The sequence below is a fragment of the Astyanax mexicanus genome, chromosome 9, assembly GCF_023375975.1.
Source record: "Astyanax mexicanus isolate ESR-SI-001 chromosome 9, AstMex3_surface, whole genome shotgun sequence".
Taxonomy (NCBI): Eukaryota; Metazoa; Chordata; class Actinopteri; order Characiformes; family Acestrorhamphidae; genus Astyanax; species Astyanax mexicanus.
The window spans coordinates 28,024,151-28,162,303 of NC_064416.1; the positions used below are offsets into that span (position 1 = coordinate 28,024,151).

Consider the following 138,153-nt stretch of genomic DNA (forward strand, 5'->3'; position numbering starts at 1 on the left):
AAATCTTGTATTTTTTTTAATATCTCACTCAGGGGGTGTGCCATATCAGATTATATGCAATAATTAAATAAAAGTGTATTCTTGAAATATATATATATATATATATATATATATATATATATATATATATATATATATATATATATATATATATATATATATATATATATATTTAATTCAATGTTTTTTCATATTGCCAAGAGTATTGTTGTATTGTTATCGCTAAAATGCCATGAAATATCACAAAATTGTTTTAGAGCAATATCACCCACCCCTATCTACAGTGTCATGCCAACCTCTAGCTATCACTTATCAACACCATAGCAACCATCTGGGAAACCATTGCAACCCCAGGCATACTATTTCAACCCTACAGGTCAGGGTTTTTAATATCCATATAATATGGGTAAACTACATAGACAGGATAGTTACTGTCTTATTAATCATAACATTTGTTAGTTTAAAATTGACCATTGTTTGGATGGTTTGGTTTTATGTTTGAGAGTGAGTGAGAGAGTGTCATTTGACACCTTTCCTGCCTTCTGTACAGCAGAATCCAGCTAATGTGAATCCCATTCCAATTTTCCTCCTGGTCTATTTAGGAACAACAAATAAATCTCCTCTCATGCCATATGCAATTTTTCATGAGATATATTCTGCCTGTAGCAGAGCTAATAGAATCAATTCTCTCTCCTCTACTAAAGCCAGTGTGACACAGACAAGATATTTTTGAGTGGAATATTTTTATTATCCTCAGTCTCTTCCTTTGAACCAGACATCAAAAAAGAAGGGGAATAAAAGGGGGGAATAAAAATACCATAACAAAGCCAGTCATCAATCAAATGCTACTTCGAGACCCTTCTGATTATGTTTGGAGGTGTAGACGTGCTCTTAGATTGATCTTTTTTCATGATGACAGTGATTCGAATCACTTATTTACTGTCTTTTTGTGTCTGCTGAAGAGTCTGTGAGGTATCTGTGGGTTGAAACGGGTCACTGGAGGGCTGTGCTTGAAGAGATGGGAGTTTTGTTCTTATTTCTTCTTTAATTTTTAATCCTTCTCATGCATAACCACTAGTCTTATTTCTCTCTTTCATCTGTCTAATATTGAACACCATAAGTTGCATGTATGGGTTGCTGATGTAAAATAGGTTGAAAAAGCTTAATTTCCAGATGATGCAACAGCAGATACTGTGTGAGTTACACAGTTTTAGTGATGTGCAGGAAAAGCTAACAATTTTTTTAAATTTTAAAGTTTTTGAACAAAAACTTTAGATGCATTTTAATTAAAGGTCTCATTTTATTATTTTTTCATTAATTTTGTCGTAGTCTGTAGTACGAATGAAGGCCCTGTGAGACATTTTTTGAAAAAAGTTTTCCGGTGCTTCTGTTTCAGGCTGTTTTAGTTCAGTGGAGGAGTGTGTGGGGAATAATGACAGGATTTCAGCTCTTACTTTTGAATATTCCCCCAAAAATTCCCATCAGGAATCAATAAAGTATCTATCTATCTATCTATCTATCTATCTATCTATCTATCTATCTATCTATCTATCTATCTATCTATCTATCTATCTATCTATCTATGACATGCAGACATCTCTCTTCTGATTGGCTAACAGCACTCTGATACTTTCTCCACAACTTTGCAGTAGGTGGTTGCAAGCTGAGGAGGGCAAGGCCATGAATCCTAATTTGTGGGTAAACATCAGTCCGGGGGCTTTTTCTGATTCACTTGTTTTATTTTTTTCCGGGTTAATTTATTTTTTTATTAGCTAATGCAGGCATGGGGTAGAAGATTTGTTTCACATGCAGCATGCATATGCAACTCTGAGTGACCTACTGTATTAAAGGTACTAAATGGTTTCTAGAGAAATTACACTTTTCAAGAATTTATTCAGTTTAACATCTATATTGCAAAACAGCTGGTCAGCAAAACCTCTGCAATGCTGATCAATTCCAGCAGTGAAAATGAAACTTCCACAGTGCAGCGCAGAGCAACTCCTAAAAGCAGGCCGGCAAAACTTTTTACACTGCGATGTAGTGCAGCACTGACAGCAGACTGACAAAACTTCTATAATGCAGAGCTAGTCTGTCTTCAAGCCAATAAAACTCTGCAATGCAGAGCAACCCCAAAAGGCAGGCAAAACGTAATTTTTTTAATGCATAGCATCTCTGATTTTAATGAGAGCACAGAGCAAACCAGCCTGTTGGCAAACATTCCAGCCTGTGACACAGAGCAACTCTCTCTGTGGGCTGGTAAAGCTTAGAGTACAGAGTACAGAGAAACTGGGGACCAGCACAACTTTCACACTGCAATACAGAGCAACTCCTACAGCAGCTCCTACAAACTATTCATGCAGTTTTTTTTAATATGATTTTATCAATGATTTAAATTATGTTTTTGAAACAGTAATCTGACATTTAGTTTGAATTACTCACTAAAACCACAATATCATTATGCATCCCTCCTCCTTGTGGCACAGCCAGCAAGCTGATTGGCTTTTTTGTTTAAGGACAGGACTTTGTCTGTAAACAGACACCATTCTGAGTTTTGCAAAAAACAGCATTTACAGTTACAGTGACAGTTATCTGCACATATTAGTAAATTTTAAGCACTAAAACTAACATTAATCATTGCTTACAATGGTTAATCGTCTGTCTAATATTAGGCACACTTATGTCTCGTTACTGAACCTTTATGCCTTTGTTTTGTTCTTTGATTTGCTGGTGTTAACCAGTGGAGGATACATTCCATTATAAATCTTGGTTCCTCTCAAGGACTTTTTTTGGTCTGAGGGAGTTTTTACTTGATACTTTTGCCATTGCTCAGTCATATTGTGACACAAAAGACCTGTTGAAGCATACATTTCTAACCACCTCCAAATGTGTTTTTCATGGTGTTCATGTGGTTTTCGGTTGTCCAAACTATTTTACCCTCTGTCTGTCTAAAGTGATAATCCACAGTACTAATATACTTATTCATGTGTGCTTTAGCTTCAGCTGCAGCACTGCTCCAGTGAGTATTCCTCCTGGCATAGCACGTCTAACTTCTGTACAAGTTTGTAATCAGCTAAACCAGATCTTCTATTGGAAGGAAACCACTAAGCTGAGGCCTAAAGCCTAAAGCCAACACCGCTGCCAAAAAGAAGAAATCTTTAGTCAGTGAGTCTGCATAAAACAAATACATATATTTGTTGTGCTTTAGATTAGCAGAGACAGCAGCCCCTCAGGAAATTAGACCCTGCAATCAATCCTCAACTTAATTACGTGCAGACTGATGCACTAGCCTTGCGGCAGATAGATCACCATGGGAAACAAAGTGAAAGAGAGAAAAGGTGGTTCCACACACATAAAGTAAAGTATTTGTCCTGCAAAGTGTAAAAGAAAAAAAAAAAGCACCTGCATGTCAGATTTCACTACACACCTACAGCTGTAGAAAGATCTGTAGGACAGTATGAATGCTGGGGAATAGTGTCTGTATCACACCTATATAACAGTAGGCTTGTCTCACTGTTAGTGTCTTATGCAGTGCCCTTGTACAAATTGTACATGGCCTTACTGACCATTTTTTAGGTAAACCTAATCACAATAGGGTGCCATCACAATTACAATTATGATATCACAATAGGGTTCATCACAAAGGCCATTAAATACTTTGATTTCCTAATAGGTGCTGTGACTGTACTCTTGCAATATCATAATGGTCATTGTAGTGGTACCATTACAATGGAATCCATTTGTGTTTTTTTTATTTTCTCCCGTTTTTTCTCCTTTATTTTGGCCAATTGTCTTACCCATTCAGTTCCTATCCCGATATATAACCCCATCACAACAGATGCCTCAACTTAAGGCGAGTGAAGACTAGCACATGCCTCAATCACCTCCTCTATTTAAGCTGCTGCTAATGCAGCATTGCCGAGTAGCATCACAGCTCACTCGAAGGAAAGCGCCGTGACTTGGTCCCAATACATCAGCTCACAGATGCCTTGTGCTGATTGACATCACCCTAGAAGTGATGTGGGAGAGAGCGCCATTTACCCAGCCAGAGAGAGCAAGGCCAGTTGTGCTCTCTCAAGGCTCCAGCAGCTGATGGCAAGCTGCATGACGAGATTCGAACCAGCGATCTCGTGATCATAGTGGCACTACCCGGATCCCTCTATTTTAAAATTAATAAAAAGTAAAGTAATCTATCTTCTGAACCCAGTAGTAGAATTGACACGTTTTCACTGCTAAATAAAGCTGCTAATATTTTACTAGTCTCTGTAAAATTAGTCCATTACAGGAGGAGGTTAGGCCAAACTTGGTAAAAACAAATTTCTTTGTATTAAAAAAAATGATGGGTTAAAGTTTCCAGATTAATTGCATGCTTTATGTTGATATCAATAATTGATTGGACTAGGGTGAAGAGACAAAACTCATCTTCTTGCCAAATACATATCTTGTCTTCCATTAATTCAATAGCAGGATGTTTGGGGGCATCAGCTGCTGTCTGTGGTGAAGTTTCTCAGGAATGCTGAGTTAAGCTCAGATTGAGCCCTTCCCCTCGCCGGTATTCTGCACAGCGCAGTGAAGCTGAACCCACAGCAGAGAAACGCCTCAACGTCTCAGCAAATTTGCCCCATGAGTCTCGATTAGCTCCATTCTTCCTATTCTTCAAACTCTGACCCATGCATTCGCACCCCCCACAGGACCCAGCGTGGTTCTGCTTTCAGCGCTGAAAGAGAATCTCTGCATACAAACCAGGTCAGGCGGACTCTCCTTGTCTGCCCATTTAAACAGACTTTTTTTCAAATTGCTTTTACCCAGAGCTCAAAAGCAGCCAGCGCATTAGACACACATACATATGCTGGAATAGATTTCTTCTACAGTGACCTTTACGAAAAAGGGCTCCATTTTTAAACCTATACAATGGAATAGGCAACCTGGGTTGGAATAAATATGCATCTTATAATATGAAATTGTGAAAGCAAAACAATTTTCATTTCTATGTTCATTTGCCTGCCAGTGTGTGTCAGCATGAACATCTTTCTCTTGTAAAGAATTTATGATTAGCTATTTATTACTTCTTTAGTTTGTGTGCAATGGATGCAAAAAAAAATGTTTTTTTTTCTGCATATATGGTGCACTTTAATTTTCCCAAAAATCTTCAGTGTGCCTCATAATCCGCTGCGCCTTATGTATGAATTCTTCCAGTCAGGTTGTAAGGAGCAGTAAAGCCAATCTGCTGAAGTACAGCATTATACAGGAGTTTCAGTTTAGTTCTCCAGCAGTATTAGCATTACCCGCTAAGTGCTAGCCTTTTGGCTGTTCAGAGGTGAGTATTATCGCCTTGTAGTCTGCTTCTAACACCAGCTAGCACTGCTGGAGCAGCATTAGCATTACCTGCTAAGCATGCTAGCAATTTAGCTGTTTAGAGGTGAGTATATCGGACTGTAGTCTGTGCGTTTACTGTGTTAAAACAAGCTATGTGGAACAAACTGCTGGTGTAGCAGAACATTCAGGGTTCCTCATAGCTCTGTCAGGCGGCAGTTAGGCAGCATTAGTGGTTAGCCGCTAATGCTAATGCTATTGCTAACCTTTATGCTTCAGCCTTAGTGGAAATCTAGAAATCTAAGCTTGCTGTAAATAAACTAAAGCACTTTAATCACCCAAATTAACAGTTTTCAGGAGAGAAATCTATGTAGATTTACATTCAGCGCTCGTTTAACTTAATAGAATAGACCAGAAAATAGACGTTTATTGATAGTGCACTTTATAATCCAGTGCACTTTATAATCCAGTGAACTTTATAATCCAGTGACTTGTATAATCCAGTGCACTTTATAATCCAGTGCACTTTATATTCCAGTGCACTTTATAATCCAGTGCACTTTATAATCCAGTGCGTTTTATAATCCAGTGAATTGTATAATCCAGTGCACTTTATAATCCAGTGCACTTTATAATCCAGTGCATTTTATAATCCAGTGCACTTTATAATCCAGTGCATTTTATAATCCAGTGCAGTTTATAATCCAGTGCAGTTTATAATCCAGTGCATTTTATAATCCAGTGCAGTTTATAATCCAGTGCACTTTATAATCTTGTGCACTTTATAATCCAGTGCATTTTATAATCAAGTGCACTTTATAATCCAGTGCATTTTATAATCCAGTGCACTTTTTAATCCAGTGCATTTTATAATCCAGTGAATTGTATAATCCAGTGCACTTTATAATCCTGTGCACTTTATAATCCAGTGCACTTTTTAATCCAGTGCACTTTTTAATCCAGTGCGTTTTATAATCCAGTGAATTGTATAATCTTGTGCACTTTATAATCCAGTGCACTTTATAATCCAGTGCACTTTATAATCCAGTGTGTTTTATAATCCAGTGCACTTTATAATCCAGTGCATTTTATAATCTTGTGCACTTTATAATCCAGTGCATTTTATAATCCAGTGCATTTTATAATCCAGTGCAATTTATAATCCAGTGCACTTTATAATCCAGTGTGTTTTATAATCCAGTGAATTGTATAATCCAGTGCACTTTATAATCCAGTGCATTTTATAATCCAGTGCACTTTATACTGTGAAAAATACGGTATATAAAATCTAATTTTCAGTGCTGTTCTGACAAAAGCAGAATAGAATTCCTCAACTTTAAATACCATCAAGAGAAGAAATTTTAACTAAATTAAAGTCCAGATTAACTATGACTAAAAACAATGACATTATAAAAAGAATGGAATTTACAGGTTACATTGAATATGAATATAAATGTTCTAAGATTAACCTATTAATGGACAAACTGACCATAAGAAAACAAACAAACATGAAAAAACAGCAAAGATTATCTTTTATTTAAAAGTTTCAATTTATAATTAAGTATTATTATTATTTTAGCTTGACCCAACTGCACTTTCTTTATAGAAAAATAGTTAGAATGTTTTTTTCCAGTAATGATTTAAAAAAAAAAAAAAAGGTGGACAGTTCCCAGAATGTGCATAGTCTTCTCTTATTTTATCAGATCATTGTATCTATTCATTTAGAAAAAGTTATCCAGTACACTGTGTCTGTAGTGAGTAAGATCAGGCTGATGATTGGTCTTATGAAACAGCTGAAGAAACAGCTCCCAGTAGGGGTAATGCCAGCCTCAAACAGAGCAAAAGCTTACAAGATTCATGATGGGTTCTGCTGAGCTCAATTTGAATGGGTTAGATAAGCTTTAGAATTCACTTTCTTGTTGCAGGGGGAAAATCAATCAGATAAATTCTAGTTCCTGCAGTCTTGCCTAAAAGCTTTCTCATATAATGAGGTCTTGACCAACAGCTTCAGTATCTGAAGTCAGTTTTATTTGGCTCTAGGGAATGATGTGCCTCAGAGTAGCCTGCCTGACTACAGAGTCATCAGAACTCTCTGCCGAGCTGCCATTATATGGGTTTGATTTAAAAGAGCAAGATACCTCACAGATGGGCTAATGTTACATCAGAATTATATGCAGATTTTTCATGAGCATGTTCATGTTTAAAAACTGCCATTTTACTACATGCCAATGGAGTTATATTGGATTTGATTCCAATGTATATGTAGACCACTGGAGAAGACTCAACTCATTATGTTCATGGAACCAGCTTGAGATTACATTTGCTTTGTTCTGCTGATTGTAGTCATTAGAAGCTGAGTAAAATAGTAATTTGCCATGAAGGGATGCACAGGGTCAGCAACTATCGTTAAGACAGTCTTGGGCATTCAAGTAACGATTATTTGGTTTAAATAGACCAAAAATGAGTCAGTATGTAGTGTTGGAACAAGGCTGGTTATAGGTCAATCGAATTGCCTGATGGATATAGGTGGTGATACTCGTGGTTGGTGCTCAAGCAAAACTAGGTGCCTTCTTTCTATTTGGGCTTTTGAGACTTTTACCATAACCAGACCCCCCTAAATTTAGTGTATAAAATAATGTTAAATCTGATCACAGGCATTTCAATGGAGACACATTTACAATTCCAGGTGTGTAGGGCTGTGCATTTTTGCAATCATTTGTAATTGGATCATCCAGGATGCATTTTAATGCCAGGTATCAATGTAAAAAAAACAGGGGTGCAGAAAAAGATTGGAGCTAGTACTGTCAAATAAAGTTGTGAATGAAAACATATAGCTGTATGTCTGAAATATAGCCCTGCAGCCACATTAACTGGGGTTTACTAGTCAGATTGGCCAGTAGACTTTCAATGAAATGATGGATTCATCCAACTGTCCAGTCAATGCTTCCTCTCCTCTAGCAAAGTAGTCTGTATGGCGTATGGAATGAACTGGAACAATTGAAGAACACGATGCCAACGATGCTGCTTGCTGAGTATAAATTGAATGTGTGTGTCTGTTGTTAAAGATGAAGCTTGAGGAAGCAATAAAACCACATTGTGGAGATGCACAGAGAGTATAGGCACATTATAAACTGAAGGGTCTGGCGGATCAAACACAGAGGTCAGTGAACATACAAGCATATAGCTATCCACCCACACGCAGTCAACAAGGTGAATGTCCTTGAGCTGTTTCAACATGGTCTGTTTTTTATCTACAACTTTATCTGTGTATTGTTCCCAATTAGCACTTTTGAGCTGAGCTGAGATGTGTGACATAACCCTGGTTGTGTTATTTTATTTTTTTGCGTTGTAGATTATTACTAAAATCATCTGGAATTCTTTAGTAAACAAAATAGTTTAGATGACAGCTTTGCACATTTCACATGTTCTCAGTCAGCTTTATGAGGTAGAGTCACCTGGATTGGCTTTCAGTTAACAGCTGTACTGAACTTGTCAAGAGTTAATTACTTAAATTTATTGCCTCTTAATGTGTTTGAGCATCAGTTGTAAAGTTGTGAAGAGGCAGAGTTGGTGGTATACAGTGAATATCCCTATTTGAGTTTTAATCCATATTATGGCAGGAACTACTCAACTAAGTAAAGAAAAAAATCATTTAAGAAATGAAGGTCAGTCAATCCAAAATATTGAAAGTGAACTTTGAAAGTATCCTCAGGTTCAACTGCAAAGACAGTCAAATATGTTATGATGAAACTGACTCCCATCAGGGCTGCCCAGGGAAAGGAATACCAAGAGATACCTCTGTTGCACAGGATAAGTTCATCAGAGTTACCAGTCTCAGAAACCTCATGTTAACACCATCCCAGAAAAGAGGTACCTAAATGCTTTATTTAGTATTTTGATTTGTTTAACACTATTTAGATTACTTTATCCTTATTTATGTGTCCCTTCATAGTCTGGGTCACTTTAGTATTAATTTACAGTGTAGGGGAAAAAACAAATAATTGGCATGTCCAAACCTATGACTGTATATCCATAACATAGTGCTCTGTAAAAAGTGCACTAGTACTGCAAAAGTGGACACTTTGTTTAAAATGACTACATTCAGCTAGTTTAATTTGCTGAAAAAGATGTGCAAATGCAAACACTGCTTGTCTAGTCCCTGCAGAGATGTTTTACGAATAGAGTCTGACACTCTAAACCAGATGGCCAATTCAAGCTGGCAGGTAGAGAGGAATAAAGCTTAATGAAACAGTGGCTCTCTGTTGTGTTTTCTGGAATGATGGTGCCCCATCCAATAATTTTGTCATGAGTTGGGGAATTGGAGGTAAGGTAGTTTGGTGATGATCCAACAGCTATGTCCCAGAATGCAATCAAATCCTCACGACAGTGCTGCAAAGTAGTAGAAACTGTCCCTCCAATAAACACAAAATAAACTCTTTTTAATACCCCTGATTTCAGAAGAAACAATACATGAGCAGGTGTCCCAATACTTTTGGGATGAGATGAGGTGTGGTGTGATGAAGAGGCTCTTGACACTGTAGGAATGCAATCAAATTCTCACAGAAATGTTCCAAAATGTAGTAGACTGAGTACAGTTACTTCAACAAACCCAGGGTAAACTCTTTTTATTACCCCTAATAAATAATAATCTAGCAGGTTTCACAATACTTCTGTTCATAATAATGCACATTAAGGCAGATGGTGACTGCAAAAAATGATACTATAAACTAGATTAACTACAGTGTAGGAGTTAAGTAGTGAGTGCTAGAAGTGGCCCAACAGCCAGAACAGTTTAAAACCAAAATGACCACAGTGATATTCTGCGTTTTATCAGCTTTAGCACTCTTCAGCTGAATAATGAAAACCACTATGTATGATAATATATAATAGTGGGCAGCTTTAAAGTGGTTTGGGGGGATTATGTCAAGGATTAGTGAGATGAGTTGATAGAAAGTTCTGCAATGAAAGAATTTTGGGTTCTTAAAAGTCCAGGAGTCATACATGACATACAGTGCCTGTAAAAAGTATTCACCCTTGGATGTTTTCCTTTATTATTGCTTTAATACAAGGAGTCATAGTTAATATAATTTTTATAACTGACAGCATAAGGTGACTTTGATATAAATTACTTTTATTTTAAAGCATAATAAATGTGTAGTTAACCATACACAGAAGATTCAATAACTAAATATCATCTCAGTATTTAGTATTTTGGGTACTACTTTAAAATAAGAATACCTTTATAAAGGGTTTATAAATGGTCATAACGCATACTTATAAAAGGCAACAATGACCTGTTGTTTGTCAAATAGTGAACCCACAGCCATCTATATTGTTGCACTTCTACGTATGTGTTATAACTGATTATTAAGGATTTTTAAGGCATTTACAACCAAATTATTTACCATTAATAAACTAATTGTAAACCATTTATAAATCTTTTATAAAGGTAGTCTTATTTTAAAGTGATACCATATTTTGTTTGTCACATTTTACCTTTTTTGCCCTTTTGTTTTTTTTTAAATTCTGTAACGGCATAGTTTTTAATATCACAATCTGTGTAATTCCAGACACAGTCAATAATGTAGAGGCCTGGTCTCCAAGATGCCCCCTTTTTTGTTCAGAGAACACCAGCAGCTTTATTCTGATTAAACATAGAAACATACAATTCATTAAATTATTTTTTAAATGAAAAATATCATTCTGTGTTCTAAAATTAGAGTAATTTCCTGGACACGTGGTTATTTACTGTTTTTAGTTTGGTTTTTAGCCATTTAGCTCCATTAACCCCCACTCATCCTTACTTGTGGCCTCCCACTAGCTTTTTACATTAATTTCCTAATATATTAGAGGAAACTGAAAGTGGGCAGGCTCTGACCGCACTGTAGGCAATGAAGCATCGCTAATGTGAGTCGTTTGAAACGATCAATAACCACAGTTTGGACACCAGGTTTTTTTTCTAAAAAAATTATTTATTTGCAGAATAAAATAAAAGTTATCTGCCATACAAAAAGTATATGAAAAGGATACTACCTACCCTTATACTGCAGAGACCTTTAATCAGTAAAACAAGATGGGTGTGCTATTAAGCCTTAAATAGGTTCCAATGATGCACAGATTATATCAACCATTATTTTCAGCCAAAAAGGGTAACCTGTATGCATCAGTATCTGGCATTAAAATCTTTTAAGCGAAAAAAAAAGAAGAAGGAAAAAAAAAAGAAGGTAAATTTCGTACCATGGCTTTGTTTTCCACATGCAGATGCAACAGACTTTAAAAAGCTGCAGTGAGTCTGATTTCAGTTCCTATTTATCTTAAATAATGAAATAATTGTCTGCTTTTCTGCCTATAAAATGTACTTGAAAGTACAGGAGCTCAGCCTGAAGCCTAGGGTCTGTCCTGGTCAGTTCCACTTTAACTAGAACTAGTCTGGCATTGCCCTGGTAGTGAACCACTTGTGCATATAGGGATCAATCGCAAGAGTTGCATTTACGCTGTCTTTCCTCTACAGCTAATCTTTGTGTTTGTTCTTCTTTAACTAAGTTAACTATCTCCACAGCCAGTTAGATCAGGCTGATTTGGTTTTATAAAGCGACTGAAGAAATGGTTCCCAGTAGGGGTAATACCAGCCTAAAACACAGAGCAAAGCTTACAAGATTCATGATGGGTTCTGCTAGGCTCAATCTTAATTGGTTAGATAAGCTGAATTCATTTTCTTGTTGCATGGGGAAAAAATGAATCAGATCAATTCTAGTGCCTCATATAATGAGGTTTTGACCAACAGCTTCAGTATCTGAAGGCAGATTTTTTTTTGGCCCTAGGGAATGATAAGCCTAGGGTCAGACTGCCCTGCCTGACTACAGAATCATCACTGGTTTGGTTTAAAAGAGCAATATACTTAACTAATATGCAGATGGACTGAGGTTTAAGTCAGAATCACTGCCACTTTAAGACAAAGTCCTGCTTCTGTTTATTTTATTTTATCTCTATTATAATACCTGTTTCATCCTCTCTTCTCTTTTCTTCTGTTGTATAAATTATACCATTTATACTAATAGTCCTGTACTCATAAATCACATCAATATATTAATCTGGGCAACACAACGTCATCAAGTTGATACGCAAAACTAAATCTCTACATTTGTAGCTTTTTTCCCCCTCAAACAAAATAATGTGCTCTAATAAAAAAATAACAACAAATAGAAATTATGAACAATTATTACTGAAATTGTCTGGCTTTTTCAAACACGCCTTCCAACTATTGCACCAGTGTAGATATAGAACATATCTGCTTCAATTACCTCATACAATTAAGACATTTCTGGGCTTAATTAAACTATGCTGAATAACATAGTAACAGTATAAAGTAACTGGCGCAACAGCGCCAACTAGGAATAGGACATCCGTCAAAAGAACAGCTGAATGAAGCTTGAACAAATGCTTTTCAGAAAGACTGATATTGGCTTGGTACAATGCAGCTATAAAAAAGTGATATGAAATTCTGTGATGAAGCAGTAGATTAAGTTCCTATTGCAAAAGAAGTCTCTTGGCCACAATGTTAACACGATATGTGCTGATACTGAAGTTTGCTGAAAGTTTCTCCGCTACTTAGACGAAACGGACATCGAGACACAGAAGGAGTGGATGACAGTTCTCATCTGCACATTAAACACAGAAAATGCACCTAATATAACGACTGTGTTGTATATTTTTTCTTCTTCTTCTTCTTCTTCTTCTTTTTGTTGGCATCAAGAAAAAAACAGAGAACTGGACAACCGAAGATGGATTTAACCAGACTTCAAATTTTCTTCAACGGCTTTCAAGTAACGGAAAATGTGGAACTGGTCATTATGCGATTGCGTCTACGTTAGACGTCCGTAAGCTAACGGATCATTAGCTCGGGTCCAGCTCGTTAGCAGCCGAGGATGCAGCCGAAGAGTACAGTAGATGTCTTCAACTAACAAGCACAACATAGTTTACTGGCACTGGACAAACAGCCTCTTTGATATGACTTCTAAGAACGACATGGACCCAACCCATCAATTAGCTGGGTGAAAAGAAAAAAAAAAAAAAAGCAACTGTCCTCTACGGTGGCCACAGGGACCTAAATCATGTCTCTCTTTAAAGAGAAAAAAAGTTCTATCCTTCACAAAAATGAATAAAAGGAGCAGGAGAAGGCGAGCCTTCGAAAGAACTATATTTTTGTGTCAAGCAGGGGCTTCTTTCCGGCCACTATAAAACCGACTCCATGTTCTCGCACCACTCGTGGTCCTCCAAGTTGTATATAAACTTTGTCCTGTTGACTGGATTCAGGCCCACCTCCTTGCCCAGACTGTCCAGGTTCACGTCAGAGGAGAAGATTTCAGTGGACGTCACGTAGGCCTCACAGTTTTTAATGTACTTCTTATAGTTTATACGCAGGCATTGCCAGGTGGTGGTGTAGAGCAGGAAGGCGATGACCTTCAGCACGATGGCCAGGCTCACGTACAGGTGTCGGTACCTCACGTTGTCGTACAGCACGCAGGCGCCCTTGGTCCCGCACTCTGAGCTCCAGAACAGGCATGTGGAGTCAATCCCCGCGCCGAAGATCAAAGGCGGAGGGATGAATCCTGTGGAATGTTAAAAGTGTTAAGCAATCGTGGATCATTTGTCAAGTTTAATATTAATGCTAAGGAGATTAACATGGGTGTAACTAGCAGACAAAACTAATGTTAAACCTAACAGACTATTAAACAAATCCTAATGTATTAAAAGATCCTTCACAGCCCTAATACAGCACATTTAAAACATCAGATGCTCTTTAGATTTCAGTGGATGAGAGCTGCTGCTCCTGCAGCTGCGTTGCTGTGGCTTTGTAAATTTGATGTGTCTTACCCAGCAGTCGGAGTAAGAGAAACAGAACACCAAGGGCATACGATTTCAACTCCGGACTGACAGTCCTAAAGAGAGAGGAGGCAAAGAGAGAAAATCAGTGAGAGGGAGGCAAGGCAAAATAGAAGAAATATCTCAGTGAACATACAGTAACGTGTAATGCACATTATTGCTTCCTATTGCAGCTATATTTCAGTCCTAATTTACAGGCACAAAAATACTTGTACAGTGACATAAGCTTCATGATTTGGGTTCTGCTTGCCACCACACTGGATTTGAAATGGAACAACGGAGATGCTGAAGTGTACACTTTCAGGTTTCATTTAAAAGCTATGAAACATTTATGAATTGCAAATTTATAAATTATTCTACAAAGCCTCCTCATTTCAGAAGCTCAAAAGTAAAGAGACAATAAAATGTTTATTTTTCATACTTTGTTTATTTTTCAAATTTTGAGTTACCTGATGAGGATGATGACGGAGGGTGTCTGTGCCATAGCGCCAATCATGCTGCAGGCACAGATCACACACAGGAAGGTGAGGAAGGCCTCCTGGCAGCCGGGCCTTGGGCATTTGCCTGGTACTGCTGTGGAGGGTTCACCATCGCCAGTAATGCACGCACATCCAGTCAAGTTCTGTAAGGAATAAAGAGGAAATTACTCAGTCGGATATAAGCAATGGAGCAGTAAGCTAGCTCATAGCTTTAGGGTGTGTCAGTGTTTCTTTGGTATCGTAAGGATGCAAAAAAAATCCACCTTGTGCAAAAGGAATGTACTAATTCTCAATTAATCATAGATGTGTGTTCGGCGTAACAGGCAAAAAACAATCAGTGTGTCACTTGCAATTCCCAGGTTTAAGCCAGGTGCACTCTGACTTTGGCGGATTGGTATTTCAACGGTGCAGAGCTCCTGCACTTCTCAGATATATTAACAAGGGTCTGTGCTATTGAAATGTTGCAGCCGCAAGGCGTGAAAATAGACCGTTGACAGGCTATAAGAAAGAAATATGCATTGTGATGCGCATTCTGCAGGGTGTAAGATAGGGCCCTGTGATGCTTTTTACTCGAGGCACAGATTTGTGTAATATCCTGTAATATTACTTTACCTTCAAATTACACATGCTTCTTTTACTCTCAGATGGCAGTTCTTTATCTCTCAGCTTGTTCAGAAATGCAGGTGTAAAGAACGTGTAATATCTTAAACAAGTTCTTTAATGTTGCCTAATCCAGGAGCTAGCCACAAGCTTATAGGTATGTTAAGGACTGATGTTGTCTTAATATAACATTAAGGTAATGTTTGCATGTTATATTGGCACAATGATGGTGTTTCTCTTTTGTGCAAATATAAATCATTAGCATTTAAACAACACCAGAACATCATGAATAATAATCGCCTTAAAACGAACATACAGCCACTTGACTGGAAACATCTTGGGAAAACCCAAGCATGCGGCTGTTCTAGTGGAGATAACGCACGCACAGGGCCGTGTTTGTACTGAACACAGCAGTTGGTGCATGTGTGTTGGGAGCTGGTGTTGAATTGCAATAATTGGAGAGTGTGGGGACTGTTGCTTTTGTCCTTTATTGGCGTAGACAGCAATGCACTTTGTATGTTAATGTATGCAGAATGCCATATTGCAGGAGCCCATTAAGATGCTCACTGCAGGACAACATGTCCTTTACTGACAGCCAGCTGCAGCGAGTGTGCGAGGCTGACTGAGCTCACAACATATGTTTCACAGAGTGGGGGGAGAGAGATGCGGAATACAGATATACAGAGATGAATATACACACAGAAAGAAAGAAAGACTCTAAAAGAAAGAGAGAGAGACTTAATCAGAATTGTCATTTTAATAGATGGGTATTACAGCTGCATAATGTATTGTTTGTTAATCGTTGTCACAATAGGTTGTGTACAACATGGACAAAAGTGTGATCTGTGATAACGCTATTGTATATTGTGATTTGGCTTGCTGGCAGTTATTTTCTCTAGGCTAAGAAGTAGCAGAGCCCTTAATTATAAGGTTTCATGTGATATTGGCTATTTTAAACACTGAATCAGTGACTGGCTAGCTAGCTAACTAATTAGCACTAACAACTTTTGCACAGTTCTAAATGGAATCCTTATCAAGATTACATTTTTCAATCCCAAATGCCCATATGTTAGGTTTGCAGGGTGCTCCTCCTGGTTGGCTAGAATCCCTTCTATCTGAATGGAAAGCTTAGTATAGCTTGGCTACCCAGCTAACAAATTAGTTTAGTTTGGCGTGTGTTTACTGTGTGTTCCTCACTCTACTCTACCCTGCACTACATCCAGCCTTGTTATGACTTGTGAGCAAAGTCTGCTGTGTAAAGAGCTCCCTCTGTTGCTGCATGCAGATAATGCAGTCTTAAGCCCTATCTGGATAGGATTAATTAACTAATTAATTAATTAACTCTGGGGTCGTCTGTTTTTTTAGTCCCGTCCAGATGGACATTTCTTTGTTTTGTCACCTCACGTTCAATAAAATACCTATTTGTCCACTGCCATGCACCATAATCACATTTTGGGCGTGCGCTTTCATGGACATCCATGGAAACACAACAGCAAGTGGAAATGGAGGAGCTACTGAACACAATGTTACATAGCAGAGAAAGCCAAAAAACTCACTGGTCCTCCTGTTTTTTTATTGCAGTCCAGATGCAAGAGTTCTATCACTGAGTAGAAGTGTAAAACATTTTTCAGAGATGTCCCCCTTAAAAACTAACCCTATCTGGAAAGGGTTTCAGTTTTTGCACTGTTAAAAACGTATCATTCATTTTGCTTCAGAAAAAAAGACCCTTAACTGAAAGCTCAATATTGCAGTAGCATTCATGCCCAAAATGAATGTATGTAAACTTCCCGACAAAACTGTAGAGCTGGTAGGAGGATCATGTGAAGTGTAAAAGAAAAGAGTAATAACCTGAGCCAGAGGAGGAGGCACTCCAGTGTTGAAGGATTTGGTGCAGCCAGCGAAACAGGACGACAGGTAAGTAACCCCATTGGAGCCACACACAGGGCTAACAGACGACGTGTAGCAGTTACAGTTGCTGATGCACGCAGCTTCAGGTTTTTTACCTGGTAGCAGGGTTCTACAAAGACACACACACACAAAACATTTAAGCCTTTGTACTCACAGCTTAGACATCTCAGCAGAAGTGGCAGTGTATTTATGATTTCTGCACTTAAAAAATGCTGAAGTAGCAATTATGAGGAGTGATAATTACGAGCAGCACTCCTTCATTCATTCAAGAAAACATACATTCATTCATTAAAAAAGCATCCCTTCTGATTTTTTTAAAACCAAACTATTGTTCCTCCCTGTGGCTGCTGCAGTCACAATAAGTGCATTACAGTCAACAAAGAAATCAAAACCAAGTGCTTTAACTATCAGATTAAACAACAATAACACCATCTGAGCGTAGCCCTAGCTTTCCTTACTCGTTGCCATAGGCGACGGTCACCCCGGCGACAGGCCCCGTGTCGCAGCCCAGGAATAGGAAGGATACGTAGCAGGCGGTGGAGACCAGGTTGACCAGCATGGCCATACGAATAGCTCCCAGAGCCGAGAGGTTCAGCTTCTTTACCAGCAAGCCACCCATAAAGATTCCCAGGCATGCACACGGGATGGCCGTCATACCTGAACAGCAAGAACAGCATCAGCAACCTACCAAGGTCATATATCATTATTTACAGTAAATAATCTCATGAACAGCATATAAGAGCCTTGATTATACAGTGTCAGAAACCACAAACATTAGAAATACACTGGATATTTGGCAACCAAAAAAAAACTAAAAACTTTGTGCTTGACCAAGTAAGTGGAAAGACCAAACAATTTATACCAAACTTTAGCTAATTAATTTATTTATAAGTTCTACTTCCGTTTTTCTTCTAGCGGAGGAACAGAGGATATTTTTTTTTAGCAGCAGGCCCATCGTATACTCCCCCTCCTCCTTCTTTGGCTCCCGGTGCCGCTTAGAGCAGAGGGTGAGGGAGAGAGCCATCACAGATACAACAAACAGCAAGTATTATGTTCATTTACACACTCTCCTTGCTTATATATATTAAACAAAACAAGATGTTTAGGATTCCTAATCATGTCCTGTGCCAGTTTACTACCTACCTCTGTGGAAATAACTGAATGATTAAATTAGCACTGCTAAAGTAAATGTGCTTTGTTGGTTTGTCTTGTGGGATATGGCTTTTCGTTTGTACTTCAAGACAAAAGTACATTACCCCCCGTTATTTTACGGGTCAAATTGATCCACTTGAAGTTTGAAGATCTAGGAAAAATAGTTAAAAGTATTTTTTCAGTATGAAACTTCTTCTGCTTGCCTTAACATATAATATGAAAATGGTTCATCTCAAATATTCACAACCATGTTATGTAAAACTTCTGTTTTATATGTTCAAAAGTAATAAAGTAGTGCAACATAAAAAAAAGTTTGAAAATGTATTTTTTTTAATGAAAAATGAGTGAATTATTATAATTAAACCATTACCTGTTAGAGGTAAGGAACACTTTTGCACTCAATATTGATTATATTAATAATAATTAGCAATGGAGTTAGTAATGAAATATTCACACTGCTTGTTAGTATTTTTTTCAGATATATTTTGGATAATTAAACATGTGACAGGTCAATATGACTTGGGAACACCACTGCTGGTTCTGACAAATTAACATAATAGGAGGGTTAAGTTAATAAATAGGCTATTTAATGAACTCAACTGTGAGGAAAAAGGTGGCACAATTAATAAAAACCTGCTAAAAAATATTAAAATTTATTTAAACGTTGGCCAATTACATATTTTTATTTTGCATGGTTTTGGTCAAACGTTAATATTGAAGTCCAAAACTAAACAAAATTCAGACCAACATGTCTGTTTTGTCCATTTCATTTTGGTCCAATAATGAATTAAATGCAGTTGTATGGGTGTTTATTTTGGCAGATAGAGACTCAGAATATGTGTGTGTGTGTGCAGAATGTCCATCATACCCAGAAGCTGATTAGCGGAGGTGGTTGTCAGGTTAAACTGCTGCTCCAAGTACTTTCCTAGAAAAGCAGCAAAGCCAGCCACCACAGCGATCTCCATACAGGCCGCCAAAATGATGCACGTGAACACGGGGTTGGACAGCAGGTGTTTGGTGACCTTGGGAATCACTGAAGAGAGATAAGAGAGATAAGTGGTTTCAACAACCTTTTTAAACACTTACACACTATTCTGGCCCATTACCTGCTTCTGTCCAATAAAAGCTCTCATCTTTTTTTGATGAATATGATTGTATACAAAAGTTGGGCACTTCAGTATTGTGTCCCGTGACTTTTGCCATCTACCATGGAAGTTAAAGATTGCTGCAGTGACATGCAGGAGATACAGCTCTGTCAAAAATTAAGAGACCACTTCAGTTTCTGAATCAGTTTCTCAGATTTTGCTATTTATAGGTATATATTTAAGTGAAATGAACATTGTTGTTTTATTCTATAAACTACAGACAACATTTCTCCCAAATTCCAAATAAAAATATTGATATTCAGAGCATTTGTTTGCAGAAAATAAGAAATACTTGAAATAACAAGGAACATGCAGAGCTTTCAGAACTGAAATAAATATAAACATGTTCATATTCATAATCAATATTTGGTGCAATAACCCTGTTTTTTAATTGCAGTTTTTATGCATCTTGGCATGTTCTCCACCACCAGTCTTACACACTGCTTTTGGATAATGTTATGCCACTCCTGGTGCAAAAAATCAAGCAGTTCAGCATGGTTTGATGGTTTGTGATCATCCATCTTCCTCTTGATTATATTCCAGAGGTTTCAGTTTGATAAAATCAAAAAACTCGTAATTTTTAAGTGGTCTCTTATTTTATTCAGAGCTGTATGTGTGTGGGGTCTTCTGCATTGAATGTGTATGTGAATTCAGCATGAGTTGTTTTTCTCAGGTTCTCAGGCAACTGCTTAGAGGGGTCCACAGTTGTTAAGTGTTAGTACAAGATCTAAGATACAGAATAGTAATCAGTAATTTGTAATTAGCTGACAATTCCTAATGCCAATTTCCTAACCTGCCTAATAAGTACAAATTATTTAACAACCAAGTAAAGAGGTATTCATAACTAACCCAGGCAGTCAGTTTCTGATCACAACACCAGTGTTCAATATTAATTTGACCACTTAAATGTAATGATAGTGAAGTGTATGTGTGTGGTGCTGGCATGAGTGTGTCAGACACAGTGGTGTTGCTAAGTTTGTTACTCACAACATTGTCACTGTTAGGTTGTGAGTTGTCAATCACGCTGTCAAGAACAGCTCTGTGGTCAGAAACTGATCCCTGAGGGTGGCTAACACCAATTATACACAACTGTGCACATGCTTTAAACTCAAACTGTACACCAGCAAAGTGGCTCAGTGTTACAAACAATAGGTGTAGCTGTTGTATTGTAACTCTTGGTGTACGACTAAATGAATGAATTAAAGCATACCTGTCAACACTACGATTTGAAAACACATGACTAGTGATGCTGCACTCCTGTGTAAACAAGTACTTTTAAATACTTCTAAGATTTAAACAAGGGTGCAAACACCTGCACAATACTATTTTGGCATAGGGTGTCCTAATATATTCCTCACAAGAATTTGGCATTTTAGTTCATCATATTTTACAACTAATCTTTAAAAATAATGTCTTCAGTTTTAGGTATTCACTTAAATAATATGTATTTTTCAACACTGTTTAAATGAAGCTCAGATGTCCATATTATTCAATAGTATTTTTAAAAAGACAAAGGTTCTCATGGGGTGTCCATGTTTTTGTTTCAAGTTTTAACTATAGAAAAGTATTTGAACATCCAAAAAAACAAAAACATTTTTTTTTATTTCATTATAATAATTATCTATATTTTACATATCTATTTCATCATCATACTTTGTAATCACAATATGCATGTTATTCTTTCTCTTGCGTGTGATGCTGGTATGAAGTGACTGTATAAAGTGGGCTGACCTCGGAGCTGGTCGCAGCAGGACACTCCATCGTTGGGTTGGTGGTTGGGCATGACGCCGTTGCTGGGCTTGGAGTGGTCGTAGGATTGAGTCATGGCCGGCGGCAGCATGGCCTGCTCACTCTCAGTCCCGCCCTCCTGCTGCTCCGACAGTGAAGAGGGGAAGCCGAACATGAACAGGGAGGAGAAGAAGAGTAAGGCACCGCAGAGAAGGAAGCCGCCCCACCACGCTCCAATCCAGCGCGGGTCATCCGGGGTGATTTCTAGCTTGGCTGAGGGGGGAAGGGAAGGTGATACACATACTGTGAATATGTATGTAAAGGTAAGCATAAAATTATAAATGTATTTAATTAAATTCCATGCATTTACTACAATTTACTATAATTTTTCGAAACTGTTTTTAAGTAGGTAATTTAGACGAGACACTGTTAGGGTGTTGTTTTGTTTTTCTTAACATTAGGATCATTTTTCTTTATTGTCTTATCTTTTGTCTAGACACCAACAAGCAATGAGAGAGCAGGCTTTTTGTGACCTTAGTGAATCAGCAGTGAACAATACATTATATTCTCAAAAAACTATTGGCTCCTGCTAATTCTCCTTTTACTCCTCCACTCCAATCTAGTAACTTTCAAGATTGAATTTCCACTTGAATTTCCAGGTAAGGCTTTTTTTCCCAGGTGAGGCTCATCCTTAGCTTCTCAACTTACCCCATCCAAAATTATTGGATAGAGCAGCACCATCACTCCAGAGAACGTGATTCTTTTCACTGCTCCAGTGAAAAAGGCTTTATACCCCTCTAGCCCACGCCTGGCACGGTGCCTATCGGAGGTTCATGTTTAACTACATCAGAGAGTCCAGTGAATTTGACTAATGGCAATACGTCTCTACACATACTGTCTGTGTGTACTTTTACATCCGTGTCAGCAATGGGTGCAACCTAAAGTAACTTAATGCATTAATTAAAAGTGCATTAACAAAAAGTGTCCACACATATAAGGACATTCCAGGAAAACTTTGGTTGAACTACCAATGCAAAATGAACAGGTATCATGTTGAATGTAAAGTATTTCTGAAACTTTTGATCACTGCTTGTACTAGAGTGTATATCGTCGCTGTCCAGTGACAATGTATCTCCAAAATGTTGACTTTACAGGAGAAGGCATAATGATCTTAAGTTAAAATGGAGGTGTATTTAAAATAAGAGTTTATTCCAAGCATTTTAGAGCATTTCTATTGGTCGATTCATCCAGAATTACAGTATCAGTCAAACATTTAGACACAATAAAATTATGTAAAAAAAAAATCTTTTTAATACTAATACTATTCTGATTAATACTAAAGTCACCCAAACTATAAAAGTGTTAAACCAGAATATGTTTAATATTTTAGATTCTTCAAAGAGGGCACCTCTGGCTTAGATGACAGCTTTGAACATCTTGGCATTGTATTAGTGTACAGAACTACTCAACTAAGAAAATATTATTTTAAGAAATGAAGTTCAGTCAATCTTAAAAATTGTAAGAACTTTGAAAGTATCCTCAAGTGCAGTTGCAGATCCAATCAAAAATGATATGATGAAACTGGCACTCATCAGAACTGCCCCAAGAAAGGAAGAGCAGGAGTTACCTCTGTTGCACAGGATAAGTTAATTAGAGTAAACAGCATTCCAGATAAAAGCTACATAAATGATTCACGCAGAGTATTTTGGTTTGATTAACACTTTCAAGATTCCGTATGTGTTCCTTTATAGTATGAATGACTTTAGTATTAATTTACAATGTAGGAAAAAAAGAAAACTTTGGAGCGGTAGTGTATTTGCACAGGGTACAGAGCAGATACAGGGTTCAAATGATGGAAAATAAAAAGACAAAAGATACATGTTTTTTTTTTCTGGACCGCACTGACACATACACACACACATATGCACACTGTAATGGGAGGAAAAATGGAATGAACAACTAAAGTGAGCTCAAGGCTAATCAGAGACGCACATAAAGTAGTGGTTAGGTGTTAATTGATGGAGAGTGTGAAGTGAATTGAGAATATGAAAGGTTTTGTGGCACTTTTAGAAGCAGCTTGCCCAGGCTTGCTTCCTGGCACTCATCCAGCTGATTATATTCTAATTTAAATTACAACACTTCACCTGGAAATTCTGGCATGAATAACAATAAATGAAAGCGACTTGTGACGGTCCAATTTGCATAGCGCTAATTATCTGACACCAGCATTCGCTCATTATCAGAAGTATTAGCATTTTTCTGGGTGAAGTATTTCTTCAAAAGGAGCCCTGAAACAGGGGACATGAACTTGAAATGAAAATTTAACTCATCCTCATTATCAAAGAGTTTCTTTTGGTTGCAAAATATTCATCACTTCATCAAAGCGCTGTCCTAACAAGCTGTTCAGGACTTAAAAGACCTGATTAGGGTGAAGCAAGAAGACCGACTAAGCCTGGGAGAGTCTTTATCACATGCAACAGCAAAGTGCTTTTACATCTACAGGCAATAATTATCCCCAACATAGAAAAGTGGAACTCACATGTATCAATGAAGACTGCATCCACATAGAACTTGGTGCAGACGGAACCGAGGATGAAGCCACAGGCAGGTCCAAACACCAGGGTGGAGAACAGTATACCTGCCACAGGAGAAAAAAAGAAGACAGTGATTAGAATCACAGGGAATCTCACAATACGATGATAGCGTTAATATCACGATTCCAGTGTGATTCTGCGATACCTGATATACCACAAGACAATTCTCTACAATACTTCACAGCATCTGTGTTACTGAAGAGGATAAAATACTCCTAAATAGAATTTGACAACCAATATTCTTCACTACAGATTTATCGTATTTATCTGATAAGCACCACGACCTGGAGTAATAGGTGAGTCTAAAGGCCTCGGCATACTTCATGCGGAGACGACGTTCGCGTGGCTCTAGCGAACAATGTGACGTAATTGCGGAGAAAACGAACAGGCGCGGACGTCGCACAGGGGCTTTGTTCGCCGTGTCGTGCACATGGAAGCTGGGCGAACTCCACGGCCGAAGACACAACGCGACAAAGGCAGTGATTGGTCGTTGAAAAAGAGGCGTGCCAAGAAAACAAACATGGACGATTTTGAAGAAAGGCTGGCTGAGCAGGTACAGCGGTACCCTCACCTTTACGATTCGTCATTAAGAGAATACAAAGACACCCAGCGTTACTAACGTAACAGCACCACCTGCAGTTGTGGAGCATGCGAGACAGGCAAAGCGAAGCCGCAGAAAGTATGCCAGCTCGAAAGCTCGCGAAAGCGCGCTTGACTTCGTGCAATGCTCACGAAATTCATTTCCCTGGAAGTATGCCGAGGCCTTAAGGGAGTTTAGAGCATTTATGTTTAAAAATAAAAATGATATTTGATGCCACATATCGACAATAATATACTGCAAATGAAAACAATACAATATATCACAATATCAATATATTGTCCCTCTCTTACAGTCTACAGTGCATGGCAAAATATCATAAAGAAAAGATGCCTTATAGGTTCTTTAAAGGATGACGCAACGGCTCTGCTTGCTTACAAAAACAATGGGTGGTATTAAGGAGATCTTAATTTTCCATATAGTGAACAATAAATTGATAATGTAATTAATAACTGGCCTACTTAAAAGTTTTTTTATTCTGTGGCAATGCATAAAAACCCCTCTTTGCCACCTTTATGTGATCTAACATGTATAAAGCAAAATAAAAAAACAGCATCCATGCCAGTCTTAGCACAATCATAATATCATTTAATTTGATATCCTGTATAATTAACCCAGCTGCTTGCTGTTTCAGTTCATATACACAAATACATAATAGAGGACATATACAGTAAAGTAATTAGTTTGTACCTAAAATTGAATATGAACTTTTCTTGGTATTATTTGAGGTCTGCATCTTTTTTTTTTTTTTTTTTTATTTCAGTCATTTAAAATTTTATACAAATAAATGCTCTAAATGACAATATTTTTATTTGGAAGAGAAATGTGGAAAAAATGTTGTCTGTAGTTTATAGAATAAAACAACAATGTTAATTTTACTCAAACACATACCTACAAATAGCAAAATCAGAGAAACTGATTCAGAAACTGAAGTGATCTCTTATTTTTGTCCAGAGCTGTTTATTGAACTGTTAACAAATACAGGAACTATACCAAATAACACAAGATGTCAGTGATCCAACGTGTAATGATCTTAATAATTCAATCTGTGCATCAAAAGAGATTGTAAATTAAGTAAATGAAATGGTATATGGTAGATATAATCAATTATCTGGTAGGTATCTGTTCTGCGATGTGGCTATTATGCATGTGTACACTTTGATATTGATGGTAAATAATAATTGAACTGTTTGTATCTGATGTAATATGTACAGACTTAAACTCACAGGGTATCACATTTTATTAAACTCTGTTCTTCTATTTAATGCTGAATGCAACAAACTGATCTTCATACTGGCTTTAAACCTCTGCTGCCATCTGTCGTTCTCAGATCTCCTGCACTGCCAGCAAATAGACTCACTGCTAATACAGCTCATCACTCTTACCTGTACAAACTGAATCATCACTTATATTCATAAATATTAGGTATAACAAATATGAAATAAACTCACACATCCATATAAAATCCTATAGTGACTTTAGTTACTAAATATTTACAGTGTAATACTTTATTTTAGTATTTTAGGTATAAGGTTATGGAAACTAAATAAACATTTTATTCCTATTCCAGCCAGCAGGTGGAACACTCTGCCCAGCCAAAAGCTTTACACAAGCGCAGACTCTCAGGGTTGGTTTATCAGACAGCGATTAAACCTAGGCCTGTGTGTGAGGTCTCCACTAAAAGAGATGAGCAGGCTCAGCCCCTGTCTGGGAAACAAAGATTTTTTTTTTCACTAAAATGTAAAAAGGGGGAGTTAATTACTGTAAAAACGAGTTGTAAGAGTTTTGTAAGCATTGTGTCACTTGTGGATGAGATGACGCGGGCAGGTATATTGCACATTTTGAGAAAACACAGTAAAGCAATAAGTGCCAGTAAACACGACTCCACAAACCACAGTTTCTCTCTTTCTCTCTCTCTACTTCTCTTTATTCATCCTATTTTAGTGGATGAACAGACATGACTATAATCTAGACTGTTGTGGTGCTCTTTGTGATTTTTATTCTACTTTAAAGCAGAATCTCCACTTACATACAAGACAATTCCATTCACTCATGCTTTCGTTCATTTATAAAATAAAAAAACAAAAAAATCCACAATTTAAACAGGTGCAGTTTAATGACAATATTGAAACTGCAACACGTAAAAAAAAAAAAAACAATGTACAAGCTCAAATACAGTACCAGTCAAAAGTGTAAACACACCTTCATTTATTGTGTTTTCTTTTCTTTTTATAATTTTTTACATTCTTTTTTTTTACTAAAGAGATAAATGTTATACAGGAACACATAGGGAATTATTCTGTTAACAAAAAGTGTTAAACAAATCAGAATGTGTTTTATATTTTAGATTCTTCTAAGTACCACATTTAGATTTTCTCTGTTGGGTTTAGGTCAGGGGATTGTGGAGGCCAAACACTTCTTTTGTTTACTATGTAATTCCATATGTGTTTCTTAATTGTTTTCATGTTTTTAATATTACTCTACAACATAGAAAATAAATTAAAGAGAAAAATAAATAAAGAACATTGAATAAAAAGGTGTGTCCAGACTTTTGACTGGTATTGTATTGTGATGCTTTTTTTACTATTGCACAAATGAAATAGCCTTAAATATTATCATCTTGCTTTAGAAAAAAGCAATAACAAAGATATATTTTTAAAAATGTAGTTTATGATGTGATGTTTTTAAGCCTATGATATTATTTAATAGGCTTAAAAACTCTTTGCATACTACATAGACTTTTATTCCATTTAATAGTCCTGCTTAGGACCATTACATTATAATGTAGTAGTAGTAGGACTGTAGGAGTAGTAGTGGGTAATTCATCTATATTTTTGACACTATTTCTGTTTTAAAATGGAATTATTATTTTGGTGAGATTGGCATGGATACTGTTTTTAATGATGTATATATATATATATATATATATATATATATATATATATATATATATATATATATATATATATATATATTACTTTACTTTTATCTGAATTATACGTATATCTATTATATACATATATATATATATATATATATATATATATATATATATGTATATAATAGATATACGTATAATTCAGATAAAAGTAAAGTGTCAGTGTTTTTGTCATGGATACTGTTTTTAAAGACGTATGTAATTTATGAAAAAGTAAAGTGTCAGTGTTTTTATGCACTGCCACAGAAAACCAGCTTTTCTAATAGGCAAGTCACGATAATTACATTGCCTAGCGATTATTATCGTTGTCTTAAAACAGAATGTCTTTTTCTTGGAAACCAAGAAACCAAAACGGAACAGAAAAGGAGCGTGGCTGTGCTATACTATACACACACAAAAAAAGAGAAAAGAAATAACATGGTGGATTTACTAAATATAGGAAACGAGCAGCACAACCAAAACCAGCTGTCCCCACACTGGCAGCCATCACATCAGAAGCGACAGACATCTGGGGCACAAATCCCTGCTAATATGCAAAAACGGAGACAGTGGGTCAGTGCTGGATGCCGCCCGGAAAATTAATCCAGTCCCACTGGGCAGCGTCCCGATCTGGTCTCTCGTTACCCTCACCCAAATTTTCCATTCACTCACTTAGTGACTCATCAGAGACTTTGTTCTAAAGCTTGTGAGTTCATATGGCGTGGGCTCTGGCCTATAAGTGCTGCCTATTTTAGGAGCAGACTTAGAAGCTTCCAGAAAAGTCAGACAGGCTAGTATGTAACATATGTGTGACATATTCACAAACATCCCAGCTGTGTAAGTCTGATAGAATGCGATATGGCATTTATTAAATAAATACTAACAATAGGTAGAACACTTTTCATATTTTTTATGAGGTTAGGTCATGTTTTATTGCTGAACACACAATAACAATATACTGCAATGTTATGTTAAAAGGTTTGTGGTATGCAGTACTGCAATATTACTAAAAACCTCATTGTACTGAATGCAATTACTTTAGCTTTGCTTTCTGTCTGCTGCTGTTATACTTTTGGTCAATGTTAAATGGGGGTCTTCACTGTTGCTACACTGTCTACTGTTGTTTGTGTGGACAATATCATTTGCTAGCTCTGCTGTATTGCTGTGCTTATATCTATTCACTATATGGGTCTATTATATATCTATTCCCAGGAGGGGTATCCATTTAATGGTGTAAAAGTCTTTACTTTGCTTCCTCCACAAGGCAGGTTAGTCTTACATATTCTACAAATATGTGAGTCACACTGACCCCAAGTGACTGTGCCTGACCGAGCCAAGCCACAACACAACACTGGCTTTAATTAAGTGTCTTTATCTGTGTTATCTGCAGAGTTCTATCTAGTGGTTGAACAAGGAACTGAAGCTTCCGGTGACCAAGGAGCATTTCACATAGTAATCCTTAACTCTGATGTGACCTGTTAGTATCAACTTATTTGGAGAATTTGGCTGATCGCATATTATTATTTTTTTTAAACTGGCCAATGCAGATCCATAGATAATCAACCTTTTCATTTAAAAAAAAGATGATTAAACTATTTAAGCGCATAAAGGGCATGGGTGCAAGCCTAGACTGACCACCAAGGTTCAATTACTGTGAAAAACCTTGGTTAAAACCTACATATGGAGTCACATTTCCTTCGGGATAAATAAATAAAGCATCCATCGATTCATCCGTTCGTCCATCCATCCATCCATCCATCCATCCATCCATCCATCCATCCATCCAGCCATCCATCCATCCATCCATCCATCCATCCATCCATCCATCCATCCATCCATCCATCCATCCATCGCCACAGAAATAACATAGATTTTTCTAGATTCGGAGGCATCTGGAATGGACCATCACACAGTGGTCAGATAAATCAGTATTCCAGATCTTTTCTGGATTAAATGGATGTTTAATCAGGTAAAGAACCATTTAAGCTTCAAGTGTTATGGTTTTGTTTAATATGTTCAAACAAAAGCCTTTATACCCACTTATTTAAAAGCCGTTTTTATTCACTGCAAGTAAATGTGATTTTAGCAGTCACTCTTATCACGCCACTGCCGGAAGAGAGGGATTGGACCCCGTTGTCCTGCATGTCCTGTGTGAAGGACAAAGAGGGTAATACATCACACTATCTGTGCATAGCAATGGCAGTCTCATTTCACACATGCAATTTCCCTCAGATATCAGCTGCAGGAGTGTCGATTATACGTGATTCAGAAATAAAGTAGCTTTTCATGCCGAGGACATCACGTTCCGTTTGTCTTTAACTCTTTAATCTCCATGGTTTTGAGTCTATAAAGGATTGTAGTGCCGCTGGTCACGATCATCAGTACCCACTGCACTGTCCACTGTGGATGGTAATTCACATTATGAGAAATGTAAAATGCCTGCAGAAATTTAGGATTGAAATGTCCCATACATCTAGCATTTAATCTCATACCTCTCTCAAAATATACCTCTCTAAAATACACAATTCCTTGTCATGAGCACAATGGCCAGTGTTCAACCTTACTCATCAGATTATAACTCACAAGTTACACAGGTGTGGGTGTTCTCAAGCTGTCCCCTGAAGTAACACTTCATGATCAATTTACATACTGCTATCCTGTGACTTTTGGCATGTTAGTACATTACATAGGTAAAATATGTATAAATATGTCTCCTTGACACCTGGGCTCCTTAATATTATTACAATTTTTTTTATTATAGTACACCGGTGTATGTAACAAAGGCTTATATAATCGCTGTCCAATGAAAAACAAGTATATTCAAAACAGCAACTTTACAGAGAGAGAAAAAAACTTCTACATTTTAAATGGAAGTCAATGAAAAAAGAGGTTATTTATTTTGAAGTATTTCTATTGGTCCGTTTATCAAGAAATTTTGGCACAGTTTAAGGGACAGTTTGTCTGTTCAAATTATGTAGTAAACTAAAGATCAACAAAAATGGAGATACTTGTTTTTCATTGGAAAGCAACGATATACTGTAATTTACTTAAGTGCCATATTTCGACCCTTCAAAATGAAGGAGCAGGTGACCCTCTGGTTGAGAACAACAGAAGCATTATTTTGTTGCTCTTTTCGAGCTGGAAATAAAAACCACAAGCGGAGCTACCAGGATGAACCTGAGATGCTGTGACAGTTGGCTGCGATCTGTGACAGCAGCCGGCTAAACGCAGTGAATTTACTCAGACAAGCCAGAGCAGGGGGCATTTTACACAAGAGCCGATAAAACACGCTCGTGGAAGTGGACACGTAAAAATGCACCCAGACACAACATCATCTTAAAACATTCCCTGCATAATTAACCACACCCCTTTCTGTCTCTGTCAACATTCATTTATTTAATCTCTATTATGAATGAACACTTTTTGACTCTGTGTGAGACCTCGATATTGAAGGTGATGATAAAATTATGATAAAATATGAATATGATAAAATTAGAGTACAATTTGTGCACGGACCCAAAAATAATACTGTGTAATTTTGTACTGCTAAAACTGATATATGATTGACAGAAAATTCTTAAATCAGTCCGATTTTAAAACACTTCCATTGGGAAAATCCTTACAGAGTTAACTAATGCACGGCCACATGACTAATCATTTTGACTGTCTTGTTCGTAATCGATGACTAAAGAACTCTTCATTCTTTTCATTCTGAACACTCTGACATGTTCACTTACATAAATTCATACCTATGGGGCATGAACTAAGGATTGTGAGTGAGGTACGAGCAGTAGCTGCTCATCCATTGTGTTATGTTGTTTGTGCAAACTATTTTGAGAATTAAAAAATTTTAATAATGATCTGAGAAATGCTTCAAAGAGACTGAGAAAACTTTAATATGATTAGCATTACTATTTTGCTGGATTAAATGTGATTGAACGAGTGTGCCAAATTTATTTACATTTTTTATTCTGTTTTATTTAGACTATTTATATATGATTATATTGCAATTCCAATGTATGAATATTCTTTAAATATTATGTGTAAATGCATTATTATGCTAAATTATTATGTTGTCATTATATCAGTTTAATAAAACAACAATCTTAAAATGGCTTTTTTAATATATTGTCCAATATTTCATGACAGGCATAGGTTTGCATGCTTGACACAATCAGAAATTAATTTCGAGAACTTTGCAGTTGAAAAAAAACATTAAAAAAAAAAAAATGTTACGATGAAACTGGCTCTCATCAGGACCACCCCAGGAAAGGAAGAACAAGAGTCACCTCTGTTGTACAGGATAATTTCTTTACAGTTACCAGCCTCAAAAACTGCAAAATAACAGCACCGCAGATAAGAGCACCTAAATGCTTCAATGAGTATTTTGGTTTGTCACTACATGATTCCTTATGTGTTTCTTCATAGTCTGAATGACTTCAGTATTCTTTTACAATAAAACAAATGTACGAGAGGATGTGTCCACACTTTTGACTGGTACTGTATGCTAGCTCTAAGTGTAGCAGGGTGGAGGAATGTAAGTCTGCATCGTCTGACTAAAGCATGTACCCTACATTAACCTTGTGCAGGCTGGGGGTCACCCTCTGCACCCCTCCTCCCGGCCCTCTGAGAGCCTGACGCTGCTGCAGCTCTGCCGTGAGGGGCAGTAGGTTCAGCGCATGTGTCTCAGTCGCCCCCGGGAGCCAGTTAACTCCTGACAAAAGTGAGTCAGTCTCTCCACTCGCTAAATTACAATGCCTCAGATCAAAGAGGGGCATATAAACTCAGTGTGTGTGTGTGTGTATGTGTGTGTGCGCTTGGCACAGTTGTGTTGACAACGGAGGTCTGCTTCCTGACCTTAAAAACTAAATGGGTGGTGCTTACGCACACACACACACACACACACACCAAAACACTCCCAACCACAACCGCGTATGTGGTCTGGTTTTGCGTGCCCCCTTTCCATTTCCTCTGAAGTACAGAGCATCACGTTTCTCAGATCTGAGGACGAAACACACCCTCCCACAGCACTGACTCGAAAATACACCACCTTATAACTCAACAAATGACACTAAATATATTTACTATACACAGAGAGAGCAAGAGAAAAAACAAGATAGAAAGAAAGAAGGTAACAATTATTTTACTAATATCTGCTGTTATATTGAAAAATGTCTGTTAGTAAAAAAATGGTTAGGTAGTAATACACATATACAGAATACATATACAGACTTTATTTATTATGCCGTTATTACTGGCAAAAATCTCAATACAGCCGAAATAAGATCACTGCTTCTACCAAGTCTGTTTCTAATCGAGTGTGAGTGTTTTTTGATATGCTACTCTTGATGACCTTTCCTAGCATGCTGTGAAATGCATTCACTAATGACAATTTTAAAATAACATTTTTTAAGAAAAAAGGGAAAAAATACCACTCTCCAATGTGAATTAGGCCTTTCTGGAGTAAATAGTCTTTTAGCTTCAACACACTCAAAACAGTTTAAGTTAAGAAAACATTTCATTGCATCCATATAGGTGAGCTTGGACTGCTACTCTTCTTTCTGTTATTAAAACAATGTGTATGTCCAAACCCTTTGAAAAAAAGAAATCTCCAAATCTAGGAGGCATTACCCAGCTAACAGAGAACGTTTTAAAAACATTTAACATTGTTTTAAAAAGTTTCCAGAAGGGTAAGTCTGTAATGTTATAGAAAATAAATGTTCCAAAAATATTCTGACAATGTGTGACTTAATAATGGTTTGTAACAGAACGTTATTAGAACCTTTCTCATATAACATTAATATTAACATTCTGTAAATGTAAAAAATAAAATGTCCCAAAAATTCAAATATTAAAAAGAATGTTTAAAAACGTTAAATAAACATGTTCTGCCTGCATTCTTGGCGCTAAGGAAAATACACTAATGGCTTGGGAGAATGCTACTGAGATGTTTATAGCACTGCTCTGAACTTTTTTTTTTAATATCAAATTGTTTTTGATTACCTGGCCATTGGGGAAGGGTGCCTTGGGAGGGGGGGAGTTCGAGGGTGGCATACACAAACCCCCTCATCTTTTTTGCTCTTCAATATTGCAATGTACATTATTGCTTGTAATATGAATAAAAATGAAAATAAATAAATAATTGATCACAAAAAAAATGTTCTAAGAAAATCCCGAAAACCTGACAGGTTGAATGTTCTAAAAACATTAACTTTAACATTCAGAAAACATTCTACTAACCAAAAAATTGTTAGCTGGGTACCTAGTGGTGATGAACATTTTAAGAATGTTAATTATACCATTCAGAAAACGTTCCCATAAATGTTTAGCTGTGTACCTAGCAGTGATATTTTAAAGTCGAGAGAACTCTAGATGACAAAAAAAAAAAAAAAATGAGAGTCTGACAGCACAGGTCAGCAAACTGATCGTACATCTTTACTGCACATTTCAAACACTGCAAACCTTCCACATTCTCCCACCCAATACACACTCTCAAAACACACCCCTTCACAGCAACACACACACACTGTTCAGAACCAGGCCGAACACTGACACGGTTTAGAAACAGAAGCTCAGAGGGTTCAGGTGGGACTGCATGAACACACACCGTTCAGAACAGTGGTCAGCAGCACTCACTCGCAAAATAAACACCCACCCATATACCACTCACAACCTTCACGAGAAACAGCTGCAGAATTTCCATCCTGAGTGTGTGTGTGTACATGTGTTAGTACTAGGCAGTGAAAGACAGACAGGCGGTGTGTTTTTGAGTGTTTCCTCAGAGACCGTGTGTTTGTAAGTGTGTGTGTGTGTTGACTGCTCATAGCAACCCGGCCACTACTGCTGTTCTCACAGGAAACCTCGAAAAGTAAACAAAAGACAGCAGATCTACCTTACAGGGAACAGTGACAGTTAGGCCACAGCCTAACACACACACACACACACACACACACACACACACACACACACACACACACACACACACACACACACACACACACACAACATCCTGGCAGCATTCCTCACACTTCATCCACACAGCTCACACTTCATCCAATATTAAAAGTGTTTAAATACTTAAATACTCAATATGTCCAAATGTTTTAAGAGACACTATAAGGAGATCTCACTGCTGGGTGGTGGTTGGGTGGAGTAGCTAACTATGTTAATAAAGCTAATAAGCTAAGTAATAATAAAAAAGGCTTTCTTTTACAGTCAAACGAGAGCTGGATGTTAATCTACACAGATTTCTCTACTAAAAACTGTTTATTTGGGTGCGTAAAGCGCTTCCTTTTATTTAGAGTAAGCTTAGATTCCCAAATTTCTCCAGCACTAAGTCTGAGCATTAGCATTAGCAGCAGGTTACAGACCGATAATACTTACCTTTGTAGGGGGAAATAGCGGTTAGCGGCTAAAGCTAATGCTACACCCTGGTGCTGGAGAACTAAACTGAAACTCCTGTATAAAGCTGTACTTCAGCAGAGTGGCTTTACTGCTCCTTACAACCTATAATTCATACATAGGGCGTACTGCATTAAAAGGCACACTGGATTAATTTTGGGATTTTAATTGCGTCTTATAGTGCGAAAAATATGGTACTCTTTTTAATACCCTAATAAACTAAATAAAGGCTAATGACTTCATTCTCACTCACACACATATAAACTCACACACACTCAATTTTGACATTTACATTTTTCTACTTCTGCTTTATTCTTTTTTTTACTATAAACTTTACTATGTTTTTTATTTAATTAAAAATGAATATGAAGCATAAATGCATGCCCATCTGCTGTACTTCTGCTCAACCTATACAAACTCTCACACTGTCCCATACTCACTCATCTCATGGTATAATTTTGACCCACACTTTGTTGTTTTATTTTTGTCCCTTGTTCCTCCTATTTACTCCAATTCATTTTCATCCACAGCCAATGCTTAGAGTTTCATTTGCCTTGTGGTCACCAAACTGCATGCACTCCTTCAGGGCAGGTTTCTGACTGACACACTAACTTGTTTGTCATTTTTTCATCACTTGTTCCACCCATTCTTCTGTGCAACCATTCTACCTTTCCATTTTAAGTTTCTTTAGTGTTTTTTTTTCCAAACATCTAATGTTTAAACCTATGAAAACTTCTTCTATCAGATCTCTTCAGATAGCTTTTTGGTTCCTTTAATTTTAAAATCAGAGACAAACAAGCAAATTTCTTCTCAAATGCAAAATAGAGTCTGCAGTCTAAAACTAAGTAAGCGCTCTCATGGAGGACGAACCCTAAACAAAAAGAACCACATCCTGATAACATCCCCTCAATGTTCACGCCCTGTACTGGTTTAAGCACTCTGCTTTACTCATCTACAACACTTGGTCTCTGTTAGATTTATCAGATCTATTAGCCTAGGTCTAGAAAGCTTCAGTGGTTTTAAGATCTCGCCCTGTATTTGTGAAAATTCTCAGGGTAAGAAAGTGCTGATCTAACACCTGTTACTGCCAATGAGATCACTATTACTAAGAGGAACCAGATCCAAGATAAGCAGTCTAATTCTGAGAAGCTTTAAAGAAACAGGCCCAGGTTTGCACAATACAGATTAAAACCAGACAGTAAAATGAAGTGTGGGAGCTTGATACATGTGATGCTCATACACACACTGCCACACCCACCGTTCTTCCACATCTGCAGAAAGATCTGCTGCACCTTTCAGTTTCAACCACAAGGAAAGGTGTGTTGGCATAGGGCGACATCTGTTCTTATTAATAGAGTTACACTTTTATCTTTACAATTATCATATTTGTTTCTATTAATTATTATTTTTCATTTTTACCCCATTTTCTACCGAATTTGGAAGGTCACTTGCCCAATTGCCCAATTATATAAACTCCACTCTCACTAGGAATTTCCCAAACACTTGGAGGGTGAAGACTTGTCTGTACATCCTCTATTACAGATAGATACAGATCTTTTTAGATTTTTTTTAACTGCCTCTTATGTAACATCACTGTGTCTCACTCAGAGGAAAGCGCAACAACCCAGCTCCAATACAGCAGATAACAGACACCTGTGCTGGAGGAAATGCCATTAATCCACCCAGAGCGATCATGACCAATATTTTCTTTAATAATCATCTCTTAATAACAATATTAAACAATACCTGCAACCTTTTACCTGAAACTAAATATCAGTTATTTTACTTAAATAATTGATGTAAAACCAATATTTAAAATGTTTTAACTTATTTTATTTATTTAATAACTTGATTAATATTTCCTAAGGTAATCACTGGCAAATGTATTATCAGTGTAGTGGGAGGAATTTTATTAAGACTATTAACATTGCTGTGTTATTTTAGGTTATCCTCTTTATTAGGACACATCAATTAAACTGAACAGAAAAATATAAAACAGTCCAGTGTTAGAAATGCCTGCTGCAACATTACGTTATCACAACAGCAGTGGTGCAGAAATGACCTGACAAGCGATGATGAAGACTTACAGCACTTACAGTTCTGTCATACTGCCGTCTTTACAAAGCACTCTGGTTGGTTGGGATGAAGCATTGCAGTGCTCCTTTGGAGCAGTCTATACTTAATTTACTACATAAATGAACACGACAAAAGAAACCATACTTATAGCCCTTCAACTGCACTCATGCATGCTTTTCCACCCAGATCACCACGACACCATCAAGACTTCAATTATTTCCCTATCCCAGGAGCACAAAATCAGTTTCAATCCCTCATTAGAAATTGTGTACTAATTACCACCCACAACATTTAACTGCATAATCCTATAACCATCTTAAAGGCCTCCAGGACCAGAGTAAAGGATAAGACTGCAGCTTTAAACTGTTTCTAAGAAAAAAAAGGGGGCTTTTTCTTAAATTAGGGCTGAAGGCCATAAAGCACTGCAGCAGTGATCCTCATGATTAGACTTTTCCATTTGATCATCATGTAGCTACGGTTAGCATTTTTCATTTTATGACTCCAAGCTCTCTATTAAAACAAAGAACAGGCATTAAATCAGAAGTGCTACTTAAGGTTCATGATGTTTTACTTAATTGCCTCAAAGATTGCTTTTTTTTAGGGCAGCCTTGTTATTGTACTGGTGTAAAGCAAACTCATTCCTTCCTGGCTTTTTCCAACGGAGCATTTCAGCAGGCGTAACCTAATCTAGCAGAGAACAGTGCAGACAAACTGCTCTATTTACGCCGTAGCTGCATGTAATTTGCTTAAATTTCACTGTTCCTGTCTTCCTTAGGAGGTGTTTTTTAACCCTGAGGTTTCTATTGTGTAACACAAGGGAGAAGGATACTACTAGTTTTTTTTGTATGACACAGAAATCTGTAGAAATTAGCTGTAGAAATGTTGGATTATATCAGACTATATCATAACTTCTCATACCAAAAAAGCAGACAATCCTGCATTGTTGTAAAGCATTTCTTTACAGCACTTACTGCTCCATGCCATTCTGCTATGCAGGTAAGGATGTAGGCCATTCCAAATTGCAGATTACCTTGGGACTCCCTGAAGAGACAGCCAAGGACCTTGTGCTTTTGCTCTGCACATTAATAGATCACTGTTGCATGTAATGAAATCTCCAGGGCAACTCATTTAAAAACACAGCTCCTCATTTGGCAATGCACTTGCACTAGCTCGCACTGCGACATCCTCCCTTACAACATTTCAACTATTTAGACAGTACAATTTCTACAGCACAAAAAATTCTCACATGAACAGCAAGTCAATTCATATTAGTACCTAGGTCTTTCATGATAGCTGTTTTTAATGAACAATATATTGTCTTAGGAACTATTTTTATAAACAATATTATTGTAAATATAATTAATAATAAAAACATGTTAAATACCACTAATATACCCTTTTTCATATACCTTTATATACTGTCAAAAATACTATAAAAGTCAACTTTGGAACTGATATTGGAATTGAAATAAAACAAAATGTTTACACATCTTACATGCAAATAAAACATGAATAAAATAAAACCATCTGTTTTTTTTTTTTTTTTGGCCAATTACCCAACCCACTCATTAGGACTTGCCCTATCACTAGTGATGCCCCAACACCAGGAGGGTGAACATGCCACTTGCCTCCTCTAGTATATGTGAAGTCATCCACCACCTCTTTTCCAACAGCTGCCGATGCGGCATTGCCGAGTAGCATCACAGTGCGCTCGGAGGAAGAGAGAGCAAGGCCAATTGTGCTCTCTCAGGGCTCGGGCAGTATAAAATATATACTTTTGTTACCTTGTTAACAGCTGTAACTTAAGCCAACATAAGATAATAAAGTAACAAAATAAATTCAAAAACATAAAAACGCTTTAATTTTACAGAACATTATTAAAATGCTAAATATCTAGTACATGCATATAAACTGCAAACATAAACAATTATACTAAAATATATACTATACCATAACTAATTATAGTAAATATCAAAACAAATACAAAAAAATACGTTTTGGACAAGCAATTTTGATTTCCAAAATATTCTGTGCATCCCTACTAAAGTCATATCCCAATGAATTCCGAACTGTACAAACTCTTTCTCTGCTCAAGACATGAACATGCGGTCGAGATCCAGACAGTCAGGATCTGCATCTGTAGGAGCTTTTGCACAGCAACTCAGCTCTCTCTCATCTTGGAGTGTGGAATTTATAACATTCCACATATGTGATCCTGCTGTACTGTAAGTTAGGGTTTTACTGTTTATTCGTTCTTTCGTATCTATAACCCTCCCCTTTGCGTGTCACACATTCTGGTGAAAGAGAGCAGAGGGTGACATTCGTTCTGCAACCGCGTGTGAGTGTGTGTGAGTTTATATGTGTGTGAGTGCGAATGAAGTCATTAGCCTTTATTTAGTGTTATTAAAGCCCATGCGACACTTATTGGGTGTGTATCTTTCAAAGATGGGGTTTAGGTGTTAGAATTGCTCAGTCATTCACATTTTGAGCAGATATTTGTAGAGCTGCTTAGTGGTACAGGGATAGTAAAGTGTGTATGATCTGGTGCATGTGTTTAACACACTGTTTTTGTTCATTTTACAGATGCAAACACACACACTCTCTCACACACACTCACATATTCTTTGGTCAGCATTCCAGAGTGAACCACATCACCAAACAATTAATATATGAAGTGCACAACATGCCAAAAGTGTTACCTTAGTGGATGGCTTGGAAATGACTACACCTGTCTAAGTTGTGAGGTGCTATCTTGTGAGTAAAGCCCTATCCGGACAGGATTCGTTTCTCAGGGGGTCCTTTCATTGGGAGTCCTCTGTGATTTTATTTCCATCCAGAACAACCATGTATGTGTTTTTCTCAAACATCCTCTTGGAAAATTACAGGCTGAATTACCTACTGTTTATCGCTGAACTCCATGGTCCTCTGATAATTTTAGTCCCATCCAGACTGACATCTCTAAGCTTCATCACCTCACCTTTAAAAAATAGCTTATTGTCCAGTGCCGCACATCATAATTACACTTTGGGCACGTTTCCACGGAGATCCAAGTGAACACAACATAGGGTGAAAATGGAGGAGCTCCTGAACGTGATGTCATGTGACCAAGAAAGCTCAAAAACTCACTATTCCTCCTGTTTTTTCAATTGCAGTCCGGATGAAAGAGTTTTATCACTGAGTAGAGGTGTGAAATATTTTTTCACAAACGTCCCCCTGAGAAACTAATCAGGACATTTCCTGTCAGAAGTTGTGAGGGTATTTAATATTCCTTAAGCCACAGTGTCATGGGTGTATCTGGATACAAGTCATAAAGGCGATAAAGGTGATAATGATCATGACTGGCAGCATCTGGCTAGAACTGTCCATGCAACCTTACAAGCAACTCTGGCAGAAATCACATCCACATTCAAATGCAGGAGGCCCCGCACACATAACCCACAGGTAAGAGCAGAGTTCTTCAGCTTTCACTGGAGGTGGCAAAAGTCATGGGACACCATGTTTTTTACATTTTATTTTATTTTGTCATACATTTGGTTAGTTAAGTCACTGTACTTTTCCAGAAAGCTTGTGTAGAAATATGCACTGTACTAAAGTTGAGGGCTGCCAGAACCCAGCCATAGTTATTGGTCACGTTCAGCATCACCTGTCACTACTGAGGGGATTCCCTGTTCCCGGTAATCCTGAACAAGCTTACTAAGCACTTCAACATGACTAATCCTACATGGCTGCATGCGCGTGCACACACAAACACACACACAAATACAACGGTAGCCTTGAACACATGCCATACTTCTCAATGTTCTCAAATAGCTGATGAAGAGCAAAGGGAGAGGGACTATTTAAAAGCTACAGTATATGTCCAAATGTTGGACAAATGTGGACACTCCTTCAATTAAATGTGATTTATTTTCAAAATAGAGGTGGTGTGTGTGAAAATGGATTGAGTTTTCAGAAAGGTCACACTCAAGAGAGTATAGTCTTAAAATGAAATCATTTTTTTAAAATACACAGTTAGCTATTTACAATTTGTTCCATAAAAATAATTTAAAATATTTAATCTTTAACATTATATGTGTTATGGTTTTATCATGTCATATATATAGTATATCAACATTTCTCTAAAACATGTCAGGATATGAGTTTTCAGTAGAGCTGTTGATTAATTCATATAAAAAAATGACTAATTAATCTCACAATTTGTGGTGTGTGAGAGAGAGAGAGGGGTGGGAATGCGTAGAGGGGTAAGAGATTGAGAGTTAGTTAGGAGATTTAATCAAAATCTGCCTACTGAACTCAACAATAGCGACACTGTGTTTATATCACTAAGTAAATCTGCTATGTTACATGGCCAGTGTTCTCAAGTCTCACGCTTTGAGCGTGTGACACACGCACCTCAGCAAGTTCACACGCTCACACGCCACACATGGTATTTCTCACGCTTGCCAATCCATCGGCTGCATATTATATTGTACTCTCGTTGAGCCAATCAGAATATAGATCGCTTTGTTGTTTGGCAGACCTAGTAAGAGGGTGGAGTTTCAGCCAGAGTGTCAGGTGTGAAAAACTGTCCAATTCGAAAGTTCTGAAACACACGTCGGTGAACAACTGAAGATGAATTTGATTAAAATAATAATAATAATGCATTAATGGTTAAAGAGCACTTACTCTCCTAACACCAACTAATTACTTCTAACCTCATTTCCTTAATGTTTTTACTTTGAACTTCTATGTCTTCTATAACTAAATGTACATCATTTTTGTAAGTTGCTTTGGATAAAAAAGCATCTACCAAATGTAATGTAATATAATGTAATGGGGCACCATTGGCAGCATCAATGTTTTAAGTCATATAGTGACCCACTACTTTACCTCAACTGTGATTGTATTTATCATTTTAAACTGTTGAGCCTAATGCTACATATTTTGCGTAACCATTGAGAGAATGCTGACTCCTGGCTGAACTTAAACAAAACTGAACAGTGCAGAAACCTCACCGCATAAATTCATAGAGTATTTAAACAGCAGTCTCCTTCCACACACCAAAACGAGTCAAAACGCTGTCCTCAGATAAACATCTAGATGACAGTCTGTCCTTGTAGTGTCTGAGGACAAAGCACAAACCAGAAGCTTGACCCTAATATGGAGAGATAGTTTGAGAGAAAGACGAAGCCGACTCTGAACAGCCTGTTCCACAAATACACAGTAGAGCTAAGTGACAGAGAATTTCATTCAAAATGACACACAGGGAACATGATGGGACATTTTGGCGACAGGGAGACAGAGGGAAATGGGAATAGCGCAGACGGAAGGATGGGTGAGAGACTCGTTACTGAATGAAGCAAAAGGGCATGACTGCATGTACTTTTTGGAAGTGTCACGAACCATAAGTCTGTAAACGCAGGATAGAATAACAGAGGTTGTACCTTTTATAGTAGTAACTTCAGTGTTATTGTTAGGGTCCTACTAAATTCACAGGAAACTGTGCTTAATGCCACAGACCTCATTCTTCTCCACAGATTTCACAGATATTTCAAAAGGGGCCACACTTAGTCACAGCAGTCATTGCACTAGACTAGTAGCTACAGTACTGAGCATGGCCTACATTAAGGGTTGAATATAAGCCTTGAACAACCAGAGGAGCTGATAAGATTTATGCTCTGCCACAGAGACAGAAATACTTGTACGTGTTTTAACACAGCCCTGTCTGGGTCCACAAAATTAGTTTGAAATTGACATTTAGAGCAAGATGCTAGAAAACATAACACTGGCAATGTTGTGCCTGTGTCTTGTGTGATGTTTGTAGACTGGTAACTCCAACCTACAGTTTTGTCAAATACAGGAATGACACTAGTAAGTGAATTTATGTCCACTGTCAAAGGAAGAACTTGAGATGAGAAGAATTAATCTGCACCACTTTCAGGCTTTTAGGCTTACAGGCTTTGGTAATTCACTCACACACATCTCATAGTCCAAATTAACCAATGGTATGTGAATGAAACTGAAAAATAACTTGAAAAACACCTTGATTAACTTAAGGATTAATTTATACTGAACAATGACTAATTAAGTTTCAATCATATTGTGCATTTTTGTTTAAGCTGTTTCAAAGTTGTTGTTAAAAAAATGAAATTGAACAAGAAAAGTAACTAACCAAAAAATAAAATAAGTTAAAATATAAATACTCAACACAAAAAATAAAAAGGACAAAATGAGGAATGCACATATAATATATTAAATATAGGCTAAAACAAAATTAAACAAAATAAACAGTAAATATAGGGAATATAGGGTAACAGGGGTGGGTGATATGCCCTAAAATAATATCACAATATTTATGAGTATTTTTGTGATACTGATATTCTTGGCGATATGATAAAATATTGAATTTTTAAAAATATTTTAAAAACACACTACTGCAACAAAATGAATATAAAATTTTATATGGCAAACGATATTGTATACAATATGATATGAAACATCCCTAACTGAGATTTCTTTTACAAGACTGTAACAGAAGTCAATGATCAATCATGACACTTGCATTTTTAGTCATGATACTATTAGTGCACACCAAATATTCAGGATTGAAGTAACATAAATGATACTGGACAGATATAATCTGTATCTAGTAGATATCATTTAATGGAAAATGAAAACAGTGTAAATTTTCCTTTTGATACAAACAGCAAAAAAGTTGTACCCTGATGGTGCATATGGCCCTAAAGTAATATCACACTATTTTACAGTATTTTTGAGTCAACGATATTAAAACATTATTGCATACGATATGATATGGCACACCCCTGATAGGTAGTTAAGTTTAAAGTGCAAATGCAAAATGTCAGTGTGTGCAGCACTGACGGTATGTCTGCTGGGATTTTCAAATGTTAAATGTTTAATAAATATTTAATTTCGCAATTGCAAAAAAGCAAGACAAACCTAGAGTTAGGCTATTTTATTTATTTAACAATGAAATAAGTGGCAAAATGTATGAGACCCTGTGCAAAACTGTGTTTGGTTTTCTGTATTCAGCATAAGGAAATATAGGAATATACCTGAATCAATCTAAGCTTTTATGGCACATTCTTGATATAGCTGTTTCATCAGTGCTGGTCAGTGCTATCTTTGCTAAAATATGTACCAAAACAGCTGTGTGCTCATGCATCACTCTGTGTATGTGTAAAAGGTGGGGCAGGAATTCAGTGTTTTTCCAGCTTCTGATGTTCCTGAACACACCCCAAGCGAAAAATGTGTTTTCACAGTTGTGTGAACCTATTTTTCATCCAGAGTGTACTGGCTTTACTGAGGGTCAAAAGAAACATTGCTCTTCATGATTTATTGGGGGTCAGCGGTTAGGACATAAAACACGGCTGCTGCTTGTGTCTTTGCTGTGTGCTGCTGTTGAGCTCTGGTGATTTGTTGGAATAACATTGGCTGATATTGACAACCTGCACTCTGATCAGTATCGCTAACATGCTGATAATTGCTGACCTGTTTTTTTGAACAGTGGCATCAGCTGGATTTTCACTTGCAACCTTCCAATGATCCAGTGAAACCTTAGACAGCCAAGCCAATGGGGAACACCATTTAAGCTGGTGTGACAACAGTACAGGCTGAACATCATTATGGTTAGTGTAGCAAAGCAGGAGCATAAACCCTCAAAGAACTTGTTCTCATGTTAAATCACACAAAACAACATGAAGAGAAATTAAGGGAAATAATTGAATATGCAATAAACAGAATAAGCAAAAATGAATGGGCACTTATAATACAGTATTTATAGAACTTACAGGGAGAGTCAAAAGTCACAGGACACCCTTTTATTTAAGAATAAAATATGGTGGCTTTCTAGACAGTGGCCATGTACCGAACAAATCCCATTACTTTCTGGGGTACTTTCCCTTTCATTTTGCTTTGTTTCCCTTTCGTTTCTGAAATAAAAGTGTGTAAGGGAGTCCTTTCACTTTTGACTTACCTTGTACTTTGGATTAGGTTCTCAAGGGAATAAACTCTATTTGGGGAAAAAGTCTGGTGTATTTTAACATTATTTGCTGACTTGTTACATTACAGAACAAAACAGAGTCATTCAGTACAACGCAGAAAACGTGATATAGCAGTCACTTTAACCAAGGTTATTAACAGAACCAGTACAGTCTCTTCTGGGCTTTTAATTATTATGTAAGAGATATACTACATTTATACATTTGCAATGGCTAAGGTTGTTCCTTATGTGTTTATTTTTTATTGCACTGAATAACATTTTGTGCCCATGCTGTTTGTCAACAACACTAAAAATATAAAAAAAAACAAGGAAAATGCTAAGAAAAAAAATACATATTTAGATAGGAGACACATTTGTGCATGAAATAAAATAAAACAAATATTTAACTTTTAAAACTATTAATTGTTTGGTTCTTGGAACACCTGATTTGTATTTCACCCAGTCATGGTGAATCCGGACAGAAAAAAAACAAACAAAAAAAACAAAACAGATGGCCACATACAATAGAGCCCATGTAAATATAATCCTGTATTTTGGTTAAAGGTAATAATTTAAACCTTCACCAAATTTTCCACATTTCTGCTCTTTCCATTTTGTGAGTGCACTAAATAGCAGTAAATATCCTGTTGGAATGTTAGGATAGCACAGCTCTAACACAAAGTGGGTGTGGTGGAATAAGATGACCAGTACACACTTCCCGAAAATCTGAAAAGGAAAGAACACGGAATACTGAAACTGCTCAGCAGAGCAAACAAGGGACAGTGCAAATAAGGATTTCCCCTGAGCACCGAGCCACACATAAGCGCACACACACACTTATCTGTTTGAACCGTTAATATCTGTTTGGCTTTCCGGAGTGTAGGAGGGATTTGCATTTCCTCAAAATCTCTCTCTCTCTCTCTGAGCTTCTCCCAGTCTGACATCTGGAACATGTGGCAAAAAAGGTGTAAAGGCGAGAGCACTCTTCGCTGCTCATTTTTTGTTATATAATCCGAAATCCGTGGTACAAACACATTTGGGTTTTACAGGAAAAAGCCTTTACTATTTATAGGCAGCACAGGCTGTGTTTGATGCTCAATAATTTGTGTGCCAAGTATGTATTAATAAAAAGGTGAATGGGGACATGGGATGGCCTCATGACTTACCACACACACAAACACACGCATGCACAATAAGAGCATCAGCAACAGTCAAACACCCTCCCTGTCTTACATTTTACAATAGATTATTTTTGAATAGATTATTTGGCATTTGAAATCCTAAATCTGCAGATTGTGTCACTGCGTAAATAGGTTTTCCATGAGAAAAAAAAAAAAAAAAAAAAACCAACTAACGAAAAGCGCATATTTACGAGATACACATCTGTACCACGGTCTGAGATTTGTAAATGTGTCCAAACTACAGCAAGGTATTATAACCAAAGTGTTTTTTTTTTACTTTTTAGATTTTACTTGCAATTATTTATTGATTGAAATAAAAACCTCATGACTTTATATTTGTTTGTGTTGTAAATACTATCTAAAATGCACAATTGAAATTGTGTGTAAAGTGCAAAGATTTATATAATCAGTGCCTGAGAATGTGTATCGCGTCACGGTTTATAGTTTTCTGCAGAACTTTTTGCAGAACAATTTAAAACGCACAGTAACTTTGCAATAACGTGCTGGTGAATCATGTATGCTATTCCCTTATTGATGTACACAATCTAGAAGTATCAAACACATTAGAAGTATGCTATTGCCCTCAATTTTAAGCCACTCACTTATTGGTGACAGGCATAACAATATGCAGGTTTAGGCCTGGTTTATTTAGCTTATTGTCTAGAAAACCAGAATATTAATGTTTTGCAGCTTGTGGCACAAATATTGAGTGTACCAGACTGCTGCTAGTTATTAGATGTGACATGAGGGCATCTGGTTGCTGAAACATTTCTAGCACTCTAGCATCTGCCTGCTGGTTGCAGTATAATGTGTTGCTTCACCCATCACCATTACAGCCCATCTCCTATACAGTCTTTCAATCTCCAATGTTTAATTTCAATTAGTTTTTCCAATGCTAATAATGCCACATTTTTATATTTTCCCTCAGAAACCATTTTTTAAAACATGAATCTGCTATATGATAATAATGCAGGGTTACACTTTGTAATGAAGTGAGTGATAGCCTTGGCTGCAAGGGACCACCTGAAAAACCTTTCTGTTATTTTCATGTGGTGTTCTGTTGTTAGTCACATAAACAAACATTCTGTACAAAGTTCTTTGCAGTTTTTTTTTTTTTATTTCAGGTAAAATTAATTTAAAACTGTTGAAAACATTAATTCTCTCTTCTATTAGTTGGCACTGGTGCATGCTGACTCTCTTTTACAGCATATCATAGTTGCTGAACTGAACTCCGGTACTGTAATTTGATGGAAATGTAAATGGTTTGGTAATACAATACATGAACAGCACTTTTATTACTAAAACATTGCACTAACTGAACAAATTCAGTATAACTCATAGTAACCTTTTTATGTTTTTATTTCTTTAGACTGAGCTGTAAACTCAATGAAGGCAGTCTGAGACAACTTTGTTCTTAAACCCAAATGAGTAGGTGTATATGATTCCACCTCAGCATCATTAATCATTCACTTTGTAACATGGCTGCCCATGAGCCGTGAGACACAACTGGTTCCAACCTGAAGAAGTTAAGATGTTTTGTGACTGTGAAGTGAACCCATCTCGGGTATAAGGCGCTTAGAGCGAGTGTCTTTTTAGAGCACTCGGGTTATCGGGGATCACTAGTTAATTAACTGCCTTTCATAAGACTGACACTGCTGCCGCTCTCCTCCATACTGACCTAAATAACCACACCAAAGCTCACAGAGCTAAAGTGGCCACTCGATTCTTACTGTCAACTGCGATTACAGTGCGACCATCATCCGCAGCACCCAACTTCACAGCAAAGTAAACAGTTGAGGCAGCATGAATTGCTTTATTGACCACTGCAGCAGCAATAAAATATATGCATACTCCCCCAATAATTCAAAGATAGCACGCTCTGTATTTATTCCATAATATGCATAAATATACACACAAACAATGAGGTCCAAAGGTCAGAGAATACGTGGAAAACATGTTTTTCTTATTTAACCATTGAAGTAAATAAAGTTTTTGAATTTTATAATAACTACTGCATTTAAAATACAATTCTGCATACATTTTGAGAATAATGATAGTAAATATAATACTTTTTATCGCTTCTCATGAAGTTTATGTTCACATGCCTCTCAGATGCATTTGATCTGCTCCCTAAGAGCGAGTTAAAAGAGTTAAAGAGAGTTAAAAAAACATTACGTTCAGTGGAATTCAAATATACAAGAATACTCTGATGAACCACAAAAAAGGCCAAAGTTATTAAGAAAAGATTTACAAGCTCATTGGTCAAGAATGTGGAGATCATGACTCGGCCTTGCGTAACTGCACAGGGCTCAATAATCTTTTTTTGATGATGTAACTCATGATGGAAGTCCACCAAATCACTCCACAAACAGTCTATCCAATCTAACCGAGTTCAACTTGATTGTGTTGCAAACAATGATCAAACACACATTGCTTTTTAGTAATATGGTTGCTGAAGAGTGATTCTCTCTTGATCTTCTAGGCCCTAACGGTACGTGTCCACTGGCCCTCTTAAGTCCTGATGCATCCTATTAATTTCAATGGAGAGAGCCTCTGCATATCGTGTTATATCACCCATCCCTATTTATCACATCAGGATACTACTTTTTTGCTGTTTTTAGCAAAAGAAAAATTCACACTGTTCCCATTTCCCATTATATAGGTTATATCAGTCCAGTATAATTTTTTTAAATTTAATTCTGGATATAAGGAGATATTTGGAGTGCATTGTTACTATCATGACATTCTGGATCATTGACTTCTGTTAGAAATCAAAAAATACAATTCTTGTATTTTATTAAATATCCCTGTTAGGAGTGTGCCATATTATATCATATGCAATAGTAAAATACAATTTGAATTTTGTTGCAGTAGTCTATTCTGTGTAACATGTTTTTTTCATATTGTTATCTCGAAAATACCATGAAATATCGTGATATTATTTTAGGGCCATATCTCTCACCCCTAATGGGGATGATTCCAATCCTCAGCCAACCTACAGCCTTGTTATCTGTAGTCCTTGAACAGCAATGCTATGATTAAAGACACCAATGATGAATGACCTGAGCTGCTGTGAGGTCACAGCCCAGGGCACAGCAGCTTCACTATTATTATTACTACAATTATGAGGCTGTATGGCAAACCACCTATAGCTGTAGCTGCGTCATGCTAACATGCACGGTGTAATGCAGCAGCACAGTGTCCGTTAATGGTAGTCTGAGCAACTTCCACTAAATGACGAAATAAAATGAGGGAAAAAGGGGGTGTTCAATGCAGTACAGAACTTTGCTGTTGCTCGAACGGTTTAGAGGATAGAGGAAAGCTTGTGCAAACAGCACATTACATTTGTGCTGCAATGCTTTAGCCATTGTTATTATTACTGTATGCAGAGATAAGTAGGATAAGTGAGCTTGAATGTAGGCCAATGTAAGGCCTGAAGATGGATGACCTAAAACAGTGCGAGAGACAGAAATATTAAAGGGACGAGCTCTCCATGATGAGCTCTTTTAAAGTATCTCTAAATGGCTCAACCCTCATACAGGACAGGAAGAGGAAAACGCAGCTCTTAGTTTTACAGCGCTTCCGATTGCAGCGTTTATATGAGCATTCCAGGCAAAGATGGTGCTACATGGCCTGGAGTAAACCATAAAATGGGACCATTTAAGCCATTTAAGGAAAATGGCTGGCAGGGGTAAACTTCCCCTCCCCCGTTAAAAGCCAGACACAGATCTGTGTTTGTGTATACGTTCCCAGCCTTTCACACAGTCCCTTTCTCTCTCTTTCTCCCTCTCTCTCTCCCTCTCTCTCTCTTGAGGATCCATGCCTGCAGAAAACAGTGGAGCTAGAAAAAAGAGCTGAGGTTGCACAGACCACTGCAGTGGAGCCACACACACTGCGTAGCACCTTATGCAGCCACACAATATCGAACAATATAGGAACTCGCTGTCTTACCCAGTGACTGCAGCACACATTAATAAAAGTGAGGGACGAAATGGCCCTAAAATAATATCACAATATTTCAGGGCATTTTTGCTATAGCGATATTCTTGGCGATATAAAGATATAACACTACAGCATACTATAGCGTAATACTGCAGCATAATGAATGAATTCATGTTTTATTTAGTATAAATAACATTCAGTAAATTCTAAAGAATCTGTACACTTTAGCATGTTGTGTAAACAACACAAACTTACCAAAAGCCATTTTGTATAAAATAATTTATTAAAAAAATAATAAAACATAAAAAAAAAAACTAAAAATAAACTAAAAGCAATAAGTGCAACATTTTCAGTGCATGTACATGAACAGAAACTAAAAATAATTCAACAAAAATGCTGTTAGCCCTCTATGGCATGGTGTTGCCCTCTAAGTCAGAGGCAACAAACCCCTATTCGATCATTACACTTTCCCCTAAATATTTTAATATGTAAAGAAGTTTATTTTAAAGCCTATTTTTGGTGTTTTATTTTCTACTTGTATTTTTTTATTTGTTGCTTCAGGGCAACATTACGCAGTTAAATCACATGGCAATCATGCTGAAGCAGTGGTTCTGTGTTTTTTTTTTATCAAGGAAAGCACATGTAATTGAGTAGGTACAACAACTTTGTTTCAAAAAAGTTTTGTTTTTTAATTATTTTGGTATAATTTATTTAGGATATTTAAAATATTTATATTCCAATGTCTAAATATTGTTTAAAATTAAAAGTTCACTTCTGTTTAAAAATATGTAATTGCGATTATATTATGATTATAATGTGGCATTTAAATATTTCAAAATTACAATAATATTGTTAAAAAATAATAACAATTATTTTTTAGGACAATATAGCATTTAAAAAGAAAATGATTTTCGTGACAGACCTAATCACAACAGTCTTGAGTTTATTCCAGTTTTATTTAAGAGTATCTACATCTGAGCCAGAGGGGAAATGAGGTAAATGATCAGTAAATAATTAGTCACAGACTAATATTGTGGGCTGAGAAGCACATTTAACCACTTAGATGTGGATCCTCTTTTTCCAAAAATATATTCCCAATCCCAACATCCGGAGCTCATTAATTACTGTCTGTGGTTGTGCTCATTGTTTTGGAGAGGCAGAGCAGTAGGGGCAAGGCCCTGCTGATAAATAAAGACCTAGGTTATTTTCCTCTGCACAGATCATAGCAATTATTTCAATAATACTGGGTCATGGTAATCTCACACTGCTAATGATAGTCCTCCTGTACGGTGAGGCTGCGAAAACAGCACAGCTATGTTTGCAAATAAATCAGCCACTGATGTGGAGATCCTGCTGCAGCGTTCTCTGGTGATTTATCAGGTACAGATAGCATACTGGCCTGGCACATTTTGTAGGTATATATTAACTGTGTGTTGCCTAGTAGCCACATTACTACCAGACACACAACCTTGTGACTACAGAGAGCCCCTCCTGCCTGTTTTATTTATTTAGGATATTCAAATATTTTTATATTGGAAGCCCAATGTCTGTTCTTAATAATAAAAAGTTAATTTTATGTTAAAATGGTGTAATTTTATTATTATGCTACTATATTATTACTGTTGCACATTGTCTTATAGCTCCTTTGGGGAGCCCAGAGGCAAAAAAAAACATTTTTTACTGTGGCATTTTAAAATGACAATTTTATCGTTTAGCGCAATAATTTCTGGGACAATATATCGTCCTGAAAATGTTGTTATCGTGACAGGCCTAAATACCTAGCTGATATTGTCATTATTATGACCTAGGCCTAGCGTAACATTCCCATTTCACATGCTATCAGACAATTAACTGCTAAGGCTTTATAAAATATAGTATTAAATGCAAATAACATTTTTTGCCTTTTTTAAGGTGAAAGGACTATGGGTCAGTAAAGATTTCGAAAGATATACCAGGCATGTCCTTTACAAAAACGTAGGAAAACCAAATTAAAGGATCCTACTCAATAAAACAGCTTTAAGTGATATAATGGCACAGTAATCCAGTCTAAGCTTTTTGACACAACTTAGGGACCTATCACATGGTACGTGTTGTTGTTGCTGATTAAAAATGGCCAGTGAGAATAAGTACAAGTTAACTGCACCCAAAAACTGGGCACAGACACAAGCTAAAAGATGTTCTTGTAGTATTTCAACCAATGCCAACCATCTAGCTCAGAACTGCAAGATACAAAGAGCCTTCAGTGTAGCTACATGGCGAGACAGCAGGGCTCTGAAAGACACTGATCAGCACTAGCCCAGGCGCAGGAGGAACAGGCCAAGGGCCCTCCATGTTTCTGGTGTGGAGAGCACCCAGCTGCAGGTGAAAGGAACCGGGGAAAAGCAGGAAGCTGAAGGATGACAGCTGGTGGTGGCTTTTTCTGCAGGTGGCTTGGCCTACTAAACGGGGTGTAGGTGGTAACAGCAAGGTGACTGACTGGGCCTCGATTTACCCAGAGATGAATCAGACCATACAGCCACTTGGACTACAGCATATCTAGTCTGTGTTTGCTGCTGCTTCAGTCTCAATAAAGCATTGGGTATACCACATGACTTTTAATGCCATAACAGATTAGAAACAGACTGGGTTTTGCAGATTTTTATGGCAAATGAAATAAATGTACATCTCATACTAAACGACTAAAGCTGATATAGGCTCAATCCCAATTCTCTTTTGTGTCCTAGACCTTGTTTTAAGTGTAACAAGGGCAATAGGAGAAATCCTCCCCCTAAGAATTGGGATAACCCTTTAAGCACCAGATACAGATATAGCTATAGCAGTGGATCGCTAAAGTTCAGCAATCTAGCTGCTGGTTAACTAGTTAACTTTAGGGCATCAAATGTCTTCAGAAAGGGGGAAGGTGGTGTAGCAATGAATTATTATTGTCCGTGCCTTAATTCCTCTGAAGCTGAAATTAAATTTTATTAGCTATTATTTTTCTGTTCCACCTTATATGCCTCTGCCGTATTTCGTACCATTTAAGCTGGAGCTGGAAAGTTAGCTAGCTATCTACTGAAACAAACTACTAGTGTCTTTTTATGTTTGCTGTAAAGAAAATGTCCATGGCATTTTTTTACATGTAAAATACTGAAATTTGTGGGTTTCTTTCATTGCTTGTCTCGCCATCTTGCCAGTGATACTCAACCCTCAGTTTTGAGTGTGCCTACTGTTTGAACTACCAATTGCACTGACCCAAATGAAAGGAATGCGAAAATTGTACTTGGAAAATGTGGTATCAGCGCATCGCTAGTTCAGACTTGCTCATCAGTTGCTAATCAGTACACATTACCAGGTTATAATCAGAGTTGGGTAGAGAAAACGTAAACATATTTAGGCCAGTCACAATAACTAAATGGTTTGGACGATATTTTTTCTGATTTGAAATTATTGTGATAAATCATATTATTTTTATTCTGAGACCATTTAAATCCTCTGTTTTTATGATAACATAATAGCATAATAATACAATTACAAGGTTTTAAAGGACAGGGAATTATGTCCTTTCAAATCATGGAGACACAGAATTAACGCATTGGCCATTACATGTATGGTTAAACTGATCAAAGCTTTTGTTGGTATTTGAACAAAGATGGGAAATTCAATGAATGAAAATAAATTTGTGGCCATGTCCATTTATTGTCTGATAAATTGCTAAAGTCATCATCATCGTCACAGGTCTAAATATGTCTCATATGTCCAGACTGGTCTGAGCCATAATCAGGAGGCCAAAAATCTGGAATCTGCACCTCTCAAACACTCAACACTACTCTCCCCAACTGTCGACTCCAGCTGACAGAAAATCTGCAGACTAGGATAGCCAACCAGCACAGACTCTGCTTAAGATCTGGACTAAAATCCGGTGGAAAATCACATAGTGCAGCTTTGGTTTGAGGTGGAAATCTAGAAAATCTTAGCCCTACTACAAACGTAAAGAGTCAGCTCTTAGATGTAATCGGCAGTGCACCAACACAGACATTACAGATGGGCTAATCATGAATTGCAGATGTACTATATTGTGTCACGTCTTGACACAGGGAGTAATTTATCCCACACCCGTATTGATTGTCTGTACCAACTGTAGATGAGCACCATCGACTTTCATTCACGTTGTGGATAAACAGTGGATTGTGGCTTGAAACGTAAGCACTCTATTATTATCTGCGTACCTATATTGATAGACGATAGCACTCAGGCTTCCTCAAATGCCTTCTGAACAGCACTGGTAATGATGAGGTTACAGTTACACTGCGGGCCTTTTTTTTTTTTTACTCGTACTTGCAAAAGAAGCCTGTGCCAAGTACAAACACCTGACTGCCAAAGAATACGACCATACGCCTGATCGTTTGTAATAATTACAGCCTAGCCTTATTGATCCTGGTCCATTTAATTAAGCAATCTTCCCCTAAGGCCCACGTCAGCATCGAAGCAGGGATAAAGTGCTGAACATGCGAGCGGGTAATCCAGGGAGCCCGCAGAGCCACTGCTTACAGACCACTCAATCAATGAGGCCAGGGATTTACGCTAATGCCAGGAGGCCGGCGTGAATCTGCAGGTTTTAAGCAGCGGCCACAAGGACAGGCTAACCTGATCGAGCCGGCCAAAACGCCAAGGTTCTCGCGCCGGCAGTAAGAGAGCGGTGCAGAGCCGGTCTGCGGCAGCAGGAGGCAGAGGCCATGTGGTGGCTCACAGCGCAGACTGCTCCTAGCTCTCTGAGACAGCTGCATCCATCCTCACAGAAGGAGGCACAGGCAGGGCAGCACGCATGCAGCGCTAGTGCCATGGGAGGGACTGAGCATCTCAATCCAATAGTCGTGAAAAAAAAACAGACGGAGACAAGCAGGCAAACACCCCGCTTATGTAGTGTTGTGTATCTGCCACCCATCCCCCCGGCACTTACCACTAGGAGCCTAAAAAAAGAGAAAAAATCCGCTTTTTAATCAGCAGCGACAGGACTTGTGAAACAGATTCCTGCAGCAAGGGCAGGCGGTGGCGGTTTACCAAGGCCACGGGGATTGGAGATTCAGAGGGAGATGATGAGGTTGTGACGACCACCCTCGGATAGTCCCATACCACCTTAAAGCCACCTATTTAAGCTGAAGCTCTTAGACCCACCAGGAGATGCTGTCATGTCTTCCCATGGCTTCCTATCTCTCACTTTCCCTCGGATGATGATGATGATGATGATGATGTTGATCAGTGAAGAAAGCCTGGAAGGCTGGAAGTGTGATACACTGTGGCAAAGATGGACACTTAAGTTTAGGGGTGTAAGAAAATATCCACATATATCCACACTATCCACATTATCCAAAAGCAGTGTGTAAGACTGGTGGAGGAGAACATGCCAAGATGCATGAAAACTGTGATTAAAAAACAGGCTTATTTCACCAAATATTGATTTCTAAACTCTTAAAACTTTATGGATATAAACTTGTTTATTTGCAATATTTGAGGTCTGAAAGCTCTGCATCTATTTTTATTATTTCTGCCATTTCTAAGTTTCTGCGAATAAATGCTCTAAATGACGATATTTATAGATGTAGTTTATAGAATAAAACAACAATTTTCATTTTACTCAAACAGATACCTATAAATATCAAAATCAGAGAAACTAATTTAGACCGAACCATTCGGACCCATTTCAGCTTAAGGTGTGACCCGTTTACAAAGGTTCTCAAAATGTCAGCTTCTTATGCCCTTTCTTGTGAAATCAGGCCTGGATGGCCCACCATCTAGGGGGGAGACCACACTTCCACAGGAGCTCAGCTATGATTGGTACAGCTCACTGGCCACAGGAACACAGGAACGGCTCTGCACTGACTGCCATGCCAAACTTGGCTCGAGTTAAAAGAGCAAAAGTTGGTTCTATTGTTTTGACCAAAGACAATTGGGCCGACACAACAGGAAATTACCAAATATATGATTTCTACACTGGTGTCGTTGAAACGAAGAAAAATGCTCTGCCTCGGGAGCTCTCTCTTGTCTGAAGTCAAAATTTTCACAGTGCATGGTCTGGTCTCAGGCCGCAGAGACAGATTCATTGCCCCATTTGTCACTTACTCACGGCTGGTCAAACATGGCCCTCAGACAACAATGTTCCAAGCAGGCTGGGGAGCACTACGGTGGTTTATCACACAACATATTACAACTTCATTTATATACTGCCCTCCGTTTATACCTTGTAGCTGGGAGTTTTTACTGAATGTAATAAACACAAAAATGAAATAAATCACACACATAAAAAGGGCAAAACAAAGAAAGCTGACATCAGAAGAGAAACAGCCTTAAACAGTGGCTCCGGGCAATTGTACACCACATGGTGGCATGGTGAGATTGGGTAGTACTTAAAAGAGATTTGAAGCAGTCTGAGTGCTACACATGCCACATTCTGATACTGTGTATCTGTTCAGAGCTAAATAACAGAAATTGGACTGTGTAACCTATAACAAATATTCTTAAATGGAAATAGAGCATGGTCTCCCTTACACACAGAAATCAGTAGCCTATATTACACTGCTCAAAAAAATAAAGGGAACACTCAAATAACACAATATAACTCCAAGTAAATCAAACTTCTGTGAAATTAAACTGTCCACTTAGGAAGCAACACTGATTGACAATCAATTTCACCTGCTGTTGTGCAAATGGAATAGACAACAGGTGGAAATTATTGGCAATTAGCAAGACACACTCAATAAAGGAGTGGTTCTGCAGGTGGGGACCACAGACCACTTCTCAGAACCTATGCTGTCTGGCTGATGTTTTGGTCAGTTTTGAATGTTGGTGGTTCTTTCACACTCGTGGTAGCATGAGACGGACTCTACAACCCACACAAGTGGCTCAGGTAGTGCAGCTCATCCAGGATGGCACATCAATGCGAGCTGTGGCAAGAAGGTTTGCTGTGTCTGTCAGCGTAGTGTCCAGAGGCTGGAGGCGCTACCAGGGGACAGGCCAGTACACCAGGAGACGTGGAGGAGGCCGTAGGAGGGCAACAACCCAGCAGCAGGACCGCTACCTCCGCCTTTGTGCAAGAAGGAACAGGAGGAGCACTGCCAGAGCCCTGCAAAATGACCTCCAGCAGGCCACAAATGTGCATGTGTCTGCACAAACGGTTAGAAACCGACTCCATGAGGATGGTATGAGGGCCCGACGTCCACAGATGGGGGTTGTGCTCACAGCGCAACACCGTGCAGGACGCTTGGCATTTGCCAGAGAACACCAGGATTGGCAAATTCGCCACTGGCGCCTTGTGCTCTTCACAGATGAAAGCAGGTTCACACTGAGCACATGACAGACGTGACAGAGTCTGGAGACGCCATGGAGAGCGGTCTGCTGCCTGCAACATCCTTCAGCATGACCGGTTTGGCAGTGGGTCAGTAATGGTGTGGGGTGGCATTTCTTTGGAGGGCCGCACAGCCCTCCATGTGCTCACCAGAGGTAGCCTGACTGCCATTAGGTACCGAGATGAGATCCTCAGACCCCTTTTGAGACCGTATGCTGGTGCGGTTGGCCCTGGGTTCCTCCTAATGCAGGACAATGCTAGACCTCATGTGGCTGGAGTGTGTCAGCAGTTCCTGCAAGATGAAGGCATTGAAGCTATGGACTGGCCCGCCCGTTCCCCAGACCTGAATCCGATTGAGCACATCTGGGACATCATGTCTCGCTCCATCCACCAACGTCACGTTGCACCACAGACTGTCCAGGAGTTGGCGGATGCTTTAGTCCAGGTCTGGGAGGAGATCCCTCAGGAGACCATCCGCCACCTCATCAGGAGCATGCCCAGGCGTTGTAGGGAGGTCATACAGGCACGTGTAGGCCACACACAATACTGAGCCTCATTTTGACTTGTTTTAAGGACATTACATTAAAGTTGGATCAGCCTGTAGTGTGTTTTTTCACTTTAATTTTGTGTGTGGCTCCAAATCCAGGCCTCCATTGGTTAATAAATTTGATTTCCATTGATTATTTTTGTGTGATTTTGTTGTCAGCACATTCAACTTTGTACAGAACAAAGTATTCAATGAGAATATTTCATTCATTCAGATCTAGGATGTGTTATTTGAGTGTTCCCTTTATTTTTTTGAGCAGTGTACTAATGTGCGATTAGTACTTATAATACAGCTCCATCCTAATCCCACTTTTTTGCTTACATTTGTGATTCTCATCATAGTGCAACAAAGCTTGAACCCAACTAAATAAAAAAGATCAGGAATAAGACTTTAATTTTTGACGATATGAAACGGGCATTTAAATAGCACAGGACACAGTGCGACCGAAACTAAAACTAAACTCATTAACAAATTAAATCAGAGTGTTATTCTGAAGGAACTTTAAGGTCCTGGAGTGCGAGGTATTTGGAGAACAGAGAAGTCTCTATCAATTACACAGGATTTGTGCTGTGTGATTAGCCAGTGATGGGATTAAGTAAGAGTGATGCCAGCTGATCTGGATCAAATCATGTTACCCAATGCTAATTTCATTTGGACTTAACAAATGTTACCAGCGTCTGTCGCTTTTCTGAGTTCCTTTTAGTTTAGGCCTTGTTTTCTCCTCTTTGTCTTTTCTCAGGCTTTGAACGTGAGCGTCCACATAATCATCTTAACACTGCTTTCTCTTCACACGTGACCAGAGTTTCCTCTACTGCACCTGCCAGCCAGTGTCTCTCTGTATTCTGCCTGCCACTCATTATAAAAATAGACTTAGTCACTGCACTCGAGGCAGATTTGTGGGGAAGGTGGGCTACATCTATCTGGAGCAATGATTCAGGTGCTGACAGGAGGCTGTCAGGGTGATCCTGGGGAATGGGTTTGCCAGAGAGAGGAGGGCCGCAGTCCCCGTTATTCAACCCCTGCGGCGCGGGATGACGGGTCAGGCCGTTCACCGAAGAAAACAAACAGACACGCTTTGGACGCGCAGCTTATCGGACCGATGGAAGAACCCATTTAGCATCTAATCCTTCAAGACGACATTACATGTGCCGAGTTTAAGTAGATTATACGAGTACGCCTGGCTGAAGGCAGAGTGGGGCAGTCGGAACGTTTTAGCGGCGAGGGTGAGTTGACGTGTCTCTCGAGGATCTGTTTGAGGTCACTAAGCTACTGCAGCAAAACCACATCCATCACCACCAAATCTCTACAGGCACAGGCAATGAGGCTCGAAGTGGAACAAAAGTTTCCAAAGTTTAAAAGTAGATCAATAATTGGTGTGGGCTACAAACATGTAGTACTGGAATGTGTGATAAACTAACCTTAAGGGAATTATTTATATTTGTAGACGCAAATTAAAACTTATACATACTTTCCATCACACTGAGGAAAAATCTAAATATCATTTATGGTCACTATTACTTGTATTTATTGCTGGTTAGGGATTTTTCTGGTTTTATTTTCTAATGTTAGCCATAACAAACTAACACAGCCTGGATTGGAGCGAGGAGGCTGTAGCTCAGCTCTGTGGAGTCAAACACTCGCTTCATGCTGTCCTGCCCGGTGAACAGGCAGACCTGGTTCTATTGTTTACATTCTGTACATGCACACACTGTTTCCTTCATATATTCTGTCGTTTCGTGGGACAAAGTAAATCCTATTTAAATCAAACCCTTTAATTTAAAGCCCTAATGTTTTAACTCCTAACAGTAGAATAAGTCACAAATGTACAGTATCTAAAAAGCCCAGTCATGCCAAAATAAAAAAAAGAATCAGAAATAATAATAAAAACACTGTGAAATACATTAAAACTGTCAGAATCTTAAAGGAATAAAAGCATGATATACATTCTTGTTCGTACCGCCCAGTTTTTTATGTTTTTTTTTTTTATTTTTTTTTTAAGATGAGTAAAAATGCTCTCAATCTTCCAAAAAATAAAACTTGATTATTTTTGTGAACATATGCAAATTCCCTGTGTAATTTGGTTCTTAACGAGTGTGTGCTACCATTCTGAAAAAAATAAATAAAAATAAGGCAACAACAATAACTATAATATGGGCCTAGGCATTTTTTAAACATTTTAGTGTTTTCCCAACATACATTTTTTTTTTGCAAGACTGAAAGAACTAATTTAGGCATATGACTTAATATACTTTCAAGATTTTATCGTGTATAAGAGTCAAAAGTTTTAGAACACCCCCATTTTGTTCATTTTCTTTTGCCATTTAAGCTCCTCAGGCCAATTGAATAACCTGAAATGGTACAAAATCCAATGAACTTAAAAGTATACTAAAGTTAATGAAAAATGAACTTTTATTTTGTTAAAAAAAGCTGAGCTTTGGAAATTGATGCATAAAAATGACAATTTACAAAGCCTTTGTCTGTAGTAAAGCAAGGCTGGAACAGATTGTGTTACTGCACTCGCTACTGTAGCATTTACACAACTTTTATAATAACTATAAAAACACTACATTTTTTAAAATGGCTGTTAAATAAATTTGAGGGTTGCTGGAAGGTGCTATCGATTATATATGTATATATGATGTAGATTATAAGCTTTTTCTATTTGAATAATTTGATGTGTTAATGCAACATGAAAAATGGCCACACCCACTTAGAATAGAGGCTGTGCCTCAAACTGCACACTACCACAATAAAGTGAGTTGATTTTTTTTCTGTCATTATGAATTGAAACAGTATAAAGTATAATGCATTTATTATACTGCAGAACCACTTATGGGTTTTTGTTACACATAAAACTTTGTCCTGCATAGTTAATGAGATTGTTGGATTGTCAATGTGTAGGAAAGACAGTGGGTGCTAACTTGGGTCAAAAACTTTACTAAGAATGACTTCAATATTTTAGTCTTGGGTCAAAATCCATACTTAGGGCTGAGGAACACGATTTTGGCCCGTGTTTACCAGAAGCAGGCACTTGTCCTGCCTCCAGCGCTGCAGCAGAAGAAAGAGGGACCTTTGTCTCGGCTGCCTCCATCAGCCACTGATCTGTCATTTCTGCTTTGCTTTGGCTGGGTGACGGGGCCCAGAGCAGGCTGCGTGGGAGCCCGGCCCGAGTCTGCCCAGAGCGGACCAGCCAGAGACTGGAACAGACAGGGCATTCTTCCCCTCGTCTGCTCCTGCTGTCGCAGCTACGGCGCCAGCTTGTACACAAACTTCAGAGTTCAGGAAGAGGCGGCTGGTTTGTCAGGCAAATATCAAAAGAGGGATTTGTTTTCACTTCATCTACTATGCTACTATGGGTTGTTATTTAAATACTCTGTATTGTGGTTTACATCAGCATGATCAGAGCATGTGAAAAGCATCTGTCCCCCAAGTGCATTTACAGTATGTAATCAGGGAAATTATGTTTTAATAGCCACCTTGAGGCAGCTGTCGGGGCTAGGCGGAGTGCAAGTGCCAAGTGCAGAGTGCACTTTTTGGCATTTGTGTTACCAGACACTATACACTGAACAAGCTTGTTAAATACTGCTAACTAGTTGGGCATTGTCAGTGTACTGTAGGGCTGGGTGATACTGTGACAAAAAAATAGCTATTGTTCAAATATAGGAACAAATCTCAAATACAAAACAGAAAAGGTCAGTTTTATTCTCATTTTGTCAGTTTAATTTAGCTATTTTTTAGGAATGGCAAGCAGCTACCTGCAACCCTACAGCAGCTTTTATATTAAACATGGTGCAAAAAAACTTCCTTATATTTCAGTTAGAGAAAAGTGCAAAATATAAAATCACTGTCACATACAAGTTATTAGAGATTCCCTCTAGCAGGTTATAAATGTAAAGATCTTGTACAAATGTAACTGTCCCTTTTGATAATAGCATTTCACTAGTGGTGTAAATCAATAATACAAAAAAAGAATCAAATTAATCACAACAGAACTATGTTCATGATCATTTTAGTCCTTAAGACTAAGCATTTTATAATAATGGGTATTTAAATGTGAATAAAAGAATCTGTGTTGGAAAAACTTTTGTATTATTTTGTATTATTGGTGCTGATTCCTTAAAAAATAATAATTATATTAATCAGAACAATATTCTGTGACTAAATCATGAATAAAATCATGATAATCTTTTTTACTGAACTGTATTTTTTGGGAGGAGAACAGTAAAAATGGTGTAGTGTGTTTTACACCTGAAAGACTAGATCCTTTTTTTTTTACTGTACTATAATATCTCAGGGTAGTTTTGATGCTTTTTTAAAGTAGAATATTGCAATGTGCTGAGTTACTGAGTTTAATTTAAAGTTTTAATAGAGGAAATAAATGTTGGAAAGTGAAAATGTGCCATCAGCTGTGTGTGTTTGTGTTTGTGTGTGCATGACCATGCAAATGTGTGTGTGTGTGTGAGAGAGAGAGAGAGAGAGAGAGAGAGAGAGAGAGAGAAATAGCATAAACTTTAGCATAAATAAAAGGTAGTCTAACTTTTGAAGTCAACAGTAAGAGATTGCTGGTTTGAATCCTGTTCATGTAGCTTGCCATTGGCTACTGGATGGTACCCTCACCCCAAAGGCTGATGTCTGCAGCACAATGCGTCTGTGAGCTGGTGTTGGAGCATCACTTGTGATAGGGGGAGTCCTAATGAGTGAGTTGGGTAACTGGCCTTGTAAACTGGGAGGAAAATGAAAAAAAAAATCTGAAATAAAATTTGAAAAAATTATTGTGTTTTCAGTTTTCAGATTAACTGCCTGCTTTAACATGTTAATATTGACAGCCCTAATTCAAACAATAGAGCAATGCTGTACTGCTGAGTACTGTCATGAGTCCATGCTTGTCTTGCTTTCTTGTCTCTGCTGCATATTTTTGTCACCCGAGGTCTCTTGGGAAATGGCAGAAATAGAAATCAACTGAAAAGGCCAGTGAAAAGTGCTGGGAACCAAGTCCTTGTTGACGCTCGCCTTCCGATTGCGTCTATTTCCTTTGGCTCCAAAAGCATGCTGAAACGTCTAGACAAGGAAAACAAAATAATCTCCTCAAGGCTTTGTTTATCTGCGCTTTGAGCATTATGTAGCCCCGCCAAAAACCAATCGCCGTCCCCTCATAATGAGAGATTTTAAATCAGATCCTGCGCACACATCAGGCTGCCGAGAATTCACAGCGACTACATCAAAAAGAGTCCGCCGGGAACAGCTACTAACTCTGCGTTACACACGCGCTACTGCTTCATACAAGAATCAGAGAAGGCGAGCTAAACGCTAGACTAATAGCGCAGCTCTGCGCGCTGGCTTCTCAGAGGCGCTTGGCACAGGCCAGCCACTCCTGGGAGGTTTACAGTAAGGAAGACGGAAAGGCCAGGCTCGCCCTGTGGGAGTTGTTTTTGCTATAAGGCTGTGTGGTATGCATGTGCTGCTCAGACCCACCTCACGGCTGGCTGGTTAGCATTCCAACCACTCCACGTAATTACGCCTCCACGCCTACAGTGCTCTTCCCCAGGGCGGCTACTAAGAAGCTGACCTTTCAGTGATGTGATGCTTCCATACGAACCAGTCAGATATACTGTACAACATCAACTGCACATAAACAGGTTTATAAACTACGACTATAAAACCTATAAACACATACAGTAAAATAAACATTACTGTTTACTTACACAGAGACAGAAATTAATGAATTTATCTTCTCCTCAGACAGAATGCAGCCAGCAAGCTCAGATCAGAATGCACTTTACTTACATGTATTAGGGTGAATAGAAAAGCATTAAAAACAGCATTTTCTGCATTCACCCTCCAAAAAGATACAGTACACAACTGTTAGTGTTACTACGACGGCGTTTTAGGGCCATACAAAAAATAAATAAAAACTGTTCACTTCGAGAATAAAGTTGTAATATTACGAGAATAAAGTCGTAATATTACGAGATTAAAGACGTAATATTACGAGAATAAAGTCGTAATATTACGAGATTAAAGTCGTAATATTACAAGAATAAGGTCACAATATTATGAGAATAAAGTCATAGTATTTTAAGGGAAATGTAGTTCTAACTGCGTGGGTTGCCCTTTAAGAGCGGAGCACTGAAAGGGGCATTTTCCGCTCATTATCTGTTACAGGGCTAATCGCCATTTATCTATTATTTATTATCTACATTTATAACCTGCAGATTATTAATGTAGTGTTGCAATTAGATAATACAGTGTCCAGATTTTCCCATGGTGGCATAGCCGAGCCTTCAGCACCCCTGCCGCGTGTGGGGAGAGCGTGCGCTGCTGCGCGGACATTTCCTGCCTTTTAGTTTGTTTTTTGTGACCAAAGGAACAGAAATAAAGTAAATTCCAGTCATGAATAAAGACAATAAACATTTTACTGATGATTGTCTCTGTGCTGTCAAGATCAAATATACTGTGAAACATGATATGCGTGTCAAAGTTATGCAATGTGGAAATGTGTTTATTAATTTCTCAATAACTAATATAGAGCTAACATATATTAATTAAATAAACATAATTCATATTAAAATATTCTTAATATTTCCTAGTAGATAGTCTACCTTACAAACTGATATAACCTTACACAAAACCCTGCAATACTTTTAGTATTATACACTCAGTCAGCCTCCACGTTTTAAACCTGGTTAAATAATTTAATAAACACATAATTCCGAAAATATAGCTTTAACAAATTCTATGTATTTTATATGAGGCATGTGACTTGTTTCTTAAGGAGGACACTGTGATTTGACAATGTGCAGATCTTTAGTCTATTTTATCAGATATAGAAACAGCATATGTTATACATGAAATGCAATTTTGTGTTTCCATCATTATATACCTGTGAAAGGTGACCATATGGGAAACTTAAAGACCTTGGTCACGCCGTTTCACTATGGAGAAGAAACAGTATCTGTGATTACACGGTTTATGTACAGTTTTGATTTGTAAGGGTGTATCAGAAAATAATGTGTTTAAATGGTTTAATTTACATTTAATTTGCATTCAAGTGTAATTTATATTAGACATACAAATTAGTTGTATGAACAGGATAACTGTCTTTAGTGTAGTTTCTTGATATTAATGTCTACATCTACATCATACAATTACATTTGGTCACTTTTAAAGCACATTTTTAGGTACTGGAATAAATTATCAAATCGATACAAATTATATTATAAACTGCCCCTTCAAATAAACATCTTAAAACATTCTAATATTATTTTAAGTCAGCTATTTTAATTGTATATAGTGTTACAGATTTAAAGCAGCTCTATATGACCAATTCATAGACAAGTGTCACTGCATTACATAATTTTTATATTATCGTTATTTCCTCATTTTTACAATGTCCAGTTGGACCAAAGTCTTTTAATAGTATATGTATATAATGTATACTTCTTGTTTGTTGAAAATAAGAAAATTAATGAACACAATTCCACATTGTTGAGATAATTGACGTGCATGTCACGTACACTTCACAGTATATTTGATTTTGATATAGATTAACACACAGTCATCCTGCATCAGGTTTATTTTCTTTATTCATGACTGGAATTTACTTTATTTCTGTTCCTTTGTTCACAAAAACCCAACTAAAAGGCAGGAAATGTCCGCGCCGCAGCGCACGCTCTCCCCGCACGGGAGGATTTTCGCGGCAGGGGTGCTGAAGGCTCGGCTATGGGAAAATCTGGACACTGTATTATCTAATTATAACACTACATTAATAATCTGCAGGTTATAAATGTAGATAATACATAATAGATAAATGGCGATTAGCCCTGTAACAGATAATGAGCGGAAAATGCCCCTTTCAGTGCTCCGCTCTTAAAGGGCAACCCACGCAGTTAGAACTACATTTCCCTTAAAATACTACGAATTTATTCTCGTAATATTACGACTTTAATCTCATAATATTACGACTTTAATCTCGTAATATTACGACTTTATTCTCGTAATATTACGTCTTTATTCTCGTAATATTACGACTTTATTCTCGAAGTGAACAGTTTTTATTTATTTTTTGTATGGCCCTAAAACGCCGTCGTATGTTACAGATGTCGAAACCAGAACCTAACAAAGTTAAAGATTTTACAGAATATTGAAACCCAAACATGTTTTTTAGCAGGTTATTTTCATTCATTTTGCCACTTATTCACCATTGAATAAATTTATATAAATAGCATACATTTATATTGTTTTCCCTTTTAAAGAAAAACTACATTACAAAACTACAATTTTAAACTATTTATTAATTTATTATTTAATAGATTTACACTTAAAAAAAATTATCCCAGCAGACAAACCAACAATGCACAATACATATACCTCAGCCAGCAGTGCTATTTTAATTATGAATTTACTTATGCAGTGCATTTTTTTTAAATCATGAATTTACTTGAGCTGTGCTATTCTAATTATGAAATTACCCCAGATCTGCTATTCTAATCCCAAATACACCTCAGTATTGCTGCTAAAATTACATACGAGCAAAATCTACACAGAGCAATGCAGTCAGTCTTTTGGTCGGGCCAATGTTACTATTCTAAACCTGTACAGCTTGATTCTTTCAGCTGGAAAACAGCTGGTTTACCTGTTTGTGAAAGGTTACAAAACTTTATGCAGGTAAAACAGAAAAAACAGAAAAAGTGGGGAGATTGTGGGGGAGGTATGTGGGCCTGCCTCTGTCAGTGTTTTGGCCAGTAGTCTAAATACTCAAAACACAGTGAAGTAAATTAAAGTTTAAGAATAAGAGTTTAAGTAAGGCCTGATGGTGGGTGCAAAAAGGATGTGACATTCCCATTCATAATTGTGCATTTAACGTTTCTTGATCCACAATGTCACAAGTGTGTAATGATTGCGCTAAGCAGCATGTGGCTAAAAATGAAAAAAAAAAAAATGCATAGATTTATAAATAAATTAAAATACATTTTCTGATCCATGAATTCAAATCTATCTAGCAGATTAATTTCTGAGATAAGATTTCTGTCCTAAACCCGTATTTTAAATAAAATAGATTCACAGATGCGAATACTTTAAATCAGAAAGTTTAAAACAATGTGTTATTTTGAAATGTATTTTTCAACAGCAAATTTTACCATGTCACATGTTAAAAAAAAAAAACAATTTAAAATTCTAATTATTATGAATTATTATGAATATTATGAATTATGCTATTAAATGTTTCAAATTTATCAAAAGTTGTCTACATTAAATACAAATATATAAAATGCAGATTTGAATATTGAAGCTTTTAAGATATATCTGCATCTAATCTGATCATAGACTGGCTCCACCTGCTATATAAACTTGTTTAAAGATGGCTAAAGATAAATCACTAGTGGTTTAGGTGATAATTCACACTTATTTCGCACTGCTGTTTGTGGCTGCTGAAGACAGACTCTTTGTTAATTTTTTGTTGCAGTAGTGTATTTTTTTTATTTAATGTTTTGTCACATCGCCAAAAATATATTAAATATATATATATATATTATTGCAAAAAAAAAACTGAAATATTGGGATAATATTTTAGTGCCATATCGCCCACTGCTACTCCTGGTACTACCATGTGCATCATCTTCAGCACTGGCTTATTTCCCTAAAAGCTCCACACTCAGCTGCTTTACCAGACCCGCTTCAAATTAAGACAAAACCTACTTCACATCCCATATTTTAGCACAATCTGAGTCTGAACAATGCTGCATGAATCACTGGAACACTGGAACCTTTTCACCATTATCCTTCCAGAGATATGAACATCTCACCAGAAAACGACGTAACGCTGAGGCTCTGCTCTGAGAACACAGACTGTTCGGCAGCAGTTTTCTCCTAAAACGATCGTGAGTGGGACGTGATGGAAAGGTTGTGAAGCTACCGACGAGGGCATGGCGTGGGGTGAGAATGGCTTGACACAAAGGCCATGCAGCAAGAGGCAGAGCAGCAATCACAGACATGGAGACGAGGCCCATTACAGTCATTAAACATGAAGAGCCACTGTGGCTAGCAGGAGTCCATCCATTACAGCTGATAACTGGAGGCCCGGGACATTAATCCCAATTACAATGTCTGAGTTTTCCTGAGTTCAGACAGAGAAGTGCCATCCAAAAGTTACTGAAAATTACAGTCAAAAAGGTTGAGGTGACATCCTGATGGTCACCAGAGATCTGTACCTGGAAATGAAGCTTTACAAACCATTACACCGCATTACTGTCACCTGCCTTCTGAGAATCCTTCCTGCACCATAACTGTGATTCAGACAAAGACTTTGTTCAGTTCAGTTGGAAACAACAGAAGTAGCTGCTCGTTTCGTGTTGTCCGGTTAGAGCAGGGCAAAGTGTTACAAATATTACAGCATGATATTTGAAAACATTTTCACAATGCACAATATGTACTGTTATATCCTGACATGCAGATAAAATCAAACAATAGCTAAAGGTTATATAAAATATACTCTCCCATACTGAAATCCCATGTACAAATACTCTTCCACAATTATACATACTGTCTGTATTAATTTGCTGCAATTAAATGTAATTAAAGAGCACTAAACATTTTGTATCATTTGTAATAAAAGAAATGGCAATAAATTCATATCTGTGTTGACAATGTATTCAGCTTTTAGGCAATAAATAAATAAATTCCTATAATTTTCCCAAAAATTCTTAGTGAGCCTTATTACTCGGTGCATGAATTTTACCAGTCAGGTTGTAAGGAGCAGTAAAGCTACTCTGCTGAAGAACAGCGTAATACAGGAGTTTCAGTTTAGTTCTCCAAGCACAGAGATTGGGGCAGCATTAGCATTATCTGCTAACCACGCAAAGTGCTAGCGGTCTCGGTGTTGGGTTGCTGAATTAGAAGGAAAACATGGTGGCACCCTTGTTCCTTACTAGTGTTACATAATGTGCCTTATAATCCGGTGAGCTTTATGTATGAAAATAGACCTAAATGCACCTTATAGTGCAAAAAATACGGTATCTTGATTTATACATGATTTATTACAATACAATAAAATTCTGTCATTTTGCCCACTCCTGACTTTTGACTGACAAAAACCATAAACAATCATGAAAAATCATGATAAAAGAACACACCCATAATATCTGTGTAAACAGTCACATTTACAGCATTTAGCTGACACTCTTATCCAGAGCAATGTACAAGCTTATTCCATATACAGAAGTGGGACAATGTAATGTGAGGAGTCTTGCCCAAGGATTTTTATAGTCACCCAGACCGGGAATTGAACCCCAGTGTCCCACATCAGATGGTGGTGTTATCCACTGTGCCACACCTACCACACACAATTGTGTGTATGCTGCATAAATAAGCAACAAGACGGCAGCAGATCAGTTGTCTTGATTAAAGCAGACTACCCTGCTGACTATTATCAATATGATATGTTCCACAATAAAGCACTTAAAGAAATGACAAACAAATGAGCTTCTTTATGCCGTCAATTTGATAAGCAAAGCCATTTTCTTTGAATGAACAATGTCGCTTCACAGCATTTAACATTCTGTACTAAATTTGTAGCAACTTTTTTATATTTATTGTGACCTAGAGGCACAGTCACGCCATTGTTCAAACCCTTGTTTTCAAGCAATACTTATGCTTTCCATGTCTTTAATTAAAATAATTACACTTACTAACCACTTTAGAGAAGGAGCAATTGTGCACCCGCTCCCACTGAACACATTTTATCTGTACGAGAAATAAGCACTGGTGATGCCTGAACAATCTGGCCCATTCACGCGGCCGCAAGCGCATGACCGGCCTGCAGCACGGGGATTAGTACGATCAGCTGGGTGTGTACTAGCGCTCAGTACGACATTGTTCTCCGACGCAATGCTGCTTGTTTTCCCTGCCCTGCTCTGCCATGCTGTTTATCAGGAGAGGGCAGCTCTGAATCACTGCTGGACCTTGCCAAATTTCCAAATTCTAAGACGCATGTAAGTTTCTTTTTGTCCAGAGTGGAAAACACTGCAGTTTTCTCGCCCCAAACGGCTTCAGATACACAGTCTGTTACTTCTGCGCACCATAAAAGCAACCGAGGTTTTGGAAACAGAAGCAGGAAAACAGCCAGAGAGGAAAGAAATGAAATCTCACAGTGGGAGAGGCGAGGGGCTTCAAAAACATGCACTGAAGAGATCTTTCACTCCCACTACATTCTGCCTACTGTAAACTGCACTTTCTTCTGCATTTTTCTCAGACTGCTTTACACTCTTTTTCTGGCAATGACGAAAAATTCCAACTGTTTAAGCCGTTCACAAAAATTCTCATCAAATTATCATACAATACATGAAACTCACCTCAATAGTTCAGCTGACCTCAGTATTCATGCCATTTATGTTTTACTTACTGAGGAGGACCCATTCATGTGAAAATTATTGTTTTTCAACTTTCTTTAAGAACAGTGTTTTTATTTGAATGTCTGTTTCATTTATTTAGGATATGAAACAGGGAATTAATAAATGCTTTTTATAGCTTTTTATTGTTAGTATACCATGAGGTCAAAAGCTATTCCTTTCACAGTGCGGACATGCACAAAGATAGCTATGTGCATCTACAGTATAACATACAGTATGCTTATTGCACAGTATTTTTCAAATAATTAATTACAAATTATTATAAAATAATAAAGAATTTCGGGAGTTAGGGGGTTAGACTATAAAACCAGTGCAGATGTGAGTTCAGAATGGTAATGGATTCTGGAAAAAACACTATTATTGAATCCGTTTGTCTTTGTTTTGCTGCATGTTTTTTTATACTGTGTACTAGTCTTTAAAAGGGTGACAAGAACAGCATTTATCGCCATCATTAGTGAGGCAATATGAAGAAAAAAACAATATCATTACAGTGGAGGCAGGCAATATGATGATATAATATTATATCATGATAAAATATTTTATTATCATATAGACAAATTGATTTTGAACACATTAAAAGGATATTGTAATCCAGTTTAAATGGATGAATTGTAGTATATTAGGATAAAAGTCACTGGTAGTTTTTGAATGGCTACTGCTGCATTTAGGCTAGGGGTGGGAAACATATTATTATATTATTACATATTATTACAATAACAATGATGTACTGAGCAATGTGATATTATGATTCTCTAAAATACTCAACAGCATATGTGTTACTAAGGAGGATAAAAAACTCCTATGGATTTACTGGTGTCAGTTTTTGACACCATGTAGCAATATAATATACGATACGATTGAAATTATACAATATATTGCAATATTGATCAACTGTCCCAGCCCTAACTTTGACTATGGTCAAATGTATTGCAACCCATATTGCGTGTGTCAAAAATATATATATTGTCATAAAATATATTTACCATATTGTCCAGCCCTACATGACAGGCCTACATCTATTCCAACTGTTTATGTTCAGTAAGTGCAACGCACTGAACACAACACAAAAAAAAGGAAACAAAAAAAAAAAAACCTGACATCTCCAGAATGATTTAAAGCCTAATCTCACGGTCCATTTCTCTCGGGTCCTCATTGTGGACTCTACAACACATCAAACAGGGACTAAGCACTCAAGGTGTTATCTCTTTAAACACACACATCTCCTTTTCCTCATCAAAGGACAGATATGCACAGAAAGAAACTGGCCACAGCCCCACGGCTTCTCTGAAGCAGGAAAACCTGTGTGCTTTGATAAGGATTGCTGCTTTTAAAATAAGAGATAAGAGTGGATCTTATTATCTGGGAAGAGGAGCCAGCGCATCAGCCAGAACTGTCCAATTACCCCTCAAAGTCTTGCACTTGTCACCTTGGTGACTGTTAAAATCTACAAAGTGGGCGGCTGCCGTGAGCGAGCCGAAGGCGGCGGGCTACACTCTTCCCGAGCATAGTCTTAATGCGCGAGAAGCAGATCCGAGTCTAAAGCCATAAAATATCTCAGGGGAGATAAACACAGGGGATGGGTCCAGCGTTAAAAAATCATGTCCTTCCTCGCATTCTGCAGACATGGCCATGCTGTGTATGTCTGTGAAAAGATGAAAACGGACAGAACACCAGTCCCTGCATTAGTGGTTGCATAATTTCCTCCCCAGAATAGCATGGCCAATGTGTGTAAGATGAAAATGTAAAGATAAGACCGGTTGGTTGAAGAAAGAGATGGAGACTTTACCCAAAGATGTTTCATTAGAATCTGACCACCTTGTGTTAATATTTGTTAACAAAAAAACAGTTTCTACTGGTATGAGACGACCCAAACACAAATTCCCACGCCCAGCCAATGCTCAGCAAATGCATGGCCCTGCATTCTAGTCTAAACAGAGTCAAGACGAAGACCAGGACATGTCAATTCCTAATCAAGACCTTGACCAGGGCGCATTAAATCTGAGTGAAAACGAAAAGCATCACATCAAGTCTGAGACAAGACCTAAACCAGGACACATCAAGTCTGAGTCAAGACCTAGACCAGGACACATCAAGTCTGAGTCAAGACCTAAACCAGGACACATTAAGTTTGAGACAAGACCAGGACACATCAAGTCTGAGTCAAGACCCAGACCAGGACACATCAAGTCTGAGTCAAGACCAGGACACATCAAGTCTGATTCAAGACCAAGCCCAGTACACATCAAGTCTAAGTCAAGATCTAGACCAGGACACATCAGGTCTGATTCAAGACCAAGACCAGGACACATCAAGTCTGAGTCAAAACCTAAACCAGGACACATCAAGTCTGAGTCAAGACCAGGACACATCAAGTCTGATTCAAGACCAAATCCAGGACACATCAAATCTGATTCAAGACCTAGAGCAAGACACATCAAGTCTGAGACAAGACCAAATCCAGGACACATCAAGTCTGAGACAAGACCAAATCCAGGACACATCAAGTCTGATTCAAGACCAAATCAAGGACCCATCATGTCTGATTCAAGACCTAGACCAAGACACATCAAGTCTGAGACAAGACCAAATCCAGGACACATCAAGTCTAACTCAAGACCAAATCCAGGACACATCAAGTCTGAGTCAAGACCAAGACCAAATCGAGGAAACGTCAACTCAGATTCAGGACCAAGACCATGTCCAAGTCCTAATCAACAACAAGACCAGGACACATTAAGTCTGAGTAACTTTCATTGATCAAGTGTTTAAGTCAAAAACAAGACCAGGAGTTTTTTTACTATGCACGATAAACATCAATAAATAATATTTCATTACCATATATTTTGTGAATTTTAACATTAAATCATAAGTAAATATCTAAATATTATTGGAGGATGTGACCTCTTTAACGTTCAAGGAGGAAATGTCCCCAATGACTCCTGCTCGCATCATTAGACCTAAAACAATCTAAAGAACAGGCTTACACACAAAAACAGTACCTTGACTACAGAGATACTAGACACCACAGTATAAACAAATGCAATATTATCTGACTTACATTTGACCTTTTAACCAACTGTATTCAAACAACAAAATGAAAGGTGACTTCACATTTATGTTGGTTTCACATTTATTTAGCTAACTTGTCCTTAAATAGACTGATCACAACTTTAACCTCTCTTCTTTAAAATTAACAGGTTAAATAAAACAATAAATCTATTAAAAATAATAAAATAAATTAAAAAAAATGTGACTGATATAGCTCTGATATCATTGTGCATCCCTAGATTAATATTTTTTGTGTATAAAAAGTGATTCACAATTTAGATCCACAATCTATGTTAAGCAAGAGCAACGCTCTCTTAATACAAGGCTACTGAACACACGCTACATCATGAGGCTTTATAAACTCACATCATGGGATTTACACACTGTGTGCTGTTAATACTACTAACACTACATCTATTAACATAAATACAGGACAAAGCTTGCTATTTTTAACATATTGGCCAATGGCAATAGCTGCTGGTTGACTTGTTTTAAAAATAAAAAAATGATAAGACAGTGGTTGGCTCAAACTACAGTGAGGCTCTTATGAACTCCAGTACAGCTGTGTATCCCTAAGATGTATAACATTTTATAACGCTGGACAATTTTGGCTAATCAATGTGATGCAACCAGCAAATGCCAAAGTTTTATAATCTCTGTGTGGACATTACCCTAAGAACAAAAAACTCTGTTGGATTTACATAAAAAATGTATGTACATCATTTGCACATAATAAAGTTATGTTTAATGAAAATGTAGAAAGCTTGCAGAATAAGTAGTAACTTGCTCTTATAGCCTTTAACATGTACTACATTTCAGGTATACACAGCCTGGACAAGACCGGTATGCAAACAAATGGTGCCAGGTGCCAAATAGGAAATCAACTGTGTGATTTATGCATTAAGTATGCAATAAACAAAAAAGGCACTCTTAAGCCCAAACCATCAGTGGCCAATGAAATTAGTTGTGGGCATGACCATGGCATATCATATCTTCTGTGTAGAAATGTTAACACACAAAAATTAGACTGTATTTGAAAAAAAGTATCAAGAAAAGCTCATTTAGATGGTTGATCAACACTATGCATTCAGATGCAAGCGTAATTAATCTGTCATACCATTATATTTTCTCTATGTGAAAAAAACAGCCACTCAAAAGCCCTTTTTTCAGTGCAGATCTATTTTAGATCAACACTTTTATGCTGAATTCTTGATGATCATGAGCCATTAGGTAACAAAAAACTTTTTTTTTTTATCTATTTATAAATAATCACTTGATACTTATATAACCTGGATCTCAGCGTCTGTGGCTCTTGTTTAGTGCCTGAATAAAAAATCCAAAAAGCTACTAAAATCACCAGTCAGGAACAGATAAACTGCACTCACCGATATAGAGCGAGGAGTCTTTCCGCCTCACATGATCATCTATGTAGGACACGCCCAGAGGCTGCACAGGCGTGGCTCCGATCCCCAGCAGGACCTGGGCTCCGATCAGCAGGAGGTACATCATGTTGGTGTTGGTCCTGTTCCCGCACAGCTCGTCGTCCATGGTGCGAGAGGTGTTGGAGCACACGTCCCGTTCCGCTTCCCGGCGCCACGCGTCTATGATCTTGTACTCGTACTGGTTGGTAAGGAACTCGGGCAGTGCTGACAGCAGGGCCCCCAGCGCCATCACAATACCCCCACAGCCAATCAGACGCGGGCGGTGAGCTCGAGCACCGAAGTAGCTGACGAAGAGGATGAGGGCCAGGTTGCCAATCTCAAAACTGCTGGCGATCACACCCACGTCAGCGCTCTGCAGGTTGAAGCGCCGCTCCAGCGTGGTCAGAACACTCACCTACAAAATGCAAAAAAGAAATTCAATTATTTGCAAAAATGCAAATAATCATTTTCAGAAGCATCTGTGTTGTGGTTACCCCTGATATCTGGACAAATACACTGAGGTGGACAATATGGTAAAAATATTATATCACAATATTTAAAGACACCCAGACAAAATGGATCATCAGTGGCATATTCTTAAAAACTGCCACTCTATTTAAAACACAGTGATTTTTATTACATATTTGCTGTACACCTTTCAATTAAACATGGCTTATTACAATGTTTGTAATTAAAGGTACAGTTGGATCAATGCTCTTTAAATACTGATAATGTCCCCAATATGCTTAAAAAAGCCATTTTAAATATTATGCAGAATATTTAGAGCATGCATATAAACTGCAAATATAAACACAGTAAGAATACTAGTGTGGCCCATCTTTAAATGGTAGCTCCAAAAATAGGTACTTTTTTTTACAATTATGCATAGATTAAATTTAAACTATTATTAAAAAAATAATTATTATTCCAGTATCCAACAGTATTGCAGTATTCATTTATACAACAGTTTGTTACAGATGTGAGAGGGCAGCATCAGAACTGACCCACCACTCAATAACTGGTTTAACTTTACTAAACCTAGTCTAAAATTACCGGCAGCTGAATCTAATTCTGGGCAATCTGGCCCACCGATTCTGGGCCATAATTCCACATTCCATGTAGTATATGAGGCACTAGTAAATGCCAGATTTGGCCCAGGTTTGTCCCACATTTATATGTTGTATGTATATAATCATAAATAATATACCTAAGTCTTTGTAAGTTGTGGATCCCAGGTATAAGCATTCATATTGGGAAAAAAACAGCATGCTTGATAAGGTTCACAGTCAAGAAATAACCATCAAATGCCTCCACAGTGGAATTCATATTAAAGGATCCAAAAAAGAATGCAAACAGTAAATTTAGAAGAGTCAGAATTAGATCTTCTGCTGTAAAAATACAAACATATTTGATCCTGATTGGTGATCTTTCTATTTGGAGTCATTTAATTTGCAGCACAAATTAAAGTAATTATAGAATAAAGATCTGCTTTGAATTGTTTGATAGTTTCTTTCATTAAACATTTTTATAATCTGTCAAATGGAGGCCATGCCCTTTATTCTATATGCCTGTTCTGAATGAGACCAGCTCTTCTGCTTCTTTCAGATTGCTTCGTATTTTTAGGTTTAAAAGTCACACTATACTTCACTTGCTTGGCTGTAATGCAATGCTTCATAAAACATAACTGTCATTTAATGACTTCCTCTTAACAAATAAGTGCGACACAGTAAAGTATTAGTATTACTATTTATGTCATCTCAGCACAATTAATCTGTTAATTTGTTTTATATGTTCATTGGAAAATTGGATATAAAGATTACAAATATTCAGCCTTCCAAATGATGTTTTAAATACAGAAACATAACTAATGGTAATATAATGGTAAAATACATTTAATTAAATAAAAACGTTTGGTTCTGTGAAATGGGTGTGGTTTGCACCTATTTTTCTCCTTAATTACTGCTCATTAAAATAGTGCTTCTGTGTCCTCCACTCACATCCACTAGTGTTGTTTAGTCTACTTTCTAATTTAAACCACACAAGAGTCCTAATTTTAACTGCTTTTTTTTAGAGAAAGCTTAAGCATAGCAAAAGCCTAAGTTGTTTATTATGTCTGAGGGTTTGATTGTATTTTTATTGTTATGCAATCTGACCTTCCGTGACGACCCTATTGTTAAGGACTCAGAATGGATGAAAATGCACTATACGTGTGTCGTAAGCACCGTAATTAGATTGGCTGGAAAGTACAGCAGGAGGCAATGGCTAATTCTTCAGCAGCAGTGCTTTCCCTTGTGTGGAGTAAGTGACCTACGAATGTACCACAGAGCCAGTCACACGGCCCTCACACACACACACACACACACACACACCACTGAAAGCCTCTTCTTTACTACCAGCCTGTAAAACTGCTTTCTCACCTTCAGAGATGTGTGTGAAATGTTTGAATAGTAATGGCTTCAGTAAAGACAAGTGTGTATCCAGACAAGGAGGTTTTAAAGGAATTTTATAGATGTTTATTGATGTTTAGGCTAATTTAGAAATTAAAAGAACAATGCATATAAATTCAACTTTGGAAAAAAATAAGAGACCACTTAAAAATTATGAAAACCTCTGAAATATAATCAAGAGGATGATGGATGATCACAAGCCATTAAACCAAGTTTTGCACCAGGAGTGGCATAAAGTTATCCAAAAGCAGTGTGTAAGACTGGTGGAGGAGAACATGCCAAGATGCATGGAAACAAATAAATGAACAAAAAAAAATGATAAAACAAAACAGGGTAATTCCACCAAATATTGATTTCTGAACTCTTAAAACTTTATGAATATAAACTTGTGCCCTCTATCCCCCTTGAGAGTGCATCTTTCAGCCCATACAGTAAGTAGCTAGTACCCACAGCAACACAGCAGAGCTAACAAACACAGCTAACCACACAATGCAGCAAACAGTGCCGACCACATTTAACTACAATCGGCAGCAGCAGCAACACTCAGAAAGCTAAAGAAACCACGTTTTTGCCATATAGTCATTGGATCAACCTTATTCAAAAGATAACACTTTACAACTTTACAGCTAGGGGTGGAAACCCATAGTGTATTGCGAATCTAAAACAATCTGATATATCAATATTCTGCCACACCGCTATTTACAATTGTCCCTGAGGTAACACTTCATAATCATTAATCCCACCATTTCTGACATGTTAGTGAATATTATTGTTCATCAGATAGCCCTAATGCTATCTGTCTTCTTCCTCCTTAATTAAGAACTACAAATTATTTAATTAATAATTATTTAATTATTTAATGACCATTAGCAACATCTATTGCACTGCTCCGTTTACAGATAGATCCTTACCTTGTATAGTAAGTTTTTTATAGCCTTATATATTTTCTATTCTTCTGTGTTTTAATTTATGTTTGAATATGTTTCTTATTGTACTGTGTTGTTGCTGCTGGATGCCTACATTTCCTTCGGGATAAATAAAGTCAGTGGATGCACATGTATGTGGCATTTAAAGAACAGCTCAAAAACAAAACTGTGAGATTGTGAGACTGTTATTTTCCACAAAATAATAAGTAACAGTTTTGGGGAAACTATTTTGGAATCTCTTATTTTCTCGATTTCAAAGCAACTCCCATCTGCAAACAAAAACTGCAGATTCCCAAGCAGCGTGACATGGACTATGAATGCTCAATATTATCATTCTGACAATCTGAACAAGCTTCTATTCAAATGGTCACAATGAGCCACAGAAAACAGCCTCTATTCCTGCTCTGGATTATAATCAGCTGCTACTAAAACATTTAGCTTGTTCTGCACAATAAAATATTTTCTCATCTTTACAGAATAGTATATATAATGAAGCTCTATGATCAAGCACAGCTATAGGCAAGTTGCACTACACTGATCACTACAGTCACATATCTAAACTAACCCTGACTCAATTTTCTCAGCTTTTCCTGGGACAATTAAACTGAAGAGGATTCTGGAGATGCTGGTGAATCAGTTCTGCTGCTCAGACATTTGTGCTATATTTGCTGTTTCTGCTCCTGCTGAGTCCAACTGAGACTCTACTCCAGATGGCACATCTAAGAGTGAGCAGTATGATATTTCATCAGTATTGTGATGCTTATATCATTACTACAGCTATTGCTACATGATCCACTCTGATACAATGTAATGCAGTCAGTGTAAAGGTTGTATAACTTAAAATAACTCGACATACAACAGTTTATGTCTAAACCGCTGGTAACAAAAGTCAGTACGGTACAAAAGTGCCCATTTTGTACCCAAAGCATCAGTATTTTGTATATATTGTATATTTTTTCTAGCACTGTCTTATCTCCCCTGGGCATGGAGTTTATGATAGCATCACATGTTGCCACAGTTGCAAATAGAAACATAATTATATCAGTGACATAAAAAGATAATAATATTGTTCATCACAATAATTTCTGGGACAATATATTGCCCAAACAAAAACAGTTCTTGTGTCAGGCCTTGTTTTCACTACTGTATCACATAAAATACCATTTTCATTACTTTATTATATCTTTTCTGCTAAAAATGTAGGGCGTTTCTAAATACTTACCAACAATAGATACACTATATGTCCGTATATTGTGGATCCGTATATTGTCCGTATATTGTGGATCTTGTGATTAATGCATTCAATACATTCAGTAGGTTGCACCCACTGCTGACACAGATGTGCAAATTCAATCAAATCCTCACAGTAATGCTACAAAATATCTAAGAAAGACTTCCCTGGACACTAGAGACAGTTCATCCAACAAAAGCAGAATAAACTCTTTTAAATATAAACCTTTAGTGTCCCAATATTTTGGCCTAAAAGTGGAGATTTAATAATCTACCTAATATTAAAAGATAATAACAATTACTTTTTATATATTTAGCAAATATTACATATATGATTCACTGGATACACTGAATACTTGGAAGCTGAAAAAGTATTCGTAGCTTACTAATTTTTTTTAAAAGCTTTTACTTTAAAAAAGAAAGACAAAAATACATTTAGTCTACTGGATTTATGCAATGGTGAAAATGGCTAAATAATAATGCAAAAAGCCAGAAGTTTAGTATGATTCAGTTTAGGCTTTTGCCAAAATGTTAATTTTGGGTTCTCCCTATCAGAAAGTGACAAACCTCCCCTTAACTGAATTCATTCATTATTTTAGTTGACACTACTTTAAAAGCCTTGTTTTGTACTGTATATTACACACACTATGCTGAAGACAAACATCTTTCTCTTTTTTACTGTCCTATGATAGTTATGTAACTTAGAGAGATAATAAATAGCTCTTAGAATTCACAAGTAAGCCTCCACATCTGCTTTATTCAGCAAATACCAGCAGTTCAGTATTTTAGCCCTTTGGTGGCTGCTTTAAAATCCATAGGATTTTTTCCTGTCAAACAGAGCTCAGAAGATTTAACCGGTATTAGTCGGGAGAGAACTTCTGGGTGAATAACATACTAGCCCTGCCACGGAGCTTTTAGAAAACCAAGTGACCAGAAGACTCTGCAGTAAGACTTCAAATGTGCGAGAGCCCTGGCCCACCTGCTACATTTCACTGCAAGCTGTTAGCAGCAGATTTAAAGAGCTTCAGGAAAGTGTCCTAGAAAGGGCATTTGCACATTCCAATCCCTAAGCTCCAACATTAGCTTAACTCCTCAGGCCTTCCACTCAGGATCTACTGAGATGACTGTTTATAAGGAGGCAGATAAGAAACATGGCAGAAAAAATCATTACTGATGTTTCAGAGAAATAGAGTAATATGTTAATTTGCTAAGTGAAAATATATATTGCACATTTACTGCTTATTCGCTAAATTAAGGATATAACAAATATAACAAATGTAGCATACACTACCAATATGACACATATTTGAACAGTGGTTCAACATTTTTTTATACAATACAAATACAAAGTATTGTATACAACTGTAATAATGGGAGTGGGCAAAATGGAACACATATAATTTTGTAACACAAAAGTTATTTTTCTAATTTATGGTGCAGCAGCCAAAAAATGCCAATGGGTGCACATTTAAAACTATTTTATATAAATAATATAATCTGTAACATTAAAAGAAAACAACAATTATAATTAGGGAGAATGTTTAATTACAGCCTTTATATGAGGTGATATATGCACACAGTCAGCCAATATTCTTAAAATACTTACTATGTCCATGCTAGAGCATGCTTTACTCTATATTATGCAAAATCATATTGTGACATAGGGCTAGGCAAATTTATAAACCTTTGATCAACATAATCTTCTGTACAGTTATCACAAAAAATAAAGATATGAATATACTGATAATAGTAGTATATATAGCTAGTAGTCTACTGCTAACATCATCTAGTACTGCTAACATTATGTTTTTTTTGTGACACAGTGATTGAGGGAATATATTAGTCTTTCTTGAGTTGTCTGCTTCATTGTTGCTTTAATTGTTATACTGAACAATGGAAGCATCTTAATATTATACAGTGCAGGTTTCTCAGTAATAACATGATGTCCATTTAAAAAAAAGGCAAAGCAATTTATAAATGGTGAATCAGTTCTGCTGCTCAGATATTTGTGCTATATTTGCTGTTTCTGCTTCTGCTGAGTCCAACTGAGACTCTACTCCAGATGGCACATCTGAGGGTGAGCAGTATGATATTTCATCAGTATTGTGATGCTTATATCATTACTACAGCTATTGCTATATGACACTCTGATACAATGATACAATGTAATGTAATTTAGTCAGTGTACAGGCTGTATAACCTAAAATAACTCAACACACAGCAGTTAATGTCTAAACCGCTGGCAAGAAAAGTCAGTATGGTACAAAAGTGGCCATAATTTGTATATATTGTATATTTTCCAGCACTGCCTTAACTCTCCTGGGAATGGAGTTCACTAGTGCTTCACATGTTGACGATAGGACTGTCAGGATAGGAATTTTTTGTGGGCAATAAACTGTCCCAGAAATAGCGATAATCGATATTATTGTAATTTTATGACCTTTAAATGTCACTAATATAATGATAACAGAATATTATAACAAAAAAGAAATAATACCCCTTTAAATTAAAACATTATAATCATAGTTTTGGAAATAAATATTTTTTCTTCATCTACTGCAGTCCACACTGTGTGTATGGAGTCTCTGAAGTTACTGAAGCATTGTTCTGTTATTGCTGGCTAAAATACTCTTCATTGTTATATATGTGTACAAACATACAAATAAACAAAATAGACAATATTACAATATCAAATATTATTGAGGTCATGTCAATTTATTGTTTGTATTGTATTATGATAAGTTGATAATATAATTATTGTGACAGGCCTAGTTGAAGTATAAAATAGAGAGTAAATGCATAATTATATCAATGTTCTGTTTGTTGCCTATTTAAAGTAGTAATAAACCAAGATAAAGCAATGTATAAATGACAACTGATTTAACTATAATGTTGAGACCAAACAAATGATAAAATCAGTACTTATTTAAATAAAATGTTCAATAGCAATAATGACTGTCCAAAAGTGCCAATATTGTGACATGCATGATACCCAATAAATAGTTTAAGAATAAAATAAGAATTGTACATGGGTACAAATCCGTAAACAAAAGAAAAACAATGCACGTCTGTAGAGAAATGTAGCTGAGTGACTTGTGTGTGTGGGTGTGTCTGCACGTGTCTGTGTGTGCATTCTCACAGTTGCCAAGGCCAGAGACATGGCAGTGCACCAGTTCTGGAAGCGTGACGAGAGGTGAGGACATCACAGAGCTGTCCACAGCCCCATCTGCCTCTCTCTCTCTCTCTATCTCACTATCTCTCTCTGCTTCTCTCTCTCTAACTATGCCAAGTCTGTGAAACCTGTTGATGAGGGCTCAAGGCCTGCCACCTAACCAAACACAGTGCAGTACCACAGCTGGAGGCCTTCCATCTGCTTTGCCAAACTATCTTCAGCTGAGTCCAACTGAAGCTCCAGTACCTACTGTGTAAACAGATCCACCAACACTCGTCCTTCATTAACCCTCTTGTCCAACCAGTTAGCCACCCACAACAAACCAGGCAGGGCCCTGACATTGCTGAACAAAGAGCAGCCATACTGCAGCTATTCCAACTAGCTCGCTAACATATACAATGGAAAGTTAGCATTCCAGAGTGCAAAAACAAAACCAGTTTGGTTCGTCTTAGTTTAGCTTCTATAATCTTGGGCGGCTCAGGGGAATTTTTCAGCATGGTTTGTTTAATTTAGCTAAAGAGAGCAGCTGAATCAGTCCTGTCTGGAAGTGATTAGCAGCGCAGAAGGTTTTAGCCTTCAGTAAATGTACAGGTTCCTGTGGTTCCTGTAGGTGATTAGGGGTAATGTAGTATTCTGTAAGTAAATACTGTTGTGCTGTTTCTAAGCTATACAGACAGGCCTTTAGTCAGACAAATTCAAGAACAGATCACTGACCTTTTAATAAGGCTTTTCAATTGATTAATATAATAATTTATTTATGGCGACCAATCAATTCATCTTTTTTCGTGTGTATGATTATAATACCTTAACTGTGAGGAAGCATGTAATATTTCTCCTTATGTTTCAATATAAATGAAGGAAATTGAATATACATATTTTATCCTAATCACTAGATGATTAAAATGGTTATAACCTGGGGATCATAGTTAAGGTAATCACTGGTACATGTATTTTTATGTACTGTTATGCTGGCATCTAAGGCACTTTGGTTTTCTTGTGCTATAGTCCTTAAGACAAACTTATGGATCAACACATAGTCGGTTCTACATTTTTGATGTAGTTATTGGCTCGTGTAGTTAGTGATCTAGTTAGTTATTTTACTATCTACTACATATAAAAGTGTTCTTTAAATATCCATGATGTATATTCAAAACCGGATGTTTTAAATATGCATGTGTGAGTATACACATATACACATTAATAAGTGAGTCGTATGAGTATGTACAAACGCTTTTATCCTACAATGCAGGACAAAGCAAAATAGAAGGAGCTACTCATATCTGAAACAATAATCGGAAAAAAAAACTGGTAGAAAACGACAGCAGTTTTAGATGCATGTTGGCCTAGCAACACTTCATAAATTATTGTTATTACAAGCAAGCAAATACAAGCAAGGTCACACAGATCACACAGAGGTCAATTATGGTTTCCATATTTTCCATATTCCGATTCTTCCCCAAATCAACTGAATGTTCTCAGAACTAAACCACACGTGCTGACCAATGCTGCATCACCTAATATACAAAAGCAGAAATGATGATAAAAGAAAAAACTAAGTGATTCAGCACATTCTATAAGAGATAAAGAACCATATTTCACATACTTCCAGAAAACTGTGGTGGACTGGGCTAGGAGACCTGTAATCAAATCCAATATGGTCAAAGAACTGTCAGCACACATCACATCATTTCCACAGAAAGCAAATGACAGGGAATATGAGAGCTGTCAGTCAAAGTGTCTGTGTCTGTGTGTTTTATCTGACAATCTTTCAGAAGCTAAAATATAAATCGCTGGTGGCTAACATGTTTCCACGGTCCTTGCTATGAAAATATAGATCCTTTATTAACGTCTGTTTTTTTCATGATTAACATGCTAAATTCACAAAGTATGCTACACCTGGTACCTATTCTAACTGTTTTAAAAATACATTAAATCAATGAAAGAAATCCAAATTATATTCAGTGCTGGAAAAAATACATTTACCAAATCTAAAACCTCTGGAATATAATCAAGAGGACTGCATTAATTTTTTTGAACCAGGAGTGGAATAAAGTTATCCAAAAGCAGTGTGTAAGACTGGTGGAGGAGAACATGCCAAAATGCATGAAAACTGTGATGAAAAAACAGGGTTATTCCACCAAATATTAATTTCTGTTAAAACTTTATGAATATGAACTTGTTTTCTTTGCATTATTTAATGTCTGAAAGCTCTGCATCTTTTTTGTTATTTCAGCTGTTTCTCATTTTCTGTAAATAAATGCTCTTAATTACTTTTGTTTGAAATTTGGGAGAAATGTTGTCCGTAATTTATTGAAGAAAACAACAATGATCATTTTACTCAAACATATACCTATAAATAACAAAATTAGAGAAACTGATTCAGAAACAGAAGTGTTTTCTTAATATATTTTTTTTCAGAGCTGTATATCAAATGTATTCCCACCCATAACCCATACTGTTAGCAGTGATACCATTAAACAAATATACAAATCCTTATCAGGATATTTCAGGGCATAATTACAGATAAACTGAACAACAGTTCACAATCTGATGAATGATAAGTTTTATGGTAACAAGTGCTCCTCAGTGCATCTCAGGTCTAAAGGTCTGTTACTGTGAATCAGGGCTGCAGAACACATTGTTTTAGCATTGTCATTGTGAATATGGCCTGAAGCAAATGTTTGAGCGCCCTGTATGTTTAGAACTTAGTAGCATGCCTTTTCAGTTGCCTTTCGATTTAGCAATCTTTCAGGTTTAGAGGATTTTTGCTTTCTTCCTGCCAAACAGCTACTAGATCTGTGAGATTCTTGAGCAGTCTTGCTAAATCTTCCTAATTTCATTATTACTCAGCAAACTGAAGAAACAGAATACTATAAACACTTTGTAATCTTCTTATTACCCTTTTTTAACTTTAATGCTCAAAGTATTTAGCACCTGCTTAGAGGAATCCATGGCTGCTGATTGTTTGAAAAAAAGGGTTTGAGGAGTCAAGAGTTTTTACAGTGTGCTTTGAAATGTTTCAACTATGCTTTTAGTATTATTTTAAATATGATCTGTAATTATCATGTCATTGTTATCATCTGAATCTTTATCAAACAATGCATTTCAGTTTGTTGTGCATACATTTTTATACTACAACCTAGGCTGTACACTGTCAATATGTCAGTCCATACAGTTTGACCCTAGATATTGTTCATATTTCAAACTCCAGCTTATACCATTTGTTCCACAAAACAAACAATAGCCAGATCCACTGACTAAGCATTGTGGTGGCTTTGGATGTTTCGGACAGTCATCCCTGTCGGTGGTGCCAAGTTTCAGGCACATGCAAATTGAACAGGTGCAAAGTGAATGGGACGTGATGGAGCTCCATAAAATGTAATGGTCCACTGAGTGGTTTGAATTTGTTTGTACATCATGCATTTCCTCTGAAAGGGGGTATGTGTAAACAATAGCCACACATTTTCCTCTCTTTTGTGATGCATGTGCATAAAAAAACTTAACCAGTTACCTCAGTTTAACACTAACTGTTTTTTTGAGGAAGTGGTTTCACACTCAAATTGGGCAAGCACTATTTTTACCATGAGAAGAACACATACTATCCCTCACAGTATCAGGCCTCTAGTCCTAATTAGCTAAGCACAAAAGGCTGCAATTTATTCATTTATGAGCATGGCCACTATTAAATGAACTACACCAATATTTTATTTAGACAGACAATAGCAAATTAATCAAAAACAGCTTCCCATACACAGAGTGGACTGTGGCACAATATACCTCTCCTAAATTACTATTATTTAAAAGCTTATTGTCCTATAAAGGACTGTAATTAATTGTATATAATTGTGCAATTATATTGTCTGTATATCAGTAACATTATAAATTAATTAATCCATCCATAAATCCTTTGTCAATACCCGCTTTATCTGTTGGGGGGGGGGGGGGGGGGGGAGGGGGGGGGTTATGAGGGGGCTAGAGCCTATCCCACCCGGCATCATGCGGAAGGCAGTATACACCCTGGACAGGCTGTCAATAATATTACATAACCTTGAAATCGCAAATATACTGTGTATCACAATTATTTCAAGGACAATTTATGCACAATATATAGGTAAATGTTAAATGTGTTTTGAATTCAGACACTGAATTCAGATTAGAGTATGTTGATCTCTCCCATTAATAGAGATCAGAGCCTGGTCATGTGCATCTGGAAATAACTGCTGGCACCACTGCAAACATGGCCACCAAGCATGCAGACTGTACGATAAGGACTCTGTAAATAACTGCATTAAATCATACAGGAACTGAGCAGTCACATTAATGCTGCATGAACAAGTGAATAAGTAATTAATGCTCATCTGATTTAGTACTCTATTAGGAAAAATATATTTTTTGCTGTTTTTATATTTAATTTTATTGTATTAACTTTTATACATGTAGTTGTAATGTTCCTCCTTGGATTCTTAAAAAATCACTTTGCATGCACATGTAAATAGGTTTTTAAAGGCTATTTTGTTTGGTTTGTATTCTATAAAAGTGGGTTGCGACCTAATGACTATAAGAAAATGTGGGTCCCGGGCTAGGACCAGTTGAGGACCCCTGTTCTACACCACTAAAAAACATTAAAAACCTCAGAAAAGAGCTTAAGTGTCGGGCTCCGAGTGGTCTGCCACTATGATCAGGAGATCGACAGTTCGAATCCTATTCATGTAGCTTGCCATTGACTACTAGAGCCCTGAGTGGGTGGGTAGATGGCGCTCTCACCCTGTTAGGGTGATGTCGATCAGCACGAGGTGTCTGTGAGCTGATGTATCGGAACCGAGTCGTTGCCCTTTCCTCCGAGTGCGCTGTGACGCTACTCAGCAATGCTGAATCAGCAGCAGTAGGAAAAGAGACGGTGACTGACTTCACATGTATCAGAGGAGTCATGTGCTAGTCTTTACCCTCCTGGTGTTGGGGCATCACTAGTGATAAGAGAGTCCTAATGAGTGGGTTGGGTAATTGGTCGTGTAAATTGGGGAGAAAATGGGAAAAAAAACTCAAATGCTCCAGCAGTGAAATGCAATCAAATTTCTCAAATCACAGAAAAAATGTGCCAACATCTAGTGCAAAGCCTTCTCAGAAGAGCAGATGCAAACATTACGAGCTCCATGTATAATTAATAATGTTAATTTCAGAAGACGTGTTGAATGAGCACGAGTTTACAAACTGTCAAACACACAGATTATCTGTACTGTGATTCAATGTCACTGCCTACAAGATTAGGAAGGGGGTTCATTAAAATGTGCTAAAAAGTTACAGAAGAATTATATTCATATGCCAAAAGTCATGGGTCAGTAGATTAATAGGTATAGAAGTGTTTCTCTGAGGACGGCTGGTGAACGGCCACACTTGTTTGAGGTTATGAGGTGTTATCTTGTGAGTGAAGCTGAGCACTGGCCAGCAAGTTCATCGCAAATTATTGTAGTTTGTGTGAGGCCTGATAGTGGATGCCAGAGGTATGGGTCCTTTCATTTCTGAAGCTGCATAGGTATATAATATTGCTCATGTGGCTCATGTGGACCAGGAACATGGCATAGGAGGCATTACCCCTCACAGTAGACAGCTCAGTGGGTGGTAATAATAGTGACATGAATTGTCCATATAAACAGTCAAGCAACTTTTAAACAGCAGAAATCACATCTGCATTCAATGCAGGAGACTATGCACATGTACCAGACTTCAGAGCAGTGTTCTTTAGCTTTAATGAGTTGACAAAAGTCATGGGAAAGGATACTAGTTTCTGTTCCATTACTTTTTTAGCAAGTCAGTGTATTTAAAGTCCTCAGAATACCCATGAACTCTCCCCATGTAAATAGCTAGCCAGCTAAATAGCTGCCTCTATATATAGATATCTGACACAATAGTGAGAAATGACAGTAATGTCTCAGAAAGTCTATGAGTCAGACTGAGAGAGACACAGGGTGGTAGTTTGAAGGGAGGTGGTCAGAACCTGCAGCCAGAACAGATAAGAGCAGTGCTTGACGGAGATTATGACGTGATTATGATCAACACATAAGAAAAAAAACAACAGAAACAAATGAAAGAACATAATATAATAAAAATATAATAAAAACCCCGCTTAACAACCGTGCTTTCGCAAAGTTCTACCAGACCTACTTAGATCCTCTTCATCAGCGAACATAATCAAGTGAGTAAGTGAGATTTTGATGAGCAGTTTTTGATGAGCCGAAATCTACATTTCTATGGATGTTGAATCTTGTACAAATTCTGCACAGATCTGTGAAGCTAAAAGACATTTCACACCCCCAAGCGTGAAAAAAGAACACTATCAATAAGTGATCCAAAAACTGTTATAAAACTTCCTTAGAAGTAAAACTTCAGCCAATTGCCATAACCATCTGTGGACGACTTATTGGACAGAATCCATAACCTTAAGACATGGAATTATGGAAAAAAAGGGTAACAAAGGCTGTGCTGCTGTGCTTCCCATATCTCAGACCTTCCATCCACTGGGAACCAGTCCAGTTCGGAACGAATGTGCCCCTTTGAGACGTTTCTCATGATATCTTGTGGTTAAGTGGCACGGAATGGATTGAGATGGCTTCTCCAAATAAGGCCTGAGCACTTGAGTTTATTCCTGATTGTGCACCAGAGAATCGAACACACTGTAGCATTTCATGGACAGTGGATTTACCCACAGAACTGTCCCTCTGGCTCTTCTGAGAAAGACAAATGCTTTCTGTGTAAATGCTACCTTGAGGCTAAATGCTAAAAGCCTTACGAAGCAAACTGTTTGAGTTGTTAAGAGTCAGACAAGGTAACACTGTAAACTACGGGTGAGTGATATAGTAAAAATAGCGTAGAACAATATTTAAAGGTGCTTTTTTATGATAAACAATGTTTATAACATTATTTCGACCTGCAGAAAATGAGAATTTGATTATATACAGACACAAAAAAATCAAACTCAACTTATCCCAAATTATCAGATGGAGCACCATGATTCCAGAGAATATAGAGAATTCAGTTCTTTCACTGCCCAATAGCTCAGTGCTGGGGGCTTTATACCCCTCTAGCCCATGCCTGGCATTAGACATGGGGCCACTATATATTTGTATTTATATAGAGAGAGTCCTATTCTTTTAGTAGTACTTTATTTTCATGGACTAGACAAGTGAAGTGCACATATCTGTCACAGTAATGGATGCAACTTAAAGTAGTTGAATGCACTTGTACATATAGCATATTTTCAAAATGGGCTGCACTTTATTAAACTAAAAATAATTCATTCATAATGTTTAAAGGAAATGTGCAGTTGGTCAGTATTTTTTAAGCACTGATGATATCTGCACTGCAATATGCTTTAAAAAGTATATTGTGTATCATGATCTTTATCTTTATTGCAGTGTTATAAAATACTGCCACATTTCCCAGCTATAATGTAAAAAGTGCCTAACATCTTAAATGGCTTTTCTGTAGTTCTGACCAGATAAGGACATACACTACGCTCGTCTCTGAAGTCCATCGTAATCAAGTTTTGCAGCGTTGATAAGACGCCTGCCTGCCTGCGCTCCGGTTAGCAGCTCTGTCATCACTCACTCTGCCATCGACACACACATATTACTGATGATATGGGAAGTAGGTAGGCCCCATGCTTTTAGAACCAAGGATATCAGCTGTCAGTGGACAAAAGTCGAGCGAGGACATGGTTAATTTAAAGAGCGCACTGCCCTCCCTGCTGATTAGCCCTTTCCTTGAGCTTGCTTTGCTTTTTGTGCCCTATTTTCATGAGATGACTTTGCAATGCAAACTGAAAACCATCTGTCTCCTGATGTTCAAGTCGCTGCATGTTTATGGCAGGTGAGATTACAGGCAAACTACCGCAAATACACCTGCTGCAGGAGGCAAAACAGATGCACCAAAATGGAAATTCTGAGCTAATGATGGTACACTCTTAAAGGGTCCCTCAAGGTTATTTTTTTTAAAGGTAAAGCTTCTAATTAGAACTGTAAAGACTCAAATGGTTATTTTATTTTATATTGGAACGTTTTTTGTTTATTTTTTACTAAACATAGTTATTTGACTGGTTACAACAGCGGAACTCTTTTGCATCTGCATCTAACGTTTATTATATATATATATATATATATATATATATATATATATATATATATATATATATATATATATGTATATGTATATGTATACATGTATATATATATATATTATTATTATTATTTTTTTTTTTTTTTTTACAATTTCAGGAGCACCAAAAAGCTCTCAAAACAACTTATGTTAATAGTACAGTCTAAATAAAAGGTTTACATACACTACTAGTAGTACTGGTATATTATTGCCTTGTGACAACAATAGATTATACAGGAACATGTTTAAACGTATACAAGATATACCTTTATAACAAGGAAGATGAATTTAACTACTTATGCACTGACATGGTCCTTTGAGTGTTAAATGGTGTATATAGATTCACTGCACTAATGATTAAATTAGAAGTAATTATCATACATTGTGTTGTACGCACTAATCAAGAAAATACAATGACAATAAAAAAACTTCATATTGCAATATTCTGTTTTTTTATTTGATTTGCTTTTTACTGTTTTTACTTTTACTTGTTTGTTTACAACTTACATAAAAGTACTAAATATTCTGCACTTTATTTATGTGGTAGATTTTTGTTGTAGCATTTTTTTATTTTATATAACTTAACTTGGTATGTTACTGTTTAGTAAATAGTTTCTACAAAATAGATACTGAATAAAAAAGTTATACTTATTTATTAATTAATGTTCCAGTAGTATGTATTTTTTATTTTTTTATATATTTTGTCATATCATCAAGAATATCATTATAAAAAAAATACCCTGAAATATTGTCAAATTATTTTAGGGCCACATTGTCCAAGCCTAGTAATTAGTATTATTATACAGAAATATTTAACAAAATAGCAGAAGAAATTCTAGATTGAACCATGTATGCAGATGATTGTTTGAGTGTTCAGGGTACTATATGGGAACAGTGCTTTAAAAAAGCCCCTCGAAATGAACCACATATGTTAAGTGCTGATAGTAAGTATTTATAAGTAATTATAAATACAGTAAAATTAAATAAACACTGACATTTTTGCACAGTACCTCAGCATCATCTAAATATCCTTTCCCTGGGCCTAGGAGCCCAAAAGCATCTACCTATCGGAGTACTATGATAACCTTGTCTGGTAGAGAGGGAGTGAGAAGGGTTGATGGGAATTATAAATGCAGTAAAATAAAATAAAAACTGACATGTTTGCACAGTACCTCAGTATCATCTGAATATCCTGGCCCTGGGCCTAGAATCCTGCTACTACTCATCGGAGTACTGAGATGCTACCTATCGGAGGGAGTACTGAGATAACCTTGTCTGATAGAGAGAGATAATGTGTGTGTGTTGAGTGTGATGCTCGCGTTACCAGTTCAGAATTATTTTATGGTAAGATGCATATTGAATATTTGTGTGAAATACACTGAATATATTTTAGCACAGTACCGCAGTCACCTTAACATCCTGGCCCTGGGTCAAGGAGCCCAAAAGCATTTATCTATCTTAGAATTGAGAAAACCTTATCTGGTAGCAAGAGAGAGAGAGAAGGGTTGATGGAAATTTTAATACAGTAAAATAAAATAAATACTGACATTTTGGCACAGTACCCCAGTATCATCTAAATATCCTTACCCTAGGCCCAGGACCCTGGACTACCTATCAAAGTACTGAGATACTACCTATTAAAGACCTGAGATATTACCTATCAGAGTACTGAGATATCCTTGTCTGGTAAAGAGGGAACGTGTGTGTGTGTGTTTTGTGTGATGCTCGCTTTACCAGTTATGCTTTATGCTAAGATGCATATTGAATATTAGCGTGAAATATAATGACATTTTGGCACAGTATTCTGTAATTCCTTAAGGTGTCACCTTAACATCCTGGTCCTGGGCCTAAAACCCAAAAGCATCTATCTATCTTAGTACTGAGATAACCTTATCTGGTAGCAAGAGAGAGAGTGAGAAGGATTGATGGGAAATTAAAAATACAGTAAAATAAATTAAAATTCTGACATTCTGACAGTATCATCTAAATATCCTGACCCTGGTACTACCTATCAGAGAATAGAGATACTACCTATCGGAGTACTGAGATACTACCTATTAGAGTACTGATATACTACCTATTAGAGTACTGATACACTACCTACTAGAGTACTGATATACTACCTATTGGAGTACTGAGATAACCTTATCTTGTAGCAACAGAGAGAGTGGGAAGGGTTGATAGGAATGAAAAAATAGAGTAAAATTGTGATGCTCGATTTACCAGTGCAAAAATTATCTTTACGCTAAGATGCATATTAAATATTTGTGTGAAATATAATAAATATATATTATAGCACAGTACCCAAGTGTCATCTAAATATCCTGGCCTTGGGCCTAGGAGCCCAAAAGCATTTATCTATCACAGCACTAAGATAACCTTTCTGGTGTTCGTTGTGATGCTCGCTTTACCAGGTCAGAATTACCTTAGTGATAATATGCACATTAAATATCGGTGTACAGTACTGATCAGATCAGACCGAATCGAGTCATCACCGTCAGCAGCCTATTGGTACAGTTAGTTCTGTTTCTGCACTAGACTGGAATGACTGGACTGCACTGCACTGACTGGTGTGACGACGATACATCATCATCCCCCGTCCATCCTGAGCTAGCAGGTAGCAGCAGCACACCATAATCTCAGCTATAAGCCCCCCTTCCAGCCTGATCCCAACCAAAGACCCCCAGAAACAAACACAGTGGCACGTGGAGCTGCGTGCGTGTCTGCTGCGTGTGTGCAGGCCTGCAGTCAGGTCAGAGCTGGTCACTCACCAGGTACGCTCCCACAGTGCCCTGCGCCAGCATCAGCGCGCACTCGGCCACCAGGAAGATTTTGATGTTGGAGAAGCAGGAGGTTTTTTTCTTCATCGCGTCTCGCGGCGCGTCCTCAGAGCCGCGCTGCTGCTGCTGCTGTTTCTCCTGCATCCCGGCGGCGGCGGCTGCGGTTCAGGAACGGACCGGGGAGAGAAGAGCTGCCCGGGGCTCAACATAAGCAGCGCCGCGGCCGCCTGTCCTCCACACACACACACACACGTGTACACACGCCACGCACACGCACGCAAGCGCGCGCACACACAAACACACGCACGCACGCGGAGGAGACCTGCTGCTGCTGCTCCTGCTCCTCGCCGCAGCCCCCGTGTCCCCCGTGCTCCGTCACCCGTCAGTGAGCGGAGGACGTATCTGCTCCGCTCTGTCCGGTCACTGGCTGTTGGGCTCCGCGCGCTGTGCCGCTCATCTCAGCAGCTCGTGCGCTGAACAGAGACGCGCGAGAGAGGAGGAATGACGGGGAAATGACGATCAGAGCTGCGGGTTTTGTTTTCACGCGGCATATTTCCCCCTGTCTCTCCCTCTGTCTCTGTCTCGCGCTGTGTCCGGTCCCCCCTCCTCTCCGGATGGTTTTCTCCGGAGTCTCGAAGCCGCGGAGAGTCTCGCGGTGATTCTCGCAGCGCGTGAAGCTCCTCGCGCGCGGCCGGCCAGCCTGAGGGAAACGGACACCGCGAACGCCTGCTTCAGAGCCGTCCGTCTGCTGCTCGCGCCGCCTTTACTTCAAACACACACACTCATACAGTCATACAGAGAGAGATACACATACACACGCAGTAAAACACGCGCGCGCAGGCCTCTCTCTGAGCGGTAGGGGCGCTGTGTATCTCTGTCTCTCTCTCTAAATCTCTCTCTCTCTCTGCTCAGGTTTCTGTTCTTCACGCTGTGGCTCCTTCACATTTGATTATGTAATATATCTGATATTATGCCCAACATAACCGTCAGTAAAATATCTGTCAATCCAGTTCCCCGTCCGTCTGAGGATAAATTCATTATTTCTTCAGAATAAAAGAAGAAAGGATTTTATTTTATTTAAAATAAAAATCATTGATGCCCCTCCCAATCTAAAATACACAACATAAAATTGGGGAAATTATAAACACTAATTGTCAGTGTAACAGTTCAATTTCCTGAACGTTTGAGGTTAAATTCAATATTTTGTTCATGAATTAATTCGTCTTGTTATCAAAAATGTAAAAAAAAAATATATATATATATCACCTTTTTATATTTTGTAACAAATATCTAATTGTATAACTACTTTTTTTTTACAACATGCAAATATGTCAAAACAGCACAGTCCAGTAAAGCGTGTAAAAATATATATTTTTTTTCCTGAAATGAAGAATGTGATGAGCAGAAATTAAATAAACTAGAGAATTTAATGAAAAAATGTGAATGAAACTGAATTAAAATATTTACAGCCCATGTAAGTGTGGACTATAGACACTAATCGAGACCAGAAATAGCTTACTCTAGTTTGCTGTACTCTGAGAGTAAATTTGTCCATAAAATACAAAGCTGTCTATTTACTATGATTGAGAAAACCATAGTAAAGTAAAGTAGTAAGTGTACAGCTTGTATAACAGTAAATGTGCTGTTCCCTCAAAATAACACTTTACCATCAGCAACTTTAGCAAGGCAGTTGTCAGTTTGGAGGTGTATTTGGGGTTGTTATGTTGGAACACTGCCCTCCGGCCCAGTTTCTGAAAGGAGGGGATCATGCTCTGCTTCAGTACATGTTGGCATTCATGGTTTCCTCAATGAACTTTAGCTCCCCACAGCCAGCAGCAAACATGCACCCTCAAACCATGACACTCCCACCACCATGCTAGACTGAAGACAAGACACACTTGTCTTTGTACTGTTAACAGGTAGCCACCACACATTTGACACCGTCAGAACCAAATAAATTTATGTTGGTCTCATCAGACCACAGGCACCATAACACCAAATTTATCAGGCCTGCTCCCTATTCACACCTGAGACCTCCTAACACTAACGAGTCACATGACACAGGGGAGGAAAAAGCTAATTGTGCACAATTTGGCCATTTTTACTCAAAGGTGTAGTCACTTTTGTTGCCAGCAGTTTAAACATCAACAATTGTGTTTTGAGTTATTTTGAAAGCACAGCAAATTGTTATACACTGTAATACAAGCTGTATACTGAGTACTTTTTATCAAAGTGTCATATTTTTAATGTTGTTTCTTGAAAAGCTATTGAAAAAATTTAAATACAAAAAAGTGTACAGCAAAAATCACTTTTTGTGAGATACTGTATGATGTTTTATTAAAAAAACTGGTTATAAGAGCCAAAACTAGCAAACAAAGGTATAAAACGTGTACTTTTCACAACAGCTTAAGTTGATTAAAATATTTAAAAGCTATAATAAAGCTACCACAAAGTTAGCTATCATAAATGGAACACAACAAGGGAGTGTAAAATTCAAAACATGCTTCAGAAACAGACCCGTGTGTCAACACATCATGATCCCACCATCTCCCTAATATGATGTTCTCTGCATGCTTTCAAAACAACATCTCTGCAACACCTCTGAAGGTGTCTTGTGGTGTCTTGCTCCAAAGCTTTACAGCAGATCCTTTAAGTCTTATAAATTGCTAGGTGGAGCCCGCGCTGGCTGCACTTGTTATTGCAACACATTCCACTGGTATTTTAAAGGAATGTGACATTTTGCGAAAGCCTGTTCTGTGCTTCCATTGTAGGAGCTTTTAATGATGGACAGAGGTTAGAATAGACTGTATGGAAGTCTTGAATGCAGAATAACAAAACAGTTAGTTTATATCTGAGGAAGGTTGTGATGAAAAAATGCTGCAAGGAAAGTTGTTAAAGAAATATCTAATTTTGAATGTCAATGGTTAACCCTTTCATGCATAGAGGTCACTACAGTGTACAGCTGTTTAAAAAATTTTTTTCTTTAAATATGCTTGCAATTTTGGGCACTGCTGCATATAGTCCACTGTAGTGGAAGCTATTGCATCATCCTATACAAAAAATCCCATTGGTTGGTCATTGTAATGGGAAAAAGAAGTCAATGAAATCAAGATGGCCGGCAGACAGGGAAAACCACCAAACACCTTGGCTATTTTTGTTTCTACCTTTTATAAAATTATATCACCGCAGGTAAAAAAATATATAATTACATCAAGTAACATCTAAGGTGACATATTATGTAAAGATTTTCAAATTTTGATTTTATATTGGAGGGAATTGTAGATTAATCATCTGTCCACTTAATTGTACATCATGCATCATTAGCTATTTTTCAACTTTTATGCAATGTCAATTACTTCCAGTGTTGTTTTTAAAATAATTCATATTGTTTAATGTTTTGGCTGTAAATCAACTTCTTTAATTGAGGAATGTCTGCCAGTACAGACAGTTGCGAGCAGAGAAGTAGGGTCAAGCAGTGATAGTGAAGGTGAGTCTGGAAATGTTACTGAGGGAGTTGAGGCTGAGGAACGGAGATGAAGGAGATGAGGCTGTTGAAACTAAGGGCACCCCAATATCCAGTATGCCCCTGGAAACCACTGGCCCCAGCTCAAGAAAGTATAAAATGCCAGCACACGAAGAACCAAGTACATCTGCATGCAGTGTCTTGTAGCTTTGTGCCCTGTATGCTTTGGCAACCATCATAGAAAATAGTCTCAGAAATTAGCAACAAGCATGATTTGACAGGAAATATGATACATGCTATAAAATACTATAAGAGAATATGCTCACTTAACAGTTCAGAGACTTGACAAGAATACAGTATGATAATACCAGTCACAATCAAGATTCTATAAGGTTCTACGGTTCAGAGACATTTTCTTGTGTCACAATATCCTCCTCAGTTCCACTATTCCAACAGAATACCATATTACAACTGTATAACTGAATTACATTTGTGTTTTTTTTACAACAAAAAATGCATGAAGTACACTTGAGTGGACAGATAAATATTTCTTTATCGAATAAAGATAGAATATATATTTTTTTCAAACCTTGTTTTACATCCCTAAGGATGTATAAAAACACTTAGAAAAAAAATCCTGACTGAGTTTATTATAATTCATGCATGAGAGGGTTAATTAGTTGGTAAAACTATATATTTTACATATTTAAATACAAGCATGTTGTTAGGACCCGATATAGGGTCAGGCTGCAACAACATGTGAAAGTGCACACTGAAAGAGAGAGAGAAAAATAAAAAAACAGGATTGACTTTATTTAAAAGAAGTGGGGAAATGTGACATCAGGGCTGAGCCAAGGCCAATATAACGAAACAAAGACAAACACACAGCCAACTAAATCTGAAATAAAGAAAACAAAAGACACAAAAACCTACCCTCCAAAAAAATCCCTGTCTCCAAAACAGGAAAAAAGGTAGTCAAACAAAATGGCACTCACCCCCACTTTAACCCAAAAATATGTAAGAAAATGTTAACAAAGAAATGGATGTGCCAGAATAAACTGAAAACAAATGTGATATGCAGGTTGGTCTGAGCAGGATGTTTTTCCAGGTCAGGAAAGGGGAGGAGCCCCCAATGTCTCTCTGGATAAGGCATTTTCCAGACATTCTATAACGCTTTATAATTTAGTAAATAGTATGCAGATCAAAGTACACTACATCTGAATTGCCCAAGTCACTTATGTGGCTGTGTATTTTGCAAATTAAATATTTTATTGTATTTTGCATATCTGTTTCTACATACATTGCTGGGAATAATAAACTGCAGGTTCAGATTAATAGAGTGAACACAGACATTTCTCAAGCAAGTGTGTCACCTTGAAATCCTAAGCTGTAGGATGTTGGGTTTGCATGGGATTGTGGGAACTGTAGTGGTTTGATAGTTTTGATATGTTTACTGTAGTCTTTTGCCCCCCCTCTCACTTCTTCTCTCTTTCCTTTATCAAAATGAAACTTGCTCATATGCTCATAATTGTCTCTCTTTATTCTTTATATCTTACTATTTTCAGTTCAGGTTTTTCTGGCTTTACTACATTATTTCCACTTAGGAAATCATGGTGGATTGGACAAGGATTATGTATCAGAGTTTTTGTAAGTGTATGTGTGAAAACACCCTGAACAAGCTAACGTTAACACTTTACTGTTTAATTAATACACTCCAGGCTGTATTAGCTACCTTAAGGGAGCGTTAGTTATATTACACTACATGTGACAAACTAACTAAAACAATGACTTGCTATTCAAATGAATAAGAAAATAAATATGGGTAAACCCCATTTATTTTTTTCCTCTGTGCCATACTCATACTAAACAATAAGTTCTAACCACAATGCAAATCGAATTGTGACTTTAATGTGTCATTTCACATATAATTGAAAGGGTTCTTTTAATGGTCAAGCTTCAATTTTAAATCAATGGCTTAGGAGAATAACTCTTAAGGAACCCACTTTTAATAATGTAGCACACAAATGCTCACATGGCTAACAAAGTAAAAACAGTGATATCACTTACTATTTGTTTAGGGCTAATTCTTAGCTCCTGGGCCTGATTTCTTTTGTTTCCACACCCTACCAAGTTCAAGAACATCAGTCAGTAACAAATCTGTTTTTTGTTGGTCTGAGCAGGTATTTTAAGCCCTCTGTCAAACTGTCAAAATGACAAATGAGCCACTAAGAACCAAACAAGCCAATTCATCTTTACTTGTTTCAAAGAAAGCTATTTTAATGCCTAATGGGCTACACTTTAAACAACCACATTCCTGCTTTTACATGCTCCTTGGAGGCACCCGTCTTCAATTTACTGTGCAGTGATTACATGTGTTTATCTGCTCCTGAAATCATCATCCCTTTCAACACCATGCTTGTAATTTTGGGAGTCAAAATACACAAGTTTTAATTGTTGTAATTTATAAAAAAAACTTATTTAGTGTTAGGCCTGAAACATACTCTACACAAGAAGCCAAACTGACTGCTATACAAACTGACTTTTCTCTCTCCTGGTACCTAAGTGGTGGAACGAACGTCTGATTGGTGTCCAAACAGCAGAATCACTTGAGTCGTCAAAAAACATCTGAAGACCCATCTTTTCAATTATCACTTTTCTTCTAGGTATCCATACTGACTTTTGCATTAAACAGTATCTCAGACTATGCTATTGATTTGTTTCTAGCCTCTACAAACTAGCTAAGGATGTACAAACTGAACATAGATCTTGTATTACTGTGGTGGTTAAAACACTCAGGGGACAAATCAAAGCATCTATAAAAAGCGTAAGGTTACATTCATCACAGTTGACTGTAAAAAAAAAGGCACGGCATCAGTAAGTAAAGTAAAGTAAAGACAAAGTTGTGCTTTTGTTGTGTTATAAAATGCATTGTGACACATTTTTAATGCAACAATGTCCAAAACACAATCTGCATATGCCAAAGGGCCTGCCTAAGCATATTTGCATGAAGTTTGTTTTGAGGCATGGGCCCTATTTTAGAGTTCTATAGGCTAGTCGTCATCCATGCACAGACACTCCCTTAATTCAGGGACTGTCAGTGTGTCTTTGCTATCGTCATTTTAATGGCGCAGCTACCTCGACGTGCCCAAGGCTTCTCAGCAGAAGAAACTGACATGCTTGTTCCTTCTGTTTATTGTTCATGTAAAAGTTTGCATAGCTGACAGAAGGCACGCGCTGGGGGTTTGTGCATTGCTGCAGGTCCATGTGTGTAACAAACTAGGATGTACATGCATTGGGGATGTGTCTGTGAGAATTTACTGCCAAGATAGCAATGAATGTCTGACTGTTGATATCTGTCTAGGTTATTTTCAGTCAGTGGTGCACCTGTGTTTTCCATTGCCAGGTAGCAATACGCCAGACATTTACCTGAACACGTGTCCACATGCTACGTAAGATAGCAATGAGCATCATGAAACATCGCCTTTCGCAGGGTGTAAAATAGGGCCCTTAGTATTAAAGCAGTATTACGTAGGAATTGGAATTTCTTGCTTCAGGGCTCTAAAAGCGCTCCAAAGTCAGGAAGTGAAATCTGCTTTGAGACACCCTGAATGGCACACTTCTCAGATGCATAAGATCGAACTATCACTGAAAGTGAAAGAAGCATGTGGACTGAGGGTTTATGCATTTCTATGCAGTTGCAGTTGTCCAGCTCACGTGTTGTGCTGTTTCATGTGTGCTGATACTGGAATAAAACTGAAGAAATAGAGAATTATTTTAAAGTAAAAATTCTGCATAATTACCACGCATAGTGGACAGCTCAGCAGGTGTAATGATCATGACATGCGGTATCTGGCTAGATCTGTCCATGCATTCAAACAAGCAACTCTGAAAGAAATCTTCAGAAAGTTATGGGAGACAATACTAGTTCCTGTCCAATGACATTTGGCATGTCAGTGTATACAGATAACTCCTAAATACTCATACCTAATGAAAAATAAGCTTTAGAGCTTTAGAGATTTGGATTCTTTGATTTTATTAATATCTATGTATCCTTATGTATTGTATTGTACATGATCTTCATTCTTTATCTGTGTGATAGTAGCACTGTATATGTTATTGCTTAAATGCAAAATATTATGTAGTCCTTAGAGCCTCCCAAACCTTATTAGAACAATATAAACCTGTTGCAAACCATAATATTGTTTATTCAATAAAAATGTTAACAGTTAAATGTAGTTTGTAATTTGATCCCAAATTATTCCCTAGTTTCATGAACACCAAGACAACATGCCGTTGCACAGACTACCAGGCACAGTCTGACACACTGCAGCCTGACACCCCTCAGCGTGAGAGAGGGTAGAGAGAGGTTGAGCCACACCAACAATAGCTTTTAAAGAGAGTATTAATAGTGCAGATGATGACTTGAGCTCCTGGCAGTGGGCCCCTTCTGAGGCCAGCAGTATTAGCAGAGCAACGTCAAAGACCTCAGTCATTCCACACCCCTCAGTCTGCTGAGCTGCAAACAAACAAGAGAACACACAAAGCCAAGATCCTTTAAGAACAAGTGTTTTTTTAACACTACCTGTCAGGTTAGCTTGTAGTGTAGCAATAGTAACAGCCACTTGAAAACACTTTAGAAGCACAAAACTTTTCACTGTAATGTAATGTACAGCTCTGGAAAAAAATATGAGTTTCTTTAATTTTACCAAATTGAAAACCTGGCATAACTTTATCCAAAAGCAGTGTGTAAGACTGGTGGAGGAGAATATGCCAAGATGCATGAAAACTTGAATGAATTTGAACTTGTTTTATTTACATTATTTGAGGTCTGAAAACTGCATCTTTTTTTGTTATTTCAGCCATTTCTCATTTTCTGCAGTGAATGCTCTAAATGACAATATTTTTGTTTTGGATTTTGAAATAAATGTTGTCTGTAGTTTATAGAATAAAACAACAATGTTCATTTTACATAAAGATATACATATAAATAGCAAAATCAGAGAAACTGATTTAGAAACTAAAGTGGTCTCTTTTTTTCCAGAGCTGTATATTCATCAACCAACAACAGCATCTCAAAATTTTGAACAGTTCCTGGTGAAAAAAACGTATATTTAATGCTGAAGTAGTTATACTGTATACTACTACTCACTTGTACTAAATCGTAATTAAAGAGTGATTAAAATTGTTATGCATATTTATGTAATGTTTTATATAAGAATATATAATTACCAAGTATGAAATGTGTGTATATTTATTGTGTATATCACCAGTGCCAACTTTAAACAGTCAAATAAAGCATACTTTTTCATGTATACTACAATACAGCTTGAGTAGGTATGACATTAAGAGAGAATAATATACGTTAATTGTTTTGCACATAAACCAAGTAGACTATTATTATAATAAAATATAACATTTTATATAACAGCCTTGCTCTCTCTGGGTGAGTAGCTGGAGCTCTTTCCCCTCATCACTCATGTTGTGATGTCAATTAGCATGAGGCATCTGTGAGCTGATGTATCAGAACCGGGTCGCTGCGCTTTCCTCCGAACGCACTGTGATGCTACTCAGCAATGTTGCATCAGCAGCAGTTCGACAAGAGGCGGTGCAGACTTTATGTGTCGGAGGAGGCATGTGCTAGTCTTCAGCCTCCTGGTGTTGTGGCATCACTTGTAATGGGGGAGATACAGCTGAGTGGGTGGGACAATTTGCCTAGCTAAATTTAAAGAAAAAAAAAAAAAATAAAATAAAAAATAAGATTTTAAAATGATTTAGTAGTATTTAAAGCTCAATCAAGGGTTAAAAGTAGGGTTAATTCTCCAGGGAAACTGAATCTGCAGCTGCTTTCTTATCTTGTTGTTGTGTGCACATTGAACACAAGTATGTCTAGTAAACTAGGAAACAAGCAAATCCACTAGCATTAGGCTTTTAGCATCACTAGCGTTTACTAGTGTCCCACATACCCCTTGAAAGGACAGCCCAGGTGAGAATGCTGGACAATTTTCTGTGTATCTAGTATATCTATCTAGTATCTAGTGTATCTAGTAAATTTATAAAGGGTCCTTCACATAAAAACACACTTCTATAAAGTTGCGGGAGAGAAATGCAGTACCTCACTTTATAGTACACTTCAAGTACATAACAGTCAGGTTTGTGTGTATAAATGGTGACACCAGTGGACAGAAGCTCCTTTTAGGAATCTTAAAAAAAAAATCATTATGCATTCACGTTTAATTCATTTTAGTGTCTCTGTCTTCCTCTTTACAACATCCCTTGCTTTTATTAATGTTTGTACAGGCAGACTGTATGGCTAGGTTGGCCCAATACCTTAAACATCTGTACTCCTTTTTTAAGCAGAATGGTGGCTAAAGGTGGACTTCCTTTTACATGTCCCAGTGTGCCCAGAGTTTGGTGATGAAGATGAGGGGGGATGTGTAATAATGAGTCATGCTGGGTGAAGTAATAGGGCATCTTCTTACCAGACTGGCGTTGCCTGATGTTAATGTCACTCCTACTGAGACGTGCTGTGCACAGATCTGATGACACTCTGCTGTATTTAGTTTCCATAGCAAATAATGAAGTACTAAAGCTATTAAGTAATAAAAAATCTACTATTCCCTCACTTTTTCCCTTTTCCAATGTTTTTTTTCTGCTGGCATATGTAACAAGCCCTGCAAGCTGTAAGCTGAGAATGCTGCAGTCAAGATTTCACAGAATGACTTTTGATGATCAATTGAGCCACTTTGAACCAACAACAATATCTCAAATATTTCTCCCTTTTGTGCGAAATCGGTTATTGACAACTATTATTTCTATTGACAACAGTTATTTGAAAATTAAAAACTTGCATGTGCTTCATTTAGATTAGTTCAGTGAAGAAAAGTTACAAACAAGAAAAGCTGTTTTCTAGCAAACAGATTTGCCAGGTTTGCCAGGTGGCAGGGTTTGTTTTTTGGGGTACTTTTAAAAAGTACTGTGACCACCAAAAAAGTGTGTGTTGCGTTGGATGTTACGTCAACACGGTGGGCAAACGTGTAAAAGTCCAGCCTAAAATCAATCTTTTTTGGATCACAACAATAAGAACCAGAAGATCATCACTATGGGAGGTAACCCAAGGACTAATCAATAAAAATGTTACCATTGCATTTAGATTTTATTTTTGACATTAATTATGCAGTTCATTCCAAAAAGGCAAGGCCAAAATAAAACTTTTTTTAATTAAATAATTAGCTTTTTTATTTTAGATTTGACTGTAAAACTTTTAATTTTGTCATAATATTTTCACATGTTTGCGAAAAGAAAGCACAAACAGTATAGAGAGCAAGAGAGAGAAAGCTCACAATGTAACCAAAAACAAGAAATCAATGTTAAAAAGGTTAAAGAGAGTTGGGGCAAGAACAGAAAAGAGTAAGTAAAAGTCTTGACTGGCATATAAAACTGTTATAAAAGAACTTATAAACACTAATGTTACAATATTATTAATAACTTTATGATACATAGCAATCCTATTAACAAATCCCTTATAAAGTCGTACACTCGTAGTTGTTTTACCTATTGCTTTAAACGTGTGACAGACATATATCTTGGGCTGGTTTAAGCTTCTTAAGGGTGGGTTTTAGACTGACTTTGGGCTGGATATTTTGTTGGACCTGGCAACCCTGTCTCCCAAAAGGCAGAATGGGTAATATATGATTTTTACTGGAAGAGTTCAATTCATGAGCAGATTTATCACGTGTGATTATTTTTGGGGCTACATGGACTCTGGTACAGTGTAACAGCTTGTAATGCTTCAGTAAGAGGTGACTCACAGTCTGATATTTGCTTTAGAGTATCTGTGTGTCTGTGTTTGTGTATGTATGTGTGTGTAAGTTTGTGTATAAATGTGTTTGTGTGTATTATGTGACTGCATTCTGTCACACGTGCTTCCTTAGTTTGCATGAGTCAGAACTCGAGCCTCAGCGTTGTGTGGGCGGTTCAGCCAGCTTGGTGCCATATCCGTATGAATGGAAAATGCATGTCAGGATCGCAGCTCTCAGGAATGGGCTTTTATTAATAGGATTTGGAAAAGGGCCCATTGCTGAGGAGCTCCTTAACCATGGTAATGGGAGAGAAGGTAATGTGCTGGAACAGGTGGGTCCAAAGGAAATGAAAAAGGTGATGTTTGCATCATTATATGTTCCGAAAAATAAAGGCTTGTGAATAGTAAAGGCTCTTAGCTGGGATGTGTGGTTCTCAGATGATGGAGAGTAACAAAGTAACACGTTGGAGTGACTTTTTACTTTAACTCCACTACAATTCAAAGTCAAATACAGCTGCAAGAAAAAATATGCGAACCTTTTGGGATTACTTGGATTTCTGCATAAATTGGTCATTAAATGTGTTCTGATCTTCATCAAGTCACAACAATAGACAAACACAGTCTGCTTAAACTTATACCATAAAAAAGGATATGTTTGCATGTTTTTTTTAAACACAACATGTTAACATTCATAGTGCAGTGTGGAAAAAATATGTGAACCTTTGGATTTAATAACTGGTTGACCCTCCTTTGGCAGCAAAAACCTCAACCAAACGTTTCCTGTAGTTGCAGATCAGACCTGCACAACAGTCAGAAGGAATTTTGGACCATCATTCCTCTTCACAAAACTTTTTCAGTTCAGTTCAGTTACATCTCAATTGGGTTGAGTTCAGGACTCTCCAGAAAGTGTATTTTCTTCTGTTGAAACCATTCGGTTATTAATTTAGTTCTGTGTTTTGGGTCGCTGTCCTGTTGCATCATTCATCCTCTGTTGAGCTTCAGTTGGCGGAAAAATGGTCTTGAGTTTTCCTGCAAAATGTCTTGGTAAACTTGGGAATTAATTTTTCCGTTGATGACGGCAATCCGCCCAGGCCCTGAGGCAGCAAAGCAGCCCCCTTCACCATGTTTCACAGTTGGAATGAGATTTTGATGATGGTGTGCTGTACCATTTTCCTCTACACATAGTGTTGTGTTCCTTCCAAACAACTCAATTTTGGTTTCTTCTGCCCACAGTATATTTTGCCAGTAGTGCTGTGGAACATCATACACATCATTCACATTTTACTCCTCAACGTTATGTCAAATCCTACATTATATGGCCCTAATATAATATTATGATATTTCATGGTATTTTTGCAATAGTGATACTTTTGGAGATATGACTAAAATATTTCAAGAATACACTACTACAACAAAATAAAAATTAAATTATATTATTGCATATTACGGTATGATATGGAACACCCTTAACTAAGATTTTTAATCATATTATAATAGAAGTAAATGATTCAGAATGTCATAATACTAATAATGCACTCCAAATATATCTCCATATATCCAGGATTAAAGTAAGATAAATTATACTGGACTGATATAATCTGTCTCTAGTAGATACATCCTGGCAGATGAGACCAGTGGGAATTTCCTTTTCTTAAAAATAGCGAAAAAGTAGTACCATGGTGTGATAATTATATTAGGGGTGGGTGATATGGCACGATATTTCAGGGTATACTATCGTTCACAGTATTCAAAAATGTTGGCGATATTATTGTGTACGATACAATATGGCACATCATTATTGGCTTCAGTGTTATAGGAAAATAAAAAGCAGTTTCTAAGGCTAAATAAAGTGCTTTTTTACAGTGAGCTTGAACTATGAGCAGTTTATGTGATTCTGACCAGTATGAAACTGAAACCTCAAGCGAAGCATTGATGTTTTGCACATGCACATCAATTACACAGTGCAAACTGTTCAGATGAACGTCAGATATGTGTCACATTAAAAAATAGGACAATATCTTACACCATGTTCAAGGCTTGTTGTGATGATCATTGCTATCTTACACCCCACCAACAGTATTTTCACGGCTTGCACATGCGTCATTTAAATTGCAAAGACGCTTACAAAAATATCTATGCCAATGGGGGTGGTGGTTAGGAAATGAGGTATGTTCTGGTAAATTTCTGGTGTATTGTTATCTTACAACAGTCAACCTTCAGATGTTCATTGGTGAATTGGCAATGCAGGTTCAGCCCGCCTACACCCCCACTCATTAGACACACACACACATGGATGCACAGCAGTGCACAAATCCAATTTTTACATCAACAACAAACAGAATACAAAATAAACGTGCCTGAACAAGTGAACAGAAGTGCTGCGCTGTTAAAATACCAATTCACCAAAGTCAGAGTGCACCTGGCTCTTAAAGAGAATGGCAGATAACATGCTGATTGTTTTTATTGCACCTTAAGCCCAAAAAACACCCATGATTAATTAAAGGAATTAATACATGCTTCTGCCTATTTCGAGTTGTGCAAGGCATACTTTTTTATGTCTTTATGATACCAAACACACACCGACCCGCCCCAAAATCAAACATGGTTGATAGCTCGCCTATAGGCCGCTACAATAAGGCCCATAATGTGAACACCCTAAAATAAACTTCGCAAATGGTAAGAAAATCAAATTTGGGCCAATTTCACCCGCTGCGTGAACATATTGCAGTATTATTTTCACTATGCAGTATCATTTTTCTATGGTGAATTTGATGTGAGAATGGTCAAGTGTGAAAGTTTTTTTGGTTCTACTCTAATCGGTTTAATGCGGTTCACTTCAAATTGACTCTTTTGAGATTTACTGTCTGTGTGTAAACAAGAAATATAATGAAAGCAATAAACAGCTCAAGGCACAGAAAAGTGTTTCTCGAAATCGTATGTGTGAAAACAAACCAGTGACTACTAGCCCCTCCCCCAAATGTTCCCGCAATTTTAGAAATATAAATTCACTCTAATAATGCATACAACAAAAGGTTCTAAAGGGAATTAAAAGTGGTTCTTCTGTTTCATTGCTCTTCTTGACACCTTCATTGTTATAAATGTAGATTTTATTGTTTCTGGATTAGATTTAAACCTGTCTTATTGAAGAAGGAAGAAGCATTTATTCAAAGACTGTAAATACTGCCATACTGTATTATATTGTGCAGTGAAGCAGACTTGAATAATATAGTATATTTAATGTCACTGTGGGCAAACTCCATTAAAACTGAAGCAGAGAATGGGACTGCAATCGACTGCTCTCATGTGCTACGGGTGTAAAAGAACATCTCTCCTGAGTGCTATACTTCAGCACTAGACTGAATCGGGGGGAGTGCGGTGTAACCTAGTTGTACTTGAACAATCTGTGCCTATGTAGCACAGGCTAAACAAGGCTCCACTGTATCCCTTATAAAACAAAGGCAACGGAGGCCTTCATGAGAACACTGAATTTCACAGAATCATCTTTCGATGTTTAATTTAGGAAGAAATGTCATGAAAAAAATGCTGGCCTGGAACATTTTATCCTGCTGCTCACATTATAAAAGATGTCCTTTTATGCTCAAATTCAAGCAGAACACTTCTGTAACTTGTCAGACCTTTACTGCAGAGAGACTCTAACCTACAGATCTCCTTCCAAGATTCTCAAAATAGAAGGGGACATGTAGACTGTATTAGACCACATTATTCGTGTGATTTTTTTCTTTAAATTGCTTAAATCAATACAGTACCAACAGTGCATTACACAGATAGCAATCAGTCAATCAGCAATCAGTCAGTGAATAAATGATAACTATCAAAGTTAAACTGTCAGCATTAAATTTACAACTTGAATTGATGATTTACCCTAATGTTGATGTTGATTGACTTTTCACCCATACTTATATTAAAAAATACTGATATTTTAAAAACCAATAGAAAACCAACACTTCAGTTACACTTAGCGCGCTTCGAAATCATATTATGGCAATACAATGCAGAAAGGATCATTTTATGAAAAACAGAAAAGAGAAATAATAAAGAAAATGTAGGAAAATTGGTTGAAATTTTCCAAAACTAATTTAATTTTAAAATAAAACATTTACATAAGTAAGTTATTAAACAAGTTTCTTTCTCTGTCTTTCTTCCCTACTCCATTTTCACATGGTGCACATTTCAAAAATAGCAACAAGATTAGCCATAGCTATGCTAGCTCAGCACTGTGAAGAAGTTCAAAGCTAAACATTTGTACAACTCAGTTTGAAGTCTGATACAAAAACGCTAGGTAATTACATACTAACATGACATAATGTTAGCTAGCTAGCTAGCTCCCCAAGCTAATGCTGAGGACGTAGCTAATTAGCTAGTTAGCTTGTGCAACGCAGGTAATATTTTCAGCCAAGGACAAGATATGTTGCAAAACAGGCCCAAACTATGAAACTACCACCACCATGTTTCACAGATGTGATATATATTTTTTATGATGGAATGAAGTGTTTTCTGTTCTCTAAAAAAGACATTTTGCAATCTAATCTGTCCACAAAAACATGGTAGTAGCCCTTATGCATGTCCATATGAAGTTTAACAAATTGCAGATCGGTTGCAATCTTTTTTTTCTTTCTTGAACAGCAGCCTGATCCATTTGGAAGCTTCCACACTATCAGATAATCTGTGTGACAGTGCCTCTATTTCACCTTACCTTACCTCACAACCACAAAATCTGTGTAACGTGCACCAGGTTTTGGGTTGTGTCGCACTTTGCTTTAGACAAAAGATTTAATGAAAAGTGTTGAAGCTCATCTAAGAAAAGGCAACCACCCAATGTCAAATGAGCTGGTGTCTTCACTCACTTGTTCTGTTAAACAGAAACTCAGCCAACACAGCATGATGCAAAACAAGTGTCAGAATGACTGAGGGGGAAAACAGAGAGATTTGCACAATAACAGCAGCAAGCGTTCTGATGGCGCACCATATGGCCCATGCATTTTTCATGCGAGTTCAGAGAGGATGTGACAAACAGTTGTCAAAGGGATGACAAATTGCTTTAATTCTCTGGGGCTTCAATAATCCACTCATAATGCTCTCCCACCCCCACCTCTCTTTCATCCCTCTTGTTGGTTTATCGCTGACAGCATCCTACAGTACATCATAAATATGGAGAGAGACACAAATTGAATGGACATTCACTCCTCTTGGCCACTTTATTAGAAACGGTGTCGATGTACAGTAGGAGAGAGTGGCCAATCTGTCGCCATGCACCAGTTTTATTAGTCACCCTCTTTTATCAGTGATAGGTGGTCAGTTCATACTGATGTCTGTAAAAATGCCTGATACACTCTTACCAGTGCAACACACCTGCTACTCTGCTGCTACAACACCAGTGTTGATTTTGTGTAAAGAAATTTCCCACACAAATTTTCCACCACCCACATATGTAAGAGCAGTCCTGCAGCAAAAAACTGACCAATGACTTGGGTTGAGGGTGGCTGCCAAATTGTGCATATGCACAGATGGGCTGCAGTCTGTTAGTGCACACTTATGGCTGAACTATAAGCAATGTATAAGTGTAAGGTATTTCTAATAGGAATGGAATAAGTTACTGTGGAATATTAAATTACTAAATAATGAAGCTGAAGTAACTATTAAATAATAAATCTAAAAATAAATAATAACATTACATAAATAATAAATAATAATAAGAACAATAAAATTAACGTTAACATAAAAAATGTCACTGTTTTTAACTTATGTAACTAATTTTAACCACCTCCACTCAACCTGTAACGTTTTTAATTAATCTTAATTATTTTACCTTTTAGTTGTTTATATATATATATATATATATATATATATATATATATATATATATATATATATATATATATATATATTTTTTTTTTTTTTTTTATGAGCACTGATATAATATTGGTATAATATTGGTATTAATTGTATTGTACTGTATTAATGCAAAGAGAAAAATAGATACATTTAAACCAAAAAAAAGTCTAATCTGTTAAAACTGAACTGAACTAACTCTTAATATCTCACAATAAAATAAAAAAGCTTTATTGTTCTTATTTGATATTTTATTTTATGTTTATCTTTTATTAATCAATCCATAATTTGATGATTCATTATATTTTATATTTTTAATGCTAATTTTGTTTCCTTTTTGATGTTTTTTTTTTGTTGTTTTTTATATTCAGGTGTTTTTACGTAAGTGATTAAATATTATTTACATTTTTCTCTTTCATTCCCTGTTTTGTGTAAATGCTCGACTGCATTGGAAATTAGGGTCACCCTCAGTGAACCTCTGAGTCAGAATAAAGGCTGATTGATTATTTGATTGACTGATTGATTTTAACTAGGCTGTAAAGTGTAATCTTCTGTAAAAGCACTACAAAAATACTGAAGTCTGTACTAGGACCGTGCTCTTCTCTGAAGTAGTGATAGTTTCCATAGCAACTGCCATTGTGTGATTTTGGCACTACAGTAGAATCACAGGACAGATGAGATGAGCTCCTCTCACTGTGTTGTAAATCATTATCTTAATACCCCTGAGTTTATGTCTTGCTGAAGAGCACTGTCATGAATAATTTTAATACATTATGAATAAAATTCTTTCAGTCATAATCTGGACTTTAAATCCAGGAGACCCAAATCAGGTCTGGCCTGTGTCTGCGAGGTGATGCTCCTTTTCTTTATATTATAGGAATCTATTAGTATTTAGGCGTCAGTTTTACACTAGCTAAAGAGCAGGTGCTGCTTCCATATGATCACATGATCAATAATGTTATATCAGAGAGCTCCTAGGCCCCCCTCCATACTCACATCCATTCTGTACAATATAGTATATACACTTTTACTATTTGTATTATCAAGCACAGCTGATATTAAAATCTGTAAAATTTAAGGTGGACTGGCCACTTTTCCCTGCTTATAAAAAGTTAAACCGCTGCAGTTTGGTCCTCAGTAGAGAGGCTTTAAACTAAAAGACTGCTTAACAGTTTGCACAGGGATTTAACATATAACTGAAAACAAGTTCTGTTTCATTTCATTGCTTACTGGATCTCCTCCACTTAATCTGCTTCACACCCTTTCTACAAATAGAAAGGAACAAACACAGTAACAGCTCTACAGCCATGCCCTCTGATTTTGTCATCACTATGTGAGTACGATTAAGCTCCTGAAAGCCAGACTTTAGCTTGCATTTTTTATTTTTCCAAGCTTTTTGGGATTAATAGAACCCAACAAGTATTCTCCAAAAAAACATGTCTTTATATGGGGACAGTAGTTTATTTTAAGATTTAAAACATATGATTTGATCCATTTGGGATCAGTAGGACCCGATTAGTCCAAAAACAAAATGTTATCTGTCAACAGTAAGTAAATAAAAAAGTTTCAAACATAAAACCCAATGAGAATTTTTACCTGCACCATGTTTCTGTTTGGAACAGTGTGGCCACTAGATTCGAGGCTAAAGTGTCATCATTCAAAAAAATTATGTATGACCTTGCAAAGAAGAAGAAATGTCCCTACATGAAGACGCAGGATTAAAAAAAACTAAACCACAATAAAATACCTTTTAAAAAAATCAGCTCAAGACCCCACATAGGATATTTTTTTCTGAAAGTAAAACCATGAGATCAAGCTTATTGTCTGGTAGTAAATAAACTAGCAAGTCAAATACCGCCAAAGTTGTTATGAGTGTCTGAATTGCGCTTTAACTGCCCAAAGCTCACTACTATCTAGTCTAGGTCAGAGCTGGAAGTCCAAGGCAAGACTGGCTTTGAAATGTTATAATATGCACAATTAGCATATTTATTTTGGATTGATCTGCAATGCATATTCGTGACAAATATTGAGCTGGATTTATGTAAAAGTCGCAGGATTAGGCTGTTATGACTCAGTCGCATTTTCATATATAAAATATGTATTAGATTTCAATACTACACATGAAATGTGTATATGTATTAATTTGTGTAATCTTGCCTGTTCTGTTAATGTAGCCAATTAAAACATGGAATGTATTTACAAGCAGTTCAGAATCCGATTCTAAATCCATTTTAAACGTATTACTGCAAAATCTGATTAAGGAATCTGATAAAAAGATCTAGATTTTATCTTAGTACTTTTATTTCTCAATCCATGATGTATTCAGAACTAGAATATTATTGAATTTTTCAGCCTGCACATGTGTAAAAACAAATGGTGGTACCGTGAATAAGCAAGCAGCATTTAGCACAGCACTGGCATGTTTTTTTGAGTTTGGGTTTAACATTTATGCCACATCTTATTCTGAACATATTTTGGCTGGTTGCAAAGCAGAAATCAAGTTTTTGACCTACTTGTGTAAAAACAAGTATCTAATAACCAAATTTCAAACTCAAATGTTCTTCATTAATGAGAATATGAAGTTTACCAGTAAACCTAATCATTACTGGCTCGTAGACAAAAGTGAAAATGTGTGGTAAAAACTGTAGAAAAAGTTCATTTTTTTTAAACTACTGTTTAGTGTCATAATTACAAAAAACAACAAATGGCCCATTCTTTCTGTCTGAGAGTGTATATGATTTTTGTACTATGATTTCTTTTATATACCGAGGGCAGTTGGGTGGGTTACATTTCAACAGAAATTTGCCTTCATTTATCTGTGTAATCCTCCTGTGTTTGTACAGGTGGCAGGAGATATCTGAGGCTTCCATCTGAGACATTTAAGAGCCCCTCATCTGCCACGGAGAAAACAGATTAAGCCAAGATCCAGCAAACTCTGTAAAATATATCTAGACTGTAAATGCAGTTGTGAACAAAATAGTGGCATTTCAGGATTTCTGGGCCAGTCCAGAAGTCCAGATCTCAGCACTGAGCTTTGGAGAAAGTGGCCTCTGCTCCTGGGTTTGTTTATGCTTTCCAGCTGCCATGGTAGCGGGAGAGGCAGACGGAGACTTGGCAGCATGGAGGAGGCGACACGTGGAGTCGTGGGAGATTTATTAGTCCCAAAGTATGTTTAGAAAGGGGAAGTACACTAACCATTCTGTGCTTCTAAAGGCCACACAGAGGCCATGAGGACTAATCCACTGGTTAAGTAAAACATACCGTAGGGATTTTTTTTTTTTTTTGTAAATGCACATGATTAAGTTTGGTAGCTTTTCATTATTCATCAAAAGCTTAGAGGTCTTATTGTCACAAGTAATTACATAATAATTGATATTTACATTCTGTATCTACCAGGTAAAGTTTGCTCTTGCACTTCCATTTCTGTTGATGTACAAAAATATTATTTTTTGTCTAAAAAGGTGATACATACAACTTCTTCTTAATAGTTAGAGCTATGAGCTTTGAGCTTTGGCTCAAAGAAAACAGCTGCATTTTTGAATGGAGTGGACATATGGCTTCTTCTTTGCATGAAAAACTTAAACTAGTATTTGTGGATTGCATAATGAATTGTGTTCACAGACAATGATTTTATTGCAGTGCTACCTGAGGGCCCCATGATCACTAGCATTCATTGTTAATAATAATCGGCCTTGTCTCTTGTGTGCAAGGATATCTTCAAATCTTCTATATCTTTTGATTTAATTTTGTTCTGTAGATGAGGGGCTATTCACAGCTGTTACAATTGTACACTGAGAATCATTTTTAAACTTTGGAATTGGGGTTGTACTAACTTGCCAATTTAGTATATTGTTACTGTCCAATGAAAAAGATGTATTGTCTCTCTAAAACAGCAACATTACAGGAGAGAGAGAAAAAACTTTTTTTATTTTCAGTGGAAGTCAATGTAAAAATAGTTCATTTAATTTTAGAGAATTTCTATTGGTTCATTCATCAAAAAAAAAATGACACAGTATATCTGACAAATACTTGTTTTTCATTGGGCAGCAACAGTATCGTATTTACCTTTTAGTACCTTATAGTATTAGTGTGTAGTATGCAATTGGGACATATTCCAGTCATTTAGTTCAGTAGTAAGTTTGAGTAGTAATTTAGGCTAAGCTAAGATAACAATAATGACAAAGCAGATTCTAGAAGGCCTTAAGGGTTTTCCAATGGACAAATCCCAGTTTTTTTTGCAGGAATAATCTTAGATTCATTAGAAATGTAGTTCATTTTAATAGCACAGAGAATCTGCTGCTGAAATCCTTCCTTCTGTTCTGAATAATCAGTCTGACGTATCATGGTATGGCGAGGTGAATCCAGTTACACAGTCTGACCACTGTGCCCACACCTGCATGTCACACTGAGCACCAATCAGTCATAACAATAAAACAATTGACATGTGATTTGGAAAACATTAGGCCTCATTCACCATTATCTTCATATGAATTAGATTTTAAGGAAAGTCCGAACAAAAAGTCTACATCACATTAATGATGTGTTTGTAAACAGCATAATTGTACACGACAGGATAGATCCCATTGCCCTTATGTACTGATCAAATAAAACAACAAAAAAAAAACACTGATGAACGACAGAAAGACTTTAGTAAAAGATATAGTTACGGATATATTTAAGATAGAAATTTCTTGTTGAGAACGTTTGGTGAATGAAGTCTATAGTTTTTTTTGCAAGAATGGCCAGCATTGGCAATAACTACTAGTTTTATTTCATACCTACCAGTTTCAGCTTTGAGAGTAGATTAATCCATGGCATATTTTTAATATGCATTTGTCATTCAGTGCCACATACAGCTCTGGAAAAAAAATAAGAGACCACTTAAAAATGATAAAAAAAACTTTAGAATATAATCAAGAGGAAGATGGCTGATCAAGCCACCAAATTAAGCTGAACTGCTTGAATTTTTGCACCAGGAGTGGCATAAAGTTATCCAAAAGCAGTGTGTAAGACTGGTGGAGGGGAACATGCCAAGATGCATGAAAACTGTGATTAAAAACCAGGGTTATTCCACCAAACATTGATTTCTGGACTCTTGTGAACTTGTTTACTAGCCATTTCTCATTTTCTGCAATTAAATGCTTTAAATGAAAATATTTTTATTTGGAATTTGGGAGAAATGTTGTATGTGGTTTATAGAACAAAACAACAATGTTCATTTTAATCAAACATATACCTATACATTGCAAAATCATAGAAACTGAAGTGGTCTCTTTTTTCCAGAGCTATATTTTTGTCTTCACTGTCACTACTGGGAAAAAGTGAGGATGAAAACGGCCCACTGTTTCTAAAACTGCAGGCCTCAGATTTGCTCCTCAGCATTCCAAGATGCATTAGCGTAAATCCCGGCTCATCAGCTCCAGTGACAGCCAACATTGTGCATTAGTGGAAGCACAAGGATCCAGCAGGAGCTATCTGCTCTAATGATTCCTCCAAGCACAGTGCAGCCTTTCACATTACACTAATGTGCTTCATGGTGCATTATGACAACCTTACACTGGCCATATGGATAACGCTGGTAAATATAATGGAGCGATCAAGATGCCATAGCCAGAATCAATGCACGTTTAATTAAAACGTCATTCACTGCAACCCGTGTAATAAACACAGTTCATGTTTGGGAAAAGATTAGCTTCGACTGCAGTGCAGTCTGGTTTACGACCATCTTCTTGTTTCTACATACATTGTCCATCTTTTCAGCTTTTTCCTGCAGGACCACCACAGAGGGCATGACAACATGGTGCCATCATGACACAACTTCACAATACAAAAGCATTGTATAAAGACGGGTAGAAAGAGAGAGAGAGACAGGCAGAGATAGAGAGAAAGAAGAAGAGAGAGAAAAAAAAGAAAAAGAAACAGTGAACTAGGCACAGAAATAGAGAGAGACACAGAGAGAGTGAGATGGCTAAAACTTCAGTATGGTCTTTATAGTCTTTTTGTCTGTGCTCTCTCTCTCTCTCTCTCTCTCTCTCTCTCTCTGCGTCCCTCTTTCTGTACTTGAAGCCTTATAATAGCTGTCTCCATCAGACAGGTGCAGCGTGAATGTGGCCTCAGGCACTACATAATCATCTGCTGCTGCACACCAGTCTGAAATTGTTTCACCTGGTGTTTGAGTGTGTGTGTGTGTGTGTGTGCGCACGTGTGTGTGTGTGTGTTGGCAGGAGGCAGGTGGGATATCTCAATATATCCAGTCACAAAGAAAACATCACCTTCATGGATATTAAGTGCCCTGCATTCAACATTAATGCACATTTAATAACTCATTCCCACATGGAGACTAAAGTACATGACACACACTTACAGCAACACACACACACACACACACAGACTTACAGTCAGAATCTGTTTAAAAGCTTTACTCACCTGCCTCTGGTACTACAGCATTAATACAATACTTACCCATTCAGTAACACCTAGAGTTAGATTTTAATTATGCAACCTTTAGTTGGTTTTCTTATGAGGCTCCGCCTACACGCCGAGGGTAAATGTTCACAGTGGCGCTGCTGTTCCTTTGGGTTCTCCCTCTAGCCATGCGTGATTGTTTTGAGCACAATAGACGGGTGAATGTAACAGACAACGCCTCCTAAATTGTATGGTTAAAAGTAAAATGCAATCAGAAAAAAAATTTACCTTTCTAGGGTCATTTTGTATGACTAGCAAACGCGACTTGATCTTGTACCAGATTATATTACTGAAACAACAATGTTTAGCCAGGGAGCTAACTAGCTAAGAATATTCTTACAGGCCACTTAGCTATCAAACAACAATGTTTATCCAGGAAGCTATCTAGCTAATTTTCTAAAATAATATCACCAAAGGCCACTTAGCTATCAAAACAACAATGTTTAACCAGGTAGCTAACTAGCTAACTTGCTAAAGGAATATCCCCACAGGTCACTTCAAAACAACAGTGTTTATCCAGGGAGCTAACTAGCTAACTTGCTAAAGGAATATCCCCACAGGCCACTTAGCTACCAAAACAACAATGTTTATCCAGGGAGCTAACTAGATAACTTTCTAAAATAATATCCCCACAGGTCATTAGCTATCAAAACAACAATGTTTATCCAGGAAGTTAGCTGGCTAACTTTCTAAAGGAATATCCTCTCAGGTCACTTAGCTATCCAGTAACAAACCAATCCATAAGAAGAGTCGAACAAACATCTTTACAAACAATCACTCCAATAGTTAAAGCACAAACATGCACAGAAATGGTGGTTCAATGCTATAAAATCTTCACAGCAATGCTCCAAAATCTACTAGAAACCCTTTCCTGGATGTCACCCCAGTAAAAGATAAAACAATGAATGACTTGATATAATGGCAAAGAAGTGGCATTGGCTATATACTGTATAACTGTTATATCCAAATAAAAATACTGTACAAGCTAATTTGATTATTTTTGTGTGATAATCTACATTTTTTTTGCCATAAAAGCACATTTATAACAGTGTACATTTTTGTCAATAATTGTCCCCCAATGAAAGGCCTCTGAAAGAAAATATGATGATACACTCGGTAATACAGGGTTAAACATGCTGACACTTCTAAAGCTGCAGCATCCGTGGGTAATGCGCTCAGTTACTGATGATCAGGATAGCACACTGGCATTTGAAGTCTCAGCTGGGGGTCGACTTAAAAAACAGCAGGAGCTTTCTTTTTTCAGAATGTGCTTGTCTATAAATAGCGACACAGTCTCTGTTCTCCCTTGCTGAGACCCTCACTCCACTATTTTTAACCCCCACCCTCCTTGTATCAATAGAGAGGCCAGGCTTTTACTCTTAAACTTCTATCACTGCACTGCAGGAGGAGGAGGAGCAAGGTCAAATATATAATGGAGCACATATAGAGCGGCTAGGCCTGACACCTCCCCGGGATAAATAATGTCATGGATTATAACTCCAGATGCCTTGTGCTGGGACTTGCCTGCGGATAAAATTAACCCATTCAAGTCCATTATCGCTATACTCAGCTGCTTACTAAGGCCCAATCCCATTTCACCCCTTGCCTTTACCACTTAGCCCTACCAATCTGTTTAGTGCGTTCATTCCTAGGGGTAGTGTATCCTTGTTTTTGTTGTAATAGAGGGGTAGTATGAAGTGTTAGGGCTTCATGGCCCATAAAACAGAAAACAAAAAAAAAAAGAAACCCAAAGAAACCCACAAATGTAGTATTGTTTGTTAGAAAATCCTGATAACTGTTTATTATGTATTATTTTAATGTATTATGGTCCTTTTCTTCATAAAAGATACAAGCATAAAAATCATTTTATCTTTTTTGAGTAAACATGAATCTGGTTGTTGTTTTTTTTTCAAATTTGCATGATAAATGACAAATAAAAAAGGCTCTAAAATGACTTTTGGACAATGACTTCTATTACAGAGAGTGAACACACCTGCAGAACAGGTTACAATTAATGTATAATTACTCAAGAATAACAATATTACTTTGTAATATACAAACATAAAAAGTTAAATTAGTTTGAGGTCAAACTGTTGTATGCCAATAAACAAATAATAGTGTAGCCATATGTATGCAAAAAGGGAACCAGATTTTGTTGGTACATGTGGGCCAAACATTTTAGTATGTGGGCCACATTTGGCTAGGCCACAACATTCATGCAATCATTCAAGAACGTGCAGTTTCCCAAAGGCACCAATGCTATATATGTGCCAAAAGTGGATCAGATATGTTGTACATGTACATTTTGGCTCACATGAGTTTACCAGTGCTGACAGTGGCCCAACAGTGCCACATCTTTGCCAGAATTGTGCTAGATCGGCATGGTATCTGGGAACTTTCACAACACGGCTAGGCTAATCCACATGTGACTTTTTGCCTATTAAGAAGCTTTAAACTGATGCCCGTAAGTTTTGGGATTTTGGGCCCTCTCTGGTGAGAATGGTTAATTGGATCAAGCATGAGAAAGAATCATTTTAAACTGGGCGGATATGATGTGGTCTCCTTTCAGAGCAGATTAGTCCAATTCCAGGTTATGTTCAGTCAGAGAGAGAGAGAGCGAGCTCAGTCAGAAACTTCACTTCAACTACACACTTTGTTTTTACTATGGGTGAATGAGCTACTGAGCTCTGAGCTTCCCTTCTGACGTCTCCATTGCTCCACCAGCTACTCTTGTTCAATAAAACTGAGCCGGATGCTCTTTCAGAGACTGTACATGTGAAATAAGTACCTACAGATGAGTGGCGTGGCCAGAAGAACTCCTGCGAAAAGTGACCCAACACCCCAGTTTTTAGAATGAATATATTAGGCTTAGCAGGGATGGTTGTTCCAGCACACTGGTACCATTAATCACAATATTTTATCTCTTCTCCACTCTGAAATGCTTCTGCTTTCAGTTTAGAAACAAAATAATATGGACTGACACTTTAAATAATAGTAATTTGAAAGTTAGATTTTAAAATCTACAGCTGTGACATTTTCATATAATAAAATAGCATTTACACAGCATCCCAATAGGTATTCAAACATTTCAATGTTACCTCTAACAAACATTTTCTACAATTGTTTACAGACATATTTTAAGACTTTAAAGAATCGAAATGAACTTCTAACTGATTGCCTTTTAACTAATAATCATATAAATTAAATCATCTATGCTGTGGCCTTCTTGATGCCTGCAGCTATGAAGCAATACTAAGCTAAAGTAAATTCCGGAGAAACTTCCAGAGCACACTTTGCAGATCTTCTGTATTACAGAAATAGTTTAGACAGGGGGAGTGTTAGCAGAACTCCCTCACAGCTATTTTTACAGCTAATGAAGTGTGCGGATACCTTACAATCAAGCACAACAAACACATCTATCTTACACTGAAATCAAATACAAGAAAATAGGTTTCATTATAGCACTATTGCCATGTGTACACAGTAGGTAAAAGTTGTTCAAATAGTTACCATGTGTGACACAGATTTCTTATTTATACATCGGATTATGGTATTTTCATTTTCATGTGATACTGTAATCCGAGAGGTGTTTGCAATAGAGCAAAGTGACCTCAGTTCTTTATAATTCAAGAATGTTTTGATGAAGAGAGATGGAATACAGGCAAAGGGGCTTATTTTTGCAGAGTCTCTTTATCTAGTATGTATCTTATAGAGTCTTATATGTCTCTTATAAAGTCTCTTTATCTAGTATGTATCTCTGTTTTCTAGGAATTTGTGCCTTTAGTAGCAGAGGTTCTGTTCCCTGTTTGATCATCTTTTACAGGTAAACACAGTAAATTGGTATTTCCTGTGCCAATACCAATATTTTAAAGACACATATAATGTGTACCACATCAAAACCACATTTGCACAAATATATTTTGTACATATTTTATTATGTAGCTATATATCTGCATCTGTTCTCAAAGAAAATTTGAGAAAACAACCTCGCTACAGCTACCTTCATGCTGCTTCTCTGCAAAAGGAAACTTTAGATGTAGTACATTAGTTTTAGGATGAGGTATGTCAGTTAAGGTAAGGTTAAAATTATGATATGGGTTAAGTTTAACTTTAGGTTTAATTAAGTTCATCATAAAATTTTGGCACAATAGAAAGTGACTGCCGAAAAGACAAAATGTAAAAAAAAAAAAAATGGATCAAACGTGTTTTTGGGGTGTTTGAGTTTCTCTCTAATAGATTTTTGTGCACCCGTTTCTACCAGGAAGACTGTAGGTACACAGCAAAAACAGGAGAGTTGAAATTTCAGAGTTAAACAGCTGAGAGTTGATTTTCACTCTCAAAGTGTAATTTTAACTCTTTCAGTGTTAAATGGTGTTCAGTGTTGGAGTTATTTGACAGTTGAGTTGAATATTTCAGTGTTAATCACATTAAACCCAATAAATACTGGCCAACTCCACAGAGATTTAATTAAACTCCGCCCAGTTAAACACGTTATTTGCATAATGGGTGTGTCCCTCAGATCCTAACTTACCATCAGTGTGAAATATTATTATTACGAACACTGGGTGAGTGATGTGCTGATCTTTGTAAAATAAGGCAGTTGATTTGAAGTGTTTTAAACGTTTTAGTTTTTTTTTTTAAATATAATGTAAGATTTGTGTTGTTTTACTCCTAGTATTTATGTGAGTTGAATTGAAACAGTTATTGATTATATTGTTAAGAAAATTAATTTTTTTTTGGTTGGTTGGTTGAACTGACAAAGCATTTCTCTCAGTGCACGTCTTCCTCTTCTTCAGACAACTAAGAGGGACTGAAAGAATTTTCCAGGCATCAACAGGATTTCTTTAGAGAGCTATTTTCTCCACTGACACACTGCAGCCGGGCTACCTTAAGAAAATCAACAAAGAGGAAGAAAAAATGCTTAGCGGCTAAAAGTCTTCGACTCCGCAGTATCAGCCATAAATTCAGCAGCAGCGTTAAAGCCGCTGACCGTGCTCACACACCCACTCTCCGTGACGACTCTGCAGTGAGGAGACGGGCTGCATCCGTCCCAAAGTCATTTCAGTAAAATTGTAGAAATAAATGGGAGCGCATTGCGCAGCACAGCTAAAGCCTCTCTCATAAAGATGCCATTATTCCTCCTGCCTGTGCTCTGTGGCTCTCGTGCAGAGGTGTGCCTGCATTCCACTTCTAAAAGAGGGTTTTACACAGGAAACCCTGTGTATTCGGCTCAGCGTATCTCAGGACAGCATCTGTCTGTATTTACTAAAGCCATGCAGGCACCTCCACCTCTCATTTTACTACTAAAAAGATTTCTTTTCTTTTTTTTTTACCTCAGAGATGACCTGAATAACATGTTAGAAATTGAGCAGACAAGATGTTCAGATTATAACTTTGCAGATTATCACATGCAGAGAGAAAAATCATACGCAGACACAGATTTGTTGGTCGGCAGTCCATCTGCAGTCTGGTCCAGTCCCAAAAATACTTGGACTTTTTAGGGTTTAAGTACCCTAGGATGAGAGGAAGGGAGCCAATATAAAGGAAACCAAAAATTATTAAGTCTTTGTTTTAAGCGTTAACTTTTATGTTTCAATTCTTTTAAATTCTTTGTAAATAAAAAATATCCAATAAGATCTAGATTAAGTTATAGATTAAGGTTGAGTTTAGATTTAAATTGAGGTGTAGGTTGTGTTTAAGATGAGGTGTAAATTAAGGTTAAGTTTGGTTTAGGCTGGGTGTAGGTTAAGCTTAGGTTTAGGTTAAGGTAATGGTTTTAATGGTTAAAGCTGATGTTGGTTAGTTTTGGGGTTTGGGGGATTTAGGGACGTCTCTGGTGAGAATGGGTAATTGCACAGAGCATGCGGAAGAATCCTTTTAAACTGGTTGGGTGTGATGCGGTCTCCTTTCAGAGCGGATGAATCCGATTCCAGGTTATGTTCAGTCCGAGAGAGAGAGCGTGCTCAGTCAGAAAATGCTGAGAGAAATGTCTTCAGAGGATGTAAGATAATTACTGTATACTGTTGTCAGTTTTGTCAGTGTAAATGAATGAGCTACTAAGCTTTGAATTTCCCCTTCTGAAGTCTTTATTGCCCGACCAGCTGCTTGCGTTCAGTAAAACTGAGCCGGATCCCTTACGTACTTGTGACGTAAGTATGTAAATACGCTTCACATGGCCAGAAGAACTCCTACGAAAAGCGACCCAAGAGCTCAGTTTTTAAAATGAATATATTAGGCTTAGCAGGGACGGCCGTTTCAGCACACTGGTACCATTAAACACAATTTGTTTTCCATTCTCCACTCAGAAATGCTTCTGCTTTAAGTTTAGAAACTAAATAATATGAACTGCCACTTTAAGTTTATGTTTAGGTTGAGGTGTAGGTTATGTTTAGGTTGAGGTGTAGGTTAAGGTTATATTTGGTTTAGGTTGAGGTGTAGGTTATGTTTAGGTTTAGATTAAGGTGTAGGTTAAGGTTAAATATAGGTTTAGAGTGACGTGTAGGTTGCGATTAAGTTTGGGCTACTGTCTGAGTTATGTTACTGCAAAAATACAGTATGTATTGATGTGGACCAGAAACTTTCAACTATAGACACTACGGCACCACTGGCATTAAAAAGAGAAACCCATATGCACATTCCCCTGCAGACACGCACGTACGCACCTAAAAATCTTTGATATGCCCTTTCATTTGTCATCAGATTGAATCAGTGAACTGGCAAGAGACTAGGCTATTGTGACCCTTTTTTGGATATGCTACAAATATTTCTCTCCCTCTGTAATACGGTGCTTTTGTGTCACTAACTGTGAATTCCAACAACACTTGACAAAACAAAGCCCAACATTTCTGTGTTATTGTTTTAATCCATGGCTGAGACACAGCACACACCCAAGTGCTCACATCCTGTACATTTCTAAAGAAGGAAAGAACTTATTGATTTCATTCCTCTTCAGAAACAATGCGAGCCTGACATGTACTTGCCCTTCGGCTGCGGAAACAGCCCAGGCCTCATCTTCAAGTGTGACATTTGAGAAATATTTACAGATGCTGAACAGAACTCTTTCTGAATACTGATAAGTGAGTGTAAGCAGTAGTGGGGCACAGAACCTAAAAACGTGGTTCTACGGCAGGACACTAATAGGTTCATTGTGATATGTCTTTTACTCTGTCTAGTATTCTGGGAGTCACTAAAAATGTGTAATGACATTTATGTGAGCATATAGTTTGTTTGCGATAAATAAAGCTGAAAAATAAATACATTTTCTACTGAAGACTCTTCTGAAGACAAACTTTCAGGGGCATTTAGAGACTCAACTCCGAATCTTAACCCAGAAACTTAAGCCTCAACTCAAACTTAAACTTCCTCCTCAGTGAACTGAGACCCAAATCAGACTTGCATCCTAGACACTTGAGGATTAGCTTGCACTTGCATACCAGAGACTTGAGACTTGGACTTGCTCCCTAGAGACTGAAGATTCAACTGACACTCCCTCACCAAAGACCTGAGACCCAAATCAGACATGCACTTGCACCCCAGAGACTTGTGACTAAATTCAGACCTGTGCCACGCAGACTCAATACTAAACTCAGATGTCCAGAGACTTAATTTGGATTTGCACCATATAAACTCAACATTCAACTGACACTCCCTCCTCAGAGACCTTTCAATTTGCACTTATACCCTAGAGACTCACCTAAGACTTCACTTAGACTTGCATACCAGAAACTCAAGACTCCACTATGAATTGCACACCACAGACTTGGGACTCAACTCCGACTTTCCCCCTGGGGAACTTAAGACTCAATATGGACCCTCCAAGATTGAAACTTCGATTGACAATCCCAGTCCAGAGACCTTTCAATTTGAACTTGCAACCTAGATACTCAAGATTCAATTCACTCACAACCTGGGTACTTGAGACTCAATTAAGACTTGTGACTTATATTAGATTTACACCCCAAATACTAAATGAATCTACTTGGACTCAAGCTCTTGAGACAGGCTCAACAAAAAAGACTCAACAAACTTAAGCTCCCTTCCCAGAGACCCGAGACCCAAATCAGACTTGCACCCTTGAAACTTGAGGATAAGTTTGCACTTGCATAACAAAGACTTGAGACTGAATTTTGACTTGCCCCCTAAAGACTCAAGATTCATCCGACACTCCCTCCCCAAAGACCTGAGACCCAAATCAGACATCCACCCTAGACATTTAAAGATCAATTTGCACTTGCATCCCAGAGTCTTGTGACAAAATTCGGACCACACAGACCCAACACTAAACTTAGACGTCCAGAGACTTAATTTGGATTTGCACCCTAGAGACCCAAGATTTAACTGACACACCCTCCCCAGAGACCTTTCAATTTGCGCTTGCACCCTAGAGACTCACCTAAGACTTCACTTAGACTTGCACACCAGAAACTCAAGACTACACTATGCATCACACACCACAGACTTGGGACTCAACTCAGACTTGCCCCTCAGAGGCTTGAGATTCAATTGAGAATTTCCCCCTGGGTAACTTGAGACTCAATATGGACCCTCCAAAGTTTAACTGACAATCCAGAGTCCAGAGACTTTTTAATGTAAACTTGCAACCTAGATAGTTGAGATTCCACACACACTTACAACCAGGGTACTTGAGACTCAATGTGGACTCATTCCCCAGAAACTAAAATTAGACTTGCACTCTGGCGACTTGAGACTCAACTTGCACTCACACCCAGATATTTGAGACTTAACTTGAGTCGCACCCTCGAAAACTGAAGCTCAACTCAAAACTCAAATCTGCACCCTAAAGGCTAACTCAAACTTAACTGTATACACTCTTTGATTCTGTTTTAATTATGAACCAAATGTTATTGTGGTGATATACAAAACAGTTCATACAAAAAAAATTAACAGTAAACCTGAACATTTAAAATGACAACTGTCAAATTGCGCCTTATGTTTCAACATTATCCTCTCCCTGATGTCTGAAGAACACTAGAAAAAAAGTGAGTATACTGGGGAATTACCCATTGATTCATTGACAGTAATTGTAAGCAGTCACCTACTACTGCACTACAGGAATAGATAAATGTAGATACAGATATGTCTACCATCATGTCATATTTTTGAATACCCTGGAACAAGGTTTTTAGATGCCTCAAAAAAAGAAGCAGGGGAATTCAGAATTCAGTAGCTTGTCCTATCCCAGACATGAGTTCTGTGATTTTGTCAAGACTACCAGTGATTACCTCATACAAGAGCTACCCAGCCCTTCCTACTGTTCTCTAGAGTCCAGCTCCAACACAAACGTGACACAGCTCACTCAGCAACGGGAGGCCTTTCAGAACATCTGTGGTTGTAAATAAACACTTCATGACCATGTGCCTCCTGGAGCAGGATAAGTCCTGTTTTGCAGCCCTTTCCATAAATTATTTGTTGGATCCTCATGAACATAAGCTTCAGAACTCCTGATGGAAGTCCCAGCAGAGTCACGTTGCATGTGCCTCATTCACACGGTAGAATGTGGCCTAAGCTGCATGCTTTGTTTCAACCGTAGCAATAATCTAGTTTACAGTATTTAATAATGGAAGAAGTGCCCACACTGTAGTAAATTAATCACACACAGCCAAGTGAACACAATCAGTGACTGGAGAAAAGGGAGAAGAGCATTACGCCAATTTCAGAGGGTGCTTAAGGACCATTACGGAGCGCCATATTTATGACATCAATTATTAATTTGTAGCTTAGTGTAAGAAAATGTGCTCAAGTCAAGTGCAACCAAACTGCTCAAGCTCAGACGAATGAGCTCATCTCATTCAGCATGAGCGCCCAAACGTCAAGGGGATTTTCGCAAGAAGTCGCTCCAGTCTGAGATAAGGCAGTACACAGTGTAAACCCTGATACAGTTTGCATACACATCCAATGTGCATGTGCAATACAAACGTGTCACAAAACATATATATTAATGTGTACATTTACTTTTATTTGCCAGTTTTTGCGATTTACAACTGGAGTCTTTGGATACACTTTGGATTTTTTCATGGAAAACCTTCAAATCAAGTGATAATAGTTTATATTGCACTCAAATTAACACTTTAAAGAAAGCAAAGATTAAAACAACAAAAGTTTTCCACATAAAGTCAAATTTGTTGGTTAATTTTTTTTCTTCTTTTTTCTATCCTTGATTTTCTGATACATTGAACCCAAACCTTTTTTATTCTAATGGATCAATCATTTTCTCATTACTACTAACTAAAGACTATCGTGATCCTACTGATGCTACAACATCCTGTTTTAATCACATTCACACTACCCCACCCACCTCAGTCATATTATTTTGTATAAAAGAACGAAAAAAATATCTGTAAACAATGAATTCTAAGCATAATATTCACAAAAACAATAATGAACTATGAGATGCTGTATATGATCCTTTTTGCCACTAGATGTGAGATTAAAGCATCAGCATCTCCAATCCTGCGGAGGCCAGCTGCTGCGCCAGTTAGCATCATAGCTAACCCTATGGAATCTGGCTGTTGTGCCCGTTAGCATGGTGGATATCCTGCTCCAAACTTCTAGACTTTTGAAAGATGTTTTGTATCAACAGGCAACTTAATGTTAAATGCCTTTTTAGGTCAAGAAATTTTCTTTTTCAGTAGAGGAATATTTGAATGGTCACTTTTTTTACCTGAACATTTTATACTGCATGGACGCCAAATGTGTTGTGGTGGCAAATTACTTAGCTATGGTTAGCAACGTTACTGAAGCTCAGTGATTACCTGTTCAGCAGAAAAATAGCCAGCTTGCTCCTTTCCATGGCTGCAGTACATTATTTACGTACTGCTGTCTATACCTGCCAGTCCGGGTGTGGAAATGGGGCTTGGGGAATGGCGGTGGGAAGAATCAGAGCATAAAACCTACACAGATTTCTGTGCTGACAAGAGCTGCCAGTCCTTAAACTCAGCATGTTTCCTTATTATCTGATGATACATCTTAATCATGGTTTGGGATACTACAGAAAATATAATCTGTGATGGTCCTTTAACAATGACAACTTTAAGATTATTGTGATATTGTTTAAATATTCTTAAATTATGCATTGTTAAATCTTGTTGCTTTTGGTCCGAGGTGTGTATCTACTGTGAGCCCTCTCAAACTCTATCACACCTCAGGTTTAGAACACTTCCTAAACCAGTGAGAGATGATCTTTGCCTTCTGTCAGAGTCCCCAGGATAACACAGTAGCCTAGATTTCCTGCTGTCCTGCTGTGTCCTGGTAAAGCCATTCAGAGCTTGGGGTGTGAAGAGATAATGACATGATTACACTCGCGCGTCTTATTATGAGGAAGGTCCTATAATGTGGGGGCAGGTAGAACCTCTTTAGGCCATTTTAAACAGCTGTTCTCCACTAGATCCCAATTTTTTACTATTGTAATAAGAGACCAATTAAAATGATGAGTTTCTTTGATTTTACTAAATTGAAAACTGCTTGAATTTTTGCATCAGGAGTGGCATAAAGTTATCCAATAGCAGTGTGTAAGACTAGTGGAGGAGAACATGCTAAGATGCATGAAAACTGTGATTAAAAACCAGGGTTATTCCACCAAATATTGATCTCTGAACTTTAGGAATATGAACTTGTTTTCTTTGCATTATTCGAGGTCTGAAAGCTCTGCATCTTTTTTGTTATTTGAGCCATTTCTCAATTTTTGAAAATAAATGCTCTAAATGAAAAAACATTTATTTGGAATTTGGGAGAAATGCCATCTGTAGTTTATAGAATAAAACAACAATGTTCATTTTACTCAAACATATAAACCTATAAATAATAAAAAATCAGAGAAACTGATTCAGAAACTGAAGTGGTCTCTTAATTTTTTTTCAGAGCTGTAGATGGGAAGAGTCTCTTTCACAGAGGACACGTGAAACCATGGGAGGAGGTGTGTGTTCTCCATTAGATGGGTGACAGACACAAATGACCTCATCATATGAGAGCTTCAGCCGTTCACGTGAGAATGTGCAGAGGAGCCCTCGTGTGAGGATCAATGTGTGATGAATCAGAATGAGGGGTGGTGTGCGGTAGCATGTCGTTATCAGGGAGCTGTTTTGGCAGTTAGATGTTTTTGGGCGGGGACTGATATTGAGAATGTCACATTCGGCAAGAGCCTCCGCTCCCTTGTCCACATTGTGATAACATCCATAAGTACCGCAAGCAGCTGCATATGAAAAGCTTGGCTGGCACAAGCCTCCCTTCCCTGCTGCGCAGCCTGTAATTCTAAAGCCTGTGAGCTCAAGCGCTTCCTTCCTGAGACGGTTAGGGCGCAGTAATGGCCTCCTCTTGCCTCCTTTATGGCTCTGCTGCAGCTGCCTAATGAGCGAATGAATGCATCAGCTGCTCCAGATGAAGGATGGTGGCTGCAAATATCTCTAGGCCAGGCCTGAGATAAGACAGGCTGGTGTTTATGCAGGCACATTCACCAGCGGCATGTGCAGACTGCTGATTCAGGCTATTGTTTGTGATGACTATTTGCTTTATATATGAGGATCAATGACAAAGTATTCTATTAGATATCTGGCTGTTTTTTCACAGACACGGTTCAGCGCAGAGCCTTTACTTAACCTTTAGCCTGGTTACTTAACTGTATTTTTGGCTACAGAACAGTTTTATTAAGAGGAATTAAAGCGTATCTGGCTAGATCGTATATGCTAACACTTTAGTAATGATGTTGGATGAGGCCCTTTTTTTCCGTCATGCTAATACTTTGTTAGCAATGTAGGATAAGCCTTATTCGCCAATGTGCAAAAGCCACAGTAGCAATGTTGAATGAGCTTGGTCACCGACATTCTAACACCATGTTAGCCATATGGGAAAAGCCTAGTCGCCAGTGTACTAATGCTGCAGTAGCAACGTTAGATGAGCCCCGTCGCTGTTAGCGATGTAAGACAAGCCTAGTCATCGGTGCAAATGTTGGATGAGCTTGGTTACTGTACAGCCTGTACTGTACTAACAGCCTCAATAAACTCAACAGGACAGCAGGTTCTCTTTAGAGTATGGAGCCTGCTCTCCCTAGTGGAGGTTTCAGAGAGGAGTACGCTGGGAAAAATACTCAGTATTATGGACAATTCCTTTCACCCCCTCAATGCCACATTGAAAACATATGTGCATAAGTGCTTTTAGGCTTACAGGGAGACTGCCAATCTTCTTTTTAACCAATGGCTATCAAGCTGTATAATTCCTCCACCTTCTGTTTAAAGGACAGCTTACTTTTACATAGAGGCCTGATTTTTGTAATGTATTTTTAGAGTATGTGCAATATCACTACCACAAAACAGATGCAAAGATCATGGATAAAAAAGTGTTTAAATTATGAATCTATTATTAGATATTTTTACTCTTTATCTTGATATGTAATAGTTGTCTTCATGTTTGTTGTGGTAATAGTAGTAGTTGTGTAAATTAAGACAAGCTGTTTTCTGCAATGTTCTAATCCAAACCCCAATGTAACCCTAACCCTAAAATAATCTAATTTAACCCTAACCCACATGTAACCCTAGCTCTAACATAACCCTATTCCTAATATGACCCTATCCAAAATGTAACCCTAATGTAAACCTTAATCCTAAAGTAAGGCCAAATCAATCCCATTTCACCACTTGGCCCTACCACATACCCTTAACCCTTCTTTTCGAGTGTTACTCTTCTCTTTGAAACAGAGGTAAAAATGGAAAGGGGTGAAATCTTCCCCCCTAGGAATTTGGACAACCCTTCAAGCACCTGAAACATCATCAGGAGCGCTAGCTAAAGTTCAGTAACCTAGCTGCTGGTTAACTTTAGTCAACTTTAGAGCATCTCATGTCTTCAGAGAGGGGGGAGATGGAACAGAAATTAATTATTATTGTCCATTACATAATTCCTCTGTGATGGGGAGCTGAAATTAGCATTAATTAGCTTTTATTTTATTATTTCTTTCCCTTTTCTCCTAAAATGCTGCAGCCCCTGCCATCTGTTGCACCATTTAATGTGGAACAGGAAAGTTAGCTTGTTAGCTAGCTACTGAGACAAACTACTAGCTACTACTAGTAATATAGAGCTAATCATCATTTTAACAAGGAAAATATTTACATTTTGTGGGTTTCTTTGGTTGCTTGTTTTGCCATCTTACCAATGATTCTTATACCCCTTAGTTTGAAGTGTGCCTCTAAAAAAACTCTGTTTGAAGGGCTAACAAGCCCTATCCCTTCATCCTACCCCTCCAGCCTAGCAAGAATCGGGACACCCCTACCACGCCAAGGGGTGGTAGGGCCAAGGGTGGACATGGGATTGGGCCTAACCTTAACTCTTATGTAACTCTTACAATAATATAACTAACATTTTTAATCCCTTACTCTAATGTAGCTCTAACACAACTGTAACCCTATCCCTAATGTAACCCTAACCTTATTGTGAACCTTACCCTAAAGTAACCCTACCTTTATTGTAACCCTTACCCTAATATAACTATACATTTTTGTGTCCCTAACACTAAAGTAATAAAACAAAACCCTAACCCTAGCATTAACACCAACCCTCTAAACTCTATTGTAACCCTAAGCCTAAACCTATTGTAACTGTAACAGTAACACTAAACCCAATGTAACCCTCCTTCTACCCTTAGCATTAACCCCATACATCCATGATTTTTTTCCCCCAGAAGCTCCAAAGAAAAGAGAAAGCAAACTGAATCATTAATACAGCTATAGTGACTGTATCTGTCCTCCATTGCCTATGTAGGTTACGGAATATTTAATTAATTGTCATTGTGCTTACTGTTGGACATGTTTGTCACCAAAAGCATTTAATCATGATATTTAAACAGAGGTTTTTACTTTTGTTACAAAAATCATGTTCAAACCTCACAAAATATTGTTTAGACAAATAGACTTAACCATTATTTAGGTCTACACAACCCCCACACATCTGCTTTAATCTGGGACAGATGTCATCACAAGGCTTCAGCTTCAGAGCCCCCAGCCCTAAGTAGTTTGTGTGCCCACAACACCAAAATTAACTGATTAGAAAGAAGTGCAGAATTTTTATATTACTAGAAACAATGAAATAAATATTAACTTAATAATAAAGGAATAAATATTTGAGAATGATCATTTTAAAATGAATGTAGCTAGTTATCACACTCCTGTGCCATATTAGGGCACACATGTCTGCCTTGTTTCTCTAAATGATCTAGATTGCAGAAAATCCTTCTCCAATTTAGCAGCCTTGAAATCGCAGTTCCTTCCGGATGTGTCCGCAGGGAGTTCACTATGTACAGGGAGCTACCGGACAAAAGCATCCTCAGACGATGCCTCTGCAGTGAAGGCTAACATCTCAGTGTGGGAGCAATTGCTGTGCCGGAATGCAATCAAAATGAGATAATCACATGATTGAGATGTCTGTAAACCAGTGATGTCATCACTCCTAATGGTCTGATTTCTAAATGAGCCAATGAGCAACCTAAACTTTTTTTTTCTTTCAAATTGTTCATTAGGAGTGTGCCTTTAAAAATTAAGATTCATGGATGATTCTTGGTTTCATAGATTTTATAGAATTGCTTAGATTGAATATTCAAAGTGTTTCACAAATAACTGATAAAGGATTAAGGTAGGTTTAAAAATAAGATAAAAACTAGACAAAGATAGATAGTAATAAAGAAAGTAATAAAGAAAGATGCGACCAAATGGATTGTGAGATCCTATAGAGCCTGCATTTTACCTGCTAAAGAGGAGACTGAAGGGAGTAACCCCCCTAAACAAACACCAAATGAAAGAATCTTTAGTAAAAGCCTGGAAAAGCCCAAAGAATGTAGAGTGATGTCAATAGGTCAAAGACTGGATGCAGTTATTCCAATCAATGATTTGTAACTAAATATTAACTCGTATTACTTTTGCTTACAAGAAAATGGGTGGGTTCAGACAAAAGGTGCTATCTTCTGAACTGTATATCAGTTCCAGATTTAGATAATAAAAGCTAAAATGCTAATCTTTTAATGTCAATCCCATTTGTTTTTTTTTTTTTTGTTTTTTTTTTGGAAAGGGGTTGTATATATTCTATCTTTGACATACATCTTCCAAGCATTTTAAAGCTAGTTGTGCCATGTGTGAATATGTGTATGTTGTGTATATTACTAATAACCTTTGATTCAGTTTGCTTTGATTAGGTCCTAAAATAAAATAAAAAATCAGCTCATATCACCTTATCAAGACTCTATGGACATTAACTAAATGTATAACTGGGGTTTAAGGCCATTTGTTAGGTAAATAGATTTATCATTCTTAAACATCACTGAAATCTGTGCATATTCCAAAGCATCATTGTTGTACACACAAAATATACACTTAAATACACCACTTCAAAGAGGGCAAGGCCAAACTTTCACCCTTCCGTGTGTAAAGCTGAGGTTGACGTAAGCAGGGGATTTCAAATCCAATACACATTTAAGAAACGCTCGCCACCAGAGCTATCTAATCCCGAGACTTTACTCCCACAGCATGCTCTTAAATGCACGCTTGAATCTGGAGAGGGTGGAATTATCGAACAAGCTTAATCCATAAGAAGATTCATTAACATAAGCACATACTGGGCGAGGCTCCTTCCTGTGAATTGGCTTTGCAGGAAAATAGATGCAATGAGACGTTCTGGCCTGAAAACTGGGCGTGCAATGTGATATCAAGGATTCCTGCAAAATCCTTGCCACCCAGTTATTAGTTTGACTTTCATCATAGTTACTTAGCCCCTTTTCCTTAAACATATATATGGTAGTGTTGTTAACATTTCATTTAGTTAAACCAGTCACGAGCATCCAAACTCTTTATAGTGATCTGTATATAGGTACTAGTGCTCTGAAACCTAAAGCAACAGTACATAGAATTTAACCTTCAAATAACCGTTTTAAAAAGTGAATTATTAAACTTCACTGTGTAACTCAGTGAAGGAAAATTCTTAATGCTCTATTTTAGCGACAAATAAGCGAGCTGTTAACATATTGTTTGACTTCATTTTATGCATATTTTTTAAACATCCATCAAATGTGAATAGTGAAGTCAGTATATTACCTATATGTTGTCTTTAGCATTTTTTACAGTGTTAAAAATAAAGACTTTAGATTGAAGAACCAGATCTTTTTAATGAATGATGCTTAAACCCTCCTACTGTACCAATGTGACTATTGTGAGCTTCTATAATGTTGTCCACACAAAAAAAAAGTTAACTTTTGTACACCAAATGACTCGTCATTAGAAAGAAACTGGCGACACGCTTATTAATTGTATAAAATATAATAAAATAAAGCAAAATTATTACATGCAATATAATATGTGCATTCAGGTTTAAGGTCAGATGAACACTGTACCTCTCCCACACCCTCACGTATTATATATGTGTGCAGTGGGTTTGTGGTGTGGACGGAGCTAAATCCAGGTTGAAAGCGGGGTTACTCTTCAAAAGGTGACTATTCCTTAAATAATATTTTGTTTTGTCATTTTTCTTAATGTCATTTATTTGTGTTCAAACGTACATTTTTGGTATAATTAAGTGGTATGGATATTTTCATTGGTAAGAATTGATGTTACACATCCCTTTTCCACAATCATTATGAGGTTTGTATGGTTGTTTCCATTGAAGACATGAATGATCATAAAAAAAAAAAAGTACTTATTTTGGGTACATTATATTTGTCAATTACCCTGACTTGGATGAAGATCAGGACACATGTAGAAAATGTGTATGTTGAAATGTATGTAGAAACTAAAGGGTTCACACACAGCTACAAAGCTGGATGTGACATACTTAGACGTACAGGATGTGCATTCTTGAGACATCAGTGTTACATTTCACTAGTGCTTACAGCAGTACCAACGGCTATGCTCACATCAGCCTACCGATGGAGGAATTGGCCCCACAGTGCAGACAGCAGGCTAATATCGAAATTCCCTGTAGTGAAGTACTCCATATATAGGACTGATAAATCATTTCAGCAGTCTTTTAAAGGTTCTCCTGAGGGACTCATAAAGACCTCTCACATGCTATACATTTTCAAACCTGCGGCAAGGCACTGCAGTTTATGATCTGTCAAGCACGTAGCGTATGTGAATGTGCGGCATATTCGCATGACCCACTTCTTGTCTTTGCTATGACTTTGACATTCAGGTCATGTTGACTTTTAGCTGGTTAAAAACAGACACATCACAGACTGTAATGTATCTATTACAGCTAATGTAGCTGCCTACTAACTTAAGTTAGGCCTATGTGAGTCAGACTGAACCTGCCTATAGCACTCAAAAATACTTGCTATTAAAACATCAGTGTTTCATATTTCAATATATTAAAATGCTTTTCTTTTCAATGACAAAAAACAAAAAGCAAAGACTCTTGGCATATTTCAGTGATCTTTCAGAGATTGGGTCTCAGACAAAATCACTTGAATTTAAATGTATTGTATACATTCCAGTCTAATACTGAATATTAGATTGATTTTTTTTGACTGGACTGATAAATGGTTGTATGTCTCTGCTTTAAACAGCCCTGACCTCTTCTGGTGAAATAGGGGATTGTAAGGCCTATGTGGTTATAAAACACTCTGCTAGTTAAAATAGTTCCATTGCTGTTTGGTTTGTAAGCACTGCAATATAACAAGAGCTTCCACAGGTTCAGTCAGAGATGTTCACAAGTTCAAGCCAAGTCTTAAGTCTCTAAAAAACAAAAGTCTCATGTCTCATCTGGTTGTAAAGCCTTCTATCATCTGCTGCTCTTCAGCCTGTTAGGAATACTGCACAGCAGTATATCTTTAAGAAATTTAAAGCATTTACTGTACTATAAACAGGGTAAATTAATTTGGCTGTTAGGTATAGTAATATCACAGATGATACAGCTAATATTTTTATGTCTAGCAAAGCTAATTTCATTTTTTTTTCCAGAAATATAGAGAGGGTTTCTCAGAAACAACACCAACGTCAATTAAGCAATAGTACACAAGTGAGTGCTATATCGTGTAAAACTGGCACTGTATTAGATCAGCACAGCAGTGCCAATTTTACATGTTGTAGCACAAACTTCAAGTGTATTATTCAGATTATACCACAATTCTATTATCACTACAGATTTTGAGTTAAAGAGGACAAGAATATATAATCTGTTTGGTTATAAAACACTCTGCTAGTTACAATAGTTCCATTGCTGTTTGGTTTGTAAGCACTGCAATATAACAAGAGGCGTTCTGAGTGCCGTTATCAGGCAGTAATGCACTGCAACAGAAGCTGTCCATGTATTACTTCACCACATACATTCCTATTAAACTCCACAAGAAACGTGATAGGAAATCATCTCAGAAAGAATCTTGTTGCATTATTGCAAATAGTGACCCTGCAGGATACCTATTGTTTACAAAATCTAAGCCTGTGACCAGTCTTTAGGTGTGAGAGGGTGTCAGAATTTAGTCTGTTAAAAGTCTTTTCAGAGTCTTTTCAGAGTCATGTATTGTATGGTTAGCATTACTCATGTTAGCAAAATGTTGAAAACCTTGATGAGTTGATAACAGTGGAAAACAATTATGTGTATAAATAATAAAATAAACATAAAATAATATGAAATTAAAACTTGAACAATTAAATGAGATTTAAATTAAATACAAAAAAAAAATAAAAGACACATACATTAAAATAAAGAGTGAATTTGTGAGCTTATATAAATTAATTGCAGCAAAAATACAGTGAATTTTAAATGAAGATTAAAATAAAGGGTGAAGTGCAGCACAAATAAAGTGCTAGCTTTAAAGTGCTGGCTGTTTGTCTCTCTGTTTAGTGCGCTCCTAAAATATTTTTTAACAAGTAGCACCACCGTGTGGCTGTTATAATAATTTAGAGCACTAAAACTACACAGTCATTTTCTAACACAGAATTACACATATAGCCTTATTTACAGGATTATCGTAAATTGTAGAGAGTATACGAGATTCTCTCTTTCTACAGGTAATCTCCTCTTAAGTTAGCTTTACTCTATTTTGTAAAATTTGGTTTCTCAATAATTTCACGTCACGTGCTTTACTCGACTTCAGTGAATCACTGAGTCAATGAAATCAATTAATCGGTTCGGTGAACAGGACTGAACTTCTGGTTATTTAGCTAGATAAACATGACTTAAGATATGATATCTATAAATATAACGAACACTGGAACTTTACTCCATCATATTTCAAAACCATAAGACCCCTGAACATTAACAGTAAATTCTTGTTTGTATATATTATTGTGCGAACGTGACAGTAAATATTTTAAGGTTAAATCCTGATGTGACTTTAATGACACAACAACATTTTTTTTCTTTGTGTTTTAACATTTTGTTCCAGAAATAGTGTTAGAACTAGTAATATAGAAGAAAATTTAATATAACGTGCATTTATTTTTAAGGTCAAATTAACACCTCTCCCACACCCTCACGTATTATTATTAAATGGTATGGATATTTTCATTGGTAAGAATTGATGTTAATATATCAAAGCATCACTGTACTTTCTATTTTTATTTTTATTTACATGTTGCTCATTTAATGTTGAATTTGAACCCTAACTACTATATAACACTGTTGGAGTCTATCTTCAGGTGGTAGAGTTTTGACTGGATAAAAAAGTACATTTATCTTTACTATATGAAGAGATTTTTCATAAAAAATGTTCCTTTATTTAAACCATTGCAGTATATCGCCTTATAAGTATATAGTCTTATTGTGCGAACGTGACAGTAAATATTTTAAGGTTAAATCCTGATGTGACTTTAATGACACAACAGCATTTTTTTACCTGTGTTTTAATATTTTGTTCCAGAAATGGTGTTAGAACTAGTAATATAGAAGAAAAAAAAAAATAAAGCATTTCAATCTCTAGCACCAAAAGTATCAAAAGTATTGGCATTTATTACTAAGGTAGTAGTATAGATATTAGGGTTTAAAATACTTCCGTAGAAGTTGAAGTATCCAGTCAAGCTTTTTACTTGACTGGATTGAATATATATTTTAGATATTTTATATATTAAATGTTAATGTTGATATTTTTAGAATGCACTAGGCTGCCATTTTCAGCTTTAAACATGCCTATTGAAAATGAATGCATTTTGGTACAATGCAAATATGTTAGGTCTCTTGAGTTCTCTTCAGTTCTCTTATCATCTTCACACTTGGCTACTTGCTCTATCTGGATGGAGAAATTGGAGTAAGGCTATTTTAA

The 138,153-nt window shown here is 37.3% G+C and overlaps 1 protein-coding gene across 1 annotated transcript; it reads right to left on the reverse strand.

Moving 5' to 3' along the window:
• Nucleotides 1-10,834: 10,834 nt before the first annotated feature.
• Nucleotides 10,835-94,185, reverse strand: slco3a1a (solute carrier organic anion transporter family member 3A1a). The gene is made up of 10 exons (XM_007254473.4): nucleotides 93,328-94,185; nucleotides 74,598-75,048; nucleotides 23,745-23,843; nucleotides 21,209-21,478; nucleotides 19,201-19,365; nucleotides 17,639-17,837; nucleotides 17,121-17,289; nucleotides 14,643-14,815; nucleotides 14,185-14,249; nucleotides 10,835-13,919 (listed from the first exon to the last, which is right to left on the reverse strand). Exons 1-10 carry the CDS (start codon nucleotides 93,478-93,480, stop codon nucleotides 13,543-13,545), a joined length of 2,121 nt encoding a protein of 706 aa, XP_007254535.3. The 5' UTR covers nucleotides 93,481-94,185; the 3' UTR covers nucleotides 10,835-13,542.
• Nucleotides 94,186-138,153: the final 43,968 nt, after the last annotated feature.

Bases quoted from the DNA above. Each gene is read 5' to 3' on its own strand.
- slco3a1a (XM_007254473.4), bottom strand. From the start codon at position 93,480: ATGCAGGAGAAACAGCAGCAGCAGCAGCGCGGCTCTGAGGACGCGCCG. The intron at 23,844-74,597 runs GTGAGTGCAGTT...CTCCTGTGGCAG, and splicing joins AGACTCCTCGCTCTATATCG to GTATACTGTTCTCCACCCTG. The intron at 14,250-14,642 runs GTAACTCAAAAT...CTCTCTCTTTAG, and splicing joins TCCGTCATCATCCTCATCAG to GACTGTCAGTCCGGAGTTGA.